Here is a 137720-nt window from a genome sequence, read left to right on the forward strand (position 1 = left end):
TGGAGTTTTGATTCGGATTCCGTGGAATCTGTAGATCAAGTTGCATCCAGGTTGTTTTAAATTAGAAATTCCTATTCCATGATTATATTTTTGAACTTAACTATGTCCTCTTTTGCTCAGTTTGAATTCCAGTTTATTACTGCACATTCCTCCAACATGACACATGCCCTTTCTTAATAAATCACCCTGACAAACCTCTAGATACCATGTCGAAGACAGATATTTCACCAATCTAATTTCACCAAAAATAATGACTTATTTTTGTAAAAATGATATATTCTTTGTATAAGAATCAAAGACAGTTTGGGTGATCTTATGAAAACCTCCACCCACAGATAACTACTAACACTAGGTGAACAACATTCTATGCGTCTCGAGGATACTTCTAGTTAGAAGGCTAGATAGACATGCTTTTATTAAAATGGGACCTGTCACGCTACTTAAAAAATAAAAGTACTAAATCAATTTTATGCGACTCTAACAGAAGAAAGAGAAATAATATTAGTTCCTAAAAAAGCTCTCTGAAGTTACAATTATGAGAAACATTAAGAAACTAGAATTGTTCTTACTAAGGTATTTTTTTTTTCAGATGACTTGGTTCAGGCTCTGAAGATGAGGAAATTGCTTGCTCTTTTTCCCACCTTATGTCTTCCTCTACTTCCCAGTTTCTATTAATTCTACCTATATTGATATTGTCAACATCTGTGCATTTTCTTCCTCTCTGAAACCATAACTCTCATGGTTATTTAGCCTTCATTTTATATTTAAACTTACTTGTGACTTACCACCAATACTTTTGCCATCACTTCTTCATTCCAGAGTTGTTTTTAAACTCTTGGTTGGTTGAATTTCATCATTAAGTTATCAAGGATGGCTCACGAATGCTGTATTTTCTGTGGGTGAGAATATTTTTGTGGTCTTTATATTTGAATGCAACTTGGCTGAGTAAACTATTCTTGGACCACAGTTTCTTTTGCTCAGAACTTTGGAGACATTTCTCCATTGTCATTTGGCAACACTGACTATTGGTGGGGACAAGACAGGCCAGCCTAAGATACCCCTTTAAAATGAAAGTGACTTTCCTGTTTTTCTTTTTTTCCTTCTTTTTTTTTTTTTTTTTAAAAAAAACAAACGTTTACAGAGGGTGCCAAAAAATGTATACACATTTTAAGAAAGGAAATAATTGTATTAAAATTGTAATACTCAATATATACTGATAACAAAAGATGAATACAAGTCATGTGTATATATTTTTTGGCATGCCCGGTATATACCTGAAGACTTCTGTCTTTCTTGTTCTTTATCAGTTTTTCCTGGAACAAGGTGTGTTCTTTTGAGTTGCGATTCTGTTCTTCATTCTTGGGAAGATGTCTTACATTTCTTTATGAATACTTTTCCCCCCTCATCTGTTGGGTTCTGTTTCAGATTCTGTATTTCTTCATTTCATTGTCTTGATCTTTTATGACTATTGTCTTCTGTCTTTTTAATGCTTGTCTCTTTTCTCATTTACCATAATTACCTCTAGCCTTCCCTCTATATTAATTTATTTTCCAGCCATACTTATTCATTGTTTTGTTATTTCTGATGTATTACTTTTATAAAGATCCTTCATTTTGTTCCCCTTTTATCTCATTTTTTGTCATTTTATCTTTGCTTACTTTCTTGAATCCATGTTGTTATTAAATTTTTCTGTAGCTCAAAATGCTACAGGGAATTTTTTTTTCTGTTCCTTGGATTAAATTTTCTTCTAGACTTGGTTTTCATCAATCACATGCCTGTTCCTTTCTTTCATTTTTTTTTCTCATATGTTTCTGTAGCTATTGTGCCACTTCTTTTCAGTGTCTCAGGCTTAATGTAGCAGCTCTGGCCAGACCTTTTGTTTGCTTCTGTTTAATCTGGGTATATCCTCAATTCTCACAGTATCTATACCCACCACTAAGATTTAACAAATGTTAACAGTTTACCATATTAACGAAGTATGGATGTATGAAACCCATTTGCTATAGGCATAGCTAGGAGACATTGCAGACCACCACAATAGAGCAAGTATGGTAATAAAGTGAATTGTCATCTTTTTGCTGGTGGAGGATCTTGCCTTCCATTTGTAAAAACTGCAGCATCTGTTGAAGCACAGTAAGCTCAGTGCAACAAAAGCCCCTTCTCTGCTCTTCAAACCCGAGGCCTCTGCTCCCCAGGGAGACAGCTGAGACTCTCACCTTCCTTTCCCGACCTCCAGCTGACTTTCTCCCTCTTCACTCAGTCCTAATGGGGAACTCCCATTTTCTTAACTATCTACCATATTCCATCTTCCCTTGTTTAAAACAATCCTTATTTTCCACCCCCACCTAGAGAAGGTACTGAAAACTAAGTTAATGGAAACCTAGTGAGTGTAAGAAAATACAGCATTTATCTAAAAACCAACTCAGTCAACCCTTCCTTTCCAACCACTCAGACATGTGCCCACACACAGGGCCTCCTTGCCCCTCAGGAGCCTGCCCCCCAAAGTGGAAGGGCTGGGGACTCGGTAGGAATCCCAGTTCTGGCTTGCTAGGAGAGTTACTTTGGGGAGTTCCACTGACTGTGCTGGTTTGGTTTCCTCTTCCCAAAGTCAATGCAGCTAATCCCGTCCCCGGTGGGTCAGTATAGATACCAGAGGCCATGTGTGTGAGTTGCCCGCTCTGTCCCTGCCCAGAGCAGGGTCTCAGTGCACGTTCTCCCCTTTTCCTCTCGTCCTCAGCCTGCTTCCTCTCATGCTTAGAGTCTGCCCTGCACTGTGGACAGGCCTCCCCCAGCCTCAGCAGCCATCCTCCAAATGACCAGGAGCAGAGCCAGACCAGACTCAAAAGATTGACCCGCCCTCCTTCGTGAGGAACAGGTGAGGACGCTGAGGGCTGTAGTTGTGGCTGAATCAGGTGTAGAGGAACCTACCCAGTGCTCCTGACCGCCAACCAGCCCCCTGAGGCTTAAGGAAATGCTGTCCATTTCTGCTCCCCACCCCGCTCCGTAGTTCTCTTCTTGGTTCTCCTTAGCCTCGTTCCATTCCCAACCCTCGGTAAAAATCCCATAAGGGATATCACCTCCTAGCCCCGCACCAAGTTCAACCTTCACCCTCTTTGCTGACTCCCAGCATTTCATGCTTTCCTTCATTCTGTTTGACCTGGGTTTGAGAGACAAGGGCAAAGCTCATTCTTTTCAGCTGAACCCATCCCTAGCTCCTAGAGGCCAGGCCCTTTGAGATTCTGTCAGAAATCTTCCGCTTCTCCTGTCCTCTGGGTCCCTAACAGTGCACGTGGACAGAGGTGGCCACATTTTCCTTCTATCCACACACGTCCCTTCCTGACTGAGGACAAGACTCTACACAGATGTGTAGCCCAACTGCATACTCAGGAGACCTCAGAGAAAACTGCCTTGGTCCATGAATACCTGTGTGTCCCCAGGCACCCCTACCCCTGCCCGACCCCCAGTGCCCAGCAGCTCTGCCCTCGCCAATCTGCAGGCATCTCCAGTCCAGAGCTGGGCAAAGCACCAAGGGCTGTGTGTGTTAGGCTTCCGGCCAGATGTCCAGCGTTAGGCCCTCAGGGTTACAGAAAGGCGTGTGGCCCAGCCCCTTGACGGTTAATCATCTTGTTGAGGAGACATGGGACCTGGGTAAGGTGCATTTTAAGAACTAAACACAGAGAAGCAAAATGCTCTCTGAGAAGTAAACCATATCACTACAAAATGAATCGGAACAGACATGCAAAGTCACGAAGAAATGGTTCCTAGACGACTGAAATCAGAATTGAGATACGACACAGAGAAACATTACTATAAAGACTGTGCCCAGCAGAAGATGGGGAGAGTGGCCACCAATGGAAGGCCAGAAAAGGGAGGGCCTTGCAGGCAGCGCTGGCGGTGCCCATCTGACTGGAGAGACAGTGCACGCAGGCGGGTGGCATAACCGACCTTACCCACACCTCTCTGGACTCCAAAGCTTCATCCATGCTAAGCTGCAAGAGGAATTCAGAGAGCCGGCAACTGGGGTGGGAAAAGCCAGGCTGGGAATCCCATGTGGTCAGGCTCTTCATGAGCGTTTCCTGACTGAATGTTGCAGAACCAAAAATGACCCCAGAGAAAGGGAGGCCTGAGCTGGGCCCTCAGAGATATTAATGCACTCGAGTATTAAGTGGGAGAGGGACAGGAAGATAGACATTCCAGAATGAGGGGGTGGGTGCTTTACATGAAAAATGAAGGCACAGAGGTAGGAACAGCATGACATGTGCAGAGGACCAGAAGGAGGTCAGCAAACACAGGACCAGATGGTGGCGGCCTAGAGTCCAAGCAGAGGAGTTGAAATCAGATTCGACAGGCAGTGGGAGCTATTGGTTTCCTGAGAAGTAAAGACACAGGATGAAAGTGGTATTTGAGAGTCATCAACCTGGCGGGGTGGACAGAGGATGCCAGAAGAAGAATGGTTGTGTGGCGGGAGAGAGACGGGCCAGGCAGGCAGCGAGGAGGTGCCGAGTAACCCGGGCGTAGGGTCATGGGACTGTCCACCTCAGTGGGCTGTGGAAATAAAGAAGTTAGGAAAGGTATACAGATATGTACAAAAAGGATTGCCACAGCGTCATTTGTATTGGGGGGAAAGGAAACCACCCAAATGTCCATGAGTAGGAAAATGGGTAAATAGGTGGCTATATATTCATTATTGTAGAATATTGTACATCAGGGAAAATGAGCAGTGTAGCTCTCTAAATGCCTCGATATCAAGAAATCTTAGGAAGAAAGGCACGCAGGCAGGCAGGAAGGGAGGGAGGGAGGGAGGAAAACAGGAAGGAAAGAAGGAGGGGAAAAACAAGTTTTAGAGGAATCTAACCTATGCTGTCCAATGCAGTAATCTCTAGCCACATGTGGCTATTTAAACTTTAATTAAAATTAAAGATGCAGTTCCTTAGTCACACCAGCCACATTTCAAGGCTTGATAACCACATGCAGTTAGTAGCTACCGTGACAGCACAGATAAAGAACATTTTTCACCATTACAGTTCCTTTGGAGATCGTTGATGTTTTTGTTTGTTTTTTTTAATTGGGGAACAGTATGTTCCTCCAGGGCCCATCAGCTCCAAGTTGTTGTCCTTTAATCTAGTTGTGGAGGGCGCAGCTCAGCTCCAAGTCCAGTCACCGTTTTCAATCTTTAGTTTGCAAGAGGCACAGCCCACAATCCCGTGTGGGAATCGAACCCACACCTTGTTGTTGAGAGCTCGCGCTCTAACTGACTGAGCCATCTCACCGCCCCAGCACTAATGTTTTTTAAACATACACAATATGACATATTGTGCGCCATATTTATGACATACTGTGTATCACATGACACATGATACAGAACGTATAGTAAAAGTACAATAGAAATCACGCAAATGTGAAACAACAAATTCAGACAGGAGTTATGTCTGAGAAGATTGTTTGGGATCAGACAAGGGACCCTGGGAGCTTCCATGTTTTACCTGTTAAGCCAGGTGGTGGCTACATCAGTGCTCATTATATTGTCACCTATACTTTCATGGGCCTGAAGCATTTCGTAGTAAAAAACATTTTTAAAGAATATGGGCTGGACATGAGGGACACTATGATGGGGACTGAATACAGGACAGGCAGGAGATGAAATGACTTGAATTTCTTGTCTGGGAGACTGGGAGAAGGGGATGGTGTGGGGACATCTGACCTTCCTCCTCCTGGTATCCACAGTCCCCCGTGTGCCGTCCAGCTGCTCCCTAATCCTATGTCCTCATAGACACTCTTCTCTGGTCCTTGTTTGCTACCTGGTGACCTGGCTTCCAGAAGCTATGACAGGGTCGGTCACAAATACCCCCACAGGCTGGCCTCCTGCTGGTCACACACACCTCCTGGGTGTCCGTCCTGCTTGCCCAGCCACAGTCCCCACATTCTGACCGCATGTCCCTTCCCACAGGCTCCCTCCCCTCAGCTCCAAAACCAAGCCTGGCCCCACACTCCTAAAGAGGGCCACTTATGTCTCATGAGGGTCCCAGCGAGGCCCGGGACAGCTGTGCTCTGTCAGGAATTTGCACCAAGAAGCCAGTGGCCCAGGGGAGGTCTGGGCCAGGCTCCCAGGCTTGCTTAGGCCAAGGCTCCTGGCCTTAGGCTTTGGGCACTGGCTGAGCTGGGCATTTTGGGAGGCAGAGGGAGCCTCTGGTTATGATTCGGAGCTGGCAGGGGGTCCAGGCCCTCCTCTTTGTGGCAATAGGTTGTGGTCCCCTGCCATGGGTGTGATTCCCTCTCTGCAGCACCCCTCAGTCCAGATTCTGGGAGTCATGAAACCCCAGAGCAGGAGGTTAGCAGAGCCCAGTCAGCTCCTGCAGAGGCACCCGGGAATCCTCCTGCACCCCATTCAGAAGGGCTACTAATCAAGAGCTAAGGGTCTATCATTCATTTTACTGAATTGCCCCAGCAATTCTCTGAGGTAGGTGGTATTATCCCATTTTACATATGGACAAAGTGAGGTTTGAGGGAGTAAATGATGTGTCCAGCTAGTGAATCACAGTCAGGAATAGAGCCTGAATGGATCTGACCTGTTCTGCCTCTGAACTCTCCTGACCTGCTTTTTCTCTTTTCCTCTGACTCTCATCCTGCCTCCCTGGCTTCTGTCTGATCCTCCCAGCCTCTCTGCACCTCCATCTATGCGACCCCTCCTCTGTTTCTCTCTCCTGGCCCCATCTCCTCTACTTGCCCCCCTTCCCTGACCCAGAAACACAAGGAATTCACTGTACAGGAAGATGGGCTAGGGTGCGGATACTATGGCTTCTAAATGAGTGAGTCCCATGCCCTTGGAAACTCAGGCTTGTGCAGCTCTCAGGAACAGGGTATCCCCTTCCACTGTGGCTTCTTTCCCCAGGGACCCCACACACACCATCTTAGGGGGAAGACTGTATGGAGAGGGGTCCTTGAAACTGCTCCAGGGAGAAAAAATTCTAAAGGGCTTAAATTTCTGTGAACAGGTGTCATCTTTAGTTTGAGGCAGGTGTGACAGAAAGGCGGTGTTGGGGTGGTAGGCTGGTGCGGGTAAGGGGAGGTAAAGGCAGGGAACCACCCTACAAACCAGGAAAGTGCGAGGCACTGTGGGGGGTAATGAGAGATGCTTTCTCACCTGAGCCGTCCCCCCATAATGACAGCAGTGGCTAGCCTTGGGATGGGGCCAGTCCCATATGGTTCCGCCCCATCATTACTTGTCAACAGTGCTGGACACGAGGAGCTCTGGGAGGTTCAGAGCTGCCCAGGTGGCCATGACAAGCTGTAGCTCTCACACCCATTGCTTAGGGCTGAAGAGAGCGAGAAGCAAGATGAGAGAAACCACGGGAGGGGCAATACTCTGATTCAGGACAAAATGAATTCAGTGAAAAGGAAAGGAGACGAGGTGGTCACAGCTGTCTGGGACACGGGTCTGAAAAACCAGGACAGTTTCCTGGTGAGGGGCAGCCCAGAGTGCAGGGGAAGAAGCATAAATCAAACGGGTATGAGGAGAGGGGACCTGGCATTTTCTTCGCAATGACCCCTGATTCAGAACCATCTATTTTCAGCATTTCGAAGAGACTGGTTCTCCGATACTATCGCAGGCACTTGTCTATCCTTTAAAATGATCTCGCATTTTTCTCACTGGCTGCCACCCTGGGTTTGGAGCTCACTGTGATGGAACTAAAGTAAAATTTTGTAGCGATGGTACTCCACTATTATACAATCAAGTGGCTGGGACAGCGAAAGCCAAGCTTCCAGGGTGGTTCGGAATCAGTGCCAGTGACCGTTTGTTTCCATGAGAACACAGAATGTGGCAACCAGGAACCTGGCCTGACCCTGACATCTAAATTCTAATAAAAGAGCAAGCTGAGCCACAATGGTCAGCATGGGAACTAAGAAAAAAAATATCCACAATGTAAGAAAAAGGCTTGTGCCCAAAGGTGAGGGATTCAGAGGTGTCTGTAAGACCCGAAAGTGGTTAATAACCTGATGTCTAACCAAAGGAACAGGCTGAGGAAATGACAGCACACGTACTCTATGGAATATTCTATGACCATTGAAGGCGGTACTTATAAAGATACAGAGCAAGTTGGAGAAATTATTTATGATAAATTATCTGGCAAAAAAAAGTCAGGTCCCAACATTGTACATGTACTATTGTTTCATTAAAAAAAGAAAGAGAAAAGAGACTAGGACTGTGCTTCTCAGACTATCAATGTGAAGGACAGGTTTGTTTTTATAAAATTTCTAGTCCATCACAAACCAATAGTTTTATAAAATGCCATAAAAGTAAATGACAAACATGTATCTATCCAAGGACTAGTATCTAAAATATATGTAAGGGGTGGCCAGTTATTTCCGTTGGTTAGAGCGTGGTGCTGATAATAGCGCCAAGGTTGCCGGGGTTTTTCTTTTTTAAAGATTTTATTGGGGAAGGAGAACAGGACTTTATTGGGGAACAGTGTGCACTTCCAGGACTTTTTTCCAAGTCAAGCATTGTTCTTTCAATCTTTGTTGTGAAGGGTGCCGTTCATCTTCAAGTTGTTGTCCTTTCAGTCTTAGTTGTGGAGGGCGCAACTCAGCTCCAGGTCCAGTTGTCGTTGCTAGTTGCAAGGGGCACAGCCCACCATCCCTTGTGGGAGTCGAACCGGCCACCTTGTGGTTGAGAGGACGCACTCCAACCAACTGAGCCATCCGGGAGCTCAGCGGCAGCTCAGCTCAAGGTGCCGTGTTCAATCTTAGTTGCAGTGGGCGGAGCTCACCATCCCTTGCGGGACTCGAGGAATTGAACTGGCAACCTTGTGGTTGAGAGCCCACTGGCCCATGTGGGAATCGAACCGGCAGCCTTCAGAGTTAGGAGCATGGAGCTCTAACCGCCTGAGCCACCAGGCCGGCCCAAGGTTGCCGGTTTGATTCCCGCACGGGCCACTGTGAACCGCGCCCTCCTTAAAAAAACACACCAAAAAACCCCCAAACATATATATATATATATATATGTAACCAAACATATATATATATATGTATATATGTAACCAAACATATATATATATGTAACCAAACATATATATATGTGTATATATATATATATATATATATATATATATATCAAAACTCAACAGTAAAAAACAACAACAACAACAAAAAAAAAACAGAATAAAAAGGCATGAACAAACTCTTCATGTCCTCCACACTCCTGGAGACCAGAAGTCTGAAGTCAAGGTGTCAGCAGGACCAGGCTCCCTCTGAAGGCTCTAGGGAGGAATCCTTTCTTGCGTTTTCCAGTTTCTGAAGGCTGTTACCCATCCTTGTGTTCCTGGGCTTGTAGCTGTTATCACTCCGATCTCTGCCTCCCTTGTCACACGTCCGTCTTCCATATGTGCCTGTGCCTTCTCATGGCCTTTTTATAAGGACATCAGTCATCGGGCTTAAGGCCCACCCTAATCCAGTATGACTTCACCTTAACTTGATTATATCTATAAAGACCCTATTTCCAAATAGGGTCGCATTCGTAGGTACTGGGGGTGAGGACATGAACGTATCTTTAATGGGGACACAATTCAACCCACAACAATGGTGAAAATAAGAAGTAGAGAGAATCACAAATGCTGACAAGATTGTGGAGGAACGAGACCTCTCATACATTGCAGCTGGAAAACAGTTTGGCAGTTTTTGTAAAACTAAGTAGGCACCTACCATATGACCCAGCACATTGCATTGTCGGCATTTATCTCAGAGGAATGAAAACTCGCACAAAGATCTGTACTCAATGTTCATAGCAGCTTTATTCATAAGAACCTCAACTGGAAACAACCCAAATGTTTTTCAACCAGTGAATTGTGGTACATCCATACCATGGAATACTATTCAACCATATAAAGGAATGAGCTATTGATAAATGCAACAGGCTGGATGCATCTCAAAGGCATTTATTTTTAGTGTAAAGGCCAATCTCAAAAAGTTACGTGCTCTGTCCAGATTGTGGACAACCAAGATGGTGCAGTAGGTAAACGCTGTGTTTACCTTCTCTTACAACCACATCAAAATTACAACTAATCTACAAAACAACCATTATCAAGAATCATCTAAAATCAAGCTGAACTGAAGCCTTGCAACTAAGGACTTGCAGAAGAAGCCACCTCCAGACTGGTAGGAAGATCAGAGACGAGGAACGGGCTGGTCACACTTGGGTGTGATCTTTAATGTGTGACCATTAAAGATCAGAAGGGATATCTCAGTTGTGGAGGTCCACTCACCCCCTAAAGGAGTGAGACCCCAGCCCCACCCCAGCCCAGGGTTCCAGTGCTGGGGAGAGCAGTCCTCATAATTTTCAGTTGTGAAAACCAGCGGAGATTGTGACTGAGTGAGACAGTGAGGCTGCTCCTCTTAAAGGGACCACGCAGACTTACCCACGAGTGGCATCACTCGCTCTGAGCTCCAATGCTGGGGCAGCAGCTGGAAAGATGGCAGGGACATATGGTGGGGAATTGAGTTGTCTGGCTTGGGATGGGGGCTGGAGAGGTGGCTTTCTTCTGGATGGGGGAGCTGGCGGAGGCCATTGTTTCTTAGTTGAGCCCTCCCCCTTCCTAGTGTGCAAACACAGGCAGCTGCCATTTCTGAGTCTCCACTGTTCGTTTGCCCCACCCTGGAGATTTGAGACCTGACCCTGCCCAACTTTCGGGCACACCCAAGCTGCTTTCAGTGGCCACTTGCCTTGACTCAAGCTGCACTTTCCTAGGGCCTCTGAAAGGTTCGCAGAACCCAGACAAGCAGCATCTGGCTTGAGCATGTCCTGTACCTCTGGCTGAGCAGCCCTAAGCTGGCACTAGTGGCAGCCGGCCTTGGTCCATGGCTTGGCCTCTCAAGGCACTTCCAAGCACAGCACAGGCAGCAGACAACTGCAGATTTGTTTCTGGCTCCCACTAGGTGGCCCCAGGTTGGGCATGGGCTGTGTCTGAAATAGACCTACAGCGGATCCCCTCCAAAGTGGTCCTGGGGCTCATGCCCCCAGTAGCCAGCTTCAAAACGAGCTGGAGCATCACCTAGCCATCTCCGAGTATGACACACCCAAGGTGTGGATTGGGCAGACACCAGAGCCCTGCTGAGGCAGACCCTGCTCTGTAGGATCAGCCTCTGCACAACAACCCTTCCACTATAGTCAAGGCCAGTCCTCACATTCAGTGAGCCCAAGGGTCAGTCCCTCACATTGATGTGCAGTTATCAACCAAGGCTCAACTACAAGAGGAGGGCACACACAACCCACACAAGGGATGCACCTGGAGCGTGTGGCTCAAGTGACCAGAAAGACTGCACTACTGAACCCCACAGTACACCTACTACATAATGCCACTCTACTAAGACCAGAAGACATAGTAGCCCTACCTAATACATAGAAACAAACACAGGGAGGCAGCCAAAATGGGGAGACAAAGAAACATGTCTCAAATAAAACAACAGAACAAAGTTCCAGAAAAAAAACTAAGCGAAATGGAGATAAGCAATCTGTCAGACACAGAGCTCCATACACTGGTTATAAGCATGCTCAATGATCTCATAAAAGTGGAGATGGAAACCATGAACAAGAACCAGTAAGAAATAAAGGATACAATAATGGAAATGAAGAATATATTACAGAGAATCAACAGTCGATTAGATGAAGCAGAGGATTCAACTAGCGATGTAGAAGGTAAGGTAGCAGAAAATACCCAATCAGAACAGCAAAAAGAAAAAAGAATCCAAAAAATTGAGGAGAGTTTAAGGGGCAATATCAAGTGTACCAACATTCACATTATGGGGGTACCAGAAGGAGAAGAGAGAGAGCAAGGAATTGAAAACCTATTTGAAGAAATAATGACAGAAAACTTCCCTAACCTGGTGAAGGGAATGGACATACAACCTCAGGAAGCACAGAGAGCCCCAAACAAGATAAACCCAAAGAGACCCACACCAAGACACATCATAATTAAAATGCCAAAGGTTAAATACAAAGAGAGAATCTTAAAAGCAGGAAGAGAAAAGCAGTTAGTTACCTACAAGGGAGCCCCCATAAGACCGGCTGCTGATTTCTCAACAGAAACTTTGCAGGGAAGAAGGGAGTGGCAGGAAATACTCCAAGTGATGAAAAGCAACGACATATAACCTAGATTGCTCTACCCAGCAAGGCTATCATTTAGAATTGAAGGACAGATAAGGAGATTCCCAGACAAGAAAAAGTTGAAGTTCATCACCACCAAACCAGTATGACAAGGACTCTTAGAGGGACTTCTTTAACATGGGAGTGGGGTAAAGGATGAGTGAAAGGGGAAGGGATTAAGAAGTACAAATTGGTTGTTGTACAGTAGTCATGGGGATATAAGGAATATAGTCAATAATATTGTAATAAATATGTATGGTGCCAGATAGGCACTAGATCTATCAGGGTGATAAATGTGAATGGGGTTGGGGGCAGGGTGAAAAAGATGAAGGCATTAAGAAATATAAATGGATAGTTAACACAGTATGGGGAATATAATCAACAATGTTGTAAAGATCATGTAAGGTGCCAGATGGGCACTGGACTTATCAGGGGATCACGTCATAGACTGTGTAGATGCCTGACCTGAAGCTGTACACCTGAAGCTGAAGTAGAAGAATATTGAATGTCAACTATAACTAAATATATAGGTATATATAGTCATGAGCTGTGGAGCACAACACAGGGAAGACAGTCGATGGTATTGTAGCAGCTACGTAAGATGTCAGAGCGGTAGTAGCTTGGGGGGTGGGTTATCACGTTTTGAGGGGTTTAAATGTCTAACTATTGCGTTGCTTTGTACACCTGAAACTAATAAAAAAAATTTCATTGTCAAAAAAAAAGATTACATGCTATATGATTCCATTTATATAATATTCTTGAAATGACAAAATGACAGCTATGGAGAATACAGTAGTGATTGCCGGGGACAGGGTTAGGAGTGGGATTGCGATTACAAAGGGGTAGCAGGAGGGAGTTCCTTTAAGTTCTGTATCTTGGTTGTCATAGGACAACATGAATCCGAGATTAAATTGCACAGAACTACACACATATACACATGTTTATGCACAGGTATATACACAGGTGAGTGAAATCTAAATAAGGTCTGATAGCAGTTCACAGTATCGTACCAATGTCAATTTGCTGGTTTGGGTACCACAGTTCCTTATAGAGCTCCATGGCACAATGAGGCTCTGTAAATCACCGTTGGGGGAAGCTAGGTAAAGTGTTCTTAGGACTCTGTGTATTATATCTGTGACTTTCAGTGAGTCTATAATTATTTCAAAATAAAAAGTTAAAAAATTAATTACTAGAAAAGTGAAATGAAAAGCAGATAGACAAAATACAAGCCTGAATTTTTAAATCACAGATTCAACAGCAGTAAAAGAACTATCTGGAATTGCCAGAGGAGTTTCTCAACGCTCATTCTTGTTTTCTGCACCTGCTGTGCTGAGTTGAGCAGAGGCAATGGACGTCTGACAGAATGGCACCACACCATGGACCACACTTGGAGTGGCACCCGCTCAAAGACTAGAAGCAAATACGAGAGGTGGAATTCCCTGCCCCCTTTGTCTTCATTTTTTGTGGTACAGTTATATTGCTATTCACAATCAAACTTGGTCAAAAATATATAGAGATAATAATTCAAAAGAAGATAAATATTTCCTCCGAGTCCTGGTTTATAGAGAAAAGCACAGTTGTAAACCTCAGCCAGGCCTCCCTGTGCCTGATTCTGTCATCCCTCCCTCCCTCTCCCCCTCTCCTACCTTCATGTCTTCCGTTCCTTTCTCTCTCCCATCTGCTTGCCCCCACTGTCCCTCTCTCCGTAGTGTCAGCTCCCGGGCTCTGGTCCCACCATGGCCCTCCCCAACGTTGGAAAATCACTTTACCTCTGTGGGCATCAGTTTCCTCATGTGTGGTGATCAGAAGACCCACCTCAGAGCTGTCATATGAGGAGTAAATGAGATCACTCCTGTGGCAAGGGAAAGTACACAGGCAGAGTGGGGCTCTCTGGCTGCACACCCTTGGTCCCCAAACACTCACGCTGGATCTGGTCTTTACCAGTCTTTGTTTCCAACTCCTCCTCCCCTCTTGGGCAAACCAGGCTCTTCCTCTACAGCCTCCCCAGTCCACATGCCCTGGCATCACTCACACCCGCACCCCTGCTCCTCAGAGGTGTGTCCTCCCCTTCCAGTTGCATGTGCCCAGAGGCCAAGGGTCTCCTCCCCAGGGGAAAAGCCAGGCCAGACTGCTGTACTTTTTCCCTCTGCTACAGCTTGAGGCCCTGTAAACTCTCACCTGTAATAATAATGATGACGAATGCACTCATATTGCCTAAGTTAATGAGCACTTAACATGTGCCAGGCACTATTCCAAGTCCTATCCATGGACTGACTCATTTGATGTTCTCAGCCATCCTGTGAGATAGGTTCTGTTCTAAGCCCAATTTGCAGATGAGGAAACTGAAGCCAGCCAGCGGGGAAACAACTTGCCCAAGGCCACCCAGCTGGTAAGCCCCAGACTCTTATCCACAACGCTATATACATGTTTCCATGTGGGTCTCCTGCTTCATGACAGCAGGGACTGGGTCTGCTTTACTCACCCAGCTGATCACCTGGTACAATGGAGCTCTGTAAATCTTCGTTGACGGGATGAATGAATGAAGAATGAATGAATGCTGCCCATTGTGCTGCGCCTCCAGAGCTATTTTTCCCTGCTGTAGAGGAGCAAGGTAAAGGCTACAGTGGTGACCACACCAGGGCAGCCTGTAGTCACAACGCCCGCTTCTGCCCAGGACGTGTCTGAGAACTGTGTGTCCTTCCCACTCCTGAGGCTGGTACCTCCCGGGCCAAGTGTTCAGCACTTGAACTCCCTGGGAAGTCTATGTTTTCTTCTATGTCTCCTTATTTCTATCTCAAGCCCAAACTGTCAGGGACTCACCAAGTTCTCCTGTCCACAGAGGAATGATAGCCATCTCACAGCTTCCACCGTGAAACACCCTGGGAGAGCTGCCCAGTGGGCTGGGCTGTAGGTCTAATCTGCTTTCTCTTAGTCTTCTCTCCTCCACTCTGGCTTTTCCCCAATAGCTTCTCCTCCTCCCCACAGACTAATCCATTGTCCTGAACTCTCCTAATTCACTCCCACACTGTGCTCCACACTACCTCCTAAGGCTTCTTTCTCCCTTTTGCAGTTACCCATTTATTTCCTTAATCATTTTAAATATAGTTATTTGAAAGTCTTCCAGATTGTCCTACTATCTCAAGTTTTGAGGACAGAAATCCTCCCATTTGTGTTGTATCTTCTTGCTTACGGTAGCTCAGTTCCTCATGTGTTTTATAATTTCTGATTGTGAGCTAAGGCTGGGGATTTTTTTCCCCCTCATGGTTGGCCCAAGTGGCTTGGGTTGTGAAAGCTCCCTTCAGACATGATTTTTTTCTTTGTCTCTGCAGAAACTAACCCCCTACCACTACTCAATCCACCCCACTCTGGATTCCCAAGTTTTTTTGCTTTTGTTTTTTTAATTACTATGGTAAAATATATACATAACATAAAATTTACTATCTTAACCATTTTTAACTGTACAGTCCAGAGGCATTAAGTACATTCATATGTGCAACTATCAATACCTTTCATTTCTAGAACTTCTTTATCTTTCCAAACTGAAACTCTGTACCCAATTAAAAAATTACTCATTTCTCTCCTCTAGCCCAGGAAACTACCATTCTACTTTCCGTCTCTATAAATTTGACTACTCTAGGTCCCTCCTATAAATGGAATCATACAATGTTTGTTCTTTTGTGTCTGGCTTATTTCACTCAGCATAATGTCTTCAAGGTTCATCCATGTTGCAACATGTGTCAAAACTTCATTCCTTTCAAAGGCTGAATAATATTCCATTGTATGTATATATGAGGTCTGACAATTAAGTTCGTGAACTTGTTGCAATGATGTTGCTAACCCTTTTTGATATCAGAGGGATATTCGTTATGAATTTGTACCAACTGGACAAACAGTTAACCAAGTTTACTATTTAGAAGTGCTGAAAGATTGTATGAAAAAGTTAAGACAACCTGAACTTTTCGCTAACAATTCATGGCTCTTGCATCACGACAATGCCCCAGCTCACAGGCACTGTCTGTGAGGGAGTTTTGAGCCAGTAAACAAATGACTGTATTGGAACACCCTCCTTACTCACCTGATCTGTCCCCCAATGATTTATTTCTTTACCCGAAGATAAAGGAAATATTGAAAGGAAGACATTTTCATGACATTCAGGACATCAAGGGTAATATGACGACAGCTCTGACAGCCATTCCAGAAAAAGAGTTCCAAAATTGCTTTGAAGGGTGGATTAGTCACTGCTGTTGGTGCATAGTTTCCCAAGGGGAGTACTTCAAAGGTGACCATAGTGATATTCAGCAATGAGGTATGTAGCACTTTTTCTAGGATGAGTTTGCGAACTTAATTTGTCCAATCTCGTACCACATTTTCTGTTTTTTTAAATTAGTTTCAGGTGTACAAGACAATGTAATAATTATACATTTACACCCCTCAAAAAGTGATAACCTCTCCCCAATCTACTTGTATATACCACATTTTCTTTATCCATTCGTTCATTGGTGGACAGTTGGGTTGTTTCCACCTTTTGGCTATTGTGAATAGTGCTGCTATGAACATTGGTGTACACATATCTGTTCAAATCTCTGCTTTAAATTCTTTTGGGTATATACCCAGAAGTAGAATTGTTGGATCATAATTTTTTGAGGAACCACCATACTGTCTTCCACAGCTGCTGCACCATTTTACATTCGCAGAAGCAATGCACAGGGTTCCAATTTCACTATATCCTTGCCAACACGTGCTATTTTCTGAGTGTTTTTTTGTTTGTTTTTATAATAGTCATCCTAATGTGTATGAAGTGATACCTCACTGTGATTTTGATTTGCATTTCCCTAATCACTAGTGATGTTTCATGTGCTTTTTAGCCACTTATATACCTTCTTTGGAGAAATGTCTACTCAAGTTCTCTGCCCATTTTTAAATTAGATTGCTTAGGTTTTTTGTTGTTGAGTTGTAGGAGTTCTTTATATGTTCTGGAGATTAATCCTTTATCAGATATATAATCTGAAAATATTTTCTCCTATTCCATGGGTTACCTTTTCACTCAGTTGATTGCATCCTATGAGAAACAAAAATTTTTAATTTTAATTAAGTCCAATTTGTCTGTATTTTCTTTTGTTGTCTACGCATTTGGTGTCGTAGCCAAAAAAATCTTTGCCAAATCTAATGTTATGAAGTTTCTCCCCTATATTTTCTTCTAAGAGCATATATATATATTGTTTTAGCTTTTATGTGTAGGTCTTTGATCCATTTTGAGTTAATTTTTGTAGATGGTGTACAGTAAGGTTCCAGCTTCATTCTTTTGCATGTGGATATCCAGTTTTCCCAACACAATTTGTTGAAAAGACAGTCCTTTCCCCATCAAATGGTCTTGGCACTCTTGTCAAAAATCATTTGATCATATATGCAAGAGGTTACTTCTGAGCTCTATATTCTATTCTACTGATGTAATGTGTCTGTCTTTATGTCAGTACCATACTGTTTGATTACTATAGCTTTGTAGTAAGTTTTGAAATCAGGAAGTTTGAGGCCTCCAACTTTGTTTTTCTTTTTCAAGATTGTTTTGGATATTTAGGGTTTCTTGAAATTCCACAAGATTTTGGGGGGATGGATTTTTTATTTCTACAAAAATTCATTATTGGGATTTTGATAGAGATTTCATTGAATCTATAGATTGCTTTGGGTTGTATTAAGACTTCTAATCCATAAATATGGGATGTCTTTCCACTTATTTGTGTCTTTAATTTTTTTCAGCGGTGTTTTGTAGTTTTCATTGTACAAGTCTTTTGTCTCCTTGGTTAAGTTTATTCCCAAGTATTCTATTCTTTTTATTGTTATTGTAAATGGAATTATTTTCTTTTTGGATTATTTATTGTTAGTGTATAGAAAAACAACTCGGTTTTTTTTTGTGTGTGTGTTGATTTTGTATCATGTAACTTTGCTGAATTTTTAAATTAGTTCTAATAGTTTTGTTTGTTTGTTTTAGAATCCAGGTTGGTTTTGCTTTTGTTTTTACCCCGAGACCTGAGCCCTGACAGGTTTTCTTGCCATCTTCCAAAGCCAGTGAGGTCCCCATTCACTGAGAGTGCAGGCTTCAAGGATTCCAGCTGAATGCAACAGTACTGGTTCTAACTTCCTGCCTCACGAAGGCCAAGACCTCGGTCCCTGCCCCTGCATGGTCGTTACGATGCGGTGCTTGGCCCCTGGGCCTCTTCCAATACCCTCCCCTCAGAGCTCCTGCTGCATCATCTCACGCACCCTTCTGCTTTTCTGCTCTCTCTTGATTTCAAAAACAGACACATACTATTTTCTGCATGTTCAGAGCAGGAGTGATCCCAGCATCCCACTTCCAAATGAGCACCTCAAAACATACCTTCACAGAGGGCACATGGAAGCCAACATTTTATCCAGAGTGAAAAGCCCTATTCTGGGGTACAGCTAGAGTGGGAAACACCAGTCCCTCTTCTGGTAAAACAGAATCCTGCCTCCTCATGGGGCTGGGAGCCAGCCAAGGCCATGTTACGTGGGTAGTAATTATCTACTGTTACTGAGGGCCTATTATGTGCCAGATACTATACTGGGTGCTTTACATACATTCGATGTCATTCAATCCTCCTTCCAGCCCTATGAGGTAGGTATTATTGTTGTTACTGATTCAGTAGAGAAAATAGCCAAAACACAGCTAGCAAAGGAGCAGAACAGAGATTCAGACTTAGGTTGACTCAGCCTTTACCAAATACGTCTTGTCTTCCTCCATCCTTCGACAAGCCACCTGTACCTTCCTCTTTTTGTCCAGTGCTCTGGGGATGTGGTCCATGTGATTTCCTTCCTCTTATGTCCTTAGCACCCAGTAGGTGTGACTTCTGCAGAGGTTACCATGCTTTTGTCTCTGGAGGACCTGGGTCAAAACTTTGTCCACATCTTGGGAGGGACTGCGGCACTCACACTGCTTTTGGCCTGAGCCCCCGTTACTGAGAGAAAAGACGTTTTTGCCAAGGACTCCGGGGGGAAATAAATGCTGGGAGTGGACTCAACTCTGGTCGGGACCCAAGCACCCAGCCCTCTCTAAGACATTGTGTGAGCCGGGCTGGGCTGCCAGACAGCCCCTCCCGCCGCCCCAGCCAGGGTGGTGCTTGTGTGGGAAGGACTTTAAATCCAGCTGCCAGACCCCTGGAAGGGAGAGGCAGAGAGGGCTGGCCACCATGCACAGCTCCCGAAGTTTGCTGGCACTTTTGCTGCCACCACTGCTACTGCTGGTGGCCATCGCAGGCCCTGCTGGAGCCCTGAGTGATGATGAGAAACGAGTGATGGTGGAGCTGCACAACCTCTACCGTGCGCATGTGTCCCCACCAGCCACCAGCATGCTGCAAATGGTAAGTGTGATCAGGGACACTCACCTGCTGGGACTGAAGGGGTGCTGGGCAGGGCCCCCCACCAATCCCTCTCAGAGATTTACCTCTCGGGTCAGTGACAGAATCTCTGACATTATATAATACCCAGGTCCCCATGAGCAGCCCCATTATACAGATGAGGAAACTGAGGCTCAGAGGGACAGTCTGGTCCCTCAGGGGCTTGCAGATCATACAACTGCCAGACCTGAATGCCCCCGTTTCCCACTCCAGTGACCCCTTCCCAGAACTTTCTAAAATCCATGTACCCCTGGGAGGGGGAACACAGGAAGCTCCTAACATCTTGGTGACAACCATCTTTCAGATGCCTTCCAAGGAGATGAGAAGAGGAAACAGGGCAGCAGGAAGTGTCAGGGCACCTGGAGGGGGAGGGAAGTACAGAGGAAGTGGGGTGAGCACAGGAAGCAGAAGCAGAAAGGACTCTGGATCACACAGTTCAAATTCTGTCTCAGCCACCTATAAGATCCATGATTTGCGGCAAGTCCCTTAACCTAGTAAGGACCCTCAGTTCCTCATCTGTAAAATGGGGTCATAATTGGAGCTATTAGGTTGGTGCAAAAGTAATTGCGGTTTAAAAGGTTAAAAATAATTGCAAAAAGCGCAATTACTTTTGTACCAACCTAATACATATATATTAATGTGGACTGAATCTCACAGATATAATATTGAGTCAGAGGGGAAATGAAATAAACACACACACACACACACACACAGTAGGATATATTTACATGAAGTTTTAAAATGTGAAAAATATTATTGTACACAGGTGGGAACACATGCATATATAGTGAACATACATGGAATTGCCTACAGATGACAGAAACCAGAGTTGAGGTGGTGGTTACCCTGAAAATAAGACCTAATCGGAAAATGAGCCTAGCATGATTTTTCAGGATGACATCCCCTGAACATAAGCCCTTATTCATCTTTTGGAGCAAAACTAAATTTAAGACCCAGTCTTATTTTTGGGGAAACACAGCACCTCCATCAGGGAGGGAGAGTTATCTGCTGGCAGGGTGTTGACGCTAAGGATTAAAAGAGATTAAGTGAGAACTTCATCCTCTTCCTGCCTTCCCTGAGGGCTGGACTAGCACATCCCCTCTAGCCACCCTCAGGTGGCCTAGGAGGTTGATGGTCATACCAGCAGGCCATAGCTGGTGCCAGCGAGCCATAGCTGGTGCCTGAGAGCAAGGCCACCTCTGGGGAACACAGCAGTGACCGTGGGGGTCCCAGACTGCACTTGTACCAGCTCTGCCCATCTGGTGAAGTGACTGGTGGGCCCCTTTACCGTCACAAAGGCTCCCGTTTCCTGATCCATCATGTGGGGCTGGCATCCCTGCCATGAGGGTCAGACAGGATGACCCACGTGAAAGATCTCGGAGGGGCTTCACAGACACACACAGCACCATCATTCAAGCCCTGTTGCCTGGGCAACCAGGGACCACAGACAACAAATCAGGAGCCTTGAATGCTGGTACCAGCTAGGCCAGCAGCTCCCTGCTGGAGGCCTGGAACTCCTTGCTGGGCCTCAGTTTCCCCATCTGTAAATCCTTGATGCCCTACAGTTTTGGTGGCTGAGGCTGAGGGCTACAGAGGCTGAAAGCTGCTTTGCTGACAGAGGTGGCTCTCAGGGGTGGGACAACATTCTGGGAAGCAGTTCAGATAGTGAGGGGATATGCTGCTGCTTGGTGGAAACAAAGCTCAGGTGCAACCTCAGCAGTGGCAAATGCAGACTCTGGAGCCAGACAGCCTGGGTTCAAACCTTAACTTGCCATTTATTAGCTGTGTGACCTCAGTGAAGTTACTTAACCTCTCTGTGCCTCAGCTTCCTCATCTGTAAATTGGGGATGATAACAATATGACAACTCCCTTGTAGGGTGCTTGTAAGGATTAAATGAGTGAATATGTGTAAAGCACTTAGAACAGCATCTGGCAATTATTAAGTGTTTAACAAAAAAGGGAATGGATTCAGGGTGAGGCAGGTGTGGGTTATAAGTAGACTCTTCTTTCTCCCTTAGCCTCCACATTTAATCACTTTTACCTCCCAGGAAGTTTAATTTTCTTTGAACCCTATCCCTCGCACCCCCCACCCCCCAATCCCTATGGCACAAGCCACGTTCAGTCTTTCATTTCTTCTCCCAAGATCTCCTAGAACAGTCGCTACCTGCTTCCTCAGCATCTGGCCTCTGCTACCAGAATGTATGATCCAACACACAGGCCTGACCCTGCTTAAAACCCTGCAATGGCTCCCAGTGTCTCCCTCGTGCCTCAAGATAAAGCTCCAGCTCCTGAGAAGTCTCTCTCTGTGTCTCCGGCCCCTTCTTACTTCTCCAGCCTCCTCTCCCACCCACTTTCTCCTTCAGTAACCTGAACAGCTTGAATTTCTCCAACCAAAACATTGCTTCTCACCTCCATGCCTTTGTTCAGTACTGCCTTCTCGTCAGGATACCTTCCCCTCTCTACCTGGCCAATGCCTCATCTTTTAAAACTTAGTTTACTGTCTCCTTCTCCACCCTCAGGTTGAGCTAATGGCCCTCTTTGGTGCCTCTAATCTACCCATTGTGTATCTGTCATTTACCACATGGTGGCCCAGTTAATGATTTAGGACAACATAAACTTGGGCTTCTTGGTCCTTGCTGTCACCCCAGGGCTGGCACGGTGCCCAGGACTGTTCAATGAATGAGTGAGTGAATGAATGGACTTGCTTTCAGATGGTGACCATGTGGCCAATGTGGGTGGGTGCCATGACTTGAAATTCTCCAGGGGTCTCTGGACCACTAAGAAATCTTAAGACCCAAAGGAATGACTCTAATTGTGGGACTCCAGGCATCTAGTCAGAATGGAAATGAAAGCCCAGTTTTGTAGGGGAGACCATTTTAAGCAGGGCCCTGTCTCACTCATCAACAGCTGACAAATGTCTGTTGAGTACTTGCTGGGTGCCAGCACTGCCCTACCCTGAAGGAGCGCCTTCAGTCTAGTCTGAGGGCCCACAGGTCATCCTGATCCTGATCCCCAGCTCCCTGCCCCTTTCCCACTGCCTAACTCCCACTACTGCCAGAGTCTGAGAGAACCTCAGGGGCCAGTGATTTGGGACAAAAAAAAAGAAAAAGCCCAGAGAGGGAGAGGGATTCATTTAGTCACAGCAGTGGGGCTATCCCAGTGTGGTGCTGCCATTGCCACCCCAGGCAGCTGCTTCTGAGAACCTTGTGTGGGTGGGGAGAGGGTGTGGCCACACAGCCTCCTCCGCTCGGGTCACCCAAGCTTTTGGAGCTTTATGGGCTGTCTGGCTTCCACAGCTGGATGGGCCCCCAGAGGGTGGAGCAAGAGTCACTGCCAGGCAGTCCTTTTCCAGGAGAGGCCAGGACAAAGTTTAATGGGATCCAGGCCTTCCTCCTCAATCCTTTGGTCAAATGTCTTTTAGTCCTTCTTCCCACCCACACGGGGCCTGTCCTCTCAGCCAAGGACAGAGAACCTCAGAGTCCCCCTAACCTAAAAATGCCCCCTCCTGCTGTCTCACCTGAGGTCCCCTGAAGAACACTGCCTTTGGAATCTGAGCTCTTTGGGCTACCAAATCTCTGAAAGAGGCCTCTCAGTGAGGGTCACACAGAGACACTTAATTGAGAGCACTTGGGAATAGCACTCAGGAGGGAAGGCTGAAACTGACAAAGCCATGGAGGCTGCGCTATCCCGAGGGGGGCGGTGGAAGCTGAGAGGGGATTGCTGAGTCCCACGTCAGATGAGGGGAGAGAAATGGCTAAATAAACACCCAGCCTCTGAACATCTCACCGGGCAGCTTGTGATCTTCAGAGCAGTTCAGGCAGCCCTGGGAGGTAAGAAGGGCCCACCTTTCTCATGGAAGGATGTGAATATTAATAGTATTTACTCTTCCCAATGTCCTGTGAAAGGTTAGGCAATCCGTCCCAAATCACAAGGCTGGTGAATGGTCCCGAGTTTGGCTAAGTCCACGGCCTAAGGTAGCACCCTCCCACCTCCCCACAGAAGTCCACCAGGAGCACAGACCTGTTCCAGATTATGGCCCCGAGTCACTCTGCCAAGGAGGGAGGGTCTCCTGCCCCCAGAGCGCCCAGGCAACCCTCGATCTTCTTCTTGGGTCAGAACTATGGGCGTCCTCACCTTGTCCCACCTCCCCTCCTGCCTCCATTGAGCCTAAGGTGTCCTCACCTCCCTCCCCGACCTGTCCCGCAGAGATGGGACGAGGAGCTGGCTGCCTTTGCCAAGGCCTACGCGCAGCAGTGTGTGTGGGGCCACAACAAGGAGCGCGGGCGGCGTGGCGAGAACCTGTTCGCCATCACGGACGAGGGCGTGGATGTGCCGCTGGCCGTGGAGGAGTGGCACCACGAGCGCGAGCACTACAACTTCAGCACCTCCACCTGCGACGCGGGCCAGATGTGCGGCCACTACACGCAGGTGCGAGGCCCGGAGGGCGGGGCCGCGAGAACAGTGGGCGGGGCGGGCGGGGCGGGCGGGGCGGAGCCACCTGTTCCTTCACCGCTTGTGAGTCTCTTAGTCCGCGCTCTAAGACCCTTCAGATCCTTCATAAAGTCGTCTTTCCACAACAATTAATGGTTGTCCAGGCCTCTGACGAAGTCTGCTTCTCGAACTGACTAAAAACCGTTTTCAGTTTACTTTTCAAAAACCACGATCTGAAAACCTAGGCCCTCCCTCTCGGCCTGCTGGTACTGACGAGACCTGTTACTAGGTATCTCAGAGCCCGTTTCCGGGACGGTAGTTACTGTCCTAGGCCATCCGACGGAGTTGTAAGCAGTCCTGTCCTCTCACGTAAGTTATGCAGGGTTTTTGCTCCAGCAGTAAGAGTCCCCTCCCACTTCTGTCAGCTCTCTCACTGTCCCTCTTTTGTCATTTCTCATGATGTCTAAGTTGCTGCTTCCAATCTGCTAGGGACCGGTAAAGCAAATAGACAATTTCGTTTGTTTAATTTATCTTTTGTTTTTAAAAACTACCTGGAAATAAAGGAAAATTGTCACTGAGGGAAGGTCTCAGGGAGCCTTCGGAGAGCACGTCTGGCCTCTCACTTTTTGCTTGAGTCGGGATTCTCACTGCATTTTGAAAGTTTGAATTTTCAGATAAGAGGTGTAAGGCTGTGTGTGTATGGGGGGATTAACATCAGTGTTACTGAATTATTTTTTTCCTTCTCCCAATGCTAATTTGTTGTTCAAATAATAAGATGAAGACAAGTTTTAAAAAAAGACAAAGGAAAATGAACAAACCATCTTCCCACCCATATCCTCCAATTGGATTTTCCAGTGCCTCTTTTGGGTGGTATTTTTAGTGCTAATCTTTAGGGCAGGAAATCCCAGCATCACCTACGCAGATCAGGAAGTTGTGAGGGTGCCGCGACCCTCCTTGCCCCCTTCCCTTTGTACCCTGCCACCTCTCACCCTCCCTCCCCCTTCCCCACCCCCCACCCATACATCCTCTGCTGGGATTGCAGTCAGTGCCCAGCAGGGGTGGGTCTGCCCCACCTCCACCCCAGCCTTTTCTGGAGCTGAGTGCACATGCACTTGGGTGATTTCTGCCTGGGAGATGCTCAATAGTGGTATCTGGGGGACCTTGCCCTGATTTAAGCAGAAGGACCCCAATCCAAGCGAGAGGGTGTGCAGAATTACCAGCCAGAGCCAGATCTCACAGCAAAAACTGGCCTTAGTTTGAGTGACTCCGGGGAGACTAGACCTGGAAATAGCGAGGTTGCTGGTCTCAGCCTGTCGCGGTGCACAAATGTTGTTTTAACTTTTTAAATTTTATGCTGCACACAGAACTCCTTCTAGCAGGTAGCAGACCCACATGTAGAGAGGCAGAGCTTGTGATTTGGGGGAAGTTCTACTTTCCAAATGGCTCCTCCTGTTTACTTCCTTGGAGTTTGCTTGTTGGTGATGGCTAAGATTCTCCTATTTGAGATTAATTCTTTTGGATATATCTCTTGTTTAAAATGCAAGAGCCCCTAGGAACAGCCTGCAGGAAGACTTCATGAGGGTACATCAGAAGGGAAGGTTTTCAGAGGAAGAGAGGCCTGGTAAAATAGTGTGTGTGGTTGGCAGGGGAGAGTAGAGGGTTCAGAACAAATCCCTCCCTCCCCCATCACGTCCTCCACCCCCGTGAAATCCCCTGTTCAGAGTTTTGTCCTGAAGTTGCATGTCCTCAGGGGCTTGGCTCTTACAGGCTGTAAGGGTTCCTTCTCTCCTGCAGAAGGCTGGTACAGAGAGACATTAGCTAGAGGCAGTCCCACCCAGGCTAAATTGCTGGGTTTGCTCTCCTTCAGGTGGTCTGGGCCAAGACAGAGCGCATTGGCTGTGGCTCCCACTTCTGCGAGAAGCTCCAGGGCGTTGAGGAGACCAATATCCATTTGCTGGTTTGCAACTATGAGCCCCCGTGAGTCCGAGGGAGCCCTATGGGTGGGCAGAGCCAAGGGGAGGGCTGAGTTGAGCACTATCTAAAGAGGTGGGAGGGGGCCATTCTGGAGCCTGTGCCCTATACCCTTGGGGTGGGTAGCTGTGAAGTCACGATGGGAGTTTGCTTTCATTGGGCCAGCAAGTTAGTTGGGGGCAAGTAAGAGCCAATGCGGCACTTCCGGACTAGGTGTGCGTATGAGGGATAGGGCCAGGGGTCCCCAGAGACCGCCCAGCATCCTCCTCGCCTCCTGCAGGGGGAACGTGAAGGGGCAGAGGCCCTACCAGGAGGGAACTCCGTGTTCCCAATGTCCTTCCGGCTACCACTGTGAGAACTCCCTCTGTGGTAAGTCGGGGATGGGGTGGAAGGGAGAGGAAAGGCAGGGAAGGGACGCCCACTGGATGGTCTGGAGTGTCTCCCGGCACCTGAGCAGTGCATGGGCAGGGGAGCGGCCCCGCTGGATGCGACCTCCAGGGGCCCTCGGCAGTCCCACCCCATCTGGGTTCCCCAGTTCCTTTTGCCCTCCTTGCACAGCCACTGTGCCGCCCCGTCATTCTAAGTAACCGGATTTCAACCCTCCAAGTGGAGTGTAAAGGAGAGTCCGCCGGTTCCCGAGCACCGGGGCAGGTGGGCGTGGTCTGATGGGACCAGCCCAGGGTGGGCGGAGCCGAGTGGTGGGCGTGGCCAGAGGGATTTAGATGGGCCTTAGGAACAGGAATCCAGCTGGAGAAGTCCCTGAAAAAGTGCAAGTGCGAGTGCAGAGAGAGGAAGACTTGGACAAGGAAGTGGATGGAGAAGCAACTGAGAAGTAACATTTCTTACCAGTGAGGGACATATTCGCTGGAGAGAGTTTGTGTATGTGTGTTTGTGTGTCTTCGTAGGATGTTTGGTCATCTCACCTTGATTGCTGTGGGGTGAGGGATATGGGGTCCCACTTGCAGCATTAATGTCAGGCCTTGTGTCTCTTATCAGAACCCATCAGAGGCCCAGAAGAGGCTCAGGACTTGCCTCAACTGGTAACTGAGGCCCCACCTTCCCTGGCAACTGAAGCCTCAGACTCTGGGAAAGGAGGTGTCTCTTCTTTCCTAGCAACGGAAACTCCATTCTTCTTGGTAACAGAGGTCTCAAGCTCCCTGGCAACCGAGGCTCTACCTGCTGTACAGACTAGTGTCCCATCTTCCTTAGCAACGGAAGGCCCCTCCTCCATGGCAACCGAGGCTCTACCTGCTGTACAGACTAGTGTCCCATCTTCCTTAGCAACGGAAGGCTCCTCCTCCATGGCAACAGAGGCTCCACCTTCCTTAACGACCGAGGCCCCCTCTTTGAAAACTCACAGCCTGCTCTCCTTGTATGAGCGGCCAGCTACCTCCCCCAAACCTACCTATGATCCCATCTCCAAATCGGCAGACAAAGAGGTCAGCAGTACACTAGGAATGTCCTCCAGGAGCCCGACGAGTTCTCTGCACCCGAAGGTGTCCTTGACAGCGACACAAGAGCCGCTACCCGACTCCCAGGAAGAGGGTAAGGCTGCATTGGTTTCTTTCAGTGAGGAATTCGCCTCAGTTTTTCTAGTCCAGGATGAGCCAAGTGAACTGCAGGCCGCATTCAACCACAATGGGCCTGCCTTCTCCAAGTCCCTGTCCAACTTCCCCAATATCTCTGCCACCGCTAAAAGCCTGGCCCGGCAGTCGTCCTTACCAGGTAAGACCTGTAGTGTCCGTCCTCCCTGCCCTCCTGACTCCAGGGTGTCGGCACCCTGCCCCCAGCACAGGCGTTGTGAGCATGGCGGGGCATGCACCTCTACATGGGACCTTCCTCCCTGGCGGCCCCCACTTGCATGCTCGGTGGGGTGGGTGGGAGGTCAGGTAGAACTGTCTGCAGGCTGAGGCAAACCCTCTCCCCACAGGTGCGGAGGGCTCTAACCCACCTGCAATCTTCTCAGGGCTGAACCCGGGCCCTGGTCCCGTCTGGGGCCCTCTCCTGGGTCTACTGCTACTGCTTCCCCTGGTGTTGGCCAGAATCTTCTGAAGGGGTCACCACTCAAAGGCAAGGCCTGGTGGGGGAACCCTGGCCTCATACCCACTCCGGATTGTATTTCTCCAAGTAAGAGGCCACAGCTCCTGGGCAGGTCCTACTCTGTGGCCCAGCAGCTCCTTCACCCCAGCTTCTGTCCAGACTTCAGGCCAGTGCCCTTGGGCCCTCAGAAGGCCTGTATAGGACAACTCCTGGCACTATCCCAGGAGCGCCTCTGCCTCTGGAGAGCCCCCTCCCTCAGCTAGCTACAGATTGTTCTGAGCAGTTTTCCTGTGGCCACAGGACAGAAGAGCTCAGGGCTTCCCAGGAACCACTTGGCCCCTTCAGTCTCCTGGCTTCTTCCTGGAGCCTTGAGTCCTAGGCTGTTCCCAAGAGTGCCTCCTGCCTTCCCAGGGTGAAGAGGCCAACTGTCCTTCTGCCATCTCCCTCACACTGGCCCCTGCCCCCCAAACAGTACACTTCTTGGTTGAAGGCCTCTGGAAGGGAACGCTGCAGGACATCACCCAGACACGTGGCCTGGCAGGCAGCCAGCTCAGGTTGCCATGGCTGACTGCACATTTGGCCCAGACCCCTCCTGCTCCCCCTATCCCAGTCCAGAAGGGTGGGTGGGGATTCTGGGGAGATCCCCACCTGCCTGGCCTGTGGCTGTCTGCCGATACAAGGTCGGGGGTTCTCCCTGAGTGCCTCCCTCCCCATACTTGCTGTGTAGCTTTGAGGGGGGTTGTGAGGAGCAGATGGAAAAGCCCCACCTGAGGGGGTTTCTATGAGTGGAGCAGGCAAGGACCAGGGAAAGAAAGCAGCCTCTGACTCCTGAATTTAAAAAAAGAAAAACCTGCATAAGAGCACCCAGAGTCTGCATGCTCATGAGGGCTGGGTGACAAAGGGGACTCTGGGAGAACCTGAAGAGGCTTTGACACTTCCCCTACTAACCTGTGGCCACTGTCCCTTCTCCTTCATCCCCCCTCCCCCAGCTACTCCATTTAATTCTTTGGGGTACCCTTCCTTTCTTTCCTATGAACCTCCTCCCACCACCCAAATCTTTAGGTAGCTGGCAGGAAGAGGAAAGGACCAAGGGAAGGCCAAAGGCACGGGGCTGACTCTCTCAGATACCGGAGTCACCAGTGGGGCTGAGTTGGGTTCAGGGCCCAGGATCAAGGAATGGCATGCAAGCTCTTCATGGGGTGCTGCTGCCCAGTCCCATCTGGGACACAAGGTCACAAATGTAGCTCGGGTGGGGCTTTGCCAACGCTTGGTGCTTGGAGGAGTCCCGAGAAAGCTTCTGGAGTCCCGGATACTCCCCCAGGGGAGCACAGCAGGATTGTCCAGAAGTGCTGTGTGGTAGGAAAGCACAAGTGCATGTGTATAGGGCCAGCACCAGTGGGTGACCGAGGGCGGTTTGGGACCAAGCTGGAGCTGGTGGGGAGAGGCAGACTCGCCAGGCCAAAGACAGAGTGTGAGCAGTTAACCAGGAAGCACCCAAATCAGGCCAGGGCTGTGCGCCTTCCATTTATGTATATACTGTGTCGCGATTAAGACCTCATATAACATAAAATTCACTCACTGAAAGTGTACCAGTCAGCGGGTTCTAGTGTATTCACAGGGTGTTATAGCTACCACCACGGTCAATTTTGGAACAGTTTCATCACACTACAAAGAAACCCCACACCCATTAGCCGTCACTTCTCATTTTCCCTCCAACCCCACCCCCAGCCCTAAGCAACCACATCTGCTGTCTCTCTGGATCTGCCTATTCTGGACATTTTGTATAAATGGAATCATACAATGCATGGCCTTCTGTGTCTGGCTTCTTTCACTTAGCATATTTTCAAGGTTCATCCACATTGTAGCGTGGAGCAGTACTTCTTTTTTATTGCCAAGTAAATACTCCACTGTATGGAATATGTTTTATTTATCTATTCATCAGGTGGTGGACATTTTGACCGTTTCCACTTTTTGGCTATTATAATAGTGCTGCCGTAACACTCATGTACAACTCTGTGTGTGGACACGTTTTCATTTCTTTTGGTATATACCTAAGAGTGGAGTCATAGGATAACTCTGGATCATTCGGTAACTATGTTTAACCTTTTTTTTCAGTCTTATTGAGAAATAATTGACAAATCACTGTGTAAGTTTAAGGTGTACAGCATGATAGTTTGATTTACATATGTTGTGAAATGATTACCACAATAGGTTTAGCTAACATCCCTCTTTTCAGAGATAAGAATAGGAAAGAATGTTCTTGTGATGAGAATTCTTACAGTTTACTCTATAAATTCCTATAAATATTAGCTACACACCAGTGTTAGCTGTAGTCATGTTGTACATTACATTCCTAGATTTATTTATCTTATAACTGGAAGTTTGTACCTTCTACCCACCTGCCTCCCGCTCCCCCCTACCCCACCGTCTGCCTCTGGTAACCACAAGACTGATCTCTTTTTCTATGAGTTTGGGGGTATTTTTAGATTCCACATATAAGATCATAGAGCATTTGTCTTTCTCTGACTTATTTCATTTAGCATAATGCCTTCATGGTCCATCTATGTTGTCGCAAATAGGATTTCCTCATTTTTTATGGCTGAATAATACTCCCATAATACACACACACACACACACACACACACACATCTTTATCCATTCACACTTAGATTGTTTCCATGCCTCAGCTATTGTAAACGTGCACATGGGGGTGCACATAGCTTTTCAAGTTAGTGTTTTTGTTTCCTTTGGATATATTCCCAGAAGTGGAATTGCTGGTAGTTCTAATTTTTAATGTTAGAGGGATATGTTTAACATCTTGAGGAACTGCCAGACTATTTTCCAAAGTAGCTGCACAATTTTACATTTGCATCAGCAACGTGTTAGGGTTTTAATTTCTCCACATCTTCACCAACACTTATCATTTTGATTACAGCCATCCTAGTAAGTGTGAAATAGTATCTCATTGTGGTTTTGATTTTCATTTCCCTGATGACTAATGACGTTGAGCATCTTTTCATGTGCTTATTGGCTACTTATGTATCTTTGGAGAAATGTCTATGTCTTCTGTCCATTTTTAAAAATTGCAGTATTTCTTTTTATTATTGAGTTGTAGGAATTCTATGTTCTAGAAAGAAGTCCCGTATCAAATGTGACTTGCAAACATTTTCTCTCATACTGTGGGTTGTCTTTTCAATTTTTCCTGATGATATTCTTTGAACAGTTTTAATTTTGATGATGTCCAATTTATCTATTTTTTCATTTTGTTGTTTGTGCTTCTTGATGTTATAGCTAAGAAACCATTGCTAATCCAAGGTCACAAAGATTTATGCTTCTTTTCTGCTAAGTTTTATACTTTTGTCTTACATTTAAATCTTTGATCCATTTTTAGCTAATATTTGTATGTGGTGTAAAATGGGAATCCTTCTTTGTTCTGTACATATCCAGTTGTCCCAGTACCTTTTGTTGAAGATTATTCTCCCTCCACCTAATTATTACCCTGTCAAAACTCAGTTGACCATAAAAGTGAATGTTTACTTCTGGACTCTCAATCCTATTCCATTGGTCTACGTGTGAATCTTTATGCCAGTACCAGACCATCTTGATTACCGTAGCTTTGTAGTTAAGTTTTGATCAGGAAGTGGGAGTCCTCCAACTTTGTTCTTTTTCATTGTTTAGGCTATTCTGGGTCCCTTGAATTTCCATATTAATTTTAGGATCAGCTTGTCAGATTTGTGCAAAACAGTCAGCTGAGATTTTAATAGGGAGAGTGTAATCTGCATCTTAACTATGTTAAGTCTTCCAACCCATGAACATGGGATGTTTTCCCATTCATTTAGGTCTTCTTTCCTTCAACAATATTTTGTAGTTTTCAAAGTGCAAGTTTTTCAATACTTTTGTTAAATTTATCCGTATTTTATTTTTGATTGTGAGTGAAATTCTTCTTTTCACTTTGTTCAATTGCAAGTGTATAGAAATACAATTGATTTTTGTATATTGATTTTGTATCCTGCAAACTTGCTGAATTCATTTATTATAGAAATATTTTTAATGGATTCTTTAGGATTTTCTATGTACAAGATCATGTCATGTATAGAGATAGTTTTACTTCTTTCCTTTTTTCTTTTTAATTTTTATTGGGAAACATTGGGGAACAGTGTGTTTCCCAGGGCCCATCAGCTCTAAGTTGTTGTCCTTCAATCTAGTTGTGGAGGGCGCAGCTCAGCTCCAAGTCCAGTCACCGTTTTCAGTCTTTAGTTGCAGGGGACACAGCCCACCATCCCATGTGGGAATTGAACTGACAACCTTGTTGAGAGCTCACGCTCTAACCAACTGACTGAACCATCCAGCCGCCCCTCCAGAAACTCAGCAGCAGCTCACTGTCTTCAATCTAGTTGTGGAAGGCGCAGCTCACTGGACCATGTGGGAATCAAACTGGCAACACTGTCATTCAGAGCCCATACTCCTTCCAACTGGGCCACCGGCCACCCCTACTTCTTCCTTTCTGATCCATGTAACTTCCCCCCCCGCCTATATGCCCTGGCTAGCCCCTCCAGTACAATGTGGAGTAGGGGCAAGAGCAGACATCCTTTTCTTCTTCCTAATCTTAGAGGGAAAACATTAGGTCTTTCATTCTTCAGTGTTATTGGTGGGTTTCTCATATTTATCAGCTTATGCCATTGATGAAGTTGAGGACGTTCTCTATTCTCAGGTTTTTGAATGTTTTTATCGTGAAGGGGTGTTGAATTTTGCCAAATACTTTTTGTGTCTATTGAGATGATCATGACTTTTGTTCCTTATTCTATGGATGAGTGTGCATTACACTGATACAACTTGTGTTCCTGGGGTGGTGGGGACACCCCAGGGGGGAATCCCTCCCGTTGGACCTGTTTTCTCAAGCTGGCCCCCAGGTTCCATGAGGTGGTTGGTTGTGGCAGCCTCTGGGCAGAGTGGGGCTGTGGAGGCCCAAACCCATCTTTCCTAGTTTTTGAGTGGGCTCTGCCTGCCTCCTGCAAAGCACGCCCGTGACCAGCCCTCAGGATAATTGTCGCATGGGACTACCTATCCAAGACTAGGAGCAGGGAACTCTTTGGAAGCTTATTTTAGAGTAAATAACATGGTGTCCCAGAGTTAGGCTAGGCTGTGACAAACGGGAAAGGAGGTTGTGTGTCAGCACAAGCTCATGAGGATGAGGGAATGTTCAAAGGCAAGAGGGCAGCACTCTGAGGCGGCGAGGACCAGGGTGGGGTGGGGTTGGCTCCAGCATCACGCTGCACGGATTCCGAGGATCTGCGGACTGGCACAGCACAAGGCCCACAGTAGGCACCCCGCACAGGCTGCTACGGCCACCTCAGGCTTCATCACAGGGGTCCTGGAAGGCCTGGCACAGGCTTGCCCAGTTTTGTCCATCAGAATTCAGTATCCCAGGAGGGCAGGAAGGTGACTGCCTCACACGGTCCCACTCCCGTCACCCTCCTTTCGCTGACAGCTTGGCTTCCCTCCTGCCCCAATCCAACCCAATCTCCTCTCAGATACTGACCTCGTCATGCCAGTTTCCAGGACTGACAAGGAACATGCCAGGAGCTCAGAGGAAGGTGAGGCCTTAGCCCTCAAAGGCTGAGGGGACCAGGGAACAAAGGGAGCATTTAATGTACGCAATACATGCATGTGAAGAATCTGAACGTAAAACTTGCTTTAGAAGTTATGGATAAAACCTTGTTATTTTTTTAGTAGGGACAAAACCTGGACTCTGCTCCACTAAAAATTTAGATGGTCTCAAAAGTGACTTTCTAGCCATTTCTGGGTGTAGAAGACAGCCTGGGAAATGTAGTTGAGACCCCGCCATTCAGAAATCCCAGGGTGTTACCTGTGAACAGCACTGGCTCTCAAGGTTACTAGCCAAGCCCACCCCCGACCCGCTCTGCACTCCAGGCGGCCTTTCCAAATGTCTGGGAGGAGACGGCCGTCAGGGCCAACTCAGCAGTGGCTTGAGATGCAAGTGCCTCCACATCTGGGGGACCATGAGAAGGAATCAATGCAAAACTAGAATTTGAGGGTGGAGCCACAGGAAGAAAAGTTATCCCATACAGTGGTCAGTGCTGTGGGAAACCACGCTGGGCGGGAGAACAGCAACCTGCCATGAGGTCGGCATGCCTCTGAAAGGCCTTCCTTGTCTAAAATGATGGCAGCAAGACCTGGCTTGCTTACCTGCCACGTGCTCTCCTTCCCCGCCACTTTAGCTATCTGAAGTGAGAAGCCCTTTGTGGCCCAGCCAATGTACAATTACCAGACATCCATTCAGGCTCCCTCGTGTTCTTAGGGAACAAGGATCCACAGATTGCCCTCCAGTCAACTGTCAGCATGCCCCTGGGGAGCACCAGTTCTGCAAAAGCTTCCAGAGGCCTTCCCTGCATGTAATCCGGCCCATACCTGTAAGGAAGCATGACCAAAGTCACCAGAACCCAACTCTACAGCAGGGACAGAGAAACACTCGGAGCAACCCAGCTGACCTACACTGGTATTCAAACCCCATCAAATGGAAGCCCACGTCTCCAGGGCCAGCTCATTCCACTTGTACGTTTTGCCTGTTTACAGACCCTGGTATTGGGCAGAAGCAAACTGAGGGGAGCGCTGCTTTTTCCAGAGAAGGCAGGCTCAGTGCTTCAACTGGCTCCATGTCTGCCCCTTCTGCTGTAACCGCGTGAACAACACACCAAATGATGCCATAAATGACGCCGTAAACCTGCGAATGTCATCCGGTTAGCGTTGTGGATGACGGGTTTGGGAGGAACATTTTCTGAAGCTGAGAGGCTTTTGAAGGGACAGTCTCCCTGGTAACAGGTCTATGGCCTAACTGATGCTCTGTGAACTGTAATCTCGGCCTGACATAATTCAGAAAATCACCCAACACCCCGCCCTGGGGCTGAGCTACACCAGGCCCTGGCACCTCTTACCCACAGGCGGGGCTGCCCCCAGCCGTCGAGCGATGGCATTCTCATACAAACACGAAGGACTGAGAAAGACTCTGCAGTAGTTTGTAAGCTCAGAAAAATAAAAGACTCCCCACAAAACTCCAAATCACCACCAATACATTTATTTGAGGGAGACAGGGTCAAATCTTCTCGGGCATTTTTAAACTGGGTAGGACTAGAGACACTGATCTGCCTAACCCCTGGGTGTTCACAGCTGCACAGGGAACCAGGTCCTGCACACTGCGGCGTCGCCATTAAACCAATGAGCACGTGAGGAGGGGGACATTCTGAGCAGTCACATGATTTCCCTTTCAGAAGGTGCTGCCTTCGTATCAGAAAAGTAGTGTTGAGAAAAACAAAGGCAGAACCTAACAACAGTTTCCCAGCACAGACGGGGACAAGACGTGACGGCGGCCTCGTGAAAGGGGATCACGCCCTATTTACAAGCAGGAGAGCGAGGCTCCCATGAGCTGCAGGATGAGAGCGGGGGCTGACTTGGGTGTGAGTGGGGGTGGGATCTGACACCATGAGCCTTTTCCCATCCAACCTGGGCCTCCACAAGCCATTCTCTGGCCCCCGCACAGGGCAGACTCAGCAAACATGCGAAGTGAGGGGACCGTGCCCAGGCCCGCCCACCTCCCCAGGTGAGCCTCACCCCCACCCAACCCCCACTCTGGACACACATGGCAAACATGGGACACCGGAGCCCAGCTGTGCTGGGGCACGTCTAGGTGTTGCTGGGTTGGCGCCGTCTTACAAGTGCCCAACATGACCAGGCCTCACCCGCAGCGGCCAGGCTGAGACAGCGTGTTTTCAGGTTTCCGGTTACTCCAGGGCGAAGCACGAGCCTGATGACACCCGGCGGAAAAGCAGGCTGGAGCCGCGGAAGAGCTGGCCCTGGGTTGGAAGGACCAGTCAGGTCAGCGAAAGGGGAGGCCATGCTTCCTATCCCGCCCCAGAGCCAGGCCGGCCGTGGGCGCAGGAGGACCAAGCAGCGCAGAGAAGCTGGGTCGGGGTGGCCGGCCGAGGCTCGCATGCCCGAAGGGCGAGGTCAGACTGCCTTGTGCTGAGTGGTTCACTTCATACCACAGGGTGTCCCACGCTGCGGGGCTACTCGGAAGGCAGCCCCCCAAGAGGAGGGCACTGCGGTCCAGGACTCCTCCAATGCCCACGGGACGTGACGCACTAGAACCGACCGGAGTCGCTGGGGAGAGCTCCACCCATCTCTCTGTCTCCCCACATCCCTCCTACGTGTCCGATGAGCAACCTGAGGCCAGTCAGTGCACTGGCTCCTCCTCAGGCTTCTGCCCCGTTTTCCTTGAAGGCAAACCAAGGCCAAGAAAAGGCAAGGATCCGCCCTGGGCCAGACACCAGGATTCTTGGCCTCTGGGCCCAGGAGCTCCAGCCGGCAAGAGGGTGCCTGGGCACAGAAGACCGGTCCCTCGCCAGGCTCACCATGTGGCCCAGCTCACCCGCTGGCTGTCCTGGGGACCAGGACGTCCCACAGGAGGAGAGGTCGGCCTCCAGCACGCCAGCTGCCTGGCAGAAATCGATCCCAACCAGACGACTGCATTTCCAGCCATGTTACTCCAGGTATAAGTTCTTGGGCTTCGCCACCTCCCCATGGCTCCCTCACACGTGTTCTAAGAGTCTTTCAGAGTTGAAGAAAAAGAGACCTGTCTCATGGACATTTTGAAATCAACTCAGATCTAATTTATCTCAAATCCTTTCTAAAATGTTAATTTATATGGCTTAAATCAAGACATTCTCTTTATCCTCCCTAGTCACAGCACTGTATTCCATGACGATCCCTTATCTTCCCAAGCAATGAAGAATCCACAAAACCATTTCATCTGCTCTATATGGAGGGAGTAGGAAAACCCTCCTCCCTCGGGAGCTTGCTTACCTGCACACTCAGGTACTTCCAGCAGTGGATCCAGGATTTGAACACTGGGGAGTAAGGGGGGAGCCCGGCCTGCAGCCTGCCCGGGAAAGAGCGCATTAGATCCAGAGAACATGGGAGACGATCAGCCAAGGAACAGGATACCACAAGAAGTGGCCACCACCCACATCCTGAACCTGTCATCCCAAAAGGGTGTGGTGAATCCTGGAGGAAGCCAGGGTGCCTGGCAGGCTGAACCCACACACAGACTGCGAGGGGGCGGGAGGGCAGAGCACTGGATGGGCTCAGCTGGGTCCCCCAGAGCCTGGGCAGTGCCTGGTGGAGGTGTGCACACCTACCCGCAGTTGTTCACAGCCATGAGATCACCGACCAGCAGAAAGGGGTAGGTCAGCATGCTCACTGCAATCTGAAAGCCAGGGAGACCTGAGTGTCAGGGACCCACCACCAGCCCTGACCTGGGCTCGGGGAGCAGGGACACTGTGCCAACACCCTGTACTGAGGCCGGCAGGCCAGCCTCCGGCCATGACCAGAGCCGGCCTCCGAGGCCCCACCCAGGCCCACTGGGCAGTGGGAAGAGCAGCTGGCTTGACTTACCCCCATCACGAATTTGGTGTAGCTCCGGATGGCCAGGGCCTGGCTGAACTGCAGAGACAGAAAGGAAGACGGGTTTGCCACATGCACCTCAGGATGCAGACGTCAGAAACGCAGGCACTGGCTCTGTGCTGCCTGGTCTGTGATCCCCTCACCTGCCCTCCACACTGGCCTCACACACCCTCCGCGCACACCACATGCCCTCTCAGGGCCTGCCAGCAGTTTCCGTGGCCTTGTAGTCAGAGCCAAGAGAAGAGCTGGGAGGCGCAAGTGGGATAACCTTGCTGAAGGGATTTCAGTGACCCAGCCAGGATGGTGAGAAGTGAAGATCAGCTAAACAGATCACTGGCTGCTGGCCTGTGTAACCCCATCGAGCTGTGAGCTCCAAGGGTTTGGCCTGAGCCTGCCTTAATCAGTGTCCAGGGCGTGGCACAGTCCGTGCTCAGTAAATGCTTACTCAATGAAAGGACAGACACCCCCTGAACTACCCAGGCACAGGATCCAGTCCTGTAGCAAAAGGGGAGGGGAAACTCTGGGCTTACTGCTACCGTGTACCTCACCAAGCTCTCGCTCCCCCTTCAGACTCTAACTTCTGGAGTCTGCTTTGCCCAGGAAACAGCCCCTAAGTAGGAAGGGGAACTACCTATCCCTTAGTTTCCTGTGGCGTGGCCATCCCACCAGACGGATGCCGTGCATTCCTGGGTGGAGGTCTGCTCAGCCCTCTGAGTGGCAGCCTTTAAGCCACACACAGAAAAGCAGTTGGAAAACACTTTGAATGAAGCTGCTGACTGCTGTTTGTGCGACCTAAGTGCAGTAGCCCCTGGTCACACACCTTCCCACCTAGACTAGAGGAAACCCATCAGTTGTGGGACACCCCCCGCCCCCAGACACCCCAGCTGTCTCAGCCTTCCGGCAGCAGCTCTCCCATCCACGAGACCCGAGAAAGGGCAGGGCAGGGCCATGGCCACTGTAACTGCAGCTGGGAGCTGTCTCTGCAGAGCCACTTGAATTTATTGACACTGAAAGGCCAGAGGACTCACCTACCCAAGTCAAATGGCCCAACAGCTTCCCTCTGAGCAGAGGCTGTGCTCCTTGCCACAGACACATGCCCCCCACACACACACTCAGACACAGACACGTGTAGACGACGACCCCCACCCCAGGTGATTAGGCAGACAGGTCCCTAGCCCCTCGCCTATCCTCACGGGGTGGGCAATTCCTGCTGTGCGAGTATCTGGCTACCAGGAATTCCTTGCCCATCACTGCTCTCCAACTCTCATCTTGCTTCAGGCAGAACCAGTTAACCTATCGGGTCCCCAGATGTCCTTCTTCAATAAGCGCCTTTTAGAAGGACGCATGCCTGACCCACTCTGCTGGGGTCTGTGTACCCCAGGCTGTGTAGGCCAGCGCTGACAAAATAGTGGGGTGCTCCTGGACAGTACACATCCTCCCCAATTTGAGAAACTTCAAGGGGGGCAGCAGCCCCAGCCTGGCACAGGCAAGGACCCAGTCCCAGCCCTGTCAATTCCTAGCTGAGTGCCTCTGGCGGGCCCTTCGATCTCTGGGTCTCGAGTTCTCTATCTGTAAAACAGGCTGATACATATATCTGCCCTGCTCCCTGCACTGGGGTTCTGTCAGGATCGAATGTCGTAATGTTCACAAAAGGGCTCTGAAAAGCAGAAAAACTCGGCAAAAGTTAAAGGGAGGTTGTTAGCTGGTCGGTCTATCTTCTGATGTCCTGCCCCCGAATTGGTTCACTAACTTAAACCATCCTCAGATAAGCAGGGGCCGCTCTTATTTCTAAAGCTGCCCAGAGCCACGCATTCTACAAACTCCTCCAGGTTACCCATCTTGAATCTCATCTCTTGAGGCCATTGTTGCCAGAGGCAAAGCTTGGCCTGGGGACAATCAGACACCCTCTCTAGCTCTCAGGGCCTGGTGTTCAGAATCCCAGACGCCTCCAGTCTGCCCCAGACCCTGGGCATCAGCAGTACACGGAAAGATGGACAAGTCCTTGTTCGAACCAACCTGGGAACCTGGATTCTGGTCGTTCCCCAGCCCCCCTGGGGTGTCACTCACGCTGTCATCCACCAGGTAGGCATTGATGAAGTGGGCCAGCAGGTTACAGCCCCACAAGAAAACCACATCTCCCAGGAGGTGAGGGATTAAGCCGCTAAAAAACAAGGTGAGCAAAGATGAGCAGAGGAGGGAGGGGGCATTTCCTGGGCGCTGCACACCCAGGAAGCAGGCAGGGATGTTCCAAGCTCCGAACATCAGCATATCCACCACCACGGCAGGAAGGCAGCCTGCAGGGCCAGGAAGGCAGCTTCCTTTCTCCAGCGGGTGGGTGGATGGATGTTAGATGCCACACCTGCCACCACAAATTAGTTTACGGTTTCACAAGTGGTTTTCAAACCCCAGAAGCCAGGCCTCAAGCTGTAAACGTTGTTATCTCTGGCACTTTCAATGTGCATTATGAAAGAGTGTCTACATGTTGGTAGGTTTCTCCTGACCTCTTTACCTAATCAACTCTCAGAAAACACTTCGCTCAATGCATCTGTTGTCTTCAGCCCTGGAATGCGTCAATGAAGACATTCCATGCAAGGTTTTACAAGGAGGGCTATCTTTTAAAGTGATTACCTTTGCGATAAACAGCTCTACAAACAGATAGGGAAGCTTCTCCTAGCATACAGTGCCGAGGACAAAAGCCACGCTGAGACCAGTGAGTTCTTTGTGCTACTTGTGTTTTTTTAATGAGCTTATTGACTTGCTGCAATATGGAATGACTTGAAAAGATCTCCAGCAGAATGACTATCTCTTGGGGAGGGAGAGCAGAATTATGATTTTTGAATTTTTAAAAATCCTTTTTCAAAAAATTTGAGTTCAAGAGTATATGCAACCCGTCTATGTAATGAGGGATGTTAGTAAAATGAACCTTCGCGAATGCAGTTTCTAATCCTGTTCCTTCCACCTCTGCTCAGATTGACTTTCCACACATACCCTAGATACGAGTGTGACAACCAAAATGTCTCCAGATGCTACCAATGTCCCTGGGAGCAAAATCACATTCTGGTGAGACACACACACGCCTACATGTAGTCATTTCTGGGTTAAAACGACGGCTCAGAAATGAAAACACCTAGCCAACTATGAAACCACACTGAGTTACTAGAGACCACAATGAGTTAATACTTAGTATATACTTTGTACGTAACAGCATGTACGTCACTGCCGAGACCTTAAAAAGGCAAATGACACTTGTCAGGCCCGGTTTTGGGGTTCCATTTGTGGTTTATTCCGTCTGGACACAGTCTTTTGGGTATGAGTTTCTTTTGTAAGTAAAATAAGGTGGATGTAAGACACTGAGGAGGGCGGGGGGTCTGTGGCCCTCGGGAGACCATGTGCCCCGCTGACGGCTGCCAGCAGGGCCACGCTTTCTGACTTTTCAAGAGAAGGCAGAAATACGGACTGCCATGTGAAATGCCCTAAACGTTAAATGTGAAGAACTCACATGTCAGAAATACTACGTCAAACAGAAACCATCAGCTGGAGTCAGCTTGTGAGCTGCCAGCGCTCGACACTCATCCACGTCCCAGATTTCAGTCATTGTTTAGCAGTGAAACCCAGGACGAGAGAGTGCTCTGGCTCATGTCCAGCCCCGCGCCCACCCCCAGCCCTGGAGCAAACGGACGGAGCCCGAGGGGGTGGGGTCAGTCCAGTCAGCACTGGACGAACAGTACCATGTCTGTGGGAGCCGTGATCTGGCAAGGGCTGGTGGCTTTGTCCCGAGGATCCGCACATGCTGTGGAAGTCAGCTACTCAGGCGGGCAGAGCCTGGGGTTAGCCTGAGGCCAGCAGCTGCGGCCTGAGAGGTTGAGAGTGAGCCCGTTAGTAGAGCCATGCCCTGTGGCTGCTTATGGGGGGTATAAACTCACGTACACGAAGAATCCCAGCAGCCCCTCCTCTTTGAAAATCTTCCCAATGGAGCTCAGCACACCGCTGTGAAGAAAGCGACACACGGATAGAGGTCACCCAGTGACCTGGAGAAGCCTACCCGCGCTCAGAGCCATCCAATCCCAGCTGGGATGGGCAAGGGGGATTCTGTTCCCAGGCAGAACCCAAGTGGAAAAGATTAGAGAGATCCTGTTTGGGGGTGAGGGGGCGCTTACCCAGTTCGTGGAGACTGGGGAAACCCAGCCACCACTGGGTCAGAACCCTAGCAGTTCACTACGGCTATTTTCTGTGGGTCTGGAATTTAGGAATGAACCGTCCAGCCTGGGCTGCTGCAAAGGTGACGGGCCCTTCTCCTGCCTGGCTGTGGTGCTTATCTCTGGCTGAACAATCTTCGGACAGAAGCCTGAATGACCGACAGAGTGAGAGCAGGGGTGATGAGTGGAGAGAACCACCTCCCGAGAGGGCAGAGAAGGAACACGGCCCTGTAGCAGGAGGCCCTGGAATCAGACCGCCCAGACGCAGCCTGGGAAAAGGCACCTGGCCCTCCCCAGCAAGGAGCTTGGGGACGAGACTGGTCACTGCAGCCTGTAAGAGACCAGAGGATGGGCTGTGGCATCTCAGGTGTTTAAGAGCAAGCTCTGTGACCTGCGGCTAGCAGTGCCAAATGGCCTGTCGTGTGCGAGGCTCTGCAAAGCCTAGATGGCAGGGGTTGCCTACGAGAGAACAAGTTGGTGGGAGACAGAGCTCTGGCTCGTGCTGGTCCTGGGGCACCCAACCCTGCCAGGCCTCTACCTTTCTTCTCAGAACAGTGGCTCAGCCATTCCTGGTCCCATCTATCAACCTCGCATTTCAGTCTGGGGGAATGGGCCAATTTCCCTGAGGGAACCAAAATGAGGCACAACAGCCGCGCTTCCTGGGGCAACGGCCCTACAGGACAGCTGCAGAAAACAACCGAACCCAGGAAATGAGAGAGAGGACAGGTAACACAGGTGCCTCGTCCTGTCACCGCCTCCAGGACTGAGAGCCTCAGAGGAGAAGGGAGGGCATAAGTGCCACAGGGCAGGGCTGTGTCAGCACACCTATGCCCACAGCCCTAAGGACACACAGACGCTAGGTTAAGTGTTTGGTGAACAACTGCAGGGATGAGCTCCAAGCCACGGTGTAGAGAGAGGAGGAAACAAGCTGTAAGCTGGGTTCTAGGAAAGCTGGAAAAAACGTTAGGGCTTAACCTCGGGTCTAGGAGGGAATCCCGGCTCAGTCCTAAGTAGCAGAATCAGCTCTGGTGCAGAATCGGCTCCTAATCCACGCCGACTCCAAGCCCACTCCCCGCTCTGCAGAGCATCCAGGCTCATCCAGAGCAGCCTAGACCCAGGGTGCACAAGAGAAAATGCCCCTGGATACGGACTACGGGAGCCACTGCCACATTCCTCGGAAGCCAGCAAGTGAGAATTAGGGCAGAGAAGCAGCACGACTGTGACTGGGGACCGGGCCCCTCCTGCCAGTCCCGAGGAGAATTACCCACCTGTACTTGGCCTCCCGTCCCACAAACTGGACCATGCAGCGCATTGAGATGACTGAGGGGAAAGGAAACACACACAGGTGACATGATGCAAACACACCAAGCCCGTGCCATCCCAGCTGTGGGGTGCCCGCTGCAGTGGACGCTGAATAACATGGCCTGCGCCAGAGTGCGGGGGGACACACCCCCATGACATGACCTCATGACCCCAGGACCACAGCATCCCGTTTCTTCTGCCTGGGAGAGCCCCAGCTGCCTTTGGACAGGACTCCCAGCCAACCTTTCCTCAGTGGGGTTCCAACGGAATACCCCCTCCCCACTGCCACTGCCCAGGAATTCTACTGCTGCCTAGCTACAGTCCACGAGGGGTCATCCCACGGCTGAGCTGCAATCTCCAGTGGGGCAGCTCACCATGCAGGGGGTGGGCCAGCATGCGGGACACGCACTGCATCATCATCTCGTAGGAGGTCTGCAAGAGAGCAGAGGGGGGCTCGGTCTGGCCTGCCGCTGGGAGTGGCACTGCTGGGGAGCTAAGAGCTTTTATGAGAGAGAACCCAGGATCCCGCAGCCCCCACGTTGGGCCAGTCTGCCTCGATGGCCCCACTTGTCACCCACCCCTAATTCCCTCCGCCCAGGACTGCCAGGTCCCTGCCAGGTCCCTGGTGGCTCGAGGCTTTCTGGGATCCCCTGCAGTATTCGGAATGGGGCTCCTTCCACATCCCACCCCCCCATGCAAGCGTGAAGAGCCAACTCTGAGGCTCAGTGACCTGCCCACCTCCGGAGTGAGACATCATCTGTCTCCCTCTAAGGGCCTCGCCCCCTGCAGTTCTAACACCCACCTCTTTCACCACTTTCTTCAGAGAAGTCTTCATATCATCCTTGTTGCAAACCTGCTCCATTTCATCTGGAGGGAAAACCTGAAACACAAAGGACAGCTATGCCTCTTAAATGTAACTCATGGGACAGAGACAGCAGGAACCAGCTCCTACTATTTTCTCTGCAGCGTCCATTAGCTGGGCCTGCCCCTGGAGACCCCCAGGGCTGGAGCTCGGGGAAAAAAGTCCCTGCCTGGTGTCACAGTTGTGGGAAAGCGGGGGGGACTGTGGGCAGGAGCCCTCCCATGAGAGTAGACGCCGCACTGGACCACCAGGGTTTGGAGCCTGGCTATGGTGCTGGGGTGGAGGCCCAACCAGTCTGGAAACGGAGAAGCTGGACGGTGCACATGGCTGCCTCTGGGGGGGCAGGGAGCTCAGGGGAACCTCGGGCAATTGCTCCTGGCTTCGCCCCGGGCTCACCTTCTTCATGCTGCCCCGGGTCACGGTGGAGAGAGCGTTGGACATGAGTCGGGGGCTCAGGCCTCGGAACAGCCCTATCTTCCCGTCCACTTGCACGATGTACTTGGCTGGAAGCAAGCAGAGGTGGCAGTGTCACGCCAGCCCAGACATCCACGCCCGGGTCCCATTCACACCCAGACCAGATGCAGCCTGTCCCTCAGACATGGAAGGGAGCACCCAGCCAGGACCCCACGAGCAATCAGGTCCCATCCCCAACAGCTTCTCTAGCCTCTCTTCCTTTGGGTAAAAACCTTCAAAACATATTTTTCACAAACCGGTTCACGTATTTTCTTTTTTCAGCTTTGAAAAATCAACTTGGCAAACTGAGCTATAGTTTTCCAACTCAGCAACTTAAATGTTCACCCCAGAAACCAATCCTGTTGCTTATAAAGAAATGTCTTTCTCAAGGGAAAGGAAACAGGCAGAGCGCACCCACAGGCAATGATGAAGTTTGCAACCTAAGGGAGGAAAAAAGGAAAAGGAAGGGCTCCCAGAAGAAAGGCTCAAGAACGTCCCGAGTATGCCATGGAGGGGCCGTCCCCACCTTGTCACTGTGCTTTGCCCAGGACCCCATCTGGCACTCGTGGGCATTTATTAGTCAAGGTGTGTGTGTAGGGGGAGGGCACAAGTGGAGAAGTAACTGAAACAGAGACACCAATGAACTATTCTACAGAAAAGCTTAGGCAGTCAAGGAAGCTAGACCCTACCTGTGAGTCAGTGTTTTTTCATTAGGGTCTATAAAAGGATCACTTTTTTAAATGTCTCGTTTTATTTAATATCAAATTTTAAACTCTGTTCAAAAAGGTGATGTATTTCTGTAAAGCTGCGTACTTCGAAGCTAGCAGAATGTTCTCTCAGACGAGGTGCTCCCCTTTCAGGCCCACGACCTTAGCTCTCCAGCACCGCACAGTGGCAGGAAGCAGCACACTAGGCCTTTCTCTCCGCAACATGTCTGCCAGCCCAGCGATTCCATGTCACTGCTAGCAGGGGTTTTCACCGGGCCTCAGACTACCTGTCACCTGTATTCGTGGCTTCCTGAGATGGGGTAGGGCTGGGAAGAGAGCGGAGCGATGTGACAAGGTGCCCTGCTTCACAGAGTGAACAGGTAGAAGGAATTTGGCGGGAGGGGAGCTCCAGTGAGCAGACAGAGCTGGGCAGGAAAAAGCCTGTGTGATCTGGGCGAGGCACTTCACCTCTTTCTACCCGATTTGCTCACCAGTAAGAAGGAGTATGGACCCCTACTTCTCCCCATCTCAGAGATGAACTATGAACAAGTGAGAGCAGAGAAAGGCATGCAGAAATGCCGACAGAGGCCTTTCCGGGTCCAAAGGGGCTCCCTTATTCCAGGGGTTCTCGACAGTCCCTGGAAAACTCTCCAGGAAGTTCTCTCCATTACACCAAAGGACATCACGACAGCCGCGGCGGTTTTCACCAAGACACGGGGCGGAGTAGATGCTGCCCAGTCTCCACGAGACATCCAGACAGCCAAGGCCCCTCCTGGCGGGAGAGCCAGGATGGAGTCTGAAATACCCAGTGGGCATCTGCTTACAGCGTTTATATAAACGGGGTGGAGGGAGCACCTCAGAACGCTGCTCATCTTTGCAAGGGGCAGTAACGTAAAAGTCAAGGGCCCTCTACCCGAGTCCTTTAGGGAATGGCCGTGCGACGTGAATTGAGCCGGTCTGGCTTCTAACCTGAGTCCCTCACATGGCTGGAAGCACGTGTAGCCATAAACAGACCTTGTGTTCACTTTCTGTACCGGTCTCACTGTACTTTGGTGGGGGTACCTTCCTAATTCCCCCTCCCCCACACTGACAATCTTTAAATAAAAACAAATATGAACACATTTCCCCACAAAATGACACGTTCTGCCTGTACTCAACAACATGGTGGCAAAACTCGAAAAGACACATGATATCAGATCCTGCCAATAGTGTATGAAGTAGAAAAATGGTGACAGGAGGCGAAGTCCGAAGTTATTCAGCAGAAAGAAAGATTTTCAGAGAACCTTCTGGACTGACCAAACAGATACGAGCAGAGGTGAAAGAAGCATGAGGGGATCAGCCTGGCTGTGAACATGGAGACCAAAGGCACCTGTAAAGAGGTCCCCATCATGGTCATCCTGGGAGGGTGGGGACTGGAAGAGGAAAGCGATGGTGGACCTGAAAGGCCTTGCGCAGCTGGCACCAGTGGGCCAGGGAATGAGCAGCAGAGGCAGCCAGGCGGGCTTCGCTGACATCAGGCACACTGCACTGTGGTGGGCTACCTAGTGGAGCCCTCCCGACAGGCAGAGCTGCTGGGCGGGGGTGGGGGATGAAGGGTCAGGCCTGAAGACGCTACTGTGCAGACGTGTAATGCGGGACCAGCACACAAAGCAGCCCGAGCTCACACAGCTGGTCAGGGCACACTGGCGTGAAGCCGTGACTCATCACGCATGCAGCTCTATACCCACTGGTGGAGGTGCCACAGGGAGTCAGCACCATGCCAGGGAGTACAAGGGAAAGAGGACGAAGAAAGAAGGAAAAGAGCTGGAGGAGGAGACGGAAAGCGAAAAAGATAGTAACATGGCCAGACTGCTGGGAAGGCAAAAGGCACGTGTACCAACCCCATTCCAGACAAAGCTGGAGCAGCAGGGGTGACAGGGCCCAGTGTCCTGGACTGGCCCCTCCCTCGCACATCTGTCTGCCCCTCCTGCTGCCTGGGCTAATGGCAGCAGCTGTGGGCAGAGGAGCTGCACCACAGCTGTATCGTTTACTTGCTCCCACCCTGACACCTGCTGCCTCTGGCCACACTCTTCGATCCCCTCCTCCATGTCAGCTCTGACTCTGGATGCCATGTTGCCCAGCGTGTCCCCCAGGGCCAGCTCGGCCTGCTCCCCGTTTGATGCTTCTTTTCTGCCGGTGTGGTCTTTCCTGCCTTGGAAGCACACTCACCGTAGGTGAAGAAGCTCGGCAGATAGAGGACCTTCCTGCCCAGGACATTGGTCCCAATGGTGGGGGGCATCGGCTCATGACCCACCTTCGGAATCAACAAATACAGAAGGAAGGTCAGATTCCACTGCGGATTCAGTCCTAGTGCTTCTCCTATTTCCCGGGCCTCTGACTTTTCCCACAGACTCTAATGCTGCTCCTGTTGCTCCATCAAAACATACCAGAAATTTCATCAGTGTCTATAACCATCAGCATCATGGCATCTCCCGATGAACAGAAAGGTCAGTCCCAGATACCACCCCTCCCACAATCCAAGTCACCTCCGTCCCGACATGCTCATTCAATCCCAGGTTATCACCAGGACAAAATCCATTTTTATATACTTTGAACCCCCTGCTCATCTCAGAATAAATCTGTGAATTCTCATCTCTGAGTGAGAAACTTCAGTCCAGTCTCAGTCCCAACGTGGCAACACCAAAAACACAGCACACCCAAATCTCAGTCCCAAACTTCAGACAGCTCAGCTCCAAGTAACCTATGCCAAAGTTCACCCCACAACTCAAATTTCTTACCACACCCACTGAAGACGCCAACAGATCTGTTCCTCACTCCCAGGCAGAGCAAACTGTGACTCTGAATCCCAGTTGGTCCTCAAACAACTAATTCCTCAACTGTGTCCTGATCTCGAGCATTTCCCATTTCCCTGTGGCATAATGTCCCCTCGTTTCTGTGGGCTGTCTCATTCTTGCTGTGGAGATGCTGGTTATATAAGGTACCTGTTAAACTCATGGGTGGGTGAAGGACCAAACCACCCATACCCTCGTGAGGAGGTGGGGTCTCTCCTGATGGGTGAGGCCATTTGTTATGCTGCCTCATAAACGAGGAGAGAGACTCTCTGCTGCCGGGAAGGAGGCAAGGTGTGTAGGAGACGAGCGCCTAAGCGTGGTGTGAGAAGGCCCCTTCCTCGGCCGGATGCTGGGACAGCAGCCCTGTCCCTCAAAGCAGGCCAGCCAAGCCAATGAACCAGAGCGGCAACTCTTGAATGTGGAAAGGAGCAAAAACGGCAGGGCTGGGCAGCTCTGCCTTCAAAACTGGACTAGATATGCTTCTAGTACTTTTCTGGCTCAATTCCCTTTCTTGTTTGTCTTAGTCAAGTGTTTTTGCAAGTTCAGGCTGGGCCGGCCCGATGGCTCAGGTGATTCGAGCACCGTGCTCCTAACGCCGAGGTCACCGGCTTGGTTCGATTCCCACATGGGCCCGTGAGCTGCGCCCTCTACAGCTAAGATTGTGAACGACGGCTCTCCCTGGAGCTGGGCTGCTGTGAGCAGCTGGAGGTTGGCGTGAGCTGCCCATAAGCTGCCGTGGGCTGCCAAGTGCTGCCGCAGGCTACCATGTGCCGCGGCCGGCAGCCACCGTGCGTGGCCGGCAGCTGGCGAGAGCTGTCATGAGCTACTGTGACTGGTGACTGGCGACTGACTGCCTGGGGGGGTGGGGGGCTCAGGGCAAGGCTCCTAACACCAGCATGGGCCAGGGAGCTGTGTCCTACACAACTAGACTGAGAAACAACGGCTTGAAACGGAGTGTGGGGGGTGGAGGCGGAAGGGGGTGGGAAAGAAAGTTCAGGCTGTCCCTTGTGGGTGTGATTCTCTGAGCTACATGACAGATCACTGATTATAAATTAAGAACCCACGTCTGGATGGGGACCTTCTTTAAAGAAAAATTCCGGCCCAGAGAATGAAAAGGATGAGCCAGCGGACCCAAGCAGTTAGCCCTCCCCTTCTACACCTTTCCCCTTCTGGATTAAAAGCTCGAAGGTTCTACGGTGTGTTTTTTTTTTTGTTCTCTTATACAAGCAACATTCCCTTTATATCCTCAATTCCAAGTCTGAGCTACTGCTCTTTTGCTTTTGCTGTGTTACCCAGTCTAGTCACTACAATTTGGGAGTCCCATCAATTCCAATTTCATCCTTAAATCTGCTGTGTCCCTTCACCCCATGTCCCCCTAGTTCTGCAATCTGCTGAGTCTACATTTTAAACTTCCACTGGGCTATCAAAGGCGCAATGGTCAGACTTTACCCCTATTCCCCTCACCCTCAAGTTCTCATTAGGTATTTGTGCCTAAGTCATACCCACCCTATTTCACGCCCAATTAACCCAGTCCTAACCACAGCCAAAGTTGTGGCTCTGTATCAAATACTGGCAAAGCCAGTATATCACCCTCAAATCTCCAAATTCTAACACCCGTGGGCCCTGACCTGAGGCACTGCATTTTTATTTACCTAATCTAGACAACCCCAAATCTACCACTCCAATCCTGCCACCCGGCCCAAACAGGGGTTGGCCTTTTGCAAAATGTTACCCTGATTCCCAAGCTATACCATTAAGATTTCACCCTAAAATATGGTACACTCAGTACCCTCTGGGTTCAAATCGGATAGGCCACCTGTCATCCCAACTGAGTTCACCCATCCGTACCCCACCATCCAGTTCTTCTCATCCTTTAGCCTCCCTTCATTCCCCAATTCCCCATTCTCCCTCATTCCCAACTCTCTTTGCCCAATTCCCTCTTCAAATCACCCTTATTTCATATTTCTTCTCAAACGTGTACACCAAATGTACTACGGTCCAAACGATGAAGCCACCACCCCCCACTGATTTCACATGGAGCCTCCCATTCCTGTACCCCAGCACCCTGCACTCCACAGACCTTCCTGTCTGCCACCCTAAAATGCCAGCCCTCACCAATCTCACTCTATCATCCAAAAAACTCAGCTCCCAGTATCCTTACTTCGCATGTCAGGTACCATTGGTTCTAAAGTCCCAATTTCTGTAATTTCTATTGCTGTAAATACAATCCTAATTCTGTAAGTAAAGCAGCCCTCACTCCCAAATCACAACCAAATGACAGTCTTGACCTTCCTCCCAACAGCCATTTCCAAATGTCAGTAACAATTAAGAGGGTAGTCAGGCACCCTGATTTCCCTGACTAAATCTCCTTATTCCTTGTCATACCCCCAAACCTACTACCCCATTCCTCAGACCTGAGATTTCATTTACTCCTATTGAAGTCTCTCTTATGACAATTGTATGTTCCATTGTCAGTACAATTATAAAGACAGTACATCTGACACCTATTCACCTCTACTCAAAAATCAAACCTCAAATCTTGGTTGGGTCTCCATCTCAATTTTTACCACCTACTACCCACACTCCTTAACAGGAAAATTCTAGGCTAAATCTTCAGTCATTAGTCCAGGCCTGAACCACTTCCATCTAAACAGTATTCATCTCCTTCACCAGCAACTAATTCTGCCAAATGCACTCCCTCCACCTCGCTTCCTTCCAGTTCAATCTCTCCCTTTCTCAAGCAGCCTGCTTCATCGGTAAGGAATTGTTGGCCACCACCAAATACACCAAGTGCACCTGCATGACAAGGTTCCAGAGACATCTGTACCTTGGCCTGTTTCTGCCAGCTGCTACCCATCCCGTCTCCTAATGTCCCAACTACCCTTTCTGCTCAATTCCAATACTTCCAAACCCCTTCAGCCCATCCCCCCAGATAAAAGGGCTGTGATCCCCATCTCCGACCCCAACCATGACGTCCATTTTCCAAATACGTCATCTCTTTCTCCCCAAAAGCTTCCTCCTCACTCCCATCTCCAGAAAATCGCCACCATTCCCTTCCCCCATTGCGTCGCCCTGTTCCCTCCCCCCCAAACGCGTCACCCCGTCCCCTCCTCCACCACGCCTGCCATCGCCATCAGATCCACAGCCCCGTCTCCTGCAATCCCATAGCTTTCCCCTGCTAAATCCTCTGCCTTCGCCCTCTTCCACTACATTCCGTAACCACTAAATCCATTGTCCCCGTCCCCTCCTCCCAGAGTCCGATGCCCTTTCTCCTTTCCTAAATTTTTGGCTCTGGCTTCCCGTTCTTTGTCTAACCAAACCGCTTTAAATCCATCCCTATCAAATCCAGACCGCTACCCTAAGTATGTGCTCATCTTCTAAATACTTTGCCTTGGACCCCAGTCCTCCTCCCCACCCATTCGCTCAAACTTCCCGCCCCTCCCCCAACTCTATTGCTTTACTCACCCCAAAATGATGCCCCTTCCTATTCGAAGTTCATCGCCTCCATTTCTTTATCCCCCAAATCCTCCCCCTTGCACTCCCCAAATCCTTTCACCCTCTCCCAAATCTGTCGCTCTGACCTCTTCGCCCCCTTTTCTGCATCCCCAAACCTGTGTCCCCTGCATCCCCAAACCTCATCGTTTTCCTCCTCTCCCACAACTTCGGCCCGCCAAACCCTCGGCCCCGCCTCTCTCCCCAGATCCGTCGCCACAGACTCCCCCGCCCCAATTCTGACCAGATCGAGGCCTGTCACCTTCACGCGAGCCCCCGCCTCCCTACAGCGCCCCCGACCCCCCACCTGGATGAGTAGCTTCACGTAGAGCAGCGGATGGCTGAGCGCTGTCACGCCCGCGCCCAGCGCCACGAAAAGAGCCTCGGTGGTCGGGGCGTTGTCCGCGGAGCCAAAGCCCCCCGACGCGCCGTCCATCCTGCGGGCCGAGGGCTGCGCCGCAGGCCGAGGGTGGCGCGGGTGTGCACGGTGAGCGGGAGGCGGGTCGCGAGCCCGGGCCTCGACCCCCGCCGCCGCTCCGCCGCGAGCTCCCGCTCCTGCTCCGGCTCCCGCCATCCCCGCGGCACCGCCGCGAGCCCAGGGCGCCACTTCCGGGTCCGAGGCCCCCATGGCGCCGGGCAGCGAGGTCACTCCCCGTCACGTGACGGGCAGCGACCCGCCCCTCGCAGGCGTCAGGGGCCGGGCCGGGCCGCACCACTCCGGGCCGCGGGGGAGCCCTGGGGGTGGCGCCGCAGATGGTACACACCGGATGTGGTCGCGGGCCGCGTGGAGACCTGGCGCTGCGCTGGGCTGGTGGCCGCGGGTCGGTGGTCGCGCACGGCCCCCGTCCAGCGCTAGGAGCTTGTGTAGGCCGCCGTAAGCCCGGGCGTCCCCCCCCCAGCCCCAGAGAGCGGCGGGGGCGGGGCTCAGCGGCTGTGGAAGCCAGACACCCCCAATATGGTGTGCGGCGCTTCTAAGCCCCCTCCCGGCTTCGGCAGTTTTCTCCGCAGTTCTGTGCCCGCCCCTTTGCGGCCGGGAGCCCAGGCCGGGCGGCCCGCGAGGCCGACCCTTCCGCTGCCTCCAGCCTTGTTTTACCCCTTTGCCTTCCCCACCAAATGGAATCCAGTCGCCCCTCAGCGATGTGGTCTCCCTCCTTTGCACTTGAGGCCTCGCGAAACTACCTTAGAGCCAACGGTTAGAAAATGGGTTTTGCTCTCAAGTACTTGGCGTATTTCTCTGACTAGATCGAGGGGGTTTTCATCAGCCGTTCAAAGTGAGCACACACAGGCATTGTGCCTGCCAGACACCGGTAGTCTGATCTTTAGTTAATACAAATGAATAATACTAATTGGCCCTTACATCGCACTTCGTGCCAGACACATTCTAAAGTGCGCATGTTAACTCCCGTATAATCCTCGCAACCAGCCAGGGAGGAAGATACAGCAGGTCCTCTAATAACGTTTTGTTCAACTTCATTTCCTTTTGTTACAATGTTGAGATGCAAAGGAACTTACCCCGTTTACCAATTTTACCATTGGTTAGCTTATGGTAAAATCATTCTTATTACAGGATTCACATTTAGTCGCAGAACCTACCCCCTACCGCTGAGGACTTACTGTATTTATTACCGCAGGTGTTCTGTTCCGGTTTGTAAAAGTGCCCGTCCCCGCAACAACACTTAGAACGCAGAACGCACCTGCTACTTGTGTAGGTGCTCAGTAAAAGTTCCTGTTTAAATGGAAAGGAATGGAGTAACCTAGAGTCTGCAGGAACACAGCAATGGGGGACCTGGTCCCTTTCCCTGTACTTGTCATGTGTTCATTGTGAGAAAGTTCTTTAGGATAGACATCTGCCATCTGGCTATTTAGTCCAGATTTCCTGCAGTCCGCCCTTCCCAGCTCCCTTCCTGCCTTGCTCCCTAAAAAGCCGCCTTCCTTCTTGCCACTCCTGACAAATAGTCTATACACCTTCCACGTCCAAATCCTGCCAGTCTACCTCCCTCCCTGCCTTTCTCCCCCACGCTGGCCTCCCTAACCCAGATTTGTTCAGGTCTGAATCACTGCAAAGCCTCCTGGCCCTTTCAAGTTACTGTTCTTTTTCAAACACAACTTTCATTCAAACCTACCGCCTGCCCCAGGAGCACTTTAAAGGACTTCCTTTTGCTGGATTCTGATTTAGCTTTCTCAACAGGGAACTTAAAGTCAAGTTCATGCATAGCCTCGTCTAACATTACAGCTGCCACACTAATTCTTCATCCAGAAGGGGATTTCTCGCTTGGGAGGTGGGATTACCTCACCTTCCTTCTGAAACTTCCTCACACAAACCTTTTCTTCCTCCTCTGGTCTTTTCCTCCCCATTTTTCTCCAGCTGTTTGTTTTTCCTTCTGACCTTGACTGCATGTCCACTGTTAGGCCTTTTACTCTGCCTTACATGGTCACCTAACTTTTTTGTGTATATTTGGTCCTTTCAGATAGTGGTTCCATGTAAGGCAACTATGTCTTGCATTATTTTGTATCTTCCACAGCATCAAAAATATGGGGCTATACCTGCAGTAAATGTTCAGTAAATTGTTTTTAAGTGATTGACTAATTTCCCTAAGCAAAGAAATTAAAGTAAAAATGGGTCAGTTAAAGCAGTTAGACCCCTAGGAAACCAAACAGAAGCAAGTGTAAAACTGCTCTATGGCTTTATTTCCACAACGCAGGGCTCCTAGAGACACCAAGAGGAAGGAAAAAACAAAAGACCCTCACAATAAAAAAATTAAAAATCACTCAAAATCACATTCCATCATGAGAGTGAATGGACAAAATAGAAGGATTCATACTCCTGGGAACTTCACATAATAGAGCAATCTGAAAGAAACTTTAAGGGGGAAAATGTAGTTTTCAAATGAAGGCAAAGATAAAGAATAGAAAGTTCTAGAAAAAAGAAAAGGACATTGTGAAAAAAGAACAGATATATTCAAAAAGGGATCAAACAGATCATCCAGAAATGAAAGTATGCTCGCTGAAATGATGGAATGAAAGAAAATCTTGCTCAGAATTCACTCAACAGAGCCATCTGGCAGTATGTATGTACTTAATAGCTCTGAGCAGGGTTAGTGCCCCCCTGTGGTCCCATTCCCCTCTGCAATCACCATGGCAGTGTTTCCACACCGTGCTATAGCTGTCGGCTGTCAGTCTCTCCTGTTACAGTGTAAATTCCTTGAGCACAGGAACTGTCCTATTTATGTGGCACATGGTAGGAACCCACCAAATATTTACTAGAAAATGAGTGAAAAAGCAAAAATACTTTTAACAATCGTACAAAGTTATTTGTGATAACACCACTTACAGAATGAAAACTTTAGGGAGGCCCGTATGCCCCAAAGTAAGATCCACCGAGCAGCAGAAAATTAACAAAATATAAGACTCTTGTCGACTTTGAGAACTGCCACGTGTATAAACCACCAGTCCTCAGAATCTTGTGGGAAACTAATGGTAAGATGAAAAGAGAATACAAAATACTAAGTATCCACTATGGCAACTAATTCACATCGCACTATTCAGGTCAGGAGTGAAATTGAGGTGATGCCAAAGTCAGCATGAGAGGTCAGTCCTCACCTGGGGAGAGGCGAGGCACAGCAAGTGTCAGGAGAATTTGCCCTGGTGTAAAAGCCTGGATATAGGCTCCCTGTTTACTAGTTCTGGCTGAGAACGTTCTGGCTGCTGTCTCTGTTCACCTGTTGGCCTGGGTGGGGATGGGTCCCTAGGGTCCCATACCCAGACATCAATCCCACCCAGAGACCAAGCTCCAAAAGGAGCCAAAGTTAGGTTCTGGCACCACTGCCCCCACCATTTTCTAACCTCCCTGCAAACACATAGGCTTCTAGTGAGCCGTTTTAAGAGCTAAATTAAACCAGCTATCCTGTATTCAGGGGCTCCGCTGCTAAGTGAAGTGAACCATGCCTGCACAGAGGCCCAGGTCCTGCCAGACACAGTAGCTTTACAAATACTAACTCCATTGATTATTACAATAAGAGGCCGGGGCTGTGATGATTTTCTTCATTTCACAGGTGAGGAAACAGAGACCCAAAGAAGTGAAGTCACTTGCCCAAGGTTACACAGCTAATAAGAGGCAGGGCCAGAATTCAAATCGAGATCGGCCTGAGTCTGACACCCCATATTCTAAAATGGAGGTCAAAGACAGAAAATGGGCAGGTCTCCAGAGTGACGAGCCTGGGGCTGCTGGTGGGTAGACCAGTCACTTCAAGGTTGTTGATGGCACAAAGGCCTTCTGGATACACAGTCTATGAAGAGGGCAAGATTTCAGCAGCTGTGACACACACCCTGTTTGCCTACATCTGCTAATGCCCACTCAACGTGGACACCCACCATGCATTTGTGAGCCAGAGGGCAGCCTGATGCCAGCCTCACTCACTCCTCCATTTCTTTACATGTGTGGAGACAGCCCCTCCTTAAAGACTCATCACTCTCCCCCTGAGATTACACTCTTTGCAGGCCACGTCCAGCCTTGGGAGCTCCACAGTTGCTGACTTCTCTAGAAACAGCCTACCTAGTGAAGGAAACATGCAACCTGGAGTCAAAGGTATCTGACTGTGAATTCCGGCATTGCTGCCCCCATGGTGAGGCCCTGAGAGCCTCTCTGAGCCTTGGTTTTCCCAGGTGTGCAATAAGAACTTGGGATAAGGAATGTGACAGAGTGACAGAACCACAACTCAATAAATGCTGGCTGCCATAGTGCCAAAACATCCGGGGAAAGCCTCATCTTTGAATTTGAGAATTTCCCCTATGGATAGCTTTGAATATTTTCCCAGCCTCCCATCACTCCCTTCTTTGTGGGTAGTTCTTCATTTGTACAGTCCAAACCATTTCTGCACAAAGGAGGTTGGTGATCTTGCTTGTGTGGGACCATGTCCACCCCGGAAGTAATAGGGCTCTCACTGGGTAATAGTGCTCTAGCTGGTGACAGCCCCGGCAGTTCCTGCCCAAAAGGACTCTGAACTAAGGGAGCAGAGAACTGTGCTAAAATAGAGCTGCTCAATTCATGAAACACCTCTTGTCTTAATTATGCTAAAAGAAGGTGCATTATAACAGTGATCACCTCAGAAATTCTGGCATATCATGCAGGTCACCAGAACTGTATTGGCACAAGGAATCACTATGCCTGCTGAGAAAAACATGGAAGACAACTTTGGGACTAAAAGGCCCAAGGCCTTGAGATGAAACTTACAAAAGCGAAGGAGGGAAACGGGGTGTGTCACAGTGAGTGTAGCACTCACGTCGGTGTCAGAAAGGATCAAATGCCTAGTTTGTGTTCTGTTCTATCATTCTACTCTTGGTGGAGAAAGGTGAGTCCCTCTAAGTCTCTTGTACCCAATGTCTGTTTGTCCTAGGAGGTGGGAAGATGTTTTCTTCTCCGGCAGCAATTAGTAAAAATTAAAAATTAGTGGGCCCTGTCCAGAGTTTTGGGCTGAAGATGCTCTCATTCAGTCGGAGAGTATTCAACACTGAAAGGGAATGAACTATTCCTGGGCAATGACACGGATGAGTCTCAGAAACTACTCTGAGTGAAATAATCCAGGTACGAAAGAGCACCTGCTGTATGATTCCATTTATCTACAGTTCTAAAATAGGCAAAATAACCTACGGGGATAAAAATCAGCGTGGCGGTTATCTATGATGAAGGAAGGAGTGGAAAGAGGCATGAGGAACTCTCTGGGGCAGGGAGGGGGAAAGGGGAAGGGGACGGGATGGGGGAGGATGAAAGCATTTCTCATGTTGATTGGGGTGGTATTTACAGCAGCTGATACACGAATAAAAGCTCACTAAAACTGTACTCTTAAAATCTGGGCATTTATTCTTTAATTAGGGAAAAATATTTCAGGACTAATATTTTTGTTGTTTGCTCTTAGTGGGTATCAATGTGTTTTAAAGGGAAGGTGCTGTCCAATGTCCACTGCACACATTCACGTAACGTCTTACGCAACTGGGAAGATGCACCTACTCCCTTCTCCACTGCTTCAGGCCCCTAGCGGAGTCCAAATCCTTATAGGCAGTGGTGTGCTGGTGTTTAATAACTGACTCTCTAAAAAAAGTTCTCATTTGTAGCACTTGCTGATTCTTGTGGTGTAAATTCCTTTACCATGAATGATTTCAAGCTACCAATGTGATGTCACTGAGCGTGGCGTTGGGAAGAGATGGTCACAGTTGATTTTCGCAAGCCAGTAGGAGCCGGCTCCAGCATACCGCTGGGACAAGCCTTTAGTTCAAAGCCTCAGGGGAGTGTTGGCAGAGTTGAGGGAGCAGCAGTTAAGCAGCACGTGGCTCTGAGGTGAGCAGCCATTTCCTATTAGCTTGAGTGTGAAGGATGGCAGGAAGGAACGGACTCTGCTTTAACGTGGTCGTGTGACATACTAACCCCATTGTAAGAGGGGTCAGCCTTGCAAGATATGGCAGTTTCGCAACTGTATACTCATAACTGGGGTTAGCAACCCGTTGGCAGCATCAGGACTTTTTAGTGAAAATATGAGTTATTTCATTTAAAATTCCTGAATCCTAATTTCTCCTGGGGAGAACGGAGAAGAAAACCTGGCACCACAGGACCTGCATTCCCTCCTGACAAGCACAGGTCACAGCAGAGTAAAAATGGCCCCCGTGAGAAGGACGCGAATTCTCACCCGTCACCAAGTCTCAAAAACACACCTGCCGCTGCAACCGGTTGTGTTACCTGCATGGTTCTAGTCGGCATTTGAGTTTGTAGATCCTGTGACTGTGACATTTCTGAGAATTCATTTGGTTTCTGGTAGAACAGTGTGTGTGCGCGCGCGCGTGTTTGTGTGTGTGTGTGTGTGTGTGTGTGTGTGTGTGTATACACCTGCTGGGTGAGCTGAAGAATATGCACAATTCCCCCAGTTGGAAGAACCAGACTTGGCATCTTAGGGTACCCAGGCTCACTCTGGATGCTCTTGGGAGACAATCGAACTTGGCCAGGACATTGCCTGGACCCCTCGTTCCCAATCATGGCTGAAGAGTAAAATCACTGAAGGATTTAAAAAACAAAAAACCAAAAAAACAACCCCAGGCCTCAGCCCAGACAGTTGATTAATAATCTCTGAGGCGCACAGACCCTGCACCTGCTGCAGAGCCGCTACGGCCCCGCCTGGCCTGGCCCCAGGCGCCGTGCGGCCTGAGCACCTGCCTAGAGCAGAACTGAAGCTACGGGATGGCTTACCAGGACCCTAGAGCATTAGCCCTTCCAACAAATGGTGGCCTCCGGTGCTGGGCTGTGGTCACCTCCTTCTCCATGACTCCCCTGGACGTGGTGAAGGTCCACTCGCAATCTCAGTCCCTTCGTGACCAGCGAGCAGATGCCTCCCTCCAGACTCTGGAGCGTCTCCTACACCAAATTGCCCTCCTCTCCCCAACCCACAGGGAAGTGCCTCCTGTACCACAGTGGTATCCTGGAGCCTCTGTACCTGTGCCCAGATGGTGCCCTCTGTGCCACTTGGTTTCAGGACCCCACTCGCTTCACTGGCACCATGGATACCTTTATGAAGATTGTGAGACACAAAGTCCCAGGACCCTGTGGAGTGGCCTCCCAGCCACCCTGGTGATGACTGTGACAGCCATTGCCACCTACTTCAACTACGACCCACGCAAGGCCTTCCTCAGTGGTCGAGTCCTGACCTCTGAGCTCTGTGTGTCCGTGGCGGCTGGCCCACTGGCCCCCTTGGGCACCGTGACTGTGATCAGCCCCCGGGAGCTGGTGCTGATGAAGCTGCAGGCTCAGCATGTGTCATACTGGGAGCTGGGTGCCCGTGTCCACGCAGCCGTGGCTCAGGGCAGCTGGCGCTCACTGTGGCTGGGCTGGGGCCGCACTGCCCTGCGGGATGTGTCCTTTGTAGCCCTGTACTAGTTCAACTCTGAGGTGGTAAAGAGCTGGCTGAGTGGCCTCAGGCCAAAGGACCGGACATGGGTGGGCATCAGCTTTGTGGCCGGCAGCATCTCAGAGATGGTGGCAGCCATCTTGGCTCTACCCTTCGAAGACGGGTGAAGGCTCAACCCCAGGTCACACTGGGAGCAGTGGAGGCTGAGAGCCCCGTCCCTGCACACGGCTGACGCCACCTGGCTGCTGCTGCGGAAGATCGAGGTGGAGTCGGGCACCAGGGCCTCTCGGCAGGCTTCCTCCCAAGGACCAGGAAGGCTGCCCCCTCCTGTGCCACAGGGTCAACCCATGAGTTCAACAAAAGCTTCTTCCAGAGGCTCAACCAGAACAGCCTTGGGCCCCTGAAAGGATGGAGGGGATGAAGGCCCAATTTCTTCCCTGGATGGGGTGGGGCAGGAGGAGACTGAGCCAAGGGCCTTGTCCTCAGGGGAGGGGCCTCCGTTTTCTTCCCTCTCAACTCTAGGCCTGCCCAGGCCCTTCCCAAATAGCTTTCTTCCTTCTGGTCCTTATTCCCAAGCCCCAAGGATCATCACTTTTCCACCCCATCCCCCGAGTTCAAGAGCAAATCTGTTAACTCACCCACCCACATTTCCATGTGTGTTTGTTGTATCCTGGCCTGCCTGCATGAGCCACAAAACCCTGGGCCTGGTGTAGTCTGAACCAACCCCTGTTAATCTGTTAATTCCTTGAGTCTAAAGATGATGAACCTCTCAAAAAAAAAAAAAAAAAAAAAAAGAATCTCTGAGGATGGAGAGTCTGGAAATAAAATGTTTTAGAGAAACTTTACAGATGATAATTCCAAGGCGCACCCTTTAATTAATTAGTGAATTAATTAATTTTAAAGGAAGGCACCCCTTACGTTATTTTTTCCTTGGACTGAGGGAGAAGTCACAGGTAATAGCATAAGTTTAAGTTTTCTTCCTACCCCAGGATGTAGCTCCCATTCCTGCCTCTAATAAAGGGGCAGGGCAGAAAGGAGGTGTGGCTTGCTCCTCCCACCCTGCTGGGGACCAGGTAGAAACTGCTTCTTGTCCAGGAGACTAGGCCAGAGGCTGCAGCAGGGACCAGAGGCAGAATTAACTTTGGCTCACAGTAAGGCCAGGCCCTAGAGGTTCTGCCTGGTGAGAGCTCAGGAGGGACAGAAAGTAAAAATTCCCCTTGACTCCTTCAACTGATATTTATTGAGCACCTACTATGTGCCAGGCACTGTTGTAGATGCTAGGGATATAGCAGTAAGCAAAACAGATAAAAACACCTGCCTTCGTGGAGCTAACATTCTAGACTCTAGCGGGGAGACAGACAATAAACAGAGTGAAGAAATCAGTATATCAGAAAGTGATAAGTGAGAAACTGAAACAAAGAGGAGGACTGGGAATGGGTGGCAGTGTGACAATTTGGGGGGCATCTGGGGGATGAGGAAAGGCTTTGGGGAAAAAGTGACATTTACGTAAAGATTTGAAGGTGAGAGGATGAGCCATGCAGATACCTGGCAGAAGAGAGTTCTAGATAGAAATGGCAAGTACAAAGGGCCTGAGGTGGGAATGTGTCTGGCAGGTTAGAGAGTAGAGGAGAAGCCAAGTGTCCAGAGCAGAGTGAGAGAGGGAAACCGGTGGAAATGAGGCCAGGGAGTGGGGCCTTATAGGCCACCGGCTGCGGACTTGGCTATGACACCAAGAGACATAAACTAGGTATATCCCTAACGTAAACCAGATGAAGGTAGTCTTCCAAAAGCATGGGGAAACTGAAGCTAGAGTAGACATTCAGCCAGCAAATCTTTCTGATTTGCCTTTTTGGGGAGGGTGGTGGCTCACTCACTGGAATACTGAGCCCCGAGGTGGATGGAAAACTGGGGATGAAGAGCATGCTCTAGTCCGAGGGGCTGGGCCCTGGGGCAGGAGAAGGGACAGGGCTGGGGCTGACGGGACCTGGTCAGGGTGGACAAGGAATTTGGGGACACGAGAAACCAAACTCAGCGAGGGCAGAAGATGGAGGAAAGAGAATGCTACCCTCTCCTACAACCCCTTCCTACATGCTCAGAATGTCCTGCTCCCTACGCACGAAAGATGTATAGAGGCTGTACTATGTGGCAGGCATTGTGCTAACATATGGGGACACAGAGACACATAAGCCAAGGTCCTGCCCTCTCAAAGCCTTGTAAGGACTAAGGCCTCAGGCAAGATTTATGAGTATCATTTGTCACATTTCCCTGAGTTCCGAGCACAGGGGCTCCGTGTTGAAAGAAAGAAGAGGGAAACCTAGTGGGAAGGAAGGAATCCTGCAGCGCTTTGATGGGAAACTGGATTTCAGTGGGCTTCTGTGTGGTTGGTTATGTAACAGCTCTCCTGGAAATATGTAAAAGAAGAACTTAGACAAAGTGCGTAATGGTGGAATTGCAGGCAGAGAATAACTCCTGCTATTGTGTGAGAAGATGGGAAGAAATGGCTCAGGCTGGAAAGTGGGTCATGGAAGAAAGGTCACCAGTGGGCAGGGCAGCTGGCTGGCTGTGCAGAAACAATTGGTTCTCTTTCTCCACTTGGAAACCTGTCGATTCTCTCCAAGCCGCTCATGTTTCTCCTTGAGCTGCTGTGAAGGACCCAGCAGTCCTTGAGAAAGGCCCACCCCTGTTTGGAGATAAAAGGGGCCTGACCTGGGGGTGTGAGGCCCCACATGCTGCCCATGTGCTGGCACTCTGGGCGCCTTCTCAGGCACAGCCTGGCACCGTTCCTAGGCTCTGGTCTTGTCTCGCTGGTTCCCTTCTGGCGCCTTCCTGCCCAGATCCTGGAGCTGGCTCTGCCGGGCCCTCTCTCCTCCCCCAGAAACACGATCTGTCTCTCTGCCCCTCTCCCAGCCTCCTGGGGACATGGCTCCTGCCTCCTGCCCTGCTGCTATTTCACACATGCTGCCCCTCCCTCTTCATTCCCGGTTTCCCAGGACACCTCCCTCAGCCCCACCTGCTGTCTGCCTCTGGTGACCTTGAGTCCTTCCTGCATAGTGGGGTGGGTGCCAGGGCCTGGCACAAGCCTTGCCCAGTCCCTGAGAATGCCAACTTTGAAACTAGATAGTGCGCAGGCCGCCAAAGAAGAAAGCTGCTTATGTTCTTCACTGACGTCCTCCTGGCCACCCACGTCAGGACTAACACGTTAGCTGTCTTATCTTTCCACTGTCTTTGCACCCTCAGCAGACCCTCTGCCTGGGCAGCCGGCCCTCTGCGAGTGGGTTGAGGGGTTTGATTTTTGCCTCCTTGCGCCCCTCACAGAGCTGAATGGTTCTGAGTAATTACAGCCACCAGACTGACAATACAATTTAAGAACACCCAAAGGGGCTGGAGCCAAAATGTACAGAAGCCAAAACGTGGGAAGCGTCCTGGAAAAGGTGCAGGGCAGGGAAGCAGGCAGACTTCTGAGGCCTGGACCCACGTCCATTGATGGTAGAGGTGGCAGCCCCAAGCCGTCCCAGATGACAGCCTCAGCAAAGGGTGGGAGTGTGGCAGAGGGACAGAGTGGGGAAATTCCGATTATCTGGGGGAGGGCACAGGCCAGACTGGTCTGCAAGGAAGGTTAACTTTTTTCAGCTTCCTCCCTGCAAGCCAGGGACTGATGACCAAGGCACCAGTGGTGTGCTCTCTGCTCACCACGTGACTACCCAGACAGCCCCTGCCAGCGCCTCCTGACGACCAGCAGGGCAATAGGGACTGAGGGGGGCAGAGGGGTTGTGAGGTGGGCATGGGGAGGGGTGACAAGGGCTGCAGCAGCCGCAAGAACAGGTTTCAGTTGGCTGCCTGCATCTTCCCTGGAGCCACTTCCCTCCCTCCGTCACCAGCCTGTCTGTCACAGGCCATTAAGCTCTCGGCAGGTGCTATGCTTGGCTGAGGCTGGGGGCCAGCGACAGGGTGAAGTTGAAGGTATGGAGGAGGCTCAACACGCCAAGCCAGCCTATCCCCTCTCAGTCCTTGGCTGACTGGGCATAAGTGCTCCCCTGAGAAAGCTAGACCCTCATGAACCCCTGAGATTCCCTGCACACGCGCGCATACACACACACACGCGCACACACACACCACATACAACACGTACACCATACATATCATACAAACACCACACACATACACACACCGCACATACCACATACACACACCACATACACACATACAAACCACACACATACACACTCACACTAGCAGCATCCAGGTCCCAAATGTTGACACTTCTTCCCTGGCAGCCCCCAAATGTCCCCTGCTGCTCCAAGGTTCTCAGTGAGAGGCCTTTTGGGTGTCCCCATCTGCACACGAAGCTCCCATAAGCATCCCAGGGCAAAACTTTCTTGACAGCCAGCCAGCCCTGCCGTTAATGCTTGGGCATCTTTCTTTCCTTCCCTCCCTCTCTCTTTCTCCCTCCCTCCCTCCCTCCGCCTCCCTTTTTCCCCCTGTCTGGGCTACAGGGGACTGAGCTCTTCCATCCTCTTAGGGCTTGAAAGCACAGGAGAGAAAGCATAAGGCTTATATCCATGCCAAGGACACCAAGAGCCTTGAAATGGATACGTTGCCCCACTCAGAGGGAGATGTGTTTATGCCCATCGGATCAGGATCCTCTGCTTAAAATTCTGGACACACTCCTCTTACCTCACAAGGACCTCAACTCAGCAGACAAAGCCTGTCAGGACCAGGCTCCTGGGGCCCCCTCAGCCCATGCCCTGCCATTCCGCAGCCCCTGGACATCCCAATGTGCTGGACCCCAGCTCTTCTTCCTGGCCTTGCCCTGGCCTCTCAAGCCCACACCCTTTTGCCCATGCCGTTCCTTCTGCTTTGAATGCCTTTTCTTACCTTGTCCACCTGGAGAGTTCATTCATCCTTCATTCTTTAGGTTGCCTCTGCTGGGAGGCTTTCCTTAATAGTACTCTCTGTTCTCTGCAGACTTTGAGGCTCCCTCTTTGAGTGTTCATAACTCTCTTGCTCAAAGCATTTCCCACATCGTATTTTAGCAGTTAACAGGCCCATCTTCCTCATTACATTGTGAGCTAAGGGGCAGGGGACTGTGTTTAATCCAAAACCTCTACCACAGAGTTGCCACATAGTAGGTGCTCAAGAATACTTGTCAACTGAATGCATGACTTAATGAATGGGGCAGAAGAAATGAAAGTAAACAGAGGGGAACACCACGTGTCTGAAGAGGGAAAGGAATTTCCAGCAGTGGATATCAAAGAAGGCTTCCTGGAGGAAGTGACCAGGCTGTTGACAGGATAGAGACATTCACAGCAAAATAGCTAATTGGTCAAGGTAGGGGCAGCTATAGGAAAGATTTTCTGTCAGGAATAAAAATGTCTGTAGCCAACATTCACTGACTACCTACTCTGTACCAGGACTTACTCTAAGCCCTTACACATGTTATTATCCCAGTTAATCTTGAAAACACTAATTATAGGTTGGCACTGTAATTATCCCCACTTCACAGATAAGGAAAGTGAAGTTCAGTTACTAGCCCAAGGCATATAGGCCCAGCTTTTAAAAAATAATTTGAATTGTTTTCAATTACAGTTGACATGCAACATTATATTAATTTCAGGTGTACAACATGGTGGTTAGGTATTTATATAACTTATGAAGTGACCCCTCCCCAATAAGTCTAGTAGCCATCTGACACCATACATAGGTATTACAATATTACTGACTATATTCCCTATGCTGTACTTTACATCCCCGTGACTGTTTTTCGTAAATGTCAGATTTGATGAGAGAAGCATAACAACACGAGTGAGACAGAATATGGAATTTGACTTTTTACAATGGGGAAGATACTTTAAAAATGGATACTTCTGAGACTAAAATGATCAGGGCAGGCAGCGGGGTGGGGAAAATGGATGTGACGTGCGGAAGCAAGAATGAACAGTGAGAAAGAGCTGGGACTCTAGAGGATGAACAGGCAGCCACCTCCAACCCATCAACTTCAATGACACAGGTGACCTGCAGGAGAAGTTGACACACTTTGTCCAGTAGCTGAACACACACCTGGCCCAGGACCTAGACAAGCTAAAGAAGCAGGTGGGTAGAGCGCCCTGAGACCTGCATCAACAGGTGTGAGGTCCAACAATGCTGCACCTACCTCAGGAGTGAATACGGCTGCTGCGTCCCCTCCTGCGACCATGGCCAACTCACAGGAAAGGGGATTCTGGAACTGTCGTTCAGCCCAGCTCAGCTGACATAGTGCAGAGCCACCGCTCAGGTCACAACCCACACCTGGGGGAGGGGCTGGGAAGGTTGATCAGAGCCAGACGAGGAGGGTCTTGACAGCTCACCAAGGCATTTGGGAATCCTTCTGTGGGATAAGGTTCTAGTTTCAGAGACTGCACGTTGAGTTGGAAACAAAGGTGGGGCATGCCTTGGCCATGTCCTGCAGGTGTTGGGCATACTCAGGCTGGGGTAGGAAGGCAGGAACTCTGGGAGAGATTCTGAACTGGGCGGTGCAGGGTGTGTGTGAAGGAGGAGACCAGAAAGCCTGGGTTGAGCCTCAGCTGATGCTTGCAGGTAAGACACGAGTTAGGCGGAAAGGCTGGCAGAACTGTAAAGGGCCAAGGTCAAGGATGTGGAGATGTGGGCATCTTGACCCTTCTTCCTGGGCAGATGCAGCTCTGATGGTGCCTGTGTTGCGTTCAGAGCTGGGCTATTAGGTAGCTTCGTACAGGTGCCTCTCCGCACTCTCTCGCCTTTGTGTGAGAGGCAGGTCCTGCTGTTTGGGCCCAGATTCTGCTCTGGAAGCTCAGGCACTCGCTGCTAGAGTATGAGATAAGCCTCTGGGCTTAAGGTGTGACATTTGTCCACTGCCTTCTAAGTTGCCCACTGTATGCGGGACACTCGGCTGGGCTGTGGACCAGCCAGGAAGCATGTGTGCCCAGGCCCTGCCTTCAGGGAGCCAACGTACCATCTGCTGGAGACAGAGGAGGAAAATGGGCACTGTAGTTGAGGGAAGAGGAGCACCGAGGAAGGAAGCCTCCCCAATCTGAGAGGACGTCCGGGAAGAAGTGGCATATAAGTGTGAATCTGGTCAAGCCCCTAGATCTAACCACCTCGAACAGGAAATCCAGAGGCCGGTGCTGCCGTTGTTCCAACCGCGGGACCTGTAAGGCCAGCAACCCAGTGTCCTCCCTGCTGTACTGTGCAGGAAAACAAAAACAGCAAGGTGAGCCTGTGGATAAAAAGAGAGTTAATAGACAGGACAGCTCATTGTAACATGTGGACCTTATTTGAAAATGATGATGAATTACTCTGCTCAGACTGCGATAACAAAACACCACAAACTGGGAAGCTTAAAAATAGCAGAATGTGTTTGTCCCAGTTCTGGAGGCTTGAAGTCCCAAGTTAAGGTCTGGCAGGGTTCTGTTTCTGGGGAGGACTCTCTCCTGGCTTGTACAGGGCCTTTTCTTGGAGCCATGTGATGGCGGGGGGTGTAGGGGGAATGTAGAGAGAGATCACTTCCTCTTCTTATAAGGCCACCAGGCCTATCAGATGAGGAACCCATTGTTATGACCTAATTTAACCTTAATTACCTTCCAAACTCCCCATGGCCAAATACAGTCACACTGGGGCTTAGGGCTTCAATATACGCATTTTGGAGAAACACAATTCAGTCCATAGCAGTTGACATTTATGAGGAACCAGCACTTTGAACGTTGACTGGGTATTTGATTATATTGAGGAACTATTGCTAAATATCTCTTGGGGTATGATAATGGCAATATTGTTCCATGTATTTACATATACATGTACAGTTGAACCTTGAACAATATGGGGGTGAGGGGTGCTGACCTCCCAGGCAGTCGAAAATTCGCATATTACTTAAGTCAGCCCTCCACATACTTGGATCCCAACCACCGAACGTACAGTTGAACCTTGAACAAAGCAGGTTTGGCCTGTGTGGGTCAATTGAACTGCTCAGGTCAATTGAAAACAATCCATGTATAAGTGGACCAACACAGTTCAAACCCACACTGGTCAAAGATCAACTGTATATAACATAAAATTTATGTCTACTGGGGATGCCAAAAAAACGTATACAAGTGGACACTTTGGTCAGCATTACTCAAGCAGTAGATCGCTGTAATCCGAAGTGTCTGGATGCTGATGGGAACCACTTTGAGCACCTCTTGTAATTGCAGAAGTCAAACGTGACTTGTATTCATCTTTTGTTATTGGTATATAGTGAGTATATACAATTTTAACACAGTTTTCCTTTCTTAAAATGTGTATACATTTTTTAGCACCCTCTGTATATGTACGAGGTTGGACAATTCAGTTCGCGAACTCGCCTCAGAAAAAATGCTACATACCTCATTGCTGAATATCACTACCGTCACCTTCAAAGGACTCCCCTTGAGAAGCTATGCACCTATGCCAGTGCCTCTTCCACCCTTCTAAGCAATTTTGGAACTCGTTTTCTGGAATGGCCATCAGAGCTGTCGTTGTATTACCCTTGATGTCCTGAATGTCATCAAAATGTCTTCCTTTCAATATTTCCTTTATCTTCAAGTAAAGAAAGAAGTCATTGGGGGCCAGATAGGTGAGTAGGGAGGGAATTCCAATACAGTTATTTGTTCACTGGCTCAAAACTCCCTCCCGTGTGAACTAGTGCATTGAAAAGTTCACGCAGCCTTTTCAACACTTCCAAATAGTAAACTTGGTTAACTGTTTGTCCAGTTGGTACAAATTCATAATGAATAATCCCTCTGATATCAAAAAAGTTAGCAATATTGTTGCAACTCAATTGTCAGACCTCGTATGTCTGCATATATAGAATAATATTACCATTATATGTGTGTGTGTGTGTGTGTGTGTGTGTGTGTACCTTTCTCTTCCAGACACACACGGAAATATTTATGGGTGAAATCATCTGATGTTTGGGATTTGCTTCAAATGACATGGGAAGGGGGAGTGAATATGGCTGCAGATGGAGCAGGTCTGACCGTGAGCCGATCGTTGTTGGGTCTGGGTTAGAGGTGCATGGGGTGCATTATATTATTCTGTCTACGTTTTCTGTGTTCGGAATTCTCCATAATAAAAAGTAAAAACAGGAAGTGAGGAGGGTTAGGAGTCAAACAAACAAGTTAGGAGGGTTAGGATTGGGGGGAGGAGCCAGGCACCTGCTGGAAGAAATTGCTCAGCTGAAGCTCTGAGAGAGCAGGGCTGTTGGCGTGTGAGGCCCCCGTGGTTCACAGGCGCTGGAGTGTGAATCTATGCCAGGCCCTTTGGGTACCAAGTCCCTACACTGCAGGACAAAGACCAGTCTCAATGGAGGGCCCTGGCTTAGGCCAAGGGAGACCAGAACCTAGTGGGAAAGCCCTGAAGGGCCTGTGAGGCTTGAATAAGGGAGAAAAGGCAGTGCCCAGTTGTTCTGGAAGGGCTGGGAGACCGGTGATAGAGGAGGCATCAGGCAGAGACAATCTAACGTACCAGGAGCAGGGAGGCCTGAGGATGGAGCAGTGAGAACATAGTCATCCAGGCTCCCAATCAAATCTTTGCTAGAATTGTAGGACATTTACCTCTGCTTTGGAAATATCACTTCTTTTGTGTTCTTACTGGGTGTCTTTGGGTAAGTTACTTAACCTCTCTGACCTTCAATTTTTTCTTCTGTAAAATCAGGATAGTAATAGGACCCACCCCATAGGCAATTATGAGATTAAATAAAAAAATACTTGTAAAGTACTAAAAAGAGTTATTATGTATTAGCTATTATTATCATCAGAGTTTCAGGGAGGAAGTTGCTGTCCCCTGGGGCAACGAGGTGGAGACAGAAGCCATTAAAAATGAGAGAACCCAAGTAGGGATGGGGGGTAAGAACACACACCAGCCCTTAACTCCCTGCCAGCCCTTAATAGTTTTGTGATTTATTTTTAATTTAAAAAAAAAAAAAGAAAGAAACAACTGCTGCTTTCCTTACAGCAGTGAACAGGGTCATATGCAGAAAAGAAGTTGTTGAGAAAGAACCGTGTAAAATCCACTGGACCTTGAGAGAAAGTGTAGTTAGCCAGAGACACTCAGGCCAAGAGGCCAGCCAAGGGCCCAACTCAAGAAGCTACCTCTTGCCCCCGTGGTGGCTTCTGTAAGTGGGGGTCTGTAGGAGTGAAAGGTCAGTGCCTGTGAGGGAGGGGTGGGGCCTGAGCGGGCTCCTCCCTCTGCGGGGAGCACCAGCCTTTCCCCTTCAGGGCTGTGGCTCTGGGACCACTTCCTCTTTCTTCACTCTGAAGCCAGGAGCAGGCCTGCTGAGCCCTTGGGAGAGACAGGAGCAGATTCCCGATGCCTTACCCACCTGTGACCCCAGGTGGGTGTGGCTGAGTGTGCTGGCTGGAGGCCTCTCTCGCTGCTTCAGGGCCCCTGGAGACCTGCAAGATGGAGGGGGCGCGTAAGGAGAAGCTGGCATCTGTGTCCAATCTTGTGACTGTGTTTGAAAACAGCAGGTATGGGGTGGTGGGGGTGGGAAGGGTCACCTTGGCTAACTGGCAAGCTCCCTCCAGCTCCTCTGCGCAGCCCCGTGCCCCGGGCGGTCACAGGCTCTCCTAGCCTCCAGGCTGAGGAACAGGATCAGGGCCACCTTGGGCCCCAGCAAGTGAGCGGTTCTCTCTCTGAGCCCTGTCCTAGACACCTCCACCTGCCTGGGCATGGCCCAGGGCCCTCGGTCAGGGGTTCCTCAGAGCATGGGAGAATATTGGTGGGGCACCTGGCGCTGAGCAGAGGTGAGAGGGTAGGGTGTGTGTGGATGTGTTGGGGAGAGTCCAGACGTGTGTGTAATTATGCGTGAGAGTGGGTGGACCAAACACCGTGTTTGGGCTGCAGAACTCCACCCATTGCCCCACCAGCAGAAATAATAGCTAATACTTATCAAGCACTTACTCCTTATGCATAGGATAACCATATAATTTATCATTCCAACCACGACACAATTGACACTGAATGTGAATGCCATTGAATTTTTTTGGCAAGGGGGAGGGGACAATAGGAAAAGCGGAGACTGTATCAGGTAAATCAGGATGTAGGGCTTTGTTACTTATTTCATTTAATCATCTAACAGCCTAACGGGTGGGTAGGTTCTATTTTTATTCCTATCTTACAGATGAGAAAATAAAGAACAGAGAGGTGGGGAGGGGGCAAGAGGCAATGCAGGGGCTTCTGTCTGAAGGGAAAAGCCTGGGCCAGATGTGTGGAAGTCTTTGGTGGCTGTGGCAGGGGTGGGGTGTGTGTGTGTGTGTGTGTGTGTGTGTGTGTGTGTGTGTGTGTGTGTGTGTGAGAGAGAGAGACAATCTGCTCTACAGGCATGTTAGGGACAGTTGTAAGTAGAGTTCTCTGGAAACAGACTCTGAGATAGAGATTTACTTCAGGAGATTTGCTGGGCGGAGTTTTGGGAACAACACGATGGGGGTGAGGGATGCAGCATTAGGCAGAGAGAGAAGTTGAGCTGCCATACACTTGCAACAGAGGCCCCAGCCTGTCCCAGGGAGCTCAAGTTGTTCCAGTTGAAGCAAAATCTAGGTCTTTGTATATGGACTAGACGTTGGTGTGGACTTCACCTTGGGTGAAGTTAGCCAGCTCTCCTCCAGGGAGGGCAATTCCCAGAGAGGAATTCAGTCAATTACCTGTCAGCTGCCATACTACCAGGAGCTGGGAGAAGTGCCTCAGTCCTGAGCGGGTGTGGGTGGCACAGCGCAGCATCATGCAGGAACGGTAGCAGACACAGGAGCCTAAAGAATGAACTCTCTCTGGAAGATTTCTGCCTTTGGATGCTAAGCTCATGGAATTACCATGCCGCCAGCTCACTGACAACAGATATCCTGGAAGGGGCCTAGACTCTGTGCTGAGGGCATCAGAGCCGACAAAGCCTCCTGTGGGCTTCCCAGCAGAAGTGGCATAGATGTGGACCCACAAGGGCAGTTCACTGTCCTGAGCCAGGTAACCTTACCCTGCCTCTCCCAGGGTCCTTTGCCAAGCACGTTCTGTTCAGCACCGAGGACAGGTCTAGGAACCACCTTCCTGGTCCACCAACCACCTTCATGGCTGTGGAAAGAAGGCACGCCAGGCACGCCCAAGGGAGACCCTCAAAATGTATGCTCTGCCCAGGTCAAAACGCCTAGCAGGAGGGGTCGGCCCTCAGCCCAGAATGGGGTCAGAGGAGGCCCTGTCAGAGGGTGAAATTTACCCCTTATTGTTTGAGGGGCCCCATGCCAGCTAGCTTGGCTTGGGCTTTCTTACGAGGGCTTCCAGCACTTTAATCTGAAACTGAGGGGTGAAGAGGAAAGAGAAGCTGGCCTGGAGCACTTGGAGAAAAATGCAGAAGCTGAAACCACATGTAGAAGAGAAAGCCTGAGCCCAGCAACTTCCATGAGCTGCAGACCTGCGGGCTAAGGAACTAGGCATTGGGGTACCAGAGAGGGGTGAAAGAGCCCATGAGGGGCTATCGGGGACTGGGTCCCAATCCCACCTCTGCCACGAACCAGCTGTGTGACTTGGGACCAGAGGCGGAGGGGACAATAGGAAAAGCTAAGGGGAGAATAGGAAAAACTGACTCTGGACCTGTTTCTCTTTGACTTAAATGGAGAGGGGCAGTTTAGGGCAAAGGCTCAGGAGCCAGACTGCCTGGTCTGCATCCCACCTCTGCTACCCCTAACTGAAAGTTACTTATCCTCTCTGTACCTCAGTTTCCTTAGCTGTAAAATGGGGATAATGAAAAACTTTCTCACAGAATGTTGGCTGGTTGTCCATTTCCCAGCCCATTTCTCTCAAAAGGGTACCCACCTGTGTTGTCATCACAAGTCTTTCCACACCAAAGGGAATGGGATACAGGCCAAATCATTGGATACATTCAGCGAGGGTTGCCTCTGTTATCGAAAGAACTTCACTGGCCTGCAGACCCAGTAGGTAGAGTAACAAAGCTGCCCTACAAAGACCCATCTCTGGTGGCACAGGGAAACTGCTCCCAGACTGGCTTTCCCTGACCAGAGTTGTGTACGGCATAGCTCCCATTGAAAAAAGCCCCAGCTTTTATAGCTCTGCCCTCTCTTTACAGTGTTCTATGGCTCTCACCTTCCCTCAATGTATCAGTTACTAAGGTTTTAAGGCCTTTCCTGCTGCACAGACTAAAAACGGGTGAGGTCCACAGGTGAGGGTGATGAGGGCACTTAAAAATCTCTGTGTGCAGAAGGAGGGCTCCTTGCTGCCTTTAAACAGGGAAGTATGTAGTTCCCCAGAGAACAAAACGCAGTTCACGCTGACTCATTTTGAAGACTGGAGTTCCTTCCAAAAAAGTATGGAAGGGAAGTGGAAGTTTTACTTAGCAACCTCCTCCTGAGGGCCAGTTACTCAGGGCCACTGCACACCTGTGATTTGCATGAATCACCCCAAAATCCCCACCAGGAAGGTGCTATTCTTCTTCTCACTCTACAGACAGGATACTCTCAGGTCTGCTTTCTTCTCAGGACACCGGGAGCAGCACCCGGAGCCCACGTGCTGGAGGCCACACATCACAGCCCTGGGTGCAGGCCTCCCCCTCCCGCAGGACCATGGGAGAGGCCCAGTGTGGGGGAGGCCCTGGGGTCCGGGCCCAGGACGGTCAGCAGGAGGTACTTGAGCTCCCTGAAGAACAAGCTGTCCAGCGGGGCCTGGAGGAAATCTTGCCAGCCCGGGACCCACCCGGGGCCAGGGATGCAGGTGCCTGAGTGCTGGGATAGAAGTGGGGAGCCGGGGGTCCCCTCCACTGATTTCCTCCCCATATATTCTCTTCCAGTCAGAGTCAGCACTTCCCCAGCTGGAACCTAAATTCTCCCCCGTGAAAGGCTTTTAATTGTCTAGTATGCACCCCACTGCCGGTATTATTTCATGTACCCCTCAGTGTAGGAGAGTTTTAGGCAAGGAAATCAAAACTCAGACAGCTTAAGGAATTGGTCCAAGGCCACACAGCTTGGAACGATCTCTCTTTTGTGAAGCAGGTACCCTTTCCAGGTGTGGCCTCAGCTTACCACCTGAAGGAGGCAATAATCCCAACTAGAAATAGAGGCCAGAGCTAATTCCTTAGATTGATCTAGGGCAGGTCACCTCCTTTCTCTGGGTTTCAGTTTCCTCGTCTGTGGAATGCAAGGGATAGGCTGCATCACACGGTGTACCTGGAGCCACACGGCAGGGTTCACGTCCCAGCTCTTTTGCTTACTAACTGTGTGACCTTGGGCAAGTCACTTTAACCTCTTTGTACCTCAGTTTCCTCACTTGCAAAATGGGGATGGTGGTCACAATAGCATGTTCTGGTTATTAACTGCTTTGTGACAAACCACCCTAAAATGCAGTGTCCAGATACAATGTATTCTTTCTCACAATTTTGTGTGTTGACCAGAATGCTATTGGATAGTTTTTCTACTGGTCTCATTTGGCATTTGTCCTAGTCAGCACAGACTGCCGTAAAGTACCATAGACGGGGTGACTGATACAACAGAAATGTATTTTCTCACAGTTCTGGAGGTTGGAAATCCAGGATGAAGGTGCCGGCAGGGCTGGTTCCTGGTGAGGCCTCTCTCCTGGCATGCAGATGGCTGTCTTCTTGCTGTGTCCTCACATGACCTTTTCTCTGTGCAGACTCTCTCCTGGTGTCCCTTCCTCTTCCTATAAAAATACCAGTCCCAGTGGATTAGGGCCCCACCCTACAACTTCAATTAACTTTAACTACCTCCTTGAAGGCCCTATCTCTAAATATAGTCACATTTGAGGTTAGAGTTTCAACATATGAATTTAGTGGGGGACACAATTTAGCCATAATAGGTTCTCTCGTGTGGCTGCAGTCAGTTGGTGGCTGGGGCTGGAATGGTCAAGCAGCTCAACTCTCAAGCCCGGTGCCTGGCCAGGGATAGCCAGGAGACCGGGCTCAGCTGGGAAGCCGGCACGGCTGGGTCACTGACTCTCTCTCTCCCTCTCTCTCCCCCTGTAGTCTCAGGGCTTCTCCTCTCTATGTGGCCTCTCCGCAAGGTCTCTCCACCAGGGCAACCAGACCTCCAAATACAGTGGTTCAAGGCTCTCAAGAGAGTACAGGCAGAAGCTTCTAGGCCTCTTGGGGCCTAGGCTCAAAACTGGCACAGCTTCATTTCTTCCCCATTTTCTCAGTTAAAACGACCCCAACGCTAGCCCAGGTGCACTGTGGGAGGGCATGAATGTCGGAAGCTGCATTTCACTGGGGCATCTTTGGAGACGATGCCCAAGGTCCACCTCAGAGGAGACTGAAGCTGTCCCTCTCCTTCTCCTCCCCCCAAACCCCTGCAGGAGCCTGAGGAGAAGAGGATCGTCCAGGAGCTGCTGGAGACAGAGCAGGCCTATGTGGCACGCCTCCATCTGCTAGACCAGGCCAGTAGCCAGGACCATTCACCTGAGCCCCAGCACCTGGATGTCCTCACCCCACCCCGGCTCTCCCTCCTAACCCACCTCACTGAGCTGAGAGTTAGAACCCCTCGATATGATTCTAGAAAGCCTAAGTCCTTTAACCCCATTGGCTGGAGTTGGGGCAGAAATCAGGACTTAGCCCATGAACACTGTTCCCCCTTCTGCCCTTGGGGCCTCACATATAGCAGAGTACACACCAGCCAGTCCTTCCAGGCCCCACACAGCGTCCCCATCTGTCATCCCAATGCCAATATCCTAACCATTATTACCCCCTCACAATTTCTTAAGGAGCCCCAAAGCTAGAGGGTTAAATCATTGAACATCAGCAGAGAACTCTTTAGCTCGGCAAAGTCCAGGACCTTGACAGACCCCGAATTGGCCCATGTCTGACGTTCATCAGCTGCCCACCTTTGGCCAAGTCCCTGAGTCTCTAGGCCTTGGTTTGCCCATCTGTAAAATGGCTAGAATACAATCTTCCCTGCCTATCTCTTCTGGAGTTGTCATGAGGATGATGGGAGATTAGGGAGGTGAAAGCATTCAGTAAGCTGGGAGGGCTGCCGAAGCCCCCGGGGCTGTGTTGTCTCCCTCTGGGTGGCTGTGGGTGGTCCCCTCTCTGCCACACGCCCTGTGACCCCACGGTGTCTGTAGGTATTCTTCCAGGAGCTGTTGAAGGAGGCGCGAAGCAGCAAGGCCTTCCCCGAGGATGTGGTCAGGCTCATCTTCTCCAACATCTCCTCCATCTACCAGTTCCACGCACAGTTCTTCCTCCCAGAGCTGCAGCGGCGGCTGGATGACTGGTGAGGTCCACCAGGAGCCTCTGAGTCCCCTGACCACAGCCCTGGCCAGGCTGGGGCACAGCCCCCAGGGCACTGGTTTCGGCCTATTAGTCTCCTGCTCTTTGCTGTGTGGCCACACGACAGTCTCCCGCTCAGGGCTCATTATCTGCACAGCAAGAGGCTTGGACAAATGAGCCCTGGGAGGCCTGTGTGTGTGTGTGTGTGTGTGTGTGGAAGGAGACAGATCAGGTCCTCACTAGGCTGAGTGACTTAGGAGCCAGTGGAAATAGCCAGCGCTAGCAGGGCTTCCTATACGCCGGGCCTTGGGCTTTACACCCATTAATTCATTTAATCTTCACGTCAGCCCACTGTGGGATGCTGGCATCGTGGTTACGTAAGAAACCCTCTTTGTTTTCAGAGGTGACCACTAAAGTATTTAGTGCTGAAATTACTTGCTTTCTGTATTTGGCCCAAGAAATGCCATAATGTCTGGGACGGCCTTTAAAAATCTTGGGCAAAGAACAATGATAGTAATTGTTAAATCCAGGGATGGATATATAGGGGTTCATTATTATTATATTCTTTTTACTTTATGTTTGCCTCAAAGGTTTCATGATAAAAGTTTTTTTAGACAGCACTGTGAGGTCACCTACCATCATTTTCATTTTTTCAGACGGGAAAATGAGGCACAGAGAGGCTAGGTGACATGCCCGTGAACTAGAGTGAGAGGTGTAGTTGGGAGTCGAACTCCGGCCAGCTCCACAGGGCGGCTCCTTCCTGCTTTGCTGTAACAGTCCCTGGGGTGAATGACCTTCAGGCCCTACCCCAGGATGATCCTGGCTAAGACCTACCTCTCTGAGCCTTCATTTCCTCATGCTAAGATAGGCCAAGAAGTGTTCCCCCTGCAGGTTTGTGAGAAGGAAACATGACGAGACATGCAGCATGTCTTGGGCACTGCTTGGCACGTGGCCCTTGCCATTGTTACAAGTATCAAGTCATTAGTGAACACCTGTCCTGGGCCTAGCTGGGCCTTTGGGGGAGCCCAATCTGTGGGAGAACAGCATCTGCCCTGAGGGGGCTCCCAGTCTAAGAGGGGCGAACCGCACACTTGTGTGGGAGGATGACATGCCGCCCATTGCCTGCACCCAGAAGTGAGGCAGAAAGGCTGCTTTGGGGGTTCAGGGAGCCTAGAATCAAGAGAGGAGGTCCTCAGGCTGAGGGTAATGCCTGAGTGCCCCTCCTGCAGGTCAGCCACCCCACGTATTGGTGACGTGATCCAGAAACTGGCCCCCTTCCTGAAGATGTACAGTGAGTATGTCAAGAACTTTGAGCGAGCTGCTGAGCTGCTGGCCACCTGGAATGACAAGTCTCCCCAATTCCAGGAGGTTCTCACCCGCATTCAGGTGAGGCTGGGGTAGAGGCGGGGCAGAGCCTGCACTGCCACCCGCTGTGCAGTGCCTCAGTTTCCCCAGGGATTTGGGGTATCTCTCAGGTTCAGTGCTTCCACAAGTCCTGGTACCCACCCGCCCCGCCCACTCCCATGGCCCTGAGGGGAAGCCTGACCCACCCCTCCCCATTCTCACCCCACACTATTCCCCCCGCACTGTCCCTCCCCAAGAGCAGCAAGGCCTCGGGCAGCCTGACCCTGCAGCACCACATGCTGGAACCTGTGCAGAGAATCCCACGCTACGAGCTGCTGCTCAAGGAGTACGTCCAGAAGCTGCCAGCTGAGGCCCCAGACCGGGCCGATGCCCAGAGTGAGGACACCCCTGGGGGATTCAGGGGCTGGGGAGGCCCGACCTACTCCTATATATTTAATGAGCATCTGCTAACATGGTGTAATGACCATCAGCCATCAACATCGATTTTTGGTATTTCGTAGACATTATAGCACTTTTTACAGACAAGGACACTAAGGCCCAGAGAGTTTTAGTGACTTGCTCAAGATCACACAGCCAGAAAGGAGCAGAGCCGGGATTTGAAGCCATGCCTGTAGGAGGCCGAAGCCCATGCTCTTTCCACTGCACCCTCTGGGTCTGGCTCACTTTGGGGAACAGTGAGAGACACAGAAGCCAATCGCCTAAGCCCTGTCTTTCAGCGGCTTCCAGTCTCTCCACCCGGAGGGGGAAATGGCCCCCCATCATCCAGACACCCCACGTGCTGGGCCGCACTGGGAGGGCTCCTGTAGGGGGCGCTCACAGCAGGCCTGAGGCTACTTTGCTAGGTCTCAAGGACCTCCTGCCTCAGCCACCAGCCCCAGACTTTCAGGGGATAACTCTGGCTCACCCCCGCTCCCCTCCAGAAGCCCTGGACATGATCTTCTCAGCCGCGCAGCACTCCAATGCAGCCATCACTGAGATGGTGAGCAGCCCGGCTCTCAGGGCTGGGAGCAGCGGGCATCCCCGGGGCCTGTCACCTCCTGCCTGCGGCTCTCCGCCTCCCTCAACCCACCCAGGTCTCTCTATCTGCTCATCCCCTGATCCCGCCCCGTGGCACCGGCTCCACTGCTGCCCTCCCTCTCATACCCTGACCCTGTACACACAAGGCAAAACTTCCAGAAGGAGGTGGACCCTGCCCGGCCGTGGCTGAAGGTGCACCCCTGTCCCCAGGAGCGACTGCAGGAGCTGTGGGAGGTGTACCAGCGCCTGGGCCTGGAAGACGACATCGTGGACCCCTCCAACACCCTCCTCCGCGAGGGCCCCGTTCTCAAGATCTCCTTCCGCCGCAGTGACCCCATAGAGCGCTACCTTTTCTTGGTAGGAGGATGCTAAGCCCCCCACCCCACCCCACCCACCCCAGCCCACCCCCACCCCGCACTGGGGAGGGAAGTCATGGGCCGCACTGCCCAGGTCCTGCCTGCCTGATGTCTACCTGGTACTGCAGGAGGAACCGGGATGCTTCTCTGGCCTTCTCTGCTTTGACATCTGGGTGGCTTTGGACAAGTGCTGCCTCCAGGCCTCAGGGATTTCCACCTGAGGGCTTTCCCAGACATGCCCTAGGAAGCAACCGAGTGAGCATTAGAACCCAGGCTGTTTGCTTCCAGCCTGTGGTGTTATTTGTGCTCTAGGACTGCACAGCAGGAGGGAGTTAGGTTAGCTACTAGGAAGAACTGCCTGGGTTTGCACTCCAAAAGGCAGCGGTCTCCTGGAGATCTGGAAACTGGTCCTGCCTAGAGGTCTGGGGGAGGGCGTGACCCCTTTAGTAAGCCCCTGCCACCCTGAGCCCCCTTGAGAAAGGCCTCATAGGTTTCTGAGCTCTGCTGTGGTCCTTGGAAGCCCACAGGTAGGGCAAACCTGCAGTGACCATCCTCGTTGGAGGGGGTCTGGACAACCCCTTCCTCACAACCTGTGACAGACATCCTCGAGCTGGCCCAGAGTGTGGCAGGAGGGGAAGGAGACCAGTGGTGCTTGGCCCCCCTTGGAGAAGCCCCCCCAATCCTTCCCTGACCCACCATTACACACGCTCATACATGCTCACGTTGTGTCCACTGCAGTTCAACAACATGCTGCTCTACTGCGTGCCCAGGGTCATCCAGGTGGGTGCTCACTTCCAGGTGAGGACCCGCATCGACGTGGCTGGGATGAAGGTGAGAAGCACCCCAAGCATTGTCGGGCTTCACCCCGAGGGTAGGCCCGAGTATGGGGAGGACTAGGAGGGCCTCGCCCTGGTTCTCAAACCAGGTACCCAAGCCTGGCGGGTCCTGGGCCATCGTGGAGGTGGGAGAGTTTGAGGTTAGAGGTCTCCCATCTGGGCCCCCAGCCCTCCTGTCCAGGGCCCTTCTCTGCTCCCGCAGGCCTGGCCCACCCTTTGGGTCCGGCGCCCGCCCAGCCTGGCCTCACTCTGCTTTCACCAGGGCTTACAAAACTTTAATAAGTACAGGAACCCCCTGAAGGTCTTGTTAAAATGCAGGTTCTGATTCAGCAGGTCTGGGGTGGGGCCTGAGATTCTGCATTTCTAGCCAGCTTCCAGGCGGTGCTGACATTGCAGGTCCACAGGCCACACTTTGAGAAGGAAGGGTCTACACTGTCAGCTCAGCTGCTGGCTTTATGTGTCCCCAACCAGAGGTGGCCACAAAAGAGCCGGGACCCCAGTCCGTAATAGTGCCCACTAATAGGCAGTCACCGTGGGTCGGGCTCTGCCTCATCCCATCAGATCTCCTTACCAGCCCTGTGATGGAGGGGCTCTTATCCCCTGCAGTTTTGGGGTTTTTAATCTTTTAAAAATAATAATTTTATTACTTTAAAAATATAGGTAATACACATTCCAAAACTCAAACAATATAAAAAATATATGCAATGCAAAGTCTCCTCCCCAAGGTCCCGTTCCTGGAGGCAGCCTCGGCATATCGTGAGACCTTCCAGAGGTAGTCTTCACACACACAAACTAACACTGTATTATTACTGCTCCCTTACTTTTCTTTCACATCAACAGTGACACAGGTTTTCACATACACTATCCTGCGCTTTGCTTTTTTAGCTAAATCGTAATCCTGGGGGTGGCTGTGTGTCAGCTCACGAGGAGCTCGGTCCTCCTTTTGCAGAGCCGCGCGGTGGCCCAATGTGTGCCTGCACCGTGGTTCTTTCAGCCAGTCCTCTACCGAGGGCCATTTAGATTGTTTTCAGTTGGCAGCCTCTGCAAATGAGACTGTTGAACTAATGTGCGCAGCTTGCCTGTGTTCAACTATCTGTAGTTGATCCCATTTTTAAAGATAAGGAAATAAACTCTGATACATCCAATGGAATATTATTCAGTGCTAAAAAGAAATCAACTATCAATCAGTGAAAAGACATGGAAGAACCATAAATGCATATTATTAAGGGAAAGAAGCGAATCTGAAAAGGCTACATCCTGTATGATTCCAACTATATGACATTCTGGAAAAGGGAAAACTATGGAGATAGTAAAAAACCAATGGTTGCGATAGGTTAGGAGAGAAGGAGGGACAAAGAGGCAGAGCATAGAGGATTTTTAAGGCAGTGAAACGATTTTGTATGATCTAATGATAGGTCATTATACATTTTCCCAAAGCCGCAGAATGTGCCCCGGCAAGCCTGCCTCCTAATGTAAACTCTGATGTGTCCATCCATGTAGGATGGACTCTTCAGTTGTGAATGAGCGTGCCATTCTGCTGCGGGATGTTGACAATGGGGAAGGCTGCACATGTGTGGGGGCAGGGGGCCTATGGGAACTCTCTGTACTTTGCTCTCAATTTGCTGTGAACTTGAAACTTTTCTTTAAAAAATGAAATCTTTAAAAACTATAAGGAACCTAGGGCCTAGAAAGGTTAAGTAACTTGCTTGGGGTCGATCCAGGTTGAAGGTTCAGGTATAACAGAGTGCAGAGGCCCTGTGTCTGCTCCCCAGACTACGCTGTGTCCTATTAAGCCTTCAACCCAGAGGAATAAAGCTTATGGCAGAATTGCAGGCCTAGTAGAGGAAATGGCGGGGGAACGAACCTTCTTGACCACTCCTTTTTCATCCCTCCTGTCCCGGGTGTCCTGAGGGCTGGGGCTGGAAGAAGCATGTGCAGGCTTGTATTTCTGGGAGCCCTGGTGAGTGAGACTGAGAAAGGCAGGTTTATGAAGAGTTACAGACAGACAAATGGAGACAGACAGCCCTGTCTTAGGACTGGCAGAGACCCAGGTATAGAAAAGGAGAGGCAGAGACTGACTGACAGATAGAAAAGCCAAGAAATATAGAGACTAAAACAGAGTCATAAGAAAAAAAAACAGAGATGGGGCTGAATGTCAGACACTTAGGGCTCAGGGTCCCAGTGTGTGCCAGATTCCTGGCGTCTGCCAGTCCCAGTGAGTTGTTCCCCGCAGGGCATGTTCTGTGCTCCAGTGGCCACACAGCACCCTCTCCTGGATGGCACAGGCCTGGTAGGTGCAGACTGTGGCCATGAGTGCGTGGGAACCATTTTCTGAGTCTGACAATTGGAGGCAAGTCTGGCCTTCGACCATCATGATGTTTCCCATTGGCCTATGACCTCCCTGGCCTCCTCCTTCCTGGGTGTCAGGGAGGCCTGGTTCTCCCTGAGGAGCTGACTCTCCCTGAGGTCTGACTTGGTTCTAATGTTGTGCCATCCTGCACGGGGCCAGCCTAGGAAGAAGGAAGGGATGTAAGCACACACCGCCCCCCGCGGGTCTCCATGTACCATGGTGCAGGTTGTGCACTGCACGAGCTAAGAGGAGCCACACCTCATCCACAGCAGCTGTCACAGATGGTAGATTAACAGTTCTCATTGTCCGGCAGATGGCAGTCAAGCATCTTGTTCCAACAATATCTGACTATTAGGCCAATTTGCCAACAGATGTCAGTAAGGTGTTTTGAGGAAGTGGTGTCTTTTTCTAATTAGCACAAAGGCACTGTATGGGCTAGTAGGGACCTGAACCAGCCCAGACTTGGGGGTGGTTGAGACTGGGCACTCAGGAAACTGTTCTCTAGAAAACTTCATCCTCTCCCTCTGCAGAGGTAGACGGCCCTGGACCCTCATGTCAGGAGCTCCTCCCATGTCTATTAAAAGCATCATATTTCTTCCTACCTCTGGACTCCAAACCTTAGATTTCTCGCTTCTTTTCCCTCTCCCTTCTCCCTCACCCAATTAGTCAAGGAGTCTTGCCAGATTTTCCGATATTGTCCCCCAGTTAGAAACCTCTTCTCTCTCCCCAGGTACAGGCAGGCCCTAGGTAGGCCTGGACTATTTAGGTCATCACTTCCTAACTGGCCTTTGGGCAATTGGTTGGTACCATCTCCCCCAGATCCAGCCCTTCATACCTTACACACAACTGCTGGAGTGACTCCCCACACGCCTCTTTCCACCTGAGCTTCTCCCTCTATAAGCCCTCAGAGCCTCTCCATTGCCAAGACTATTGAGTCCAAGAGGGGGCAGACTGGTTCTGCGGTCCTGAAGGGTGGACCAGGCCTAACATGAAAAAGGGTGTGCCCAGAGTCTAGCGCTCTCTGGGATGTGGGGGGCGCCTCTTAAAGTGGTCACATGTGGCAGGGGACCAGCAGAGGGGCTCAAGTGTCAGATGGATTCAATGACAACAAAGTTCCCTCACACTAGGGTCTTGGGCTCTAAATCTGTGGTTTAGCTTTCCTTTGTGACTCCTTCTCCACACTGCCTGGGAGAGGTCTGTCTGTGCTTACAGGACTCCGGAGGTTGGGTGGAAATAGATGCTCTTCCATTTTACCTTGAAGGGCCAAAAACTTGAGTTTGAATCCTCATTCTGCCCTTTAGATGCTGTGTGACCTCAGGCAGCTCTCTTGCCTTCTCTTAGTCTCCATGTCCTCATCTCCTAAATGAGGATGATAATATCCACCTCCCAAGATTGCTGTGAAGATTTTCTTTAACTTTTTATTATGGACATTTTTAAACCAAGGAAATGGTACGATGAACCCCCACGTATTCATCACCTGGCTTCAACAATTGTCAACTGAAAGCCAGTCTTGTTTCCTCAGCATTTCTCCTCCTAATCCCCTTTTCCACTGGATTATTTAAGAGCAAATCCCACACACACAATCATTCTACCTGTAAATACTTCAGTATGTCTATAAGAGATAAGAATTCTTTTTTTTTTTTTTTGGCCCTAAAACATGACAGCAGTACCATTATCACATCTGACAAATTAATAATAATTATTTAGTAACATTAAGATCCTTGGGTTTGCCTTGACTGTCTCTTACACGTCTTCTCACAGCTGATCTGCTTGAATCATTTGTAATATACTTCTTACATCCCTTTTAATCCATCATACCTCCCTGTCTCACTTTTTTTCCCCATTTGTTTATTGAAGAAAAAAAAAGATCATTTCTTTGGTAGAGTCTCTCATAATCTGGATTTTGCTGACTGCAGCCCTGTGGCGTCATTTAACATGTCCCACAGTCCCCTATATTTCTTGTCAACTGGTAGGTAACCTGGAGAGGTACCTGACCAGATTCAGTTCTGCAGGAAGACGAGCTGGAGGGGCACTGCCCCTGGGATGGCTGTTGGCATTAGGACTGATCGATGGGTTCAACAGTTGTGTGGATTAAATGAGAACACGCATGGAGAGCCCTGCGCTCAACGGCTGTCCCTTAGGAAGCTCTCTCTGACTGGTAGCTTTCATAATGGCCTCGGGACTCTGTGGCATTCTGGGACAAGAAGATGGTGAAAGACAAGATCTGCTTGATCCATGAATTGGGCGAGCAATTCTTTCTTTCACTGTATGGGATAGAGAGTCTTATTCGAGGCCCTAGGTCTGCTCTTGAAAAAATTGTGTCCCCAAATCCAATTTGTGACCCAATTTCCATTTTTGGTGAAACCTTTGTCAGGAACTGTCACCCCTACCTCACACGGGACCAATTTAGCTGCTGCTAAATTCCAGAAGCTGGAAGTCCGATTTGCTTAGAGCCAGGCCCAGTGCACGTGCACTCGCTTGGCTCCACAAGGTTAGGGAGACCGTGAACAAGCTCCCTATCCCTGTTCCTGGAATTTGAATTGTCCCTTGAGCACAACCCACCTCCACCACCCACACTGCCTCGAGGGCGGTGGGACAAGTCTGAACGGCAGTCCGGTGTCTGTCCTATTTCCGCGCAGGTGCGGGAGCTGACTGACGCCGAGTTCCCGCACTCCTTCCTGGTGTCTGGGAAGCAGCGCACCCTGGAGCTGCAAGCCCGGTAGGCGGCGGGCTGGGGGCGGGGAGGCAGGAAACTGGGAGGGTCTGCTCTCGTCAACACCCGTGTTCACTTTCTGGGCAGGTCCCAGGAGGAAATGATTTCCTGGATGCAGGTATCAGAACGCTTCAGGGCTCCCAAGATTCTGACCCTACCTCCCCGGGCTGAGGGGGAGGGAGGGGTGCATGTGTGTGGGAGCAGGGTGGGGGGTGTGGGGGAGGAGTGGGTGTGTGCCAGCTGCTCCGTGCTCTTCCTCAGGAGTGGCCCTGTGGCAGTTTGGAATCAGACTTGAGTTCAAATTATGCTGCCTCTCACTGCGTAGCTGGGTGGCCTGGGACAAATCACTTAATATCCCTGACCCTCAGTGTTCACATCGGTTAACTGGGGGTAATCATTTCTCTTCCCTTAAGTCAGCCAATGTGTGCTTAAAATCTGGCACCTGGCACCCAGTAGGCTTTCAGCAATGTTTGTCAAATGTGTGGATGGATGGACACATGAGCGAGCTGCCCCTGTCACCCCTCTAACCACCTCCTGTGCCCCTGCCTCAGGCCTGCCAGGCCGCCATTGACCAAATCGAGAAGCGGAATGAAACCTTTAAGGCTGCGGTCCAGGGCCCTGAAGGCGATGTCCAGAAGGAGGTAAGTGAAGACTGCAGAGCCGCCCGCTGCACACAGGGCTACTCCCGCTCTGCGCTACCCAGGCCCTCTTGGAGGGCAGGGAGTCACCTACCAGGAGTGATTTGAAGGGGGAAGCCCACTCACCCCAACATCGCCCTACTCAGAGACTCAGTGCCAAAGGTTCCCCATTAGTGAACAATTCCTGTGGGAGCCTCTGTATGCAACCACCCCTAAGAAGGACTGCACGTCTATACAGCTGTGGCTGTCAGGGGCGCCGCAGCTTTGGGTTTGAAAGTGCCTGAGATGAGTAAGACCAAAGAGAGGTCGAGGGAGGCGGGAGGGTGGGGGTCGGGGAGAGTTTCTGTGACTGAATTTTAAACCGAGCTCTGAGCCCTGACTTGCTGGGTGTCTCTGCTGAGTCACTTGACCTCTCTGGGCCTCAGTTTCCTCACCTGTAAAACAGGACTAATAGTAAGCCATGTACCACACAGTCTTCATTAGTTCCGTCAGCGCCACGTGAAGCCACCGGGAAGCACCACACACATAAGCCCCACCACAAACGGGGGCAGGGGCCCCAGGGCCTCAGGGAGTAGGCACAAGAGGGTCACGAAGTCCCCACCCTGCTCCCCAACAGCTGCAGTCCGAGGAGCTGGGCCTCCGGGCCCCGCAGTGGGTCCGGGACAAGATGGTGACCATGTGCATGCGCTGCCAGGAGCCCTTCAACGCCCTGACGCGCCGTCGCCACCACTGCCGGGCCTGTGGCTACGTGAGTACTCCTGCCAGCACCCCGGCCTCCACCTGTCCCACCTTAGCCTCCGCCCTCTCTACTCAGGCCCTGCTCACCCCACTCTCCCCTCCCCGCCGACTCTGCCGGCTTCAACCAGGGTCGCCCAGAAGCGCTGGGTGTGATCTCGGCGCCAGGCATGTAGCTACCTTGTGTGGACCTCACAGCATCCACCTGTGAAGCAGGGCCTGCATTATCCTCATTCCACAGACAGGGAGACGAGGCACAGAGAGGTTAAACGGCTTGCTCAGGACACTCCACAAAGTGACCCTATTAATTCACCGCCATTTCCCGAGGCCCCCAGATCCAGCACCAGGAAATGGTCTCCACCTCCAGAGTGGGGGCATTCAAGCCCCTCAGCCCCGCTCAGGTCTTGCACCCACCAACCACCTCATCAGCCCTATGCCTGCTATAGCCATCTGTCCCCTCCTCGTCTTGGCAAGTCCTCAGCACTCCAGCATGTGATCAGCTCTAGTGCTAAGTCTGCCTACCAGGTTTGGCCCTCAGTTTCCTCACCTGTACAATGGGGATTAGAATAGACAGACACCTCCAGGATACTGGTGAGGACTCAACAAAAGAAGGTGCACTCCTTTCCCTCTCTTCCTCCTCCTGGCCTTCCCCCTCAACAGTTCAGGCAGGGCTCACAGAGGAGTGAGTCACCAGCTGATTGAGGAAAGGACCTGTCCACTCCACTTGTCCCTCTTATCAGCTCAAGCCCAGTGATCAGAGGCAGATCTGACTTTGCTTTTTAAGCGCCTGCTGCACTTGAGCTGTTCTCTGCCGACATCACAATCCCCTCCATTTACTCTGCAAACAGAGAGGCCCTTTACAACCTTAGTCTTTAATGACTTCCTGGGGACAGGAGACCAGCTGGGCAGGTTGGTTCAGGGAGGTGTCCCCAAGATGTGTTAAACTGCAATCAGGACCCAAAGCAAATTTCTAGGACTGGGGACACACCTCTGTTCAGATGTAAGTGATGAGTTACATCCCAGAGCCAAATAGAAAGGTTCTGGAGATTAGCTACTGTTCTTGGTGATTCCGTCTGTAAATAAGAGGTGAGTCGATTCACACTTGTGGCTTTGTAAGTAGCTCCTTAAAAATTATTTAAAATAGTTAAGAAATACAAAAAGGCACAAAGAACAATATAACAATACCCACTTCCCTAGCTTCCAGGTACATGGAAGAAATAAAATATTCTGACAGCTAAAGGAAATGTATGATCCCTGATTGGATCCTGGATGGGAAAAACAAAACCAGCTACTGAGGTCATTATTGGGACCGTTGGGGGAAATTTGATTATGAACCATATGTAGGTGATATTGTATCGATGTTAAATTTCCCGAGTGTGAACAGGACATTGTTAAAGGGCAGGAGAGTGTCCTTGTTCTTGATTGATATCAACTACATATTTAAGGGTGAGGTGTCATGATCACTATAATTTACACTCAACTGGTTCAGAAAAAAGTTATATATATATACAGAGAGAGAGAGAAAGCAAATGTTAACAACTGAGGAATTGGGTGGTGGTAGGGTTTCATTGTATTATTCTTCCAACCTGTCTGCAGGTTTGAAATTTTTCAAAATAAAAAGTTGGAGGAAGAGAAAATAAATAGATTAATAATATAAAAAATGTTTTTCATCTCAATAAGAAATAAAATACTCCCGAAGTAGTTGAAGCCTCCTATGCGAAGCTGTGTGCGACACCCTCGGCCTGGTTTTGGGGTTTCTCCTGCCTATGCATACATACCTTTGTACTCTGTGAGTCATTCTCTCAGTGGTTTGGTGGTTTGGTGCCCAGTTTCTGTCTCCCACCTGCCAGACGGGAATCCTGGTGAGGGTGGGGCAGGCCCAGGACTTGTCCTGCGGGGCCCTCCCAGGTTATGTGCTGTGCTGGGCACACAGAGGAGCTCCCTGATAAATATCCTTCCCCCCTCATCTCTACCTCTTGCTACCCATTTCCAAGCCCACATCCTGGACTCATTGTGACACCCCTGTCTTCCTGGTAGTCGCATCCTGCAGCAGCACCCGTGTTTCTCTCCGAGTCTCATCATGCTTCTTTCACCCTGTCTCTCCAGCGTGGTCCACATCGGCCTTCTTGGGGGCCTCTCCATGGTGGGCTGGGGATGGGCCCCACTCCACAGAGTACCCATGGCAGGTCTTCCTGGCAAAAACAACCCGCCCATCATTTTTGTATTGGAACACGCTTGACTCTAGGATTGCGTGGAATGCAAAATTGGCATGGATCTTAAAGCTAAAGCACCGGAGGGCCAGTTGTTGCTAGTGAGCTGTATGGCCTTCAGCAAGTCGCTGCCCACTCTGGGCTGCCCTGCGCTTGCTGTCAGGTGAGGATAAAAGCCCTGGTGCTGTTCACCTGGGGGTGCTGCTAGGAGAGTCAGGTGAGATGGTAGAGAGGACAGAGAGCACTTGGAGAAGGGAATCACATGCAAGGGGTGTGTGCCAGGCAAGGCCCGGGGGTTAGCAGCTGCCTTCCCAAAAGAGGTATCTGAAGGGGAAAGAAGTTGAGGCACCTGCAGTGGGGTCCAGACCTCAAACCCCCAGCTTAGGGAGCCCAGAGTCTCTGAACTCTCCCCCTTCAGTGCTGCCTCTGGCGGCTGGGCCTCTGCCAGCATGGGGAATACCCCTGTCTGCCTCCATTTCTCTCCTGAATCTCCTGTTTCTTCCTCCTGTCCCTGGTGGCTCTCACACCCCCACCTCACTGGCCCCGGTGTGAATATGGTCCTCCCCACCTCACCTCAGGCTCCAAACCCCTCCTTCCTGTTCTCCCCCAGGTGGTGTGTGCCAGGTGCTCTGACTACCGGGCTGAGCTCAAATATGATGACAACAGACCCAACCGAGTCTGCTTCAGCTGTTACACGTTCCTCACCGGAAGTGTGCTCCCCGAGGACGACAAGAGGCGGCACATCCTGGAGGTGAGGGCCACCACCCTCCACTCAGCAAGGGGGTGCAGGGCGCCCACCACACCGCTTGCTGGCACTGTCCTAGGTGCTGAGGGAAAGCCAGCTGTGGTCACACTCTCCCTCCTCCTCTCTCTGCCCACAGACACACCCCCATGCCTTCCCCGCCAAACAGAGCTGGGCCTGTCACCAAACTGAAGCAACTTTTGGCGGCACTGTTGTTCTGGCTCTTCCACCTCTCCCCTGGGTCCCCATCCAATAATCTCACAGCCCCTCTGGACAGTTCCTGTGCATGTCCCCATGTCCTAACCAACAGTCCCAGGAGGGGAAGAGAGCTGGTGTTACTGAATCCACTTTACAGATGGGGAAACTGAGGCTCTAGGTCAGGGTCCCACTGTTGGAAAGAGCTAGACTGGAGACTCCATTCTAACTGGAAGGGATTTCAGGGACCTATCCCATGGAGGAGACTCAGGCCCAGGGAAGTGACTTGCCCAAGGTCACACAGAAAGTTAGGAGCCAGCTCTCTGACCTTGCCACAGAGGTCCTTTCTGCTGCCCTTGGGGCCTCGCTGAGCCACTCTCCACCCCACAAGCACTCCCCAGGCGTCTCCCTCAATGCCAGTCAGCACCGATGGGGCACTAACTATATGCACCTACCTGCTACGAATACAGCGTAACTCAGCCCCGTGCTGGGTACCACGGCCCGCTGCCCCTCACTCATTAAAGGCCAGGTTGACATTCCACTCCCCTTGGGAGGTGGAAGAAGACCCCAGCCTATTCCAACTGACCACAGCTCCCAGGTTTCACGTTGGTTCCTTTCCGGGGACATCTGCCTGCTTTCCATTGGACATCTGCCTGCTTTCCAATACTCTCCATTCTTCTGGGGGCCAGCCCCTGCTCATGTTCTCCCTGACCACTATGCCACACAGCCTGCCTCTGGAGAGAGGGGATGGTCAGCCCCCCTTATCAGGCCCCTCAGTTCTGCTCCCTGAGGGAACTTGTAGGTGACAAGTCCTCTCAGCACCCACCCTGAGTTCAGGCTGGCTGGGGTTTGACTGCAGCTCTGCCGCTGGCCAGCTGTGTGACCACAGGCCTGTGATGGGACCTCTTTGAGCCTCAGGCAAATAACCCTCCTTGCATTGTTGCTGCAGGCATTAGAAATAGTGGTTGTCAAGCCCCCAGACCAATGTCTGTCACATAGTGGTGCTCTGTTCCCTGACAGTCTCTCTCTCTGATTTTAGAAAGGGTCCACGGCGGGGTCTGAGCAGAGCCTAATGTGCAGCTTCCTGCAGCTCGTCGGGGACAAGTGGGGCAAGAGCGGCAGCCGGGGCTGGTGTGTGATCCCCCGGGATGACCCCCTCGTGCTCTATGTCTATGCCGCCCCTCAGGTAATGCCACCACCTGCTCCCCCAGGTCTCGGCCCTCTCACAGTGTGGGGCAGGGTGCAGGGGGCGGGGAGGGCGAGTACTGTTGGCCCAATATGTCGGATGAGGAAACTGAGGCCCAGTGAATACATCGTTCCCTCCAGTCACAGGGTTAGACCCACACACTAGGTCACAATTGCTTTGCCCTCAAGGGGCAGCCAGTTCTCTTCTTCCTTGATGCCCTCCTGCCAGCCACCCTGCCTCATGAGTGTGTGGGGAGTGCGAGGTGGGTGTGTGGCTGTGACCCTCAAATGACTGAGACGGTGGGCTGAGTGGGAGGACAGCTGCCCACAGCTCTTTCCTCCCTCCCAGGATATTCGTGCTCACACCTCCATTCCCCTGCTGGGCTACCAGGTGACAGCAGGGCCCCAAGGGGACCCCCGGGTCTTACAGCTGCAACAGTCAGGACAGCTCTACACCTTCAAAGCCGAAACTGAGGAGCTGAGGGACCGCTGGATGAAAGCTATGGAGCGGGCGGCCAGCGGCTGGAGCCCCAGGGAACCCAGTGATGGGGATCTGTCTGACTGAGCCACAGCCAGCCCCTCTCCCCCTCAGAGCCCGGCTCCTGCAGCCTCTGTGACCTTCCATCCCACGCGGAGTTTTAAATAATTGATTGCTAGTCATCTAGACCCAGACCGTATGTCCTGATTTGGGATTTAGAAAACATGGGTCCATTCCTTTGGGAAGAGGTGGAGGGGTGACCAAGCTCCTGGTTTGCCCATGGCAGAGGAACTTCCTAGGACGGGGGACTTTCCGTGGTAAAACCCGGGAAGTCCCAGGTCGCCCAGGATTGTTGGTCACCAGCGTGGTCTCAGCGTGGGCTGCACATTGGTGTCACCAGGGATCTTTTAAAAATACCCATGGAAAAGATATGAAAATAAACTAAAACTTAAAATAACAAAACAACAATACCTGTAGCCATCATCAAAGATTTCTGATTTAATTGGTCTGGGATGCGGGAGGCACGGGTATGTTTCAGGAGTACCCACGGCCTCGGGTACCCAGATGAAGAAGGAAGAAAGCAAACGACCACTGGTTGAACACCTATCAAGTGCCAGGCATGGCAGTAATAATAATAATAAGAAATAATAAGAAACGTTTTACATGGATTATCTCATTTCACCCTCAGGATTTATAATTCCCATTTTCCAGATAGGGATACTGAGCCCTAGCGTGGTTTAGTCATTAGCTCAAGGCCACACTGCTGGTGGATGCCAGAGCGAGGTTTTATTTTAAACCGGTGCACTAAGGTCAAAGCTCTTTCCACCAGGTAGCAGAGCAGTAGGGCAGGAAGAGAGGGCAGTCAACGCGGAGAGGAAAAGGAAGGAACGAGAGAAGAAAAGGCGGGAAGGCAGGAGGGAAGAGGTGGGAGGAGGAAGGGAGGGAGGGCAAGAGCACCTTTCTTTGGTTCCCTAGCTGGTGGGTGAGGCTGCTTTTTCATAAGGGACCACCAGGGGGTGGCAGTAGTCAGCAGGCCACCTGCAGTGGCCCCAGCCTGGGCCCTGACACCCAAGCGGCTTCCATCAGGTCCAGACACAGCTGGGCTCTGCCCTTGAGGAAGGCAAAATGGACAAGTCATAGATCTTTGCCCCCTCCACGCCCCACAGTTTGCCTGCCCCCAAACTGAGGCTACGTCCTTCCTATAGGGTGTTTTTAAAAGCCCAAGAAAACCTCATTGGCACAATCTCTGGGCACCAGGCTGCCCATGAGTTTATCCTTTCATTCAAGAAATATTTGTTGAGCATCTTCTAGGAGCCAAATGCAGTTCCTGTACTGGGGATACAGCAGTCAACGAGACAAACAAAAATCTCTGGCTTCATGGAGTTTACGTGCTATAGGGGAGATAATCAACGAAGTAAGTATGGAAAACATAGAGCACATCAGATGTGATAAGTGCTTAAATATGGTGGCAAACGAAAGTCCTTTAAAACTAGGACTTCCCTAGTTTTAAAACTGAAAGTCCCAGGAAACCCCGGGTCAGGTCGAGGTCAACCAGGATAGTTGGTCACCCTCGTGAAAGAAGAAAAAGCAAGAAAGGGAATGAGGGAGATTGGTGTGTGTATGCATTTAAAAGGAACATCAAGGAAGGCCTCACTGAGAAGTCGATGTTTGAAAAACAACCTCAAGGAAAGAAATAAGGGAGGGAGCTACGCAGGTATCTGGGGGAAGAGTATTCCAGGTGGAGGGAACAGCCGTCCCAAGGTCCTGAGGTGGGGGCTGCCTGGTGCGTGCAAGGAACAGTGAGGAGGTAAGTGTGGCTGGAGCAGAGTAGGCAGAAAGGAGATCGGAGAAGATGTCAGGTCATCACTAAACTAAGGGTAGGGGTTGCGGGAGGAGGAAGGGAGGCTGAGGGCTGAGTAAGGGGGTTGTTGGGGGGATCTGATTTGTTTTAACAAACTCTCCTGCCTCACCCTCACCGAAAGGGGTGAGGGTGGAAGCGGTTTAGGGGCTATTGCAACCATCCAGGTAAGAGAGGTGGTGGCTTCCATCAGGCTGGAGCAGTGAAGGTGGTGGGAAGGGACAGGATTCTGGATCTATTTTCAAGATAGAGTGGAAGAGATTCCATTACAGAGTGAATGTGATGGGAGAGAAGGAGGAGCCAGCGGTGACATCCAGGCCTCTTGACCTGATGACGTGGAGGATGGAGCTGCCGCTGACCAAGAAGAGAAGGCTGTGGAAAGGCAGGTGGGGGAGCAGCAACGCGTCAGGAGCTCTGACGTGGACAAGTCACAGCTGAGTGCCCCTCACACCACATCCACTAGTTGGGTATCTGAGCTCAGGCACCAGGTCTGGTCTGGGCTGGAGACACGGGAGCCGTCATCCCAGAGATGGGGTTTAAAGCGTGCGTGAGACAGGTGAAGGAAGAGGTCTGAGGACTGCACCCTCTCCTACCTTTTAACGGTGCACACACCAACTCTAACTACATTCTCACCCTTTCACCTACAGTTAAAATTCTGAGAAATTACCCCAAGGATAGACTGGCAGGTGTGACAAGATGTGTGCACATTGTTTCCAACAGTCCCCCAAGTTGGAAACTACATAAATAACCATGCAAAGGAGACTCATTAAATGAGCTTATGCCCACAGAGAGGGAACTAGGAACCACGCAGCAGAGAGCCGTGCGGCTGTTCGACGAGAAGACTTAGATCTTAGTGTGTGGACGTGGGAAGACACCCGTGAGGTGTTAAGTGAGTAGTAAGTACAGAAGGAGCTGACATCTAAGCACTCACTGTGTGTCAAGCCCTGTACTAAGGCTTTAGTGGAGATTATTTCATGTCATTCTTAATAACATTAGAAATAGATACTATATTCGGACCCTCATTTTACAGATGAGTAAACTGAGGCGCCGATGGCTGAGTAATTTGCTTGGGGTCACGTCACCTGGGGGAGAAGAGGCAGCATTGCGAACCACTAAGCTGCGGAACGTTCCGGTCCTGCTTGGATGAGAACATTTTATATCTGTACTGCCTAAAAGGGTATACAGCACACTTCAGGAGTGGTTGTTTTGCTTCCTTCTTTAGATGCTTCTGTGGTGTTTGAATTTTTTTTCAATATCAGGTATTACTTCTAGAATTGTGAGAACAAATTGCCTTTCCTGTATTAGGGGGAAAATGAAGGAAGAACAGAGGAAGACTCACCTGCCCTGCCCAGGGAGTCTAACCTGCCACCATGTGAGGTCACTAGAGCATCAGTACCAGAGCCCAGAGGCTGTGTGCCCCAGGAGCCACTGGGACGCACCCCACAGGAAGGGGGTCACTTACTATTCCACGAACCAGTGTGGAGACACGGAGATGAGAAGTGACCAGGGGCAGAGCAGAGCTGGACCTGCAGTACCCAGGGTTCCACAGGAAAGCCATGGACACTGAGAGGGTGCTGTCCTCGGGGCTCTTCTCCTGGGAGCTCAAAAGGGGCCTGTGTGACCTGGGGAGCTTCCCACCATCCCTGGCAGAACCTCATCCTGGATGCGCTCACCCAGTGACACTGCATCCCAGGCTCAGGCTGCATTAGGCAGTGAAGACTCTAAGGGCTTCAAAGTTTTACTACTCAAGGTACTTAAATCTGAAAGTCTGGAGGCTCCCCCAGCAGTCTGGTGGCTCCCCCTAGAGGGGAGTTTGTGTGGGGGGAAGGCTGGCAAATGCCAAGGTGGGGGCATCTCTGGAGGGCCCCGCAGACCCCAAGTCAGCTGGAAGTCCTTGCCTCACCCTGCTTTCCCTCCTGGGGGACTTCTCTTCCCAGGGAAACTCTTTTCCCAGGAGCTGTTCCTGCTGCCAGCACCCTGGGGCTCTGGGAACAGCATTCATTCATTCATTCATTCATTCATTCTTCTATATCCATCATTGCTAGCATTGAGTATTTTACTATGCAGGAAGCACTTATGTCATTTCCTTCTGTAACAGTCTGACATCAGTTCAAGGGTCCACATTTTACAGATGAGGAAAGTGAAACCAAGCAAAGCTAAATAACTTATCCATGGTCCCCTAGCCTGTAAGTAGTGAACCCAGATTCAAACCAGGCCCATCTGGTGCAGCCGGCCCTGGGGGGCAGTATCTCCCAATGGTTAGTGGCTCCAGGCCACCACGCAGCTCTGCCACTTGCTGGCTGTGTTGTCTTGGGCAAGACCTCACTACTCTGTGCCGGGGTTTCCTCATCTGTCAAAAGGGCACAACCACGCTCCTACCTCCCTGGGGAGTGGAGGTCAACTAAATGAATACATGTCCAGCTCTCAGAACAGAGGCAGCCACGTGTGATTATTACAGGTGTTCACAGTTATCAGCTCTTTCCCACCACGCCCTCCGTGTGCAGCAGTGCACATATTTATGGGGAATCTGGAGATACAAAGTTGAGTAGATCTTAGTCCCTGGTCCTAGGGAGCTCGGTGTCTAGGTCATTAGAATTACCTGGGAAGCTTTTGAAAAAGTCCCAATGCCCAAGCTGCACCCCAAGCCCATTCAATCAGAACCCCTGAGTTAGGCTGGGGCCATGGCATCAGCATTTGAAAGCTCACCGGTGATGCTGATGGATAGCCCCCTCCGTAAGGGCAGGATCAATTCTGGAGCCTAGGAGCCCTGATTCTGGTCCCCAAAGGTTCCCAGGGCAGGGGGCAGTCTATGTCGGGGCATGGAAAGTGGCCTTACTCTACATGAGTTAGGTTTAATGAAGGAGAATTTACACACAGTAAAATTCACCCTTTATAGTACAGTACTGAGTTTGGGCAAAAGTACTATGAGCCCTGGAAACACCCCCACAATCAAGACAGAATAGCTCCATGCCCCCAAAAGTTTCTCCCTGCTGCCCTTTTGTTGTCCCCTCCTCCCCTCACCCCCTGGCCCGGGGCAACCATTGATATGTTCTCCTTCCTATAGTTTTGTCTTTTGCAGAATGTCGTATATATGGAATCATACAGTAGCCTTGTGAGTCTGTCTTCTTTGATTCGGCTACAGGGCTCATCCATGTTGTTGTATGGATCAGTAGTTTGTTCTTTTTCATTGCTGAGACGTACTCCCTTGTATGGATGTACCACAGTTTGTTTACCCATTTGCCAGCTGAGGGACCTTTGGGTTATTTCCAGTTTGGGGCAGTTATGAATGATGCTGCTATGAACTATAAACACACATATTCAGGTTTTTGTGTGAGCGCGTATTTTTATTTCTCTGGGTAAATACCGAGAACTGGACCGCTGGGACGTATGGTTAACATATGATTAGCTTTCTCAGAATCTGTCTTCCAAGGTGGCTGTACCATTTTTCATTCCATCAGCAGTGATGAGCGTTCCCCTTGCTCACACCCGTGCCAGCAATTGGCAGGGCCAGGAGTTGTTTGTTTTGTTTTGTCTGTTTTTAATTTTAGCCATTCTGGTGGGTGCGTAGTGCTTACAACCTTTTCAAAGTTTATGAATGCATCAAAACCATCACATTGTCCATCTTTAATCTATACAATTTTTATTTATCAATTATACCTCAGTAAAGCTGGGGGGAGTTCATGAATGTAAAGAAATAATGGCCTTTAATAGTAAATATTTTGCAAATAGTAAATAATCATGCAAGCACCTACTATGTGCCAGGCAGTATCCTAATCCTTCCAAAGTCCCAAGGGTAGCTGGTATGATGGGAAGGGTACCCATGACAATCCGAAAGGCTCAAATCCCAGCTTTGTTGTGGGCCTGCTGTGGGATGTGGGGCACATCACAGCCTCTCTGAGCCTCCATTTATTTCTCGTAAATAGATTGAGCAATGCCTTCTTGCAGGTCTTGTGGGAAAACCAAACAAGATAATGCAGGGAAAGTTCCTGGCCCACAGGAGGAATTCAGTAGCCTGAAGTTGTTACTAGCTATGCTCTTTCTATAGCTACATTCATGGAATAATTTGTTCCAGCAGCAAGTCTAGTTACTTTTACCATCAGGATATATTCCAACTGGAGACCCTCGTCACTTCTCTCACCACTCTGGTCCAAGCCACCAACCTCTCTCTCGGATGACTGCAAGAGTGACTGTCCTGGCTACTATACTTGCCCCCTCGTGGTCGTTCTCCAAACAGCCCACAAAAGAGTTCTTTTCCATCTGAGACCCTAATCCAGGGTCCTGGTCCTAACTCTTCAGGGGCATCTCAGAAGTCCATCTGATGCCTCCCTCCCACAATCCACTACGACTTTTGTGATCTAGCCCTTGGCTGCCTCTCAGAGCTCACGCCTTCCTTCCTGTGCCCCATCTGACCCCTCTCACTCAGCATACTCCACCTGAGAAACTTTGCACCTGCTGTTCCTTCAGCCTGGACACTCTTTCCCCCAGAAATCCGCCTGGCACCCTCCCTCACCTCACTCAGGTCTCGCCTTAATGCTCCTCTTTGGAGAGGCTCCCTGACCACCTGCCTTATCTAGCGCACCTTGCCACTCTGCTCCGACTCTGCTTTACTTTATCACGATCTCACTGGCATCGTACCGCTTTACCCAGTTTGTGTTTATTTGATTAGTACCTGTGTCCACCACTAGAAATGTCAATTCCTAGAAGACAGAGACTTTGTTTCTGCTGTTTCCCAGAATGTGGCCCACAGTCTGTCCTCACTAAAGTACTGAGAACGACCCAATGAATTGTGCAGCTCAGATGCAGCAAGGTGGTCACCTTGTACGTCTCAATTATTGCTATGGCTACACTGGTGAAATCATACAACTGTCATGCCTGCCCCTTCTCCAGCACTCACCCCCGACAAGAGCCGGTTGTTCATTTTCACCAGCACACCCCTGGACACTGAGTCTGGCCTTCTGAAGAGACTGAGTGAGGCCCCCTCAACACCCCCGTCCACATCTTGAGCTTACAACCGGACCATGAGCCCCGATCAAAGGTGGCCCAAAGGCCTTTTCCCTCTCTTTTCTCCCCTGCCAGGACTCACTCATGCTCTGTCCTGGGCCAGCTGCCAGCTGGCCGTCAGCCCATGCAAACAGTGAGCTTCTGCAGGTTGAAGGCCAAGGTGGGGGTGAGGCAACTTCCCACTGGTGCTCTGACCTGGCCCTGGCCTCTGCCTAGTCACCCCTTTCTGTACTCACTGGCTGGGCAGGAGCCGTGCACTGACGCCGGAACCATGTCTGCCTCTGAATTTTTCTCCTCAGCCCCTTCTCTCCACGATTCTCTTATTTCTCATCTTGGCCATTCTCCTCAGGTCTCTCTTGATCTCTGGGAATAAAAACAAGAACCGACTTTTAATGAGCACTTAATAGGTGCTTTCCATGCATCGGCTCATTTCATCCTCACACCAGCTCCTGTGTACAGATGACAGATTCAGTACAGAGAGATTCAGTGACTTGCCCCAAATTACACAACTAGAAATCAGGGAAGCCAGAGCTGACTCACGATGCCCTGTGACTTCTCTGGGAAGCAGCAATAAACACATTGGACTTAGAGTTTGAAAACACGGGTTTGAGTCTCGGCTCTGTCATCTCCTTCTGACTTCTCTCTCTAGGCCTCAGCTTCCTTCCTTATTCATAAAATGGGGTGACCAACACGTGCCCTGTCCATTCATAGGATTGTTTCAGGTCAAATGATATAATGGGTATACGAGGGCTTTGAAAATGGTGAACTGCTCCGCAAATGAATGGATTGTTAGCAAATGGTTCTGTTTTCCAATTTTCATTTTCTCTCTTGGCTCTCAGAAGGCTTCTTTGTCTGCCTCAGTTGTACCGATGTGTGGGGCGCACAGCAGCCCTTCCCGCCTCCGGTTGTGGAGGCCTCAGTGTGACTTCTTTTCCTCCCTCCTTCACTGGGCTTTTGTTTCTCTGGGCTTTTATTTCTCAAGCTTTCATGGAGCTAATCGCCTCTCCCCTACTCTCCCCTACTCTCACTATCATCACATCCAGACTCAGAGGGTGGGAGGGAAGGTCGCCCTAGCAGGCTTTCTTTGCTTTTTTTTTAAACCACAGTTATTTTTTTAAAAAATTTTCATTGGTGAATATTGGGAAACAGTGTGTTTTTCCAGAACCCATCAGTTGTTGTCCTTGAGTCTAGTTGTGGAGGGCGCAGCTCAGCTCCAAGTCCAGTCGCCATTTTCAATCTGTAGTTGCAGGGGGCGCAGCCCACCATCCCATGCGGGAATTGAAACTGCAACCTTGTTGAGAGCTTGCGCTCTAACCAACCAGGCCATTTGGCCGCCCCTCTGGAAGCTCAGCGGCAGCTCGTTGTCTTCAATCTAGTTGTGGAGGACACAGCTCACTGGCCCACGTGGGAATTGAACTGGCAACCCTGTTGTTCAAGGCTTGCTCTCTAACCACCTGAGCCACCCAGGCACCCTACTAACAGGCTTCTAACATGCAGATCTGGACCAGCACTGGAATAAGTACACAAACACATCTTAGACATTGTAATGGAGGCCAATTGGAAATTATGCCTCACTTTATAGAAACTGGCTTAAGTAAACTTTTCAGAAACACATCTGCTTTTGTGGAGCAAAGCAATAAATCCTGGTCTGACTTTATTTTTCTTTTTAAAACATTATTTTTTAATATATTTAATTTTTTTCATTAAAAGACATTGCTTTCTGCCAGAACACATAGTTAAATTTAGTCTATGGTTTCATAAATATTTAGGCCCTAATTCAAACATGATGTAAGTCATTTTAAAATCTATTTGCTGAAAAATCATATTTTATGTTATATCATTAACTTAAAATAAATTAAGCATTTTATGTTACCTGTTAAATGGAGAAAAGATGAATGTTTTCCTTGATTTAGTATATTAAATATAGCAATAAAATCTTTAATGTAAAAAAGATATCACTTTGTTGAAAGTGTAACTTGTAACAAAGTGCACAGATCTTAAGTGTATGGAATGATGACTTTTCACATGTGTTCACTCACACAACCCCCACTAGCAAGACCCAAAACATTTCCAGCTCCCTGGATGGCTCCCTTGTGCCCCCACCCAGCATAACTGCCCCCACAATATCGATGTGTTTTTGGTACAAAATCCAAAAGGTACAAAGGATAAACTGAAAAATCTCCCTCCTATACTGCTGTCAGATGTCCACATTTTTCTCCTGAAAGTCAATATTACTGGTTTCTTACAGATATTTCCAAAGAAAGGAGATATGTGTGTGCATGTGCACGCTCACACACACACACACACACACACACACAATGTTGTGGTTTTCTAGTGTATATTTTCTCCCCTTTTTACACAAAAGGTACTTAACTATGCAATTGTACACCTTGTTTTTTCCACTTAATACATCTTACAACACTAGAATCATTTTAATAATTAGCAAATTAACATTTTTACCAAAAAGCTGCCCCTTACAAAACAATTGGTTTATAAAAATTCCAAATTTTTATTACCAAATAATTCAATACTCTGCTTTACAGCCCCTTGAGGGTCCTCAGGTAGCAAGTTCTTCTACTATATCAAAAAAAACACTATTCAATTAGAAAAATGTAACGCATACAACTTTTTGACAGCTCACCCAATGAAGCATTCTGTGAGATTCTGTGTTATTGTATTACCTTTTCCTTTTATAGCTCTCATCAATAACAACATCATGGGTTTATAGTTCCAATAGCTCCAGAACAAAAGGTGACTAAAATTTGGAGTATAAATTGTAGAATTTCTCAAAGGCCTCAATTACTGGAGCTTATTAGATTGGGGTGAATCATAGGGGAACAAAGTATTTTGTATTTTCAGGTGTATTAAGCAGTTTTCCTGAGAAATTGGTCGAGAGAATCCGCTGGTGCTGTATGAACTCCCCTGCCAGAGGGCAGCTGAGAGGGCTGGGCAGGGCTGGGCTGTGAGTTCCAGGAAGCAGGGGAGGGAGGGGCCCGTTAGGATCAGGAAAGCTAGCAGGGTAATCCAAATCACAAAGTCCTCAGATGCGTTGGCAAGGCCTAAAGGCATAAACCAGGCCCCAAGCCAGAGACACAGCCAACAAGCAGAGCTTCTGAGCTAGACTGAATGAGAATGGAGTTAGGGACAAGTTGAGAGGCAGCAGGTCATTGCCAAGAGTGAAAGCAAAGTTCACTGGTCTCTGGGTACATGTGTGGGGCATGCTGACGCAGAGTATGGACTTCGTACACTATCCTCATGCAGAATTGTTACAATAATGCCCTCCAACAGAATTACCCCATTCCTGCATCCGTGCCCCTTTACAATGGATTCTGCTACCACAAGGTGGACTCTATGTCACCTTCCTTTGAGTGTGGGTTGGCCTTGGGACTTGCTTTGACCAATAGGATATGGCAGAAGTGATATTGTGCAACTTCTGAGTCTGGGCTCCTGCTTTCTCTCTTTTGGAATGTTTCTATCATCGTGTAAAGAAGCCCAGCATGAAAGACTACAGGGAGAGAAAGGCCTAAGCATTCCAACTGAGCTGAGATGTCAGCGGACTGCAGCTACATGAATAATACGAGCAGAAGAACCATCCAGCCAACTCACAAACCTGCAAGAAATAATAGATCATTGTTTTAAGTCATTAAATTTAGGGATGGTTTGTTACACAGAGACAGATAACTGATACATCTCTCTACCCTATAAATTTACTACCCAGTCTACAAAGGGTCTCTCGTGATAGGCAAACTCAGAATTGTGAGACACAGAATTACGAATATCTGATGTGTTAATAATTATATTATCTAGAACGCTTTCACATGTACTATCTAATTTAATTGTCATGACAATCCAGTGAGGAAAAGGAAGAGAGAATGTGGCATATTTCCATTAAACAGATGAGAAAACTGAGGCACAGAAATATATGTCACTACCCCAATATTACTCAGCAAGTCAGTATGGATGCTATTATGGATTGAATTGTGTCCCCCAACATTCATATGTTGAAGCCCTAACCTCTTGTGTCAATGTATTTGGAGACAAGACCTTTAAAGAGGTAATTAAGGTTAAATGAGGTCATAAGAGTAGACCTTAATCCAAGAGGATATACACAGAGAAAAGGCCATATGAGGACACAGCAAGAAGGTGGCTGTCTGCAAGCCAAAGGGAGAGGCCTCAGGAGAAACCAAACCTGCTGACACCTTGATCATGGACTTCCAGGCTGCAGAACTATGAGAAAATAAATTTGTGTTATTTAAGCCACCGAGTTTGTGATATTTTGTTATGGCAGAACTAGCAAACAAATACAGGTGCTGATACTCAAATTTAGATCTTCTACTTTCTTAGAAGGAATTTTCATAAGACATTAAAATACCATTTCTTGCATAACAAACTGGCAAAGATTTTTGAAAGATAAACTTAGTAGTAGTAAGAATGTGGAGAAATGGACTTTCTCAGTCACCACTGGTGGGAATCTAAATGGGTACAACTTTCTAGAGGGGATTTGGTAATACATATCAAAGGTCTCAAAAATGTCCTCACCTACATTTTTTCATAATAGCAAAATATTGCAAATGACCTATGGCAAGTTATATAGTCTAAAGATGGAAGCACCAATATATCCCATCTCCTATACTTTTCTTACAATGTGATGTTGGCAGTCCTCCATGGAGAGGTAGGATCTATTCCCTCCTCTTGAACCTAGATAGACTTTGTAGTTGCCACAACCAATAGAATACAGTGGAAGCCAAGGTGTGTGGTTTCCAAGGCTAGGTTATAAAAGGCATTGCAGCTTCCATCTTGGCCTGTTGGATAACTCACACTGTGAAAGCCAGCCACCATTTATTTCATGAGGACACCCAAGCAGCTCTGTGGAGAGAAACTGAGGCTCCCAGCCTACAACCCACACCGACTTGCCAGCTATATGAGTGAATAACCTTAGAACTCGATCCTCCAGGCCCAGTTGAGCCTTCAGATGACTGCAGCCCCGTAGAGACGCCAAGTGGAAACTGAGTCCTTCTCAAATTTCTGACCAACAGAAACCATAAGAGAAAATAAATTTTTATTGTTGTTTTATGTCACTATACTTCAGGGTAATTTGTTATAGTCATATATAATTATTATACAACCTATACATCCATCAATAGGGGACTATTTAAATATATTACAGTATGTGCATATAATGAAATGCTGTACAGTTGTTTAAAAAAATGAAGAAGCTCTTTATGTACTGACATGGAAAATTCTCCAAGATAATTTAAGTGAAAATTGCAAAATGCAGGATAGTATGTAGAGGATACTGCCATCTATGAAAAAATTATGTATATACTTATAGACATACATATGTACATACGCATAGTTATGGAGAATACATATATTTTACATATGTGTATATACATACACTATATACATATTATATATATTTTATATATATATATATATATATATATATATGCAAAATATCTCTGGGGAGAGCATAAGACATGGGTAATAGTGATTGCCTCTGGAGAGGAGAACTATGTGATTTGCAAACAGAGGTGGGAAGATGCCTTTTAAATTTTGAACCTCGAGAATATATTATCTACTCAAAAATAAAGTTTAAAATTTTTAAATAGTGCTTCCTTCAACGCAGATATTTTACTTCTAGGAATTTATCATAAGTAAGTAATCATGATAAAGATTTAGCTATGAGAAGTTATGAAATGGTATGGTGTAATCTTATCTTTAAAGTAAAGTTAACTATATAAATGTAGATGAAAATGTGAATTAAGACACATGGAGAGATACAGGTAGACATAGGAACCAAAATGTTAACAGTGATTATCTCTGGGAGGTCAGATTATTGTTAATTTTATTTTATTTTCCATGTATGTTTTAAAAAAATAAATGTGTTACTTGTGTAAAAACACAAGCGCTGAAAGTTTGTCTCTCTTTTTTTTTAAAGAATTTATGGATGATCCTATAAATAGCAGCTCCAGGTAGAGAATTTGAAACTTTGTCTTTAAAGATGCCAGTTTTTCAAGGACAAAGATGACGAGAACTTTGTTGGGTAGAGAGAGCTGCCCTTCCTGTTCTAATAAAGTCCCAGCATTTTGGTCACAATGGTGATCCCCCTCCCAGCCCGCTGGCCAGTGGGTACCATATCCAGAGGCTACATTCCCAAACTACCCCTGATCAAGCCTAGCAGGCAGGGGAGGCTCCAGGATTTCTAGGAAGGTGGCTGTTTCTGAGGAGCGGTCTTGGGGCCAGTCTCCAACTTGAATTTCCAAAGCCTGCACACTGTTTTACCTTCCATTGTAGGTTTAAAATCACCAAGTGTTATGGGCTGAATCGTATCCCCCAAAAATCATATGTTGCTGTCCTAGCCCCCCAGTACCTCAGAATGTGACTATATTTGGAAATAGAGCCTTTAAAGAGGTCATTCAGGTAAAATGAGTCACTACTGTGGTCCCTCATCTAATATGTCCTTATAAGAAGTGGACCTTAGGACACAGACAGGCATGGGGGACGGCCATGTGAAGACAAAGGGAGAGACCTCGGCAGAAACCAACCCTGCCAATATCTTGGCCTCAGACTTCTAGCCTCCAGAATTGTGAGAAAATAAATGTCTGCCGTTTAAGCCACCCAGACAACAGCACTTGGTTGTGGCAGCCCGAGCAAAGCAATATACCAAGTTTCCTAGAAATACTACACTTTTAGGTAAGATTGAGAAAATGTCCATTGTTCACAGCAAAGTCTATTGTCATCTGGCGGTGACTCAGAGGTACGGAGCTGATGGTGATTAAGGGGACTTAGGTGCCCCCAGCCCCGAGGTGCCCTCCCAGCAGCCCCCGAGTTAGCATCCCCTGGCCCTTCCCTTCCCCGGTGGAGGTCGAGCCGGGATCCCAGCCCAAGGAGCTCCCGGCCTTAGCAGACAAAGTGGCCTCCAGCTCTGTCGAGACTGCAGCCTGCTCGAGTCTCTGCCTGGTCTCTCCAGTCCCCTCTCCAGGGCCATGTGGGATCCTGATATCTTCTCAGAGGGGGCCTTCCCTGCCTCCCAGGGACCCCCACATCTCTACCCCCAGAGATTTTGACTGCTAAGGTTCACTCCCACTCCATCAGCCTCGAATATGGTTTCTGGTCTGGAGGGAATTCACTGCCTCCACATCCCCAGGATTGCTCTTTGTGGGGCCTAAAGGCGCTTACTGTCTCAGAGGCCACAGCCTTCAAATATATTCAAATGAACCCACATACCACATCACATAAAATTTACATAACTATAGGAGTTGAGTTGCAATGCTCTAGTCAACATTTTGTAGACAGTTAACCATTTCATCGTTATAATATACTTTTCTAATTTTGGAGCGATAGTGATCCCCTATTGTGGCTCAGGTGTTTGTTTCCATGAGTGTTTGAAAAGCTGGCTGGCCCCAGGCACCACCGTGACCCAGCTGTGGGTTATCCCCAGGGCCCCTTTCAAGGAGGTCCAACATGCACCTGACCCAAGAGGAGCCCACCAAGCACTAACCCCCTTTCAGCATGTAGGGAGGAGGGGCAGAACTTTTCCCAGTAAAGCTGCCCCCTTCTCCTCTAAAGCTGCCCCTTGGCCACTTCTCACCTTCTCTTGCTTCCAGCAGATTTCCCACAGGCCAGCATTGCCAAGGGCTACGAGAGTCCTTATCCATCATAGAATCCAAACCTCTTCCCCATTACACAGATGAGAAAATTGAGGCCCAGAGGAAGAAGGGTCTGCTTCAGGAGCAGCCATGTATTCTTGTGGAATTTGAACACGGAACTCTGCCCTAGGTTGAGCCTGGGCCTTTGAGATCGCTCAGGAGGAACGGTTGAGCCAGAGTGTTTCCACCCGTCTCTGACCATTGAAAACCCCCAGGTTTGTTTCCATCTCAGGTCAGTGGTTTTCTCCTGGCCTGCCTGTCTCTCTCCGCGGCAGCGCACTGCAACCTTGGGGAAGGCTGGAGCTTTGCCCCACGTGCTGAGTGTCTAAGTCACCAGATACAAAAGAAAATAGGATGGAGGCTGGCCCGGTGGCTCAGGCAGTTGGAGCTCCGTGCTCCTAACTCCGAAGGCTGCCGGTTCGATTCCCACATGGGCCAGTGGGCTCTCAACCACAAGGTTGCCAGTTCAACTCCTTGAGTCCCGCAAGGGATGGCGGGCTGCGCCCCCTGCAACTAGCAATGGCAACTGGACCTGGAGCTGAGCTGCGCCCTCCACAACTAAAATTGAAAGGACAACAATTTGACTTGGAAAAAGAGTCCTGGAAGTACACACTGTTTCCCAATAAAGTCCTGTTCCCCTTCCCCAATAAAAAAAAAATAGGATGTCCAGTTAAATTTGAATTTCAGATAAACAACAATTTTTTTTTTTTAAGTCTAAGGATATCCCAAATGTTGCTTATCTGGAATTCAAATTTAACAGGGTATCCTGCGTTTTTATTTACTAAGCCTGACCACTCTCTGAGTGTCCCCTTTTGTTTGGGTCAGTCCCCTCCACCCTGCAGCTGTGAGTTTTCTTGCCACCTCAACAGTGCATGAGTCACACAGTTGTGGACCTCTAGGCAAATGTTTTGAATGGAATAGACTCACAGTTTAGGGGAATCCCCCCACTGTCCCCACAGCACATGCATGTGTTGGCACAGCACAAACCCGAAAACAATGCCCGGGGAAGAAACTAGAAGAGACTAGGGGAGTTCTTAATGCCTGGGGGAGGGCCCCGGCCAGGTCAGTGCTGCACAGACGGCTTTCTTTCGTTGCTCGCTCTCCACCTCTCAGACAGGCACAGCTGCTTTGAGAATCATGGGGCTATCAGAGACCAGACCTTCTCAACCCTCTCCTCTGAGGGGCAGATATTCTTCCTTCCCCGCCTTTCTGAGAAAAAGTCTACTGGGAAAGGGGCTCTCGGGCTGTGTGAGCTGGTCAGGGTGCTTGACATGGGGGATAACGATTGCATGTCTGTCGTGGCCTCAGTTGTGAGAAGAGGACATTAACGCAAAATACTCGGCGGGGTGCCTGGTATACCGTGAGCACTTACATCAATGGTGGCTATTGTTCTAATAATGTGAGGACTTTTACTTTACCACCAAGCCAGTGGGTCTTCTTAAAAAGGCACCTTCTCGCTTCTCTGGCCTCCCAAAATTTGTCCTCCAGCAGCTTTGGGCCTCCAAAATGGGCACATCCCCTGGGCCAGAATGTGCACGAAGCCGGTATCGCCTGTCAGTTCTTCATTTGGGTTTGATTTTCAGTGGCCCAGCAGAGCCCTGAGGAAGCAGGACTCAGAAAAGGTTGGCTTTGAGGGTTGAGGAAGCAAGGTTTCTACCTGGGATGTCCTTTGTTGGTGGGGTGGGGAGGGGGTGTTTAGGGGTTGTGTCCCTGGAGGAGGAAGAAAGGATGTAGCGTGAGAAAAGGCCTGCAAAACACACACGTCTTGTTTCCTCTTCTGGAATGTCCACTTTGGTTGGAACTGAGGTGCGGGAGCCCCTGAAGTTGCAGCTCTCTCCCTATAATACCTAGTTCTGCCAAGGACCCTGGTGTTGAGACACTCCACCTTCTTAGAAAGAAACTGAAAGTCCTTAGGAGAAACTCCACCACTTCCCCTTCCTCAATAAGAGGAACTTGGAGTTGCCCTGACAGGAAAGTCTTGGTGGGGCTTCTCGGAAGCTGCCACCGCTGCTCTACTGAGGAAAACCGCAGGCCGGAGGCCAGGCCAGGGGCCGGCTGGTGGAAAACCAGCCATTGACAGAGTCATGGTCTTCCGCTAAGCTCACAAACAGAATTATGAAGCTGCCTACCTCTTCAATACCACCTGGCACTTTCTCTTTGGGAAGTCTTCATGCCGCTCCTGTCCCTCTCAGCTGCCCAGGGTTCCCTCCCTTCTACCACCAGCCCTCTAACCAGGATCACCCTTGTATCAGTGGTCTTGATTGCCCTACTATATTCACCACCCACCAACACTCACTTACCCAGTTCCCATCCCCTCTGAAAGGCACTGTTTCTCCAGTAGGGGGAACTGGGAGCTGCTGGTGGGCACAAGGGACGGTGTGTTGGAACAGGTCACATCCTCTGAGCCCTCTTGAATGCCTAGGGAGTTGCAGAAAAGGCACTAGGGATGCCTGGCTTCATAGTGACTGCTGTGTGTTTCATTCTTTTCTAGACTGGACATAATCTTCTTTCTCTCTGGGGACTAGGGCTGACTCTCCCCATCCCAGACACATCCAAGGGCAGCTGCTGCAGCAAGAGGAGACGGTGCACAGGGACAAATCACAGCCAAGGCCCAGCCCCAGAAGGGGCTGAGAAACACTCAGCTCCTAAGTACAAATGTGTCAGTATGGCATGGCACTAAGAGCTGGCCATGGCACCCCCCTGCTTAAAACCTCCCACGGGTCCCCACTGCCGGAGGGGACAGTCTAGACTCTGCAGCCTATAAATAAGACCTTCTGCCAGGATTCCCAGCTCTCTTCTCTAGCATCCTGTCTGAGCTTTGCTCTGATAAGCCTCTGCCTCCTTCGCCCAAACATCTCCTGCTCATGTGATAAGACCCAACAGGGCTTGAATTTGCTGGGGAAGTCTTCCCTGCTCCCAATCCAAGTCCAGATGGGTTAGGGGCGGCCTCATTACCTCACCGGGTGCATTCCTCACCGAGTGCATCCCTTACCCACATCACCCTGTGACTGCCTATGCTCTTGACCATCGCGCAGACTGTAGGGGCCCAAGGGGAGGCAACTGCGGGCTTGGCATATCTCAATGAACATTTGATGAGAGCTTAAGTGAATAAATGAGTGAATTTAGTGCGACTGTGGCTGAGAGCCCCACGTGCCCACAGGCCCAGACATCCACGTGTGGGTGTGTATGCCCATGTGCAGCGAGAAGAGACACGTGCAGAGCTGTCATGGTGTCCCTCAGATAGATGTATCTGTGGGGCCCTTTATTTACCCACCAGCATCACTGACAACTTTGGCCAGCAGGTGGCGCTGCACCCCTCCTCTACGGTGTTTGCCCATCCTGATGGCCACCGGCTGTCATTACTGGAGGGGCCCAAGCAGGCATACAGAGCCCGCCTCCCTCCCACAGGGCTGCTTGGGTCTCATGGGGTGCCAGTCTGGTCTTCCGACTGAGCAGCCAGGGCTCTGACACCACAGTGCCCAAACTCCAGTTCAACTCATGTCCATGGCACTCTGTATGCCCTGCACCCACCTGGACCCCACAGGAGAGCCTGAAGTCCAGGCAGCTGCAGAGCACAGAGGTTAAAATAAAAGCGTGGGTTCAGAGTCCCAGCTCTGCCTCTGGCTTGCTGTGGGACCTTGGGCAAGTCCCTTAACCTCTCTGAGCTTTTCTCTATGCCTGTGAATCGGAATCATAGCAATCTGTAAAATGAAATAATCCATGTAAAACACAGACCACAGTGAGTCTGTATCATAAGGCAGTGGTTCTTAAACTGTAGCCCTAGAGGGAGCGTTAAAACAGATTGCTGGCCCCTCTCCAGAGTTTCAGATTCAGTAGGTCTGGGTTGGGGGCCTGTGAATTTGCATTTCTATTTGAGTTCCTGGGTGGTACTGAAGCTGCTGGTTTAGGGACGACATTTTGAGAATCCCTGGTTACGGGATGCTCGTAGTCATCAGGGGAAACAAACAAGGTTATACACATGGCACAAAAGCATCCGGCTTCCTGCAAGATGAAAGGGAAGCAGAGGAGATGAAGAGCAAACTCTGAAGACTGCAGGGGCCCAAGGAGGGGCGGCACATCCCCGTGGCCTGGAGAGAAAGACAGGCCTCGGCTCTCTCCTGCCACAATTCTCAGCCCCGCCCCCTGGGCAGCCCTACTGGAGGAGGTGAGCCCAGGGCCGGCTGGCGGGGCACCAGGCCTGCCTCCCTCCACGTGGCCACTGCCTTTCCCTGGAAGGGATGGGTCATTGGTTTTCCTCTCTGTCTTGGCCTCCGCTGTGCTTCCTCAGCTTCTGGGAACTCACATTTCCCTTCTCTTTCTTTTTTTAATACTGCTTTTTAATCAAATTATCATGAGGGCATCACATGTTCATCTTAGAGCATTAATACAATGCAGCAAAGTATAAAGAAGAAAATAGCAATCCAAGATTCAGTCACTCAGAATCACTATTAATCTATTTCTTCCCTCATATAGGTGTCTTGTACACAATCTTGCATCCACTTGACATTGTACCATGAGTGTTGTCCTTTGACATTAAAACTCTTAGGACACAGGAATTTAAGGGCAGCGCAATAATCTAAGTGAAGGTCTTGATATTCAAAGCGCTGTTTGCATTTCAGGTGACTTGCCCCGGGGGAACTTCCTAGAAAGGAACTTACTGGGTCAAAGGGTATGAAAAGTTTTAAGACTCTTGATACATATGGACAAACTGCTTTCCAAAAAGTTTGTGTGGGTTGATGGTCCCACCCAGAATGGGAGGGTCATGGCAGCGGCTAGGCCCAATTCACAACATTTAAGATGAAATAAGGAGGCCTAAGCAGCCGCAGGGAGAGAAGGAAGGCCCAGTGCTGCCACATCATCCCGGCAGTGCCGTGTCCCATGCCATGTTCCAGGAGAAGGATGTGACACTTAGGCCAGATGCAGCCTGGGCAGAGCTGCCCTCCTGTTGGAGCCAGGGTGGTCTTGACCCCTGACGTTCTCTCTTACCTCACGTTCAGGCTATCTGCAGTGCTATTGGGCTACTGTCAAAACATACCTCAAATGGGACCACTTCTCCCCCACTCCCCTAACACCAAGCTGGCCCATCTCTGCCAGGTTGATCTCAGTAACCCCTCATTGCCTCCCTGCCTCCCTCCCACCCTCACCCTTGCCCCATGAGAATCTGTTCTCCACAGCAGCCAGAGATCCTTTTAAGACCTAGGTGAAATCAGGTCAGTCCCCAGCTCAAAATCCTCCAATGGATCCCATCTCAGTTGGGGTAAAATCAAAGACCTTACTATGACCTACGAGGCCTTTAGAATCTGTGCCTCCCCCACGCTCATTACCTCCCTGACCTGACTTCCTCCCTGACCTACTCAGCTCCCTGACCTGATGCTCCTCAGAACACCCAAGCACACTCCTTCCTCCGGCCTCAGGGCCTTTGCATTTGCTGTTCCTGCTGCCTGGCACATTTCCTCAGATATCCACAGGCCTCATCTGTTCAAATGTCACCTCAAAAGCAACCGCAACCACAGGCAAATATGACCTATTTTGGAAAGGTACTCCCGGAGCACTCTGTGTAAAATAGCACCCTGGCCACTCTTCATTCCCTTATCCTGTGTCACGTTCTTTCAGAAGCACTGATCATTTATTTGATTAATGTCTGCTTGCCCACTGGAAGAAAGCCTCCATGAGCGTCGTACTCTTTGCCTATTTTGTCTGCTGTATCCCCAACACATAATGCACTGCCTGGCACACAGTAGGTGCTCAGTGAACCTATTGAATGGATAATTGAATGATAAGACACTGTTGCAGAGGGATCGGGAGACTGGAATTCCAGATGAGCCCCTGGGCCACTCAGAATCACTGAAGCCTTGGGCAAGTCACTTCACCTCTTTGGATCTTGGTTTTGTCATCCATAAAATGGGCATAATGAGAGCTGTGCATCACAGGGCTGTTGTAAGGATTAAATGACAAATGTTGGTCAGCAAAGCACAAAGATAGCCGTGCTTAAGCTGCAGCTCCTCCATGAGGCTCTGCCGGAAACCCCCCCGTCACCCCACTCACACTCCCTACTCTGAGGGCCCTCGGAGCTCTACGTAGATATGCACGAGTATGAGTCTTGCTGGTGTTTTCACGTGCGGTGTGTTTACAAGGCTACCCACCCCCTAGACTGTGAACCCTTGAGATGGGGGGCCAGGACTCACCATCTTTGCATCCATCCACTGGGCACTGTTCCTGGCAGCTGGGCAGTGCCCCTTGGACATCTGATGACTGGCTGGCAAATACATTTGCTGAAAGCTGTAGATGTGTTACTGTGACACGAATACATAAGGGCAGGCATTTCAGAGCCAGACAGAAGGCTAGGGTGAGGCAACCCAGTTGGGGGCTCTCCGGGTTCTGGGGCAGGACGACCTACCTACTGGGGCCTCGAGTGCACTGACATGATGGGAAGGGAGGGAGGGATGGGGGCCCAGCCACTCTCACTCTGGGACGGCCTGGCCAGCGTCCTCCACAAGCCCTGCCAAGTCGGCCACATCTGGGCTGCGGGGCGGAGGCCTGGCTACCTACCTGCATTCCTCGCTCTGTGTACCCATGATCTCATCCCGGCCCTGCAGCCGCCATGGGGCAGGAGCCTTTGCCCCACTCTGCAGAGGAGGAAATGGGGGCTCATGGAAATCGCTGCCCTGTCCCCATGGTCATCTTGCAAGGCACCCTGGTGGGCCCAAGGCTCCACTGGGATGAGTGGGGTACGGCCACGGAGGCCACTTCACACTGTCCAGTCGGGCTTACGAAGCCCGCTGATCCTATCCCCACATTTAACCTCTGGTCGACAGGCCAACTGACTCTCCCTAGGGCTGCCCAGGGTTGCCCTGAGGTTTGCCAGGCCCAGCTGCCTTCCTTCTGCAGGCGCAGTGACCCAGACAGGGCTAGCTGACAAACAGGCCCTGCCCGGGAGGGGCGTGGGACACAGTGAGCGAAACTCCTTTTAGGAAGGAAATCTCAGAGCCAGGTCTCAGAAACCAGCATCTCGCCAAGACCTGGGGGTGGGGTAGCCCAGGTGAGCCGACTCAGTCCTTAGGAATGGGTGGTGCCTTGAGGGGAGGTGGCACTTCCTCCAGCCCCAGCCCAGGGTCCTATTCAATCCTTACTGAGGAGTTTCCTGGCGACAGGCAGTGACCTGTCAGCCGCCCTGTGGGAAGCAGCTTGGCGTGGCCCTCACCATCTCATTAATGGTGATTCACCCAGGACTCACCTGGCTGTCAGGGACCTGTCTCAATGCCCGCTGGAACCAGCTCAGCCAGCACCCTTGAAGGGGCAGAGACCTTGTTCCTCCAGCTTTCCATCCTGCATGGCACCCAGGGCAGAGCCTGCCTGGCACACAGTCAGAACTCAGAATTCATTCATTCAATCAACAAATATTTATTGAGCATCTACTATGTGCCAGGCACTGTGGTGCTCGGATATAGGTGCTGGGGCTACAGAGTGAACCAGGCAGACCCAAATCCCTGCCCTCCTGGAGCTCACATTCTCATGGGGAAAGACAGACAGTAAACAAATAAGAAGGTGAATCATACAAGCTCTTGAAGGTGATGAGTGCAGTGGAGAAAAATAAAGCAGGGAAGAGTGTGAGGTAAGGGTTACAATTTTAAATAGGATGTTTGGGTGCACCTCTCTGAGGGGATATTTGAGCAAAATATGATGATGACGACGATGAAGAAGGGAGCTGTGCAGAGAAGGGAGGAAGGTGTACCAGAAACCGTAAGTGCAAAGGACCTGGGGTAGGAATGCAGGGGGTAGGTATCTAAGGACCAGCGAGGAGACCAGAATAGCTGCAGCAGAGCTGGCAAAGGGTAGAACAGTGGAACATAGGGTCAAAGAGGTGAGGGTAGTCCAGACTGTGCAGGATCTTAAAGGCCTTTGTAAGAATTTTGGCTTTTACTCAGTTGGATTTTGTCAAAATGCTCAAAAATCCCCCTGTTAAACCTGAGACTGGTTTGCCACGGTTCTTCTGCCTGGCTCATAGCTCAGAGAGCTATCAAGGGTCCCAGGTGTTTTCACTGGGGAGGGTCGGAAAGGATAAGTTTGCTGTGCAGAGGGTTGCTGCCTGTGAAGGATGTGTAAAGAGGAAGATGCTTGTTTGGTAAACAAGAATCTACTGTACAGAGATGTTGTGGAGAGAGGAAAATAAGGAAGTAGAGGCTGAGAAAGTAAGGTGGAAGCAGTAAGAGAGCACTGCTTAGCTCTCTGCAACCCCCCAAGCCTGTCCTTCCAGATTCATCTGGGACACATCCCTTCTGACACTCTGCTCCAACCTCTCTCAGCTCTGGGCCTTTGCACATGCTGTTCCTTCTGCCTGGGAATCCTTGCTGCTCTTTGCCTATGGACTCCCACTCATTCTCCACGAAGTGGTCCCTGAGTCCCCAGAGCAGCTGCTTCTCTCATGAGCTCGCCATGTACCCACTGAAGCATTTTCACACTGGGTCCTTTCTGCCTGCTGCTCCACGAGACCATGGCTGTGGACCACATTGGGGTTTGCTCAGCCTTACATCCTCAGAACCTGACACAGAATAGGTGCTGAAACAGGTGAGTGAATAAACAAATGCTCACTTGGACTTGGATCCCTCAGAGGTTTTGAAACAGTGAAAAGATTACATGCACATTTTAAGAAGATGACTCTGACCCAGTGTGTTTTGGGGGCTGAACGGGGCCTGGAGGAGAGTGACAGCTAAGAGGCTACTGCAGTAGTCCAAGCCGGGGCAAGAGAGAGGTGAGAAAGGACAGGACCAGGATGCCAGCTGCTGAGAATGAGAGGAGGAGCAAGAGCTAGGAGTAGTTTTGGGAAGAGACATCAACACTGGCCCTGGGAGTGATGAGGAAGAGGGAGTGGAGGGTGGGGTCCAACTTTCCCTCTTTTAATTTGTGTCCTTCCCTCCGTCCTGCCAGACACCACTTACTCAGATGCAATATGGCACAGTGGTTCCAAGCACAGGCTTTGGAAACCAACTCTGCATTCAAATCCCATTTCCACCACGTGCTTGCTATGTGACATTGGAACGGGTTTACTCAGCCTTTCTCTTCCTCAGTTTACCCATTCGTAAGGCACGGATGACAATTGAGAATTAGTCACTGTATTTCATTGATGCTAAGATTCCCATTTTAACAGTTCTACAATCAGGGTGTCTTAGAATCAATGATCTGTTATGCGTCAGCAGCATTCTTTAGTGGTACACACACGATGGTACATGTGAAGGCTGATGAAAACGCTTTGATGAAACACAAAACTACATGGAGAGACCAGTTGTAAGCACTGAAAAAAGTGGCAGCTATTGTTAGTACTGTCCTTATTGCTCTCTGGAGTACAAGGTAACACATGTCCCATCAGAATAAAGAGATCAATACACGTTGGAGCTAATAGAGAAAAGGAGCTAATTCATAAATAGATACCAAGGTGAAAAAACTTCAGTAATTTCCCCCCAAAAAAACACCCAAATCCTAATGTTTCCTCTGAAAGATCCCATAGAATTCTGCCAAAGTTTCAGAGAAAACTTCAGAAATTCCTCCTTGAGCGTGGGGGCCAGAACTCCTGGCTCCCTGACCGACAGAAGGAACCAGGGCATGTCCCCGGATGACTGTGGGGGTGTGCCCTGTGTCCTTGTGAATTTCCCTGAGTCACCATTACTCACTGCCCACAATCAGGGCTCTGCTACCTTCTGACCAGGAGACCGATGCCCTGGGATCAAGGGCCGTCCTCAAACAAAAGCGTGATTATAGAGTGTTCAGCACAGGCCGTAAACTGTCTCCTGCTCAGGAGAACGGGGCGACCCTCACCGGTGTCTTAGTTTTGGCCTTCTGGGTTGCGTTCCTGCCTACTGACTTGGCAAATTCTGGGCGACTCGCCTTGTTTTCTCTCCTCACTTAAATACATGTCTGGAAAAAGCCTCCACCCCCACAGACCCTGCTGTGTGTGGAAATGGTGACAGGCTTGGAGAAGGAGGAGAAACTAGGTGGCTGGTTCACGGAGCCTCCCTCTGGATGAGGGGGAGAAGCATTGGCCCAGGCAGGTGCTCTTAGGTGTAGCTGCTAGGGTCAGCGACACTCCCAGGGGCCAGTCCTGCACCCCTTTGGGCTCAGCCAGGGTAGCCCCCCAGCTCTTATTCTCTCCTGCTCTGACAGTGCTGACAAGAGACCATCTTGGCCACCTTTGCCCTGTCAGGCTCACACACGTCTCTGGTGACAGGAGCAGGTTAACTCCTGGGATTGGGAGACTGTGAGCCTGAAAACACAGGAATGTAATTGTACACAGGCAGCGTGCACGTGCTGGACTGACGGCGAGGGGCTGCATGAAATAGCTCTATAGCCTCTCCCACGCTGCTACCATGTCCATCAACGTGCAAGCTCTCAGCCGGATAGGAAGCAAGACACTTTTCCAGGGAACATGAGGGACTGAGTTGTTAATAGGTCTCTTGGGAGTCCCTTTGGACAGTACAATTGCCCTCTTTCCTGGCCCCCAGACGTCAGGCCAGCGTTTGTCCAGGGCCACAGCCCACCCCTGCTGCCCTGGCATCTTCGTCCCAGATTGCTAAATCTCCAGCAGACCTGTTCACTCACGTGTTGCACGGAGCCTGTTCTCCAGGCTGGGGCAGACACCAGGATGGGTTTGAAGCCTCATGACACCCATCCTACCCCTCCCATTTGCACTGGGAAGATGGAACGGACAAAGCGGAATGCAGGGCTCCTCTCAAGCCCAACCACCGCAGGAGTCCAGAAAAAAAGAGGGGTGGCATCAAGAGGGAACGAAGTCCCCCTCTCCATCAGATCCGCCATGTTGTGATCGGAACCATCTTTATTTTAGATAAAGTCACTTTGCAAAGGCAGCTTCAATCCTCTGCCTCTGTGGGGAGCACTGCTCCCCAACCTTCCCCACTCCACATCAATATTAAAACGAGCAGTTTCCATGCCTGTCTTGTCCATTAAAGATGACTTCCTGAAGGCAAGGTTGTGTCTAATTCACCCTTGACCACCGCCCCCTAGCACAGTGCCGGCACATAGCAGGCGTGTCATGAACACTTGTTGAAAGAAAGCACTACATGATACCTCACGGATGCCTGTGTCAACTTGGGGAGACAGGCATTATCATTCCCATTTATCATCCCTGTTTTATTTATTTATTTATTTAAACATTTTATTTATGTAAGTGTGTTTTTCAGGACCTATCAGCTCCAAGTCAAGTAGTTGTTTCAATCTAGTTGTGGAGAGCGCAGCTCACAGTGGCCCATATGGTGTTCGAACTGGCAACCTTGTTGTTAAGAGCACCGTGCTCTAACCAGCTGAGCTAACCGGCCACCCCTATCATTCCCATTTTAAAGATGAGCAGACTGAGGCCCAGGGATGTTAACAGCCTTGTCTGTTAATATGTAGCAGATCTGGACTTTCAACCAAGGTTTGTTAAACCCGAGAGACTTTACTCTTGACCACTGTTATCATATTGCGTGCTTAGAAGGTGCTTGACAAAGCCCCTGGCAAAAGGGGTGCTTAATAAACAGCAGCTATTTGATAAACAATACTGATCTCACAACTCACTGAAGTTGCATTTTTGTTCCCATTTTAAAGATAAGAAAACTGAGACTCAGAGTTTCCATAGCTTACCCAAGACCACACAGTGGTGGAATAAATGGTGGAGCCAGGTCAGGTTTGAACCCAAGTCTTATCTGACTTTACAAGACATGATCTAACCACTGCACCCACTGTTTCTTTTTGGGGAAGCACCGTCAGCCCTGTTCAACTGCACCCTTAACAGCCAGCTGATAGTCTCTTTCTGCAGAGCCTCCTATCTGGACTTTTCTCCTGCTCTTCTCTTTCTCCTGGGCAGCACCTGAGCGTTCGATCCAGCTTCCCAAGTGCGGGGGCCTCTCCCAGCTGTGCAGCACTCCGCTGTAGGCTGCCTCTTTTCTTGGCCTCCAATCATGCCTGGGGGCCCTTCCCCCAAAGCTCCTTCTGCAGAGCCAAACAGCCCTGGCTTTAAACTTCTCAACTATTTCTTCACCAAAGGTAACCTTGGAAGAGATGTCAGGAGCAAGATAACAGCAGTAAGAGGCCACTGAAAAGGGTGACAGGGGCCACTCAGGGGATCTGGCCCCCCTGGAGAATGCCTTATTTACTTGGTGGCATCTTTTTAGCCAAAGCAAATACAGTGGCAGACTTGGCTTGCCTTTGCAGCTCCTGTGTGCCCTTCTCCAGCCACTGGCCATGGGTAGACAGCTCTCAGCAGGTCGAACGCGCTGGCATCCTGCCCAACTTTGCTTGGCTCTGCAAGGATCACAGAGAAAACACACTCCTTTGACCAAATGCTGAGTCAATCCCGCAATCAGACTCATCAGAATCATTGCTGGAGCAGTGAGAAATTACAATAGTTTTGCAAAAAAAAGAGACCTTGTTTACCTCACCTCCATTAGGATGGCTACTCTTAAAAAAAACAAAACAAAACAAAACAAAACAAAAAAAAAACAACAGACAGAGGGCTGGTCCAGTGGCTCAGGTGATTGGAGCACCGTGCTCCTAATGCCGAGGTCGCCGGTTCGATTCCCAAATGGGCCAGTGAGCTGCGCCCTCTACAGCTAAGATTGTGAACAACAGCTCTTCCTGGAGCTGGGCTGCTGTGAGCAGCCGGAGGTTGCCGGCAGGGAGCTGTGTCCTACACAACTAGACTGAGAAACAACCACTTGAACCGGAGTGGGGGGAGGCTGAAAATAGGGGAGAGAAAAAAATAGAAGATAGCAAGTGTTGGCAAGGATGTAGAGAAATTGGAACTATTGTGTACCGTTAGTGGGATTGTAAAATGATGCAACTGCTATGGAAAACAATATGGAAGTTCCTCAAAAAATAAAAAATAGAACTACCATATGATCCAGCAATCCCATTTATAGATACATATTGAAAAGACTTGAAAGCAGGGCCTCAAAGAGATATTTGCACATTCATGTTCATTGCAGTGTTATCTACAGTTCCACCAAGAGGTGGAAGCAACCTAAATGTCCATTGAAGATGAAGGGATAAACAAAATGGTATATACACACAGTGGAATATTCCTCATCCTGTCACATGCTGCAACGTGGATGAATCTTGAGGACATTATGTTAAGTGAAATAAGTTAGAAACAAAAGGACAAATACTTCATGATTCCATTTATAGGAGGTATCTAAAGTGGTCAAGTTCATAGAAACAGAAAGTAGAATGGTGGTTACCGGGAACTTGGGACGGGGGAGGGGAAATGGGGAATTATTGTTTAATGAGTACAGTTTCAGTTTTGCAAGATAAAAAAGTTCTAGAGATTTATTGCATAACAAGGTGAATATATTTAACACTACTGAGTATACACTTAAAAATGGTTAAGATGGCAAATTTTATGATTTTTATCATAATGAAAAATAAGTTTTAAAAGGGGGGGAAACTGTTGATTTCCTCACTTTGAAGATATTTATATTATTGATCAAGATAGGCACTTTATATGCATTGTTTTCTTTAATGCTCACTACGACTTAGTGTGATAAGTATCATTATTCCTTTTTCACAGCCTAGGAAACCAAGGCTCAGTGAAAGAAATTGACTTACGCACAGTCTCACGGAACTTAGTAAGGGGAAGAGCTCCAATTTGCACCCTGGTTTGCCTATTCCCATCTGGGGGCTCTTCCTCTTGCCCCTGCCACCCCTCCCCCCACCATCTGAGTATCTCCTGATTCAAACTCCCAATCACTGACAGAAAGGCAGTGAACTTTAAAAAAATTTTTTTATATTGGGGAACAGTGTGTTTCTCCAGGGCCCATCAGCTCCAGGTTGTTGTCCTTCAGTCTAGTTGTGGAGAACGCAGCTCAGCTCCAAGTCCAGTCACCGTTTTCAATCTTTAGTTGCAGGGGGCGCAGTCCACCATCCCATGTGGGAATTGAACTGGCAAACTTGTTCAGAGCTCGCGCTCTAAACAACTGAGCCATCCGGCCGCCCCAAGACAATGAACTTTTGATGTGAGTGCTCCATATCTCCAAACTGAGCATAAGTTTCTTGGTGACGAACCATATGCATCTTTTATTTCTTGACTTGCATGGGGAATTGAGCTGAGTATGAGCACGTGTAGTTTAGTGGGTAACAAACACTTGAGAACTAGGTGGGTTTTTAAAAAAACTTCTCAAAGCGCCGGAATGGGTTTTCACAGGAAATACCATTTAAGCACTTTCAGCTCACAAGGCATTTTCACATACATTAACCTATTTGCTCCTGGTGGAGTCCCGGTAAAAGAGGTCATTATCATCTCCATTTTACAGATGAGGGAGGCTCAGCTCAGAGGCTTGTGTTCAGGGTCCCGCAGCTGGGATTACCATTATAGGAGGCCTAACCTCACAGGTTTCTTAGGACCCCAAAGTCTGTGATGCTTTGGCAGGTGGCTTCATCAAGTTAGGGCCGGGCACCCTCCTCGCTCAGGGTTCTCTGTGGATCTTGTGCTCTGCTCACCTGCTGACGGAGAGAGTGAGCCTTGATCTCCAAGGCTAAGTAAACCCTGGAGAGTTTGGATACTTCGTGTGAAGGCCAGTGGCCCCTCTCTTGAGATTACAATTGCAGCCTTGAATACACAGGCAAGTGCCATGTGGCCGTGAGTGAAACGCTGGGGCAGTCCCAGCCCCAGGTCTGAAAGAGCTGGTCAGAAGAGGCCAGGCCAGGGTCCAGCTGAGCAGGGAGGCCTGGCAGCTGGCAGAGGGCAGGGAGGCACAGATGAGATCAAGTTTGGCGAGATAGCTAAAACCGTGACTTAGAAATGAGCTGACCAGGTCTGATCCCTGGGGGTCAGTGATTTGCCCAGAGGAGCCGGAGTGGGCAGAGTGCAAGACCAAGGCTGTCTGCTCTCTGCCTGTTTGCCACCCCTTGCCAACTGTGGGCAGCTTTGAACCCAAGGATTCTGGCCCCAGAGTTAGGGTGGTCGCGGCATGCAGGTGGGGACAGCAGGATGGCCACCCAGTAGCCAACCACATGCCTGGTCCTTTCATTATGACATTTCCCCCTTGATTACAAAGGTATCTTGTGTTCACAATAAAAAAAATTGAAGACTACCAAAAATCCACATACCCGCAAAATAAAAATCCCCCGTGGTGTTCTCTTTTTTAACTGTATAAAAGACAAAGTTAAAAAGCAAATGCCCTCATCTTCCTCCTCCTACCTCTCCCCTCCCACATATACCCAGAGGTCATCCATGGTGACAGTTTGACAGCTTGTTAAGGCTCCTTCTCTCTCTTTCTCTTCCCTTTGGAGGGAAAAGTGCAGTGATTTTTCCCAAAAAGGAAAACAAAACCCCATCGCTGTTTTAACTGACAACAGAAATGTCCATTTCACTCTAATTCCTTTTAAACATGTTGGTGGCAAGGTGCTCTGTCTGAAAAGTGTCCTGGCTCTGTCCACTCCAGCCACTTTAACTTCCCCCACCTCCAGCCACCTTTATAACCTCTCCATGAGGAAGACCAGAGAAGGAATCTCTGGGGTTTGATTTCAAGGCAACTAGGGGGTTTGCTGTCCTCCATACCTCTTTATTAGGTCGTTGGTACTCCACAATCCACCATTAGAACGTCAGACTTTAACAGAAAACTTCATTTCCCCCCAAAATACAGCTCTCTCAATGGGAACTGTGAATCCTTCGAGTGTGGAAGAGAAATGAGTTACAAATTTCTTTTCAGAGGACAGGGTTTGGTTGTTCGTGTATTTAATTATATTTATGGAGTTTTTTTCCTGATGGTAAAAGTAACACCTTTGTTATAGAAAATGTGGAAAAAGAGAAAAGCATAAAAAAGAAAACAAAACAAAATTTGCTCATAAAAAATCACCCAGAGAGAACCGCTACTAACATTTTTTATAAAACATCTTCTAGTTTTTGTCCTACATAAATGATATATGTACAGATGAATGTACACAAACATATTTGCATACACACATGTAAATAATGCCAAATTGGCACTTTCCTTTAATAGTGTACCATGTTATTAAATATTCTTCAATCACATAACTCTTAATGGTCATATAAATATAGCAAAAACAGGTAACTAGTCACCCCACTGCTGAACATGTAGGCTGGTGCTAATTCTTCTCTAGTCTTCTCTATGTCTGATGCTGCAATGAACATCCTCGTGTAGAAACGCTGTGTGCAGTTTTAATCATGGGCTTGGCGAGCACACCCAGAGATGCCAGTGAGGACCTGGGGGCAGGGGTCATTAAGAAGAGAGTGTCATCCACCAGAGAAACCTGCAGAACATGGAGACTGAGGACACCACAACCTTCCCAGATTACACAATGTGGCCTGTGGCTGGCCCTTGCTGAGTGGCACGTGAGACGTGACAGGCAGGTGCTATTCACTGGCCAGATTAGCTGCCTTAATGCTGTCCAACCTCTATAAAAATAACTCCCGTTCTGCAATGGACAGTGTGCACTGCTCTCTCCAACGGCAAGCCCCACCCTCAGCCCCACAGGCGCAACTGTACACTGCTGGGCATGGGAGCCCACACCTGACCGCTACTGCTCGGACCAAGGTTTGGCCTGGCACACGGGCAGCCATTTACAGGCTGCATATGCAGGAAGAGCGTGTAGGAGGGGCAGCCCAGCATCAAAACTGCCCCGTGGGGACCTTCTGTATTGGACAGTGGCTCACCGAGCCAGCTCTCTCTCCGAAATGCTTGAAAACCAGAGGGCATTAAGTGGGCAGAAGGTGAGGACTCATGAGGAGAATGGAGTGAGCAGGAGCCAGGAGGCAGCAGAAGACATCAGGCAGAGAGAGTCCATAATCGGATTTGGTCTGAGCATCCGAGGACTCCAGAATGAGGATCCAGTTGTCCAGGAAGGCTGCTGTCTGTCTGATGAGCCCCCTGCAGGCCTTCCTCCATTCCCTGTGCAGCCTTACAATGAAGCCTCACTGCTGGAAGTAACCAGAGTGGGTCGGTGTTCCTGCAACCTGTGGGAGCCTCACCGCACACGTGTGGACAGCATTGTCCACAGTTTACATGGTGCTTTCCCAGGCATTCTCTCATCGCAACCCTGGGAGAGAGAGAGGCTTATCCCCATTTTACAGATGGGGAAACTGGTGTTCAGAGAGGTTATGAGTCCTCTGGCAGGTCAGGGAGCAGAAACTCTGAGCCAGGTTTGCTGAGGCCACATCCAGGCTGTTCTCACCACACCAAGCAGCCTCCACTTCCCTCCTTGCAGACGTCCTCACTGTGCTACAGGACCTGTCACTAGCCATCTCTGTTGGAAGGTGAGCTAGCCTCAGTGGGCTTCATGTCTTGCAACTTCTCTACTCAACCTGACGTTGTTATGCATGAGGACTGGGCTTGCAGGGCTTTTTGTCCACAGTGCCCAGAGCCCGTGAGCACACAGTAGGTGATCAGTAAGTGCTGATGGTTCCAAATGCAGTTTTTCAAAGTGCAGAGGCTCATATCCCAACTCAGAGTACAAAACAGGACCCTAGGCAGCTTTGAAAAATTCCCCTTGGAGTCCAATCACATTCTAGTTCGTAAATCAGATATAAAGGGTGCTTATCCAGTCCCCTTAACTCTTGAGAAACACAGCCATAAACCAGGACACAGCCATAAACCAGGAAATATGCAAAAACATGTAAATGAGCAACCAAACTGAATCTCATTAATTCCATGCGCAAAAACTGAAGTGTGTTTGTCTTGAAGAATCTGCTCTAGCCTCACTGCACCCACATACGCTTACTTGACACAGAATTCTAATGAGGTTGATCAATTGGTTCCTCAGCCCACAGTGTATTGGAAGCATGTACAGGAACAGCTCTGAGAAACTGAAAGCTGATGATTTGAGAATTAATATTTTAGGATACAGTAAGTCCTCCATTGATAGGTTCTGTGACTTTAAGCAAAACGACATACAAGGAAGCTAATTTTACCGTAGGTTAATTAATATAAACAAGAGTTAGGCTCATTAATGTTATAACAAAATGACATTGAGCGAAACGACACTATTCAATGATGGGCTGTGGTTACAAATATCAGTAATCATAACAGTGGCCTGAGTTATCGAGAAAAGGTTAAATTATATACAGCAGGGAGATGTACAATCCATTTTTAGAAAGAGCTTCTAAAGAAAACAGGTTTGGGTGTTTAAAGGAGAGAGTTCCAGTTACCCTGAAAATTCTCCATGTGCTAAAAAGGTGTCCAGCCCTCCCTTCAGTGCTCTGCTATTGCCAGCTCTACCTGCAATGAATGCCTCGTCACATTGCACTGACAGGTTCCATTTCTCCAATTTGTGTCTTGTATAGTAGTTAACAGCATGAACTCTGGAGCCAGGTTCACCAGGTTCAAATCCTGGCCCGGTCTCTTCTGAGCTGTGTGACCTTGGACAAGTTGCTCAACCTCTCTATGCTTGTTTCCTCATCTGTCAAATGAGGATAATAATCACACCCACGTCCAGATTAGGTGCATAGAGAGAGCTCTTGTATATGAGACTGATGACAACAGGGATTGAGTCTTATTCAACTCTGTATCCCCACCTGTCCCCTAACCCCTTCCTCCTCAAAGGGAGGTCCAACAGCTACTGGGAGCTTGTCCATCATGCAGAATATCACCTCCAGACCTATTACGTCAGAACCAGCATCTTTAGATCTTGTGCGAACATTAGAGTGTGACAAGCCCTCAATGAATACTGCCAAATGAGCAAAATGAGGCATTATTACATACTGACATCTCAGGAGCATCAGAAGGACAGAGGACGGGGAGCAGCGGGGCTAGCTCCTGAGGAAAGGAGAGGAACTTGGTACAGAGGAGAGAAAAAGTGTGAGAGGCTGGGCGCTCAGAAGGACTAGGGTGAGCAATAAGAACATACATCACCTGCACAGGGTGGGCCACAGGATGTCACTACTGGCTCACAGCCCTGGGGTCAGACACGCGTGGGTTTTCAAGGCTTCCCAGATTTCAGAAGGCACATGATGCATGTGCTAGCGCTACAGAACACCCCAGCAGGGGCTGGGGCAGCCTCCTTAATTAAACACAGCCAAGTGTCTGCAGCAAAACAGTTGAGCAACAAGACACATAATAAAGACTTTAAATAATCTGACATCACGGCAGACCAGATTTGTCACCTAATCAGTTTATACCACACATTTTTTAAAGTCTGGTTTTTAGAGCATTTGGAGTTCAGAATTACAGACAAGGGAATGTGAACCTGCATGACAAAGGAAGAAGGGCAGCCCCGATGGAGACAGTGGGGAGAGCTTGCCAGGCTTGGGGTGGGGGGTGCAGGGGAGGGTTGAGGGGCTGTTTGCCCTCAGGGGTGAGTCCACAGGTGGAAAGAGAGGGGAGAAAGCAAGCCATCGGAGTCCTTGAAGCCAGGAGGGACTCTGACACAGGGACAGTAGGAAGTCGCCTGAGCAGGACTGTGACCTAATCAAAGACAGAGTGACAGATTGGTCAGGCTTGCAAACAAACAGGAACATCCTGGAGTTACCCCGTGGCCCCACTCGAATTTCCCAGCCTGGAAGGAAGAGTGGACTCACCCCAGTTCCCGCCTCAACTCCCACACTGTGCCCCCACCAAAAACACACAAGGAAAAGGTTTTAATATTCTATCAGACTGTCAGCAACAGCCCATAGAGTCTTATCAATTACATAGGCATATGTAAAATTATCATAATATAAACAAAAATTAAACGTAATTACACTTTTACAGTGTAGCTGGTGCAATGCACACGTCTCTAGCTCTTACAACAGCCCCATAAGACATGAATTATTGTTCCATTTTACAATGGAGGACACTGAGGCTCAGGTCACCTAAGAAAGTCCAGGGTCACATGGTTGGTTCATCTAATGCTGGTGCCAGAGTGCCTCCCATTAAATCACACACTTGGCAAGAGGTCATTCAGGGGACGCCAGAGGCCAAGGTGAGAAAGGAACAAGTGGACGGCTGAGACCCTGGAGAGAGAGTATATCCTACATCTTCAGAGATCCCTGGTTTAGACTTTGGCTCTGCCCTCAATCTTTCTGAATTCTTATTGCGTTTTGGATGTATCGCTTGTAAACCCCAGAAAGTTGGGATTTGTCCTCTATCCCTTCTGACAACCTTTATCTTTTAATGGGAGCATTTAGTCCTTTATATTTAATGTTATTATGGATATATTTGGAATTAAATCTACCCTGTGCTTTCTGTTGGTTCTACCTGTTCTATGCTCCTTTTTCTCTCTTCTTTTTATTCCTTCTTTTGGATGTTTTGGGTTTTTTTCCATTGAACTTTTTCCTCTATTAGTTTGGAGGTTATTCATCTTTGTGTTTGGCCCTGCCCTCAATATTTTGAGAATTAAGTTATGTGTGTGTGTGTGTGTGTGTGTGTGTGTGTGTATGTATATGTATATATGAAAGTGTTTTCTACTACATACTAGTCTGATAGCTTGTGCTGATCTTATAAAAACAAGAGCTTTGGAGTTAGATAAGCCTGGGTGGGAACCCTGGCTCTAGAACTTTCCAGCTGGGTGCTCCTTCTTAGCTGTGTTTCCCTGACTCTCAGTTTCCCTGTCCGTAAAACGTGGGCGATGGAACCCTTCATACAGCTTATTATGACTCTTCAGTGAGCTAAGGGATGCCAAGTGACTTGCCCAGGGCTTGGCAGAGAGAAAAGGCTCAATGAATGTTTGTTCCCCTCTCCTTTCTGCCTTTGTCTCTCTGCCTCCCAGAAGTATTGGCCCTGAATGGAGGCTGCTCCAGAGCCCAGCTGTGGGCTGGGGCTGACCGTAGTAAACCTTCCCAGCAGTAATCCCTCTGGAATGAGATCTTCCCAGTGAACAGCCAGTCTACAGCCTCATTGGTGGACAGCACAGCCTCAGTCTGGGAAGTGGGAGGCTGTTGGGAAATGCTGCTAAATGGGGGAGGAGAATGATCAGTGTCCCAGGGGAGCCCAGGCAAGGGAGGAGGCTTCCCCACAGTGTGTGTATCTCCAGCCCAGCAAGGGAAAGACGCCTGACCAGAGAGCAACAGCCTCCCCTCCTGGGAGGCAGGTGTGTCCTCTTGGAGAGCAGAGCAGTGACTCACCAGACTGCCACAGCTCGTTATAAATATCCCCTGAGACACCTTAGTCCTGATTCTATATTAGCACAAGTGGCACCCCATAATTCCATAATTAATTAGGTTTCCTAGGCACCTTGAGACTGGGAGAGGGTGTCCCAACCTGTGGACAAAAATATTACCAATTACACGGCATGTGCCCCCTGCCCTCACTGTGAATCGAAAAATATGTTCTTTCTTGTCTATTTACTTACTTACAAATCAGAATTGGGTGAACTTTGAGAAGTGAGGGCCAGCCAAAGGCCCCCCATTTGAATGATACTAAATTGTCCTAGATAGACTCAGTAACCCAAACCAACTTATGTTTCATTTACTTAAACCCATTTGGGGAAACTGAGAACCAGAGAAGGAAAAGAGCACCCAGACTTTGGAATGAGACGAGTGGTTGGGTAGGACCTGAGTTCCTGCCTCTTTTGCTTCAACTCTCAGCATCTCAGTTTCCTCAACTGTGAACAGAAGTAACAGTACCTGCTCTGAAGTCTATCAGAAACACTGAATGCAGGAGGGGGAAAGCGGCTGGTGTAGTGGGAGCCCAGCACATGGAGTGGCTAACAAGAATGGGGTGCCTTCATCTGGTCCCTCTCTCTTGTTTTCTCTTCCCAGACCAATACCTTCCTCTGTTTCCTTCCATTAAACCTGGAGGTCGACGGGTGGAACAGTCTTGATAACATGATTAGAAATTGATTTTTCCCAGCAGCAACTCTAGGCTTTAACAATAGCAATAGACCCCATTTACTGAATACCTACTATGTGCTAAGCACTGTTCTTCATACATGATCTCTTTTAACCCTTTAAATTTGAGCTGTCCAATAGTGGATGCAGTGACCTTGTGCAACAAGTAGGCACTAGAAAAGGGGCTAGTGCCACTGAGGAACCGAGTTTTTAATTTAATTTTAAATTTTAAAATTTACACTCAGTTCATTTATCAGAACACTTTTGAGTATATTTAGAACAACTTGGGTATGTGACTCTACTCTTTCAACTGTAAATTTTGTGGAAGTCTAACTACAGATCAAGTATTTCCAACGAAAATTTAGTGTCCAAATTGAGACATGCCGTGGGTGCAAAATCCACACTCATTTCAAAGACTTAATAATATAAAAAAAAGGTAATATATCTCCTATTTTGGATATACTGGGTTAAATAAAATACATTATTAAAATGAATTTTACTTGTCTCTTTTTACTTTTTTTAAATGTAGCTAGTAGAAAATTTTAAATTACATATGTTTTGGGGAAACTGGCAAAATCTACATAAAGGCTACAGTTAATAGTATTGTGCCAATGTTAATCACTCAGTTTTGGCAAGTGCAAGACATCATTAGGAGAAGGTAGGTGAAGGGATTACTGGAACTCTCCATACATCTCTGTAAATTTTTGATAAATCTAAAATGATTCCAAAATGAAAAGTGTAACTCCCTCTCAGTTTGGCTCAAATAAACTCTTACAAAATTATCTTTAAAAAAAAAAAAAAGAAAAGTGTAACCCCCCCCACACACACATTTATTTGTAATTACGTTATATTCCTAGTGGAGAAATATATAATACTGTATATTTCTATCACAGAGCTTAAAACAGTCCTCTAAGAGATTTAATTATCCTCATCTTATAGATGGGGAAACTGGTGTTCAGTGGGGTTAAACAGAGGGATTTGGGACCCTGTCTGTTGGGTTTGAAGCCTTTGAACTTTCTGCTATTCTTCTTGGCTTTAATTTAACAACTGGCCCCCCCACTAGATCTTTCTGAGAATTCTTCTCAGGGCACTAGTGTGGGTGTGGACCCCTTGGTAAGCCACTTTCTGAGGACGTGGGAAGGTGGAGAGCAGAGGCAAGGAATCTGGGGGTTCCTGTGATAACAGGGGACTGACCACCCAAGTGGGAGTCAGGCAAAGTCTCCGCCTGCAGGACAAAGGGAGGGATGAGGGCTGAGCTGATAGGCCGCACATTTTCTTGACTGGTTGTTTTCTTTTTATCTCTGCCTGACTTTGGGAAGGATCTCAGGAGCATCTGCTGCTGTCTCAAAGAAAGAATGGGCTGGGCTGCTAAAACCTCAGAGAAACCGGCCCTAAAGGGGACAAATAATGGCACCACAGGGGGAAAGCGGGAGACCTGGGCGTGTCTGGTGCTGGGAAAAGGCTGTGGGGATGCTCTGTTTCCAATGTCCTCCTTGCACCTCCCTTCTTTCTCATTTCAAACAAGAGTATTTCCTTTCCTGATGTAGAAGACCCTGCCTCCTGACCTGCGTGCGGCCCCAAGGCTCGGCCACCACAAACCTAGACACTCTCGGTTCCTGTCCATTCCTTCTCTGCAGCGTCTTTAAGCTGCCCTTTGTTCCCCATCCTGGCAGGCTCCCACGACCCAGCCACGACCGAGTCCCCGAGGACAAGAGCACCGTGTCTGGAGTCCAGTACCCTGTCTCTCCTCCAGACCTACCCCCTTCAGCCTGGGAGGCCTCTGGGGCCTCGGGTTCCCCTGCCAGCGAGGGCGCTACTCTGCTAGGCTCCTAGGGGCCGGGGCCAGCCCTGCCCGCGGTGCACTGTCTGCGGCCAGCCGCCCACCGCCTTCCCACTTCCAGATGCCTCTGCGCGGAGCGCGCCTGGAGGCCCTGTCCTGACGTGCCCCTTCCCCTTTGCTGCCCTGCCGCTCACTCCGTCTTGCGGCGGCCAGATGTGCCGGCTTTGGTGCTGGCGGCCCCTAACGAGGTACAGATGCCCCGCGGCAGCTACCAAAGGAGAGGGAGGCCCTGGGAGGGTTCAGCTGGACGCGGCGGTGCTGGAGGAGGAATGCGCTGGGATGGATTCCCACTGGAATGTGAGCTCGGGATATCTCTGCCTAAATAAGGGCCTGGCTTCTCCTTGAGCTGGAGGCCCAACTCCTCTAGGTGTAGCAGCTCTGTGCACACGCCTTCAGCTATCCCTCAATTCTTCTCTTAGCAAAAAAGAATTTTTTTTTACTAATTATAAATGTTATACACAGTAAAGAAAGGCAGTTTAGAAAACCCAGATCAGCTAAAAGATGAAAACAAATTAAGATAAAAATAAAAATCACCTATATTCTCACCACCCTACCACCATTCTGAGATGTGACCTGATAGAACTTTTTCAAATGCAGGTATATACATAGGTTGGTTTGTCAGTTTAAATCGTGCTGTAGAAACTCTTAGAACCTGGGTGTTTCACTCAGGTCTTTCCACGTGAGTCTGCTATACCAGCGTTTCCCAAACTGGTCCTACAGAACTGCAGGGCCGTTTTGCTATTAATAAGGGAGTCCTTCCTCACTTGTTTGGGATGCCCCAGCTTACGCCAATTTAAATGGGCTTCTTTCCTGGAGGACTTCTCAGAGTCTTTCATTTAGTAATGTGCATTCTGAATCATCAAGAGGAGACGGGCGTTGCCTAAACATAGTTCACTATGAAATCCCTGGAGGGATCCTCTGGAAGCTTGGGTCTGTGGAACATCATGTAGGAAAGGCTGTTCTATGACATTCTTCATATGGCCGCACAGAAGCCAAGTGCATTATACACCACAGTTTATTTCAGCATCCCTCAACAGGAGGACATTATGGTTGCTTTCAAAGTATTGCTATTAAAATAACTCTGTGATGACCCTCCTCAGCGTACTTCCCCCTTTGTTGTGCAGAAACGTTCCAAGTGGTAGGACCGTTGACCTTGTGAAAGACCATTTTTAACTCTCAGGTTCTGGGGTCTCCGTGGCTCTTACCTCAACTCCTTATCCAAGTCCTTTATGGGTGCTCAAGGGGTTTACCCCACTACCACAAAAGGGGACATGGAGAACAGGAAGGGTGGGGTCTGCAAGCCTTTAGCTGACGTATTTCTTGAGCACTGGTACTCATTGGGCCTTGGGGATTGCAGTGAAAAATAACATTTTTTGGATTACTATAAATAACACTGCAAAGAACATCTGTGAACAACTATTGTTTTCCAAAGAACTATTGCAAGCAGAGCGTAAAACCACATTTGAGGTGCTGAGAACACCTTTCTGTGTCACCCTTGAGGCTATACAGCTCCATAGCACCCCTGGGTGCCTAACAGGTGGGATGAGGCTGTACAACCTCTAACGTGCTGCTGTTTAAGGTGCTGGGGGAGGTTCCCTGTTTGGTTGGGAATACGATAAGCCCCTCATAAGCATAGTCCAGCCCTGTGCAAGCCTTGCCATTTACGTCTTCCTTTGATCCTCACAACGCCCTGTGAGGTAGGGAGTAGTAGACTTAATAAGTCCATTCCACAGATGAGGAAACTGAGACTCATGGCAGAAGACTTGTCCAAGGTCACACCACTAAGTGATAGAGAGGAACTAGACCCCAGCAACACCAGTGCATGCCTCTGATCCATATGTCACTTTGGTAGCTGACCAACTTCCTTCCTTTACCTGGGGTTTATAGACAAAGGACACAGAGCCCGGGCGTTTGATGGGAAGGGGGAAAAGAGCCCAAAAGGTCTGGAGCCTGAGTGTGCACTGCGAGGCCACTCCTGGTATGTGTGTGCTTTCTTTGGTGGTGGGAGGAGGAGAAGGGAGATGAAAGGGAGCTTGTCAGAGAGGAGCAATATGGACCCCACAGGCCCCACGGGCAGGGAGCAGGTCTTATTCATCTTTGTAGCCCCAGTGCCAGGCGCAAAGTCAGTGTTCCACACAGGATCTGAAACTGAACACATACCCCCAGCCCCCAAGAGAATCAACTCCTGGGCTCAGCCCCACGTTGGGGGGTCTGTGTGTATTGTCTTCTTGGCTCTCCTCCTGGTCATCCTAATCCTAACCCTAACTTCTCCTGTCCCCTCCTTCTCCTAAACTTGTGTGCTTGCCCCTGCTTGCTCCCCTCCCCCAATAGTCACCGAGACTCTGATATCAGCATCCCATATCCCTTAGGCACCCAGGGCCACAGCTGAGGGGCTCTGCTTTGATCCTCAAGGGCACCTTCTAACTGGGCTCTTAGCCTTATTCGTGTAGTATATTTCTTTTGAAAATCTAAGCAAAGACAGGATCCCAGAAAAATGCCCCAATACATATGTACACAGCGAAGATGTGCTTTCAGTGTCAGGATTTCACAGGAGGACCCTCCGATAGCCCCAGCTGAGAGAGCCTGCTCCTGTCAGACCCAGTTCTGCACCCACTTCAGTGGAGGCAGCTATATTCTGTAACCTTCTATCAGCACTGGAACCTCAAGCTTCCCACAGAGCCAACGGCCTGTGGGGAACTAACAGGTCCACTATTCCTTATTCTCAGTTTCAAAATCCCCAAACCTCTGAAAACTACATGATAAAACCATTTTTATCATAAAGCATTTGACTGCAAAGCCTGACCTCATGTGACCTCATTTGGCAACTGTCACGATGCTATTTGCAGCCTCTATTTACACCACTTGGCGTGTGAATATTCATAGCCTTTGCTCAGAAATGTTTGTGTTTACCAGGTGCTGCTGGGGGAAGTTTATAACACACAGTGTAAAGGAACTTATCAGGGCACCTTTACAAAAAATTCTGAATTCTGAAACCTATCTGGCCCCAGTGGTTTTAGGTAAAGGATTGTGGATCTGTATTTATAAAATTTCTCCTCGAAAGTTCATGGGCTTACAAGTGAAAGGCGCCAGACACAGAGCATATATACACAGTATGGTCCCATTTATGTGAAGTTCAAGAAGAGGCAAAACTACCATGTTTCCCCAAAAATAAGACCTAACTGGAAAATAAGCCCTAGCATGATTTTTCAGGATGACATCCCCTGAACATAAACCCTAACGGATCTTTTGGAGCAAAAATTAATATAAGACCCGGTCTTATTTTCAGGGAAACACGGTAATTGACAGTGGTAGAAATCAGAATGGCCATTACCTTTGGGAGGGGAATTGACCAGAAAGGAGCATGAGGGAAACATCCAGGGCATTGGAAATATTCTGTATCCTGATCTGGGTGGTTACACAGGTACTTATGTATGTAAAACTTCACCATATTGTACATTTAAAGATTAATGCACTTCCCTATAAGTCTGTTATAGCTCAAAATAAAAGTAAAAATAAAATTTATATATTATCTCAAATTAAGCAATAAGAAGAGGCTTCCCTTGGCACCTCCTCCCACCCTGTGATGTCTCTGTGCTTCCCAATACAGCTTACAGTAAAATCATCTCAGTATATGTTTGGCTTGCCTTTGATCCCAGGAAACTAGTTTAACATAAAGGTCATATCGAGTGAACACTTTGTAAACTCTGATTTGCCCTCAGAAAGAACCCATCCCTCGAGCTTAGCGTTGCTTGGAAAGTACTGCAGGAAAGCACTCTGGGCCTGGCACCCTCCAGCAAGAGCCTTTCCACTCACATCACCCACCGGGACGGATGTTGCCCGGCCCTGCCGCCTCCAGGACGGCTGCTCACAACATACCAGCCTGGCGGTGAGCGCAGACCCAGGCCTGGCATCCTTCCGGTGGTGATGCAAGTCAGAACTTGCACCCAGCCAACAATATCCTTTAATTGCACCTAATTAGCTGGAATTTGGAATTTGTATCTGAGAACAGAAGTGCACAGGGGACTCCTTGATTAAACAGATCAGATAACCATATACTGCTAAGAGCCTCTTTCCTGGAGCTCTCTCATTGCTAAACATCTGACTGCTCACGGCCTTGGCCTTTGACATCCACTCCCACAGCATCCCCACCTCCGCTTTCCCTCCCACTTCCTATCTGAGCCCTGGAGCTCAGCCCACTGGGGCCTTGCTTCTCTCTGCTTCTCCACTCGTGACCTGGTTCGGCCCACACACCAACCTTCCCATCTCCAGCCAGAGGGCACTGGTCTGATGGCCTCGGGCTGTCCTCGGCTGCCTCAGATCCTTTTAGGAACAAGTCAGGGTATAAACAAACAAACCCGACCTACTTGGGCCTTTTCCTCATCTTTCTAGAGCAATAGAAGTGTCTGTGCTGATGGAAATGTTCTGTAACTGTGCTGTTCAGTGTTTTAGCCACCAGCTACATGTGGCTATGGAACACCTGATGTGTGGCTAAGTGCGATTTAGGAACTAAACTTTTCATTTAAAAAAAACATTTAACTTAAATTTACATACTGTATGTGTCTTGTGGTTACCATCTTGGACAGCGCAGCTCTAGAGAGAAGGAGGGGCGGGGGCCTAACAGTCCTTTAGCCTAGCCCAGTGGCCCGGTATCTCAGGAAAGTGGTCTGTCTGCTCTTTGAAGATACTCAGCCCTCGTCTCTCCAGCTCCCAGGTCTGTCTTCTTCCAGAATAATACCTAGGAGCGTTTGTTCAGCCCCTGCAATGTGTCAGACGTTTTGCAAATGTGACCCAGATATGTTGGGTCACCTCAAGGCCTATGACGGCATTCAAAAGAAGGTCAGGATTCATAGCGTGGAAAGTAACACAGTAGGTCTTTTCTGAAAACCTTCTGAGGAAGCACAAAGGGGAAAATATGTCAACAAAACTGGAGACTTCTGCCCAAGTCCCACTGCTCGGCACAGCTGCTCGGCCTCTGTCCTCCCACACCCCCACACCCAGGAATAGTTCTGCTGGGCTCTTCCTCCTATTCCCCCCTTCATCTGTTCTTATTTAAAGAAATTTGACCCACTCTGGGCTTTGCCCTGCCTATCTCACCTGAAACAGCATCTCAATGGTCCAGCCTTCCTCCTTGGCAGGGAGGAGAAGACCAAAGTGGAAAATACCTAGCATGTACCTTTTTTCTTTTCTCTATGTTATGCAAGGTCATTATTATCCCCAGTTTACAGATGAGAAAACTGAGGCACAGAACAGTAAAGAGCACACTGGCAGTGAATGGCTAAATCACTATACAAGCCCAGAGTTGTGAGAAACCTAGCATAATGAGGAGTCTTTCCGACCTTTCTCCTCAAGATTTACCCCTCCAGTGTGCTAGGCCACCTGTCCCCACGCTGACCGTAAACCCAGTGCTAATGGCTGACAAGCAAATACATCCACATTGACTTAATATGCAAGCTAGAGAGTTCCTGGGTTACCCCGCCCTCAGGAAATTGTTCATTTTAACCGGGAGACAAAGGCTTGACCCCAAGGAGTGACTCAGTGAGGACCTCAAATCCCCATTCCTCAGTCTGGACCTCAGAGCTCACCAGGGCACGCTAAGCCTCCTTTCCAGTCTACTCCTGGCCTGACAAGGCCAGCCTGCTCCCCAGCTCCTGCCGACTCAGCTGTCCGTCAGCCCAGGGCCACGCCTGCCTCACCACTGAACAGCCTGCTGTTCCACTCCTTTTATTAATTGTGGTAAAATACACATAACACAACATATAACACGTTAACCATTTTTAAATGTACAGTTCTGTGGCGTTAAGTACATTCATGTTGTTGTGCAACCGTCACCACCATCCATCCATTTGACTGCTCTACATACCTCATACAAGTGGAATCATACAATGTTCGTCTTCTGTGTCTGGCTTCTGTCACTGAGTATAATGTCTTCAGGGTTCATCCAGGTTGTAGCATGTGTCAAAACTTCATTCCTTTTTAAGGTTGAATAATATTCCAATATATATCACATTGACTTTATCCATCATCCGTCAGTAGACGGTCGGGCTGCTCCCACCTTTTGGCTATTATGATAATGCTATGATGAGCACGAGTGTACAGATATCTGTTTGACTCCCTGCTTGCAGTTCTTTTGGGTGAATACTCAGAAGTGGGATTAGGGGATCCTATGTTAATTCTATGTCTAATTTTCGAAGAACTGCCATTCCATTTTTCACAGTGGCTGCTCTGTTTACTCTTATCCCATGCTCCCCTGACAGCTTCTCATTAGCCAGCAAATTAGCCATCACACTTACAAATGGAAGTCCAAACTCATTGCTTCCAACCCAAGGAATGCAGATCGGTCTGGAGGAAGCTCAGTGGTGGTGTGCCATGGAGCTGGTTTTGACCTGACCCATTTCAATGTTTATGTTAGAAATTCCAATATAGGTATATAGGTCTGCTAAAGTCAAGTACACAGATGTTATCAGAGGTCTGGCATACACAGGACAAAGATTTCAAAATATCGTGCCAGGCAGGAGTGATGGAGCTGTAAAACTAGCTTCTCTTCATTGAGTATCTTGATGGACCAAGCACTGTGCAAGTTCATTTCCTTTAGGTGTCATTTCATGTCACACTGATATGAGATCGGAAATATTGACCCTCCTTACAGATGAGAAAATTGAGACTCAGAGAAGCTAAGTAACTTACCCACCCTGAGTTTCTAGTTAAAGGAATCAGACCCCAAAGTTGATACTCTTTCTACCACACTGTGTGCCATCTCTCACTTGGTTACACCAAGAAAATGAACATCGAAGGGGTAAATGACATTGATACAATTCATGTTAAAGTTGGAGGAGACCTGGCTTGCCAGTATTCATGACATTAAGACCTTGGAATTTTTTCTGAACTTAAAGGACAGTGATACAGCTCCTTAAAAAGCTCACATGGGTCGACCACATAGCTCAGTTGGTTAGAACGCAAGCTCTGAACAACAGGGTTGCCAGTTTGATTCCCATATGGGCCAGTGAGCTACACCCTCCACAACTAGATTGAAGACAACGAGCTGCCGCTGAGCTTTCGGAAGGGTGGCCAGATGGCTCAGTTGGTTAGAGAGCGAGCTCTCAACAACAAGGTTGCCGGTTCAATTCCCACATGGGATGGTGGGCTGCACCCCCTGCAACCAAAGAGTGAAAACGGCGACTGGACTTGGAGCTGAGCTGGTCCCTCCACAACTAGATTGAAGGAAAACGACTTGGAGCTGATGGGCCCTGGAGAAACACACTGTCCCCCAATATTCCCCAATAAAATTTAAATAAAAGGATAACAGATCTAAATGAAAAATGCAAAAAGAATCTATGAAACTTCTAAAAGATAACACAGGAGAAAACCTAGATGACTTTGGGTATGGTGATGCTTTACCAGATACAACAAAAACACCATCAATGAAAAAACAGGACTTCGGCCCGGCCCAGTGGCTCAGGCCATGCTCCATGCTCCTAACTCCGAAGGCTGCCGGTTCGATTCCCACATGGGCCAGTGGGCTCTCAACCATAAGGTTGCCAGTTCAATTCCTCAAGTGCCACAAGTGATGGTGGGCTCTGCGCCCTGCAACTAAGATTGAACACGGTACCTTGAGCTGAGCTGCCGCTGAGCTCCCGGATGGCTTAGTTGGTTGGAGTGCGTCCTCTCAACCACAAGGTTGCCAGTTCAACTCCGGCAAGGGATGGTGGGCTGCGCCCCCTGCAACTAGCAACAGGAACTGGACCTGGAGCTGAGCTGCGCCCTCCACAACTAAGATTGAAAGGACAAAAACTTGACTTGGGGGAAAAAAAAAAAGTCCTGGAAGTATACACTGTTCCCCAATAAAGTCCTGTTCCCCTCCTCCAATAAAAAAATCTTAACAAAAAAAAAAAACCAGGACTTCATCAAAATTGAAAACTGCTCTGTGAAAGATACTATTAAGAGAATGAGAAGACAAGCCACAGACAGGAAGTAAATATTTGCAAAACACAAATCTGATAAAAAAAAAAACTTGTATCCGAAACACACAAAGAACTCAATAAATAAATAAATAAAACTAATTTTTTTTAAAAAGCTCACATAACTTTGGGCTCCATCAGTAGGAGTACAGTGATCAAATTGAAGAAACTAGCTGTCCTACTGTACACACCAATCAGTGACATCGAGAAGATGTGGCTAGATCCAAATATCAGGGTTTTTTAAACAGCCTTCCTGAGGTATCGTTGACATACAATAAACTGTATACATGTTTAAAGCATACAACTTGGTAAGTTTTGACAAACATCTAAACCTATGAAACTATCACCAGAATCAAATGAACATAACCATCACCCCACAATGTTTCCTTGTGCCCTTCATAACCTTTCCTCCTGCTGCTCCTTACCGCTATATCCCCAGGAGACCTCCAAGGTGTTTTCTGACACTATCGATTAGTTTGCATTTTTAAGAACTTTATATAAACGAAACCATGCAGCATGGACTTCTGTTATTTTTCATCTGGCTTCTTTTACTCAGTATAATTATTTTGAGATGCATCAATGTTGTGCAGTACATCAATATGTTTTGTTTTGTTTTTTGTTGGTTTGTGCTGAGTAGTATCCTACTGTATGGATACCCCACAGTTTGTTTATCCATTCACTGTTGGTGGACATTTGGCTTGTTTTCAGATCTTATTACAAATAAAGCTGCTGCGAACATTTGCCTTTAAATAGATATATGCTTTCATATATCTTGGGTAAATATCTTGGTGTTGAAGGGCTTGGTCATCTGAAATATGTATGTTTAACTTTAGTGCCTGCACCACTTTATACCAGCAGTTGGAGAGTTTCAATTGTTCCACATCCTCACCAGTATTGGGTATGGTCAGTCTTTTTCATTCTAACCACTCTAATAAGTGTGTGTGGTCAGATTATACTTCTTAAAGGGTCATATTACAAACCAAAAAGTGTATGGAAGAAAATGCTAGAAGGAGCAGATCTGGAACCAGGACCCACAGGGAACTGGGGAGTATTTGATTTGGAGAAAGATGGTTATCTTAAATATCTGGAAGAGGGACTACATTTCTGCATTGTTTTAGAAGATGCACTAGAGCCAAAGGGAAAAGCCTCTGGGAACCAGACTTTTCTTCATTCAAGGACCTTCTGACACAGCCTTTCAAAGGCAGAATGGACTTTTGAGGAAATGAGATCTCTATCATTAGAAGTGTTCGAGCAGCAGAATTTGAAGGATTCTCCTCTCAGGGTAGTCAATTCAATTCCGTTCACGTCGGCTGAGCACCTACTATGTACTGTGATGGGACAGAGGTGACATGATACAAAAGCAAGTGTTAGGACGCCGTTCCCTAAATGTATCATGTGATTAGGGCTTTGGCAAAG

At 49.3% G+C, this 137720-nt stretch overlaps 3 protein-coding genes and 1 pseudogene across 6 annotated transcripts; 3 read left to right on the forward strand and 1 right to left on the reverse strand.

The window, feature by feature from the left end:
* Nucleotides 1-19324: 19324 nt before the first annotated feature.
* Nucleotides 19325-29843, forward strand: PI16 (peptidase inhibitor 16). Its single transcript, XM_033103596.1, has 6 exons — nt 19325-19509; nt 23752-23973; nt 25844-25953; nt 26228-26316; nt 26944-27672; nt 27878-29843. Exons 1-6 carry the CDS (start codon nt 19339-19341, stop codon nt 27997-27999), a joined length of 1443 nt encoding a protein of 480 aa, XP_032959487.1. The 5' UTR covers nt 19325-19338; the 3' UTR covers nt 28000-29843.
* A 5215-nt stretch (nt 29844-35058) lies between these two features.
* MTCH1 (mitochondrial carrier 1) lies at nt 35059-52313 on the reverse strand. 2 transcript variants are annotated; one of them, XM_033098898.1, is made up of 12 exons: nt 51615-52313; nt 47193-47277; nt 44221-44327; nt 43765-43842; nt 43337-43394; nt 42929-42980; nt 41392-41451; nt 39532-39625; nt 37456-37503; nt 37200-37267; nt 36865-36940; nt 35059-35855 (listed from the first exon to the last, which is right to left on the reverse strand). In XM_033098898.1, exons 1-12 carry the CDS (start codon nt 51933-51935, stop codon nt 35784-35786), a joined length of 1119 nt encoding a protein of 372 aa, XP_032954789.1. In that variant the 5' UTR covers nt 51936-52313; the 3' UTR covers nt 35059-35783. The 2 variants fall into 2 exon arrangements, with proteins under 2 accessions (XP_032954789.1, XP_032954779.1); XM_033098888.1 differs by having other exon boundaries at nt 39481-39625; nt 51615-51953.
* LOC117018826 (solute carrier family 25 member 39-like) lies at nt 51934-59614 on the forward strand (annotated as a pseudogene).
* Nucleotides 59615-69468: 9854 nt separating this feature from the next.
* Nucleotides 69469-90729, forward strand: FGD2 (FYVE, RhoGEF and PH domain containing 2). 3 transcript variants are annotated; one of them, XM_033103463.1, is made up of 16 exons: nt 69469-69689; nt 72699-72930; nt 74524-74604; nt 75289-75437; nt 76663-76819; nt 77035-77173; nt 77719-77777; nt 78026-78172; nt 78910-79002; nt 83997-84076; nt 84158-84188; nt 84622-84711; nt 85325-85456; nt 88264-88404; nt 89630-89776; nt 90167-90729. In XM_033103463.1, the coding sequence occupies exons 1-16, from the start codon at nt 69622-69624 to the stop codon at nt 90338-90340; spliced, it is 1920 nt and encodes a 639-aa protein (XP_032959354.1). In that variant the 5' UTR covers nt 69469-69621; the 3' UTR covers nt 90341-90729. The 3 variants fall into 3 exon arrangements, with proteins under 3 accessions (XP_032959354.1, XP_032959353.1, XP_032959355.1); XM_033103462.1 differs by having other exon boundaries at nt 90125-90727; XM_033103464.1 differs by having other exon boundaries at nt 69478-69553; nt 90125-90728.
* The last annotated feature ends 46991 nt before the right edge of the window (nt 90730-137720 follow it).

This window comes from Rhinolophus ferrumequinum, chromosome 3 (genome assembly GCF_004115265.2).
Source record: "Rhinolophus ferrumequinum isolate MPI-CBG mRhiFer1 chromosome 3, mRhiFer1_v1.p, whole genome shotgun sequence".
Classification (NCBI taxonomy): Eukaryota; Metazoa; Chordata; class Mammalia; order Chiroptera; family Rhinolophidae; genus Rhinolophus; species Rhinolophus ferrumequinum.

Bases quoted from the DNA above. Each gene is read 5' to 3' on its own strand.
- PI16 (XM_033103596.1), top strand. From the start codon at position 19,339: ATGCACAGCTCCCGAAGTTTGCTGGCACTTTTGCTGCCACCACTGCTA. The intron at 19,510-23,751 runs GTAAGTGTGATC...CCTGTCCCGCAG, and splicing joins CCACCAGCATGCTGCAAATG to AGATGGGACGAGGAGCTGGC. The intron at 25,954-26,227 runs GTGAGTCCGAGG...CGCCTCCTGCAG, and splicing joins GTTTGCAACTATGAGCCCCC to GGGGAACGTGAAGGGGCAGA.
- MTCH1 (XM_033098888.1), bottom strand. From the start codon at position 51,935: ATGGGGGCCTCGGACCCGGAAGTGGCGCCCTGGGCTCGCGGCGGTGCC. The intron at 47,278-51,614 runs GTGGGGGGTCGG...TTGATTCCGAAG, and splicing joins ACGTGAAGCTACTCATCCAG to GTGGGTCATGAGCCGATGCC. The intron at 37,504-39,480 runs GTTGGTTCGAAC...CTGTCTCTGCAG, and splicing joins ACCAGAATCCAGGTTCCCAG to TTCAGCCAGGCCCTGGCCAT.
- FGD2 (XM_033103462.1), top strand. From the start codon at position 69,622: ATGGAGGGGGCGCGTAAGGAGAAGCTGGCATCTGTGTCCAATCTTGTG. The intron at 69,690-72,698 runs GTATGGGGTGGT...CTTTCTTCTCAG, and splicing joins ACTGTGTTTGAAAACAGCAG to GACACCGGGAGCAGCACCCG. The intron at 84,189-84,621 runs GTATCAGAACGC...CCCCTGCCTCAG, and splicing joins AAATGATTTCCTGGATGCAG to GCCTGCCAGGCCGCCATTGA.